Raw genomic sequence first — 138,630 nt, 5'->3', positions numbered from 1 at the left:
TAATGTAAATTTATCCTAGAAATTCATTGAACACTATTAAGATAAAGTCTTACATTTAAGCCAAAAGTTAATGGACCAGCTTCAGCCATCCTCAGGAACAGTGTGGAGCCGTCCTGGAGCCTGTCCCAGGGGGCACAGGGCAGGGGACACAATGGATAGGATACTAGTTTATAGCAGATCACAAACTCACACATCCAGACTCACACTAAGGGCAGCTTAGAGACCCCAATCAGCTGATCGCAGTTTCATGTTTTCCAAAGTAGGAGGAGAAAGTCCACATTGGAAGAACATGCAAACTTCACACATACAGCAGAAGGGACAGGAAACAAGCCCAGAGCCAGAGGTTACACCCTGAGACCCCCCCCCCCACAGGTTACACCCTGAGCCCCCCCACCCCCCACAATCACACATACTGTTAGGATCTATTTAAAAGTTACATTTTAATGCTAAATCATTACTGACTGAACTTTATATTCCAGAATTGTGTTGGAATTTATGCTGACTTTAAGAATGTTACCTTACAGGATTTACCTGTTTCTGTGCCCTTTACCTAAACAGGTGTGATCTCTGTTCCTTCAAAGCAGACATACTCACTTCCATATGATTACATTTCTAATATTTAGCAGATACTGTTGCTGAAAGTGGTGAACAAGTGAGACAAACATGACACTGCAAACATGCCGCTCTCAAGGTGCTGCCCAGGCAACAAACAGGGACTTACTGGGATCAGGATGGGAGGCCAGGGAACAGGCAACACATAGGGCACAACATCAATGATCGAACTGGGGAACCAGGAAGCACTTAAATACAGGACTAATGATGGAACAGACTGGAGGCAGCTGGGAGTGTTTAACATGAGGGCTGGAACGAGATGTGAGACCAACAAGCACCAAACATGGCTTGTTAGAGCCAAGCCAGGGAGGAGGCGGGACATTTCATTTTTTTTTATATAGCACCTAACAGATTCGTCCCAAGACACTTTACATAGATGTGTTGTGATACATTACAACATCATTAAAGAGAGTAATACACAAGGGGAAAAGGATAGAAAGATAATAAAGAAAGACAGATGACAGCGGAGGAAAGGAACCAAAAAATCCCAAGGAGAAAAAAAGACCTCTGGGGGTCCCCCCACCCCCCAGGCAGACTAACATCACTGAGAACAGAAAAGGGTGGACTTGCCTGCTAAAGGCCAGGTGTAAGGTGTGATTAAGCATCAAGACAAAGTCTGTCAATAAGTCTGTTCTCCACGCTGGCCTGTGTAAGGTGGCACTGAAGGCTGCACCAAGGATGACACAGTTAGTCCCATTGGCAGTGTCACCTCTCCATGGGACTGAACCAGGACTCCAGCTGAGATGGTGCCCATCCCAGGCAGCACCTGGGAATGTGGGAAGGCAGAGAGCATGGATGGTCAGGGATGGAACCAGACTGGACACTGGACTAGACAGGGGACGACAGAACAGATGGTGGACAGGACAGGACCAGACAAGACCAGACAGCAACACCAAACATAAGACCAGTTGCAGGACACCACTAAGGACATGGAGCGGATAAAGGAAAAGCCAGGAACCACAGGGACAGCGGTCCTGTCACACCCAAAAACAGGACAGACAGGTGGGGGGTCAACAGGAACAGGGGCACATCCATGTCACACCACTCCTTCACATAGGCCCTTGGAGGGCGGGGGGAGCTGTGCAGGTCCTGGGTCGGCTGCCCACAGCTGGACTGCGCAGCTCCCTTCCCCTCTATTTTAACTCCACTTGAAACACTGAGGGCTTGGGGGGGCCGGTGGGGGAGGACCACAGCTCTGGCTGGGGTGTCTTTTCTCCATATGCTCCCCCATATTTTAACGACACACATGCACATACAAGATAGCCCAGGGCTTTCTTGCCCTATTTTATCCCTCTCTCCCCTTCTTGTCTGTGTGAGTGTGGCCTCCATCCTTTCTTCTCAGATGCAGATACTGGTGCGGCGACATCCAGACCGTGTTGCTGTTGGTCTGCTTATGTATCTTTTTCTTTGGTATTAATGTATTTAATTCCAGAAGCAGATACTGGCAAAAGCTTATTCCCTGTCATAAAGGTACCATTGGTTTCTTTGAATCCAGCTTTAGCAATTTGATAATGCATCCACCTTAGTTATTAAAAAGTATAGATACAACACAGGGGTCCCAGCAAGTGCAGCCTGTGAAAGACTGTTTAGCGTAGGAAAGGATATTTTCACACCAAAGAGAAACTGCCTTTCTGATGCCACTTTTGAAAAGCTTCCCTTGTGCCGTGTAAACAAACATTTCTTAGAACAATAAGAGCCCACCCACGCACCATTACCGTGTTTCTAACTTCCAAGATATACTAGCATCGTTCGACGGCATGCTAACGACTTCGGTCTTTATTGGACATGTGAAATATGGCTTAAACTGTGCTCTCATCATGCCCTTCAAGGATGTTGGGTATGTCATTTTCCGAGGCAGCAGCAATTTCTGACATATGTGAAAGAATGTCACATTAATTTCGCCACAAAACTTTACCACAGAGATTTGAAATATGTCTGGGAAATTTTACAAGTTAAATAAAATGCATCAGCATTACCTTAGAATGAGGTACGACTTTGGGAAGAGGACTAGGCATCTGTGACAAACTAAAAACACGTCTTGACACATGTATATGCATTTGTGTGCACACAAAAATCATCATCATCATGCTTCAATTCTCAAACTAAATTAACGGAGAATCTTACTTCCTCCCCCTCCCCGTCAATTGTTATGTCAACCACAGATGCAGCAGGTGAGCTGGTGCCAGCAATGTTTTTTAATTAAAACATGGGGTTAAACAACGACACACATTGTTAATCAGTGAATTACAAAATACTGTTACAAATGGTAAGAGTACTTTACAAGAGTTATAGCAGGAGTTTGGTTGTGAAGCCTTCATGGGAGCTACTTCACGGTGCCTGCAGGGGTCAGCCACGAGACCCCCTCAGTTACCTTGCCCCCTTTCCCCTTCATGTGCATTAAAGACTTAAAGTCACAGGTCCACCAAACCTGTTCTGTAAGGTTTAGGCTCATGAGACATTGCACAGTTGTTCATATATACATGTAGTTTGAGCATGCCAAATTTCACACCCCTAGCCTGTACGGTTTGCATACTTACTATGACCCATGGACAGTAGCTCATACAGGAGATAATATGAAGAACTTTGACAGTGATTGTGCACAAAACATTTTATTTTTGCCACATTTTTTTTGTTTGCATCTTTTCTAGGCAATTTGTAAAAAAGTTTTTTTTAATTTAACTAAATAAAAGTCTTCAGAAATAAAAAAAAGTATACAAAAAAATTACAAGAGGACACCGTCCCCTTCTCACTGCTGCAGTAATGATCAGTGAGGAGAACCACAAGAGTGCAAGATTAGTACTGCTGCAAGCAAATTGTTTTCAGTGTTTACTGATGTGGGGACATCATCATCAGCTGAAATATCAAGACATACACCCATAATTTTGACAATCACCATCACCATTGAAGTATAGCTGATAAAAATAATCACTTACATGTCTGCTGTACACTATTAGGAATATTTTTTTCAAATAGACCAAAATTGACGGGCTAGGATGTGTGGATACCTTCTTCGTCGTCTGGAATATCAAGACATACACCCATAATTTTGACAATTGCCATCACCATCCAATTTCACCAGCTATACTTTGTCACTTACATTTTTTCCTTTGTAACTTAAAACCTCAAAGTGACTTTTACGGTACCACAAATAAAAACACAGCAGCTGTGAAATGAAAAAGAAAAATATCCATATATAAAATATATATATTATATAAATACTTAAAGGAGACAAAATAAATACAAAATGGGGGGGGGGGGGGGGGAATGATGGGCTTTCAAAAGGACTGATATCCTCCTGCTGTTTCTTGAGGAACGATTCATGGTCTGAAATGTAGACAAGCAGAAAACAAGCATATATCAGCAACAGCAAACACAATAGTAAAGAGGTAGTAGTAGTAGTAACCACTACCATCTTAAATGTATACTGTTGCATTTGCTTTAATAAGCCTTGGACATTGTCGATTGTCAATCGGAGGTCTTTGCAGTGCTGGGGGAGAATGGGAGACTGGGCCAAGACTCTGCTGATCTCAAAAAGACAGTATTCTGTTTTTTATATTTTATATTCATGTCTCTAATACATCGGTGGCAGTAACTGACTGCATACTAACAGCATACTAATCATATATGTTCTTATTGGTCATTCCTGCCAATGATCCCTGAACTCGAAGCAAACCATATCCTTTAAGGTGTCAGGATATGTCAGCTTGCGTCGGACGAGTGCCTTCTGTGATATTTAAAAAAAATGACATTTTTTTGATCACTGCCCATTACCACAGAGACATAAATTACATATTTAAAAAGATAAAATCGGATTCCTTGGCATTACCCAAGCATATGGCACTACTTTTGGCAGAAAACTGGGGAACTGTCAGAAAAAGAGAGATTTCAGTTTCAGACATGTATATAAATTTCTGTTCACACAAATTATCAATGCCTCAATTACCAAAATAATTAAGTGGTGAAACTTACTTCAGACTGACTCCAACGACTCTAGCTGCCGCTGCTCCAGCTCATCCTCCAGCTGCAGCTCATCCTCCAGCTGCAGCTCATCCTCCAGCTGCAGCTCATCCTCCAGCTGCAGCTCATCCTCCAGCTGCAGCAGCCTCAACTGCTCCAACTGCTGCAGCAGATGCTCCTCCTGCAGCTGGTCGAGGACCACCACCTAATACAGCGGCTGTGCGCCATGTGCCCCCAGGGCTCCCACCGTCTGAGCAGTGTCACCTGTTGGAAAATAAATATGTTATTTTAGCCTCACCATCACTGTACCCTTGCTGAAGTGATTGACTTGTCTTTTCCTCCACAGGATGTTTCCACCTTCTATGTCACATGTTAGGGGTAACACCTGCACCCCGCTGGACTCACCCTGACTACATGCGGCGCCATTTACATTTTACATTTACATCATTTGGCAGACGCCCTTAGCCAGAGCGACTTACATAAGTGCTTTAAGACTCCACAATGAATTTTTCCCGATACTAGCTCAATAAAAAACCAAGGCTATGAATACCATCGATCTAATACTCTGTTGGAAAAGTGCTTTTTTTTTTTTTTTAAAAGTAATGCAAGTATAATGCCAGAAGTGCTAATTCAGGCATTTCTGGAAAAGGTGTGTTTTAAGTCGTCTTTTGAAGACATTCAGTGACTCAGCTGTTCGGACATCTAGGGGGAGTTCATTCCACCAACTTGGTGCCAGAACAGAGAAGAGCCGGGAGGTGTGTCTTCCTTGTGCCTTGAGGGGTGGTGGGACCAGTCGAGCAGTGCTGGAGGATCGGAGAGATCGTGGTGCAGTGCGGGGTGTGATGAGGTCTTTTAGGTAGGATGGAGCCAGATCATTTTTGGCTTTGTATGCGAGCATCAGTGTTTTGAATCTGATGCGGGCAGCCACAGGAAGCCAGTGTAGGGAGCGCAGCAAAGGAGTGGTGTGGGAGAACTTGGGAAGGTTGAAAACAAGTCGAGCAGCTGCATTCTGAATCAGTTGGAGGGGACGAATGACGCTCAGTGGTAAACCCGCTAGGAGCGAGTTGCAGTAGTCAAGGCGGGAGATGACGAGGGACTGAACGAGTATCTGGGTAGCCTGTGTGGAAAGAAATGGACGTATCCTTCTGATATTAAACAGGAGAAACCGACAAGAGCGGGAAACGTTGGCGATATGAGAGGAAATGCACATGCACCTGCACATGCACACATGCACCTCCTCCTCTTCCTCTGAGGAGAGGAGTACAGGGGTTGATCATCGCTGTCTGGTGGTGGTGGTCACGCCGCCCTTTTCGCTCTGAGACTGCCTACCTCCAGAATGCTGTGGAACCTTGCTGAGGCCCAGGGCCTGACGGAGGCATTCTCAGCCGACGTGCAGCTCGGCGAGCTCAGGTTCCGCGACATAAAAGCGGTCGGCAGTCTCCACGCTGTGACACATCATGTGCGACACCAGCCGCCGCCGGTCCTCTGGCAGGCCCCTCTCCATCTGTAAGCAAGAATGAGAGATTGATCACGGTCGAGACAATTTCTAAAGCCGCCGACTTTAGGATTGTATCTGATTTTTACTTACACACGTCAACACGCCGCTCCTCAACTGTGACACGGTGAATGCCTTGGGCATGCCACAATTCAGGCATGTTTCCATCACCATGTCGTTCACTTTCCGAAACAGCTGTCCTGAAGACGTGAAAAAGAATGTCTTAGCCAAGGACCTGAAGCCAGGGAGCTCACAGCGGAGCCGAGCGAACTGGTGGAGCCACTAGTATTCTTTTTTGGATAGGGTCATGTTTACCCTCCCAAAAGAGCCTGCTGTTTTATGGTCCTTTACCTGTGAAGGCAAGACGATGAGTTATTAAATATGATTGGGTCTACACCTGTGTGCGCGCGTGAAACACGACATTTTGCGTGAACGTTGACATGATGTTTAAAATCTATAATGTTTAACTGTCTGAAACAAAATCCAAGACATCCACGTTTAAAATGCCGTAATGACTAGAAATCCAGGAACAGATGTTTAAGGTCCATAATGTTTGAGTCTTATAAATTTTATCATGACATTGCAATTGTAATTATTACCAGAGAACTGCTGCTTGTGCGATCCGGATCCCGATCCCTGTGGCGCAGAGGAACTTTGTCTGTGCTCTGCCACCTCCTGCTCCAGCCGTCTGAGCCGCTGTTAAAGCTGCACCATTTCATCGGTTTTCTCCCTGCGAGCGCAACGACTGCCGTGCCGCCTGCTTCTTGCCGACTGCGATCTGGGTTTTGGGCAGGAGATAATCATGTAAGACAATGAACTCTTTTGGAAATATCCTGTACAAATACAATTAAATGGAATACCAGCTGCTTCAGCACATCGCTGTGGAGCGAGTGCCGCAGCCTCAGGTGGCAGTCAATTTGACTGAGGTTTATCGCCGGGCAGAGGGGCACGGGGCAATCTATCAGCCCAGCAAATCTGCCCGACGACAGGGAGTTTAGCAGCCTCCTGTCTGTGTGGCTGTCCACCTTGTGCACGTCATGGAGGTGGACTGAAATGTTTATATAAGTCACCTTGCACAGGGGGCAGGCGTGGGGCTTGCGGGTCATAATAGTAAATTATTTACTATCTAGAAAGAGGCACATTTGATTACGTATGGTTCAGAGTTTATTTCATTGCTTTATCCATCGAGTGCTACAGTATTTAATTATTCAACTATTTAATTTCAATTACAGGTTAAATGAGATGATACACCCATTGGTGGAAGAACTGGCGCACCTAGTGGTAATACACGTGTAGCCAGTGCAATTTATATCACACAGACAAACACAAATGATTTGGGGTTCTTTATTTGCTGGCCGCCCAAAGAAAATGGAAGGGCAGCTGAGCGGAGTTTTCCTGTTCCTTCCTTCACAAATTTTACTGTGCGGTAAAGTGATACGCGATACACGGGTACAGATCAACTTTCCCCAGCAACAAATACTAGTAATAAAATAAATCGAACTCTGTATTTTTTTAACAGAATATAGAATACGGCAGTGAAATAGAACTGCACAAGGAAATACAAAAGTACATACAACCGTTCATCTTGAATACTAAGATATACACATTTAATACAGAAATGAACAATAGCGCCCTTTTAACTTACATCTCAGTATCTCGCGTCTCTCCCTATATGGTTTGCACCCCTCCAAACGGCTTACATGAAAGCCCCAGGCTATTCAGACACCCGTTCATGGATTCCAAACATGCAATGAAAAAAACCAATGCATTAATGTGAATTAATTAAAAAAAAAACACATTTACACTGCATTCCGCTTTACTGACACACAGATGCTAAACGGACGTACAATCCAATTGTTTTACACTTAAATCGAAAATCATCCAAACAGTATTACCTACCAGACTGTCACTAGTCCCCTTCAAGACACATACTTGATACTATATTATTTTTACCATTACATCTCAATATCAAGAGGGAAACTTACATTTACTCTGCGAGGATCACCCCGGCCTCGCTCTCCATATGCTTCGCGGCCATGTTTTCTCGAAAAGGCGGGAGGGCACAGGAATACCAAAAAAAACGAACATAGCCTCCGGGCGGTTCCCAACGTGGACAAGGCTAGCACCTTAAAGGGAGAGTGTACCTTTCCAAAGAGAAAACAAAGTCCTTTTCCCCCCCACTTCAAACCAGTGCTAACACCCAAAATAAAGACTGCTTTTCCGCCCGGTTACACACGTATAGACAGGGGTTGACGTGACTGGTAGGCAACTACTGTATGCATTCACTTCAAAGCGACACCTGCACAATCGACTGTTGTAACGGTGCAGATTGTTGATTTAAGTTTGTCTAAGGCCTCTTAAAATTAATAAATTGTTTTACATGGCCGCCCGCCTCAATTTTTTTTATATTTTATATTTTTCAAAAAATCCGTTTTTTCACCTCAAAAACTGTCAGAGATCGTCAATACGCACGCGCGCCAACTACCGTTAGTTTAACAACTAACGGTGGTCGTTTGAAATCCTTGTGTTTCTCTCAAAATGGCCGCCGTGGGTGAAAAATCTTGAATGTCAGCCTCGGATTTTTCAATTTGACGGTCCAATAATAGTGACCCTCATTGAGGTCAAACAGCAGCACTTCTATTGTTTGAAACAATGGAAGTGCTGTTGTTTTGCTATTGTCAGGAGGACGCTTTTATTGGGCCATTCTGTGGCAAGACCATTAAACACTTAGACTAGGCATTTGTTTTGAAGGTTTCTCTTTTCTTGTAATTGTTTGAACTGTTGAGAGTTTAAAATGTTGAGATACTGACAAATTAAAGTTTAATTTTCTAGTTTTAGTATATCTCTGTTTCCGTTCGTCTTTTCGCTAAAAATATAAAATCCCCTACTCACCAATATTTTAGAAGTTTGAGTCATGTAAAACAATTTATTAATTTTAAGTGGCCTAAACATGGAATTAAACAGCGATATATATTGTAAAAGCAGCATTCATTTCAAACCGGCACGTGCAACTACCGACTGTTTTAACAAGACAGATTAAGTTTGTCTAAACGTATAGTTAAACAGCAATATGCATTATAAAATACAGTTACTTTTAAACCTTACATAATGCATGGTTTAAAAAGTGTAAAGTACTTACCAAATGCTGGAAAAACTTCAAAATGAAGAGGTGGTAACTCTGCTGCTTCTCCCATCCTGAATTAACACAAATAAGTAAAGTTCGCGCGGTGCTCACTCCATCCCATGAAATAAAATGCTGGTGCAAAGCCTTATAATGCAATTTTGGGTGATTTTGCATTGATACCAAGGGACCCCTATATGGTAGTGGTGTGCGATACTACAAGATTTCGTACTGATCCGATACCACGTAAATAAAGGGCAAGTGTAACGGGTACCGCCCAGCGACACCTGAGTTAGCAGATGAGTTCCTGAAAAACAGGAGAATAATGAGGAGGCAGGACAACAGCGTGTCGATGCTTTGGCGTTCTCTGCAGTTATATTTATTTAAACATTTCCTCAGACAGGTGCATTTTTCCCTTCAGAACCATTTTCTATGTTCTAATAAGTGTTTACTTAAAGTTCAATGTCTTTTTACATTTAACATTTTAAATAAAATCCATAAAATAAGTGTCTGCATCAAATACATATTCACAGACAAAATACAAATACGCCTTCTTCTTGTTCCGAATACATTTAGTTCTTTTCCCAGTATACATTAACTGCTTATTCCATTGGTAAAACTCATTCACCGCAGATTTACCAGTACTAGTTAAACACGTAGCTGCACAAAATACTAAACTCATTACAACCGTTTTCACCCAGGTTTAACTTTAATATCTTTATGGAAGTAAGGTGGGCGTATTTAAGTGCAAAAACTCTTAACCTTAGCCTAGCATGGTGGATAACAGTAAGCTAAGCTAACCGGAAAACAAACGATTTTACTATTATATAATTATACTTATTATTATATATACTAATGATATATTATATATTACTATTATATAATATTCGCTGACATTCACGAAGGGGGAAACGCGTGTGCCACATTAACTAAATCATTGTTGCTCGTTAACATCGCTCATCAAACTTAGCTTTCTCGTATTGTTAACTAAAACTTGTGCAACAACAAAATTCCGTTTTACTCAACCTACTTGGCTGGCATAGTTAGCGGACATCTCTATGTGGTTTTATTTGTTTGTTTTTGGTATCTTACAAATTACCAACCTGAAAAACAGAAGAATAATGAGCAGGCAGGACAACAGCTCGTCGAAGCTTTGGCGTTCTCTGCCGTTATGAGAAAGTTCATAAGGACGACGTAGAGAATCGCTACGCGGCAGTGCCCCCCAGTGGAGCGAGAACCACACATTTAGGCTAAGATGAAACCTTCAGGATGCATGAATATCTCATGCTCTCTGGAGTAAACATATGTACACATATAATACAAAGAAAAGACAATAATAAAATCATACAGTATTTTCATAAATTACAAATGTGGCACTTTTTGTGGACGTCACACAAGCATTGCCGATACCAGAGGTGTCAAAAGTATTCACATTCATTACCAAGGTAGAAGTATAGATACTAGGGTTTAAAAAGACTTCTGTAGAAGTTGAAGTATCAACTCAAGCTTTTTACTTGAGTAAAAGTATTAAAGTACTGGATGTAAAACTACTTAAAGTATAAAAAGTAATGTAAGGGGAAAAATGCCATTAAGGACAAAAGCTTAGGCCCACCACAGGGGCTATAGTGCACTACCCCACCTCCCCAAAAAACATTTTTCTGAAGGCCATAATGACTATGATGTTATATTAAAATGTTAATGTTGAAAAATTTGGGATGCACTAGGCTACCTGTTTCAGAGGTGTGTAGGATCACACATGCACATAACACAGAGCTTAAATTCCAGGTGGCCTGAGACAAGGCCTAGCCTGGTATGAGAGGTACACATTGGCCTAGGCACCAAAGAGGGGTTAGTGACCCCACACACACAAACACACTTACACACACACAGATAACAAGGGAGGCCAGCACTCCAACCTTTATTGCCCAAAGATTTAGTGACCTACAGACAGCAGAGTGGACCTCACGGACAGGGGTCCCTCGACTTGGCACGCAACCCCCTCCCCAGACATCCTGCCTTACATACCACTCACCCAACAGACCAACACCCTAAAGAAAGTTTCATTTAAGTTTGGCTTTTGTATAGCCTGTATATTGATTTACTCATGACTATTAGTCTCAATATACAGAAAGGTTATGTTTGTATGTGTCCTTAGACAATCTTGGTGTTTACATTACCTGGTGATGCAGCTCGCTGGACGAGCCTTCTAACCCAGGTTACTAAGCGATACTGGTGATTAGTGAATACCATTTAAGTCTCACATTAACAGACTCACGGGGATACCGCAATTGAGACTGGAGGAACCAACCATTCGGCATAACGATTAGGCAATAATCGTCATTAAATACTAATTAATTAAAATGTAATTAATTTCAAAACATATTGGTGGATATATTAAAATTTACCTGAGCTAATAATTCCTACAGGTGATAACTCGGCTGCTTCTCTTCCCCGTCCTGAATTAACACTAATAAGTAAAGTTTGCGCGCTGCTCCATCCCGTGAAATAAAATGCTGGCACAAAGCCCTGAAATGCAATTAGGGTTATTTTGCATAAATCCAGCCACACTCCTTCCTATAGAGATGGAAGGAGATGACCATGACTGCATTGAAGTGACTCAAGCACTGGCAAAACCCAGAGAGGATTTAGAGGAGGATCCCCTGATGGAGGGGGAGACAGTGTTTGCTGATTGGTTCCCCCCTCCGGCTGAAGAATGGAGAGCCCTCCACCTCTTATGCGGTTGTGAGATCAAATGGTGACCTGATAGAAGGGGGAAAGTTGCCAAAAACATGGTCTGCACAAGCAGCTGAGTTGTTTGCACTGACCCAGGCCTGTAGCCAAATGAAAGATCGGAAAGTGACTATTTTTTACAGACTGAAGATATGCATTTGGAGTCTGTCATGACCATGGAAGATTATGGAAGCAGAGAGGGTTCCTCACAAGTTCAGGCAAACCTATCCAACAACATTCGCTCATGCTATCCAGTTGCCAGAACAACGTGCCACAGTGAAATGCAAGGCATACACTAAACAAACAGACGAAGTGAGCGTGCAGCGTGACCCGGTACGTGGCTGGCGGTGCTGAGCGGGCTGGTTACCTGACTGAGTGTGACTGTATGCTGGGTCTGCTGCTGGCCCGGTACTGTCGGAAGGTGAGCGATGTCCCCGGCAGTCCGGAACCTGGAAACATTGTGGATAAAGAATTCTACTACCCTCTGAGGCCGGCTGTGTCTGCAAAGGACTTGGACATTCTGAGAGCGGTGTTGGACGTTATTCTGGTGTTGTGTAGCTCTGAAAGAAACTCTGGGAAAATGAAAGTTGGATCATAGAATGAGAGGAGGTGTGTCTGACGCTATCCTCCAATAAACGCTTTGCACCCCTCTGCAGCAGTCTGTCTGTCTGTGTGTGTGTGTGTGTGTGTGTGAATCTGGCTGGGAGGGGAGGGGGGGGGGGGGGGCGGGTAGCGTGTCCTTGTATTTCTGTGAAACTGGTAGGCAGTGGGAGTGACCCCCCCTTTTCTCTAATGCGCTGCTATGTGCAGAGTGAATCGCTTACTCTCCACACTGATCACCAAGCCCTAACCACTCTACTTGCTGCAAAAGGCATGGGACATGCAGGGATGTGTATTGCTGCTACTAAAGGCATGGGGACGTGCAGGGATGCGTATTGCTGTTACTAAAGGCATGGGACATGCAGGGATGTGTATTGCTGCTACTAAAGGCATGGGACATGCAGGGATGCGTATTGCTGCTACTAAAGGCATGGGACGTGCAGGGATGCATATTGCTGCTACTAAAGGCATGGGACGTGCAGGGATGCGTATTGCTGCTACTAAAGGCATGGGACGTGCAGGGATGCGTATTGCTGCTACTAAAGGCATGGGATGTGCAGGGATGCTTATTGCTGCTACTAAAGGCATGGGACGTGCAGGGATGCGTATTGCTGCTACTAAAAGCATGGGACGTGCAGGGATGCGTATTGCTGCTACTAAAGGCATGGGATGTGCAGGGATGCGTATTGCTGTTACTAAAGGCATGGGATGTGCAGGGATGCGTATTGCTAGATGGTCAGCACATCTCCTTTGCTTTAACTACACAGTAGCATACAGTCCAGGAGCTGACAATGCAGCTGCTGATTGTCTGTCACGCTTACCACTGCCTTTGGGGGGCAGCACTGATTCCATAACAATTAGTTGGTGGCACTGCTGTCTACCGAGCTCCCTGCACTGTCGGTGGATGAATTTGACTCTGAATGCGCTGCTTGCCCCGAACTGTCGGCATTACATACCCAGATTGCTAAAGGGAGGCTGCAATCAGGTAAAACTGTCCCACAGGATTTAGGACCATATTTTCACATCTGAAATGAACTGTCAGTGCAGGACCAGATGATTCACAGAGGGGAACCACCTCCTTGTGCCCATCTCACTGCGCAGTGCTCTGGTAGCACTGGCACACAACAGCCACCAGGGTGTAGTCAGGAGTCAGGACCAAGTAACGTCTGAGGGAACTGTACTGCTGGCCAGGAATGGACAAATACGCCACTGAAATAATCACTTCTTGCAAATTTTGCCAGTGCCACTGCCTAGTGCTCCCTGGGAGAAGGTGGCAATTGACACTGTCGGCCCTTTTGAGAACGCGCCTTGGGATTGTAAATATGCTGTTACTCTGATGGACCATTATAGCAAGTGGCCAGAGGTAGCATTCATAAGGACCATCACCACTGCGTCAGTTTCTTACAGGCGTGTTCAACCGACATGGTAACCCTTGTGAGATTGTTAGTGATAATGGGCCACAGTTCACTTCTTCAGAGTTTGCTGAGTTCTTACGAATGCGAAACATTCAACACTCCAGAACCTCAGTGTTCTACGCGCAAGCAAACGGGGCAGTAGAGCGTATAAACTGTGTACTGAAGGATTGTCTCCAATCAGCAACCCTTGAGGGCCGGCTGTACTGGGGACATGTTTAAGGGTAGGACAGGAAGTACATAATAAACGACTCGCTGGATATGCCGGTCTCTGCCTGACTTCATTCGCAGCATTAACACATGGTGTCAGAAGTTAAGAAGGGTTTGTGTAATCTTATCATGATAAGATTTTAACTCCGGAAGCCTCGCGACGGAACAGAGGACGATAAGTGAGCGACAGGACTTACCTTCACTGACGTTAACGTCATTCAGGTTCGCGTGTTCATAACTGGCTACAGCCAGGCGGGCTAGCGATCTGCGGACATCGGCTGGAAAGGAGACACGGAGAGGATTTTTTTTTTACCCCCTTTTCTTTCCTCGGAGCTGCACGGAGCGTGAGTAAGAGAGTGACATCACATGCTCCATTTACGGAAGTACCGGTATAACGCACAAACGTTCTGTAAACGGTTGTAGAAGTATGGTGCGATTTAGCTCCAGTCCAGAGCATGCCTACCGGACGTGCAGTAGACACGGACGGTGAAAGTTTGGATTCGCTCTCGCCTGAGGATAACCCGCAAAGAGAAAGTGTAAGCCTACCGGCACAAATGGAAACACATACTATGGCTACTACAGCAGTACAAATATCTCCACCGGATAGTTTTGATTTTTCAGACTCGGTTAATTGGCCTAAATGGATAAGAAGATTTGAACGTTTTCGTATGGCATCAGGCCTCATCGACAGACCTGATGAGTACCAAGTGAACTCTCTGTTGTATACGTTAGGAGATACAGCGGATGATATTTTGAGTGTTTTGCCATTGTCTGATGATGATAAAAGGAAATATGACAAGGTGAAGGCGGCTTTTGAAGCCCATTGTGTAGGAAAGCACAACGTAATTTATGAAAGAGCAAAATTCAACATGAGACATCAGGAGGAGGGAGAAAGTGTAGAATCCTTCATAACCTCAGTACACACCCTGGCTGAGCACTGCCAGTTTGGTGCACTCCGCGACGAACTAATAAGAGACAGGATAGTTGTAGGGATCTTGGACGGAAAGTTATCTGAGCGCTTACAACTAGATCCAAATTTAGACCTGGCCAAAGCGATCACGTGTGCACGTCAAAGTGAGACTGTGAAGAAACAGCAGTCAGTGCTGCATGGCAAAAACACTGAACACAACATAGACAGTATCAGGTACAAAGGAAAGGGGTTGACACCTCAAGGAGCCAAGGAAAAATTTCCCAGGACAGAGAAGCCACCTCAGTACAAGCGGGACTGTGCAGAGAGAGAGTGCAGGTGGTGTGGCCGAACACAGCGCCACCAATGGAAGGACTGTCCAGCGAGGGACGTAATCTGCAGGAAATGTGGTAAAAAAGGCCACTACGCTGCAGTTTGCCGGTCCTCGACAGCAGTCCACACTGTCACTCAGCAGAGGTGGCAGGGAGACAGTGAGGAGGAGCATGAGTTCTTGGGGTCAGTGACAGTCAGTACATGCTCGTTGACAGAGTGGACAGAAACACTGTCTTTTAATGGAGAACCTGTCACATTCAAACTGGACACTGGCGCGGCTGTGACTGCCATTCCCACTGAGGTGTTCAAACCCGGGCGTGACGGACCTCTTACACGACCCAGAAAAGTCTTGTATGGCCCTGGAAACAACGTCCTGGAGGTCCAAGGCTGCTTTCAGGGCACACTGTCAGCAAAAGGTCACGGTGCAACACAGGAGGTGTTTGTGGTAACAGGACTTTCTAAACCCTTACTTGGCTTACCTGCAATTGAAGCTTTGCACCTGATACACAGACTTGAGGAAGTGAGGGATGCTCAAGAGGACTTTAAGGCTTCATACCCGACGGTGTTCCATGGATTGGGGTGTCTCAGGGAGAACTACACTATTGAGCTGGAGAGGAACGCCACTCCTTATGCCCTCTCTACGCCACGGCGAGTTCCAATCCCCCTACGAGACGCGGTCCGTGAGGAGCTTGACCGCATGGAAGCGATGGGAGTCGTCTCAAAAGTCACACAGCCTACGGACTGGTGTGCAGGAATGGTCGTCGTCCCGAAGACGAACGGGAAGATAAGGATCTGTGTTGACCTCACTCACCTCAATACAGGGGTGAAACGAGAGCGGCACATCCTACCATCTGTCGATCAGACTCTGGCGCAACTGTCTGGAGCAAAGGTATTCTCAAAGCTTGATGCACGATCGGGGTTCTGGCAAATACCTCTGGCTAGGGAGTCAGCCCTGCTCACAACCTTCATAACTCCCTATGGCAGGTACTGCTTTAACAGGCTCCCTTTCGGAATCTCGTCAGCTCCCGAACATTTCCAGCGCCGGATGTCCCAGATGTTGGAGTCACAGGATGGTGTGCTCTGCCACGCTGATGACATTCTAGTTTTTGGCAGAAACAAAGAAGAGCACAACGCACGCTTACGTCAAGTACTACAAAAATTGAAAGAGGAAGGACTGACACTCAACGAGAAGTGTGAGTTTGGCCGGGACAGTATGATTTTCGTCGGCCACAAAGTCACAGCTACGGGGATAGAGCCGGACCCCGGAAAAGTGAAGGCAATAATGGACATGCCCGAGCCCCAAAATGTAGCTGATGTGCGCAGGCTACTGGGGATGGCTAACTATTTGATGAAATTTATTCCCCAACTTGCAACAATCACCACACCACTAAAAGACCTTCTAGGGGACAGGAATGAGTGGTGTTGGGGAACAAGTCAGGTCAAGGCATTTCAGCAGTTGAAGCTAGCATTAAGCTCTCCACAAGTCTTGGCACAGTACTCACCTACAGCGGAGACAAGAGTTGCAGCCGACGCATCCTCTTATGGCATTGGAGCTGTCCTCACACAGAAACAAGCAGATGAGAAATGGAGACCCATAATATACATCTCCAGGAGCTTAACCAACACTGAAAAACGGTATGCTCAAATAGAAAAGGAGGCTTTGGCCGCCACATGGGCGTGCGAGCGACTCTACTCTTACCTCCTTGGGTTACGGTTCACACTCCTAACCGACCACAAACCATTACTGCCACTACTTGGCTCCCGAGGCCTTGATGAACTTCCACCACGGATACTGCGGTTCCGCCTGAGACTACTCCGATTCAGCTATGAGATCTTGCACGTCCCGGGGAAGTCTCTTATCACGGCTGACACACTTTCACGAGCACCAATCAATGACACCCCTACAGCCGCAGAACGTCAGCTGGAGAAGGATGTTCAGGTCTTCGTGGACGCAGTGCGCGCTGCGCTGCCAGCTTCCGAGCCACGCCTACAGCAGATCAGTGACGCCCAGCGTGCAGACAGAGCTTGTAGACGCGTGGTCCAGTACTGTCTCCAGGGTTGGCCAGAGAAAAGTGAGCTGGATCCAGAGGCTAAACCCTTCTGGTCAGAGAGAGGACACCTTCATCTGGTCGGCAACCTGCTGCTGAAAGACGAGAGGTTAGTAATACCTTCAGCTCTTCAGACAGAAACCCTACAGCAGCTCCACCAAGGTCACCAGGGCATCACCAAATGTCGTGCACGTGCCCAGCAGGCAGTGTGGTGGCCAGGTCTGTCAGGTCAGATCAGAGACCTGGTCGTGAACTGTAAGCCTTGCCAAATTCACCAGGTCCCCCACAAGGAGCCTATGCGGTCTACCCCCACTCCAGACCGTCCATGGCAGAGGGTGGGGACGGATCTGTTCGCTTGGAAAGGGCACACCTACCTGTTAATTGTGGACTACTTTTCTCGTTACATCGAGATAGCCCGTCTCACAGTCACATCCTCCGCTGTTGTCATAGCCGCACTGAAAGAAGTGTTCTCTAGACATGGCATCCCCGACATCTTGGTGTCTGATAATGGGCCCCAATACTCTTCAGAGGCCTTCAAAGAGTTTGCCAACGCCTACCAGTTTCAGCACGTCACCAGCAGCCCCCGCTATCCTCAAGCTAATGGGGAAGCTGAACGCGCGGTGGGCACGGTGAAAAGTCTCTGGAAGAAAGGGACTGATCAAACTGAAGCACTCCTTGCTTACCGGGCAACACCCTTGGAACATGGGTACTCTCCAGCACAGCTGTTAATGGGGAGGCACCTCCGCACAACTGTTCCACAACCTGCAACATCACTCGTCCCACGATGGCCTAACCTAGAAGCGTTCAAGAAAGCAGACAGGCAAGGACGTCTTCAGCAGGAGACATGCTTCAACCGCCGCCACCTGGCACGCCCGCTGCCAGAGCTGTCGCAAGGTCAGAAGGTCTGGATTACAACTGAGAATATTCCGGGTGCTGTGGTCGGACGGGCAGACGCTCCTAGATCTCTCCTGGTTCAGACAGACAGGGGCCTGTTTAGGCGAAACCGCATCCATCTACGTGCAGTGGGGCACCCACCAGGGACACCTGGGGCACTCCCGTGCCCCCAGCAGACGGACACCCGATGTGTCACCGCCACTCGCTCAGGGAGAGTGTCAAGACCCCCAGATAGACTGGATATATAGAGTAGTGGATAGGTGGTGAAGGATTATAGCACATTCATCTACTCTGCTGCATTAGGTTAGAGCAGCTTATGTTAAAGAAAGAAGAAAAAAAAAACTATTTGTTGTTAGCAAGATGTTTATTCCAGCAATGTGGTCAGACTATTTTAGTTTATTAATGACATTCAGTTGTGGGTAAAGATCTAAGACAGGAATGGGACATTAGAGAAGTCTCAGCAAAAGATTGTTTACTTTGATTTAAGATGTTCTTGCTTTCTAAAAGGAGGAGGTGTACTGGGGACATGTTTAAGGGTAGGACAGGAAGTACATAATAAACGACTCGCTGGATATGCCGGTCTCTGCCTGACTTCATTCGCAGCATTAACACACCGGCCATGGAAAGAGTACACAGAGGAGGTCTCACAGAGGAGGTCTCACTCCAGCATCGTGCAACCGCTCATGCGACCAGGGGCATGGCGTCCTGTGAGCTTCCATTCAAAAGGAAAATCAGAACCAAACTGGATGTGCTGCCAGCGGCCAGGATGTCTGTATCTGATGAAGTGGCGCGTGGACGAGTTCACGTCCAGCAAGCAAAAGTCTACACTGACTTTAAACGCTCAGCAAAGCAGTGCACACCAGAGCATGTGAGCAGAGCGGAGCGGTGAGAATTTCCGCTCCTCGCTCACGAGGCTGTTGGCTCCGCCCGCTCCTCCGCTCTAATTCGCACTAAGCCGCCCCGCTCAACACCGCTCCTCGCTCCACTAAAATGTCCTCCCGCTCCAGTCAAATCGCTCCACGCTCGCTCCAATTTAAAAGAGGGACAAATAATCTGCATGCCTAACAAATGTCACCTTAAACCGAAGCCTTATGTCATAAAGAAATATGAGCAACGGCAACATTGCCAGTCAGAGCAGAAAATATTTATTTTTAAGCAACCTATCGGCAACAACGCACAGGTTTGGAAATGGCATTCCACACAAAAATAGGCTTAAAAATAAAGGAATCAGTGGGCTTAATAGCCTAAAGAATATACAGACACGTTTTAAATTCCTCATTTTTTTCTGTTGATGCAGCACGTTTCTAAAATAAAATTTTACGTTACGTGAAATAAAAAAAAAAAATCTTATTAGACCTACTTTGAATGACAAAACGAATTTATTTGATTACCAATATTTACTTTATAGGCTTTTTTACTTTAATTTACTTTATAGGCTTTTATACTTTAATTTACTTTATAGACTTGATATGCTACAACCATATAAAACTTGCACGCGTTTTGCTCTGGCTTCCGCTTGTTCGCGTAGCACACTCATGTTTCTGAGAAAAGTGATTCCAAAGTGAATCTTTACTCACTGAAACAGTTTCACCACATTGTTGTTCTTGCTGTACATTCTTGTCATCTATACGTTTGATAAGAATAGTACACTTGTATGATTTATCAGTTTCCTTTGTGAAATACTTTGCGAATTCCATCTCGGCCAATTTGTGTAACAGTCTTGATAATTGTACAGATGAATTCTGGGTAGATTTGGGCACGCCTCAGAATTGTAGTGTGAGCGGTATCGGAGCGAAATTGGAGCGAGACAAAGCGACCGCTCCAGCCTTAATTAAAAAACCGCTCCGCGCTCTGACCAAAACCCGCCCGCTCCGCTCCTCGCTCACGCTCCGCTCCGCTCCGCTCACATGCTCTGGTGCACACTGAAGACAGGTGACCGGGTTAGCATCAGCCTTCCATTCTGGGTAAGGAAAGGTGAACACAAGTTTAGTGAACCAAGGAGAGTGATCCAGAGTAAAGGTGGAAACACATTTCTTCTAGAGGATGGTAGGATTTGGAATGCTTCTCATTTGTCTCTGTGTCCCAGGCAGTCCTCCGAAAAGGCGGCTGAGACTAAACACCAGAATGGCAGAAGAGACACAAACGCAGCCGTACATCACCTGCCTGAACCGAGTCGCATAGGAAAACCAGCAGCGTGGCTGAGAGACTATACAGGGAGAACTGGGGAATGTACTGAGGATCATGTAGACTGAGCTCAGTCTATAGTTTCATTTGCTTCTTTAATTGTACTGTGGGTTCACAGAAAATTACAGTACGGTTTTGATGTTTGTTTACTTTTTTTTACTGGGACATGTGTGATGTTAAATGCCCTGCCTTAGGCTGTTATAGCTATGTATAGCAGTCAGAGCAGAAAATATTTATTTTTAAGCAACCTATCGGCAACAACGCACAGGTTTGGAAATGGCATTCCACACAAAAATAGGCTTAAAAATAAAGGAATCAGTGGGCTTAATAGCCTAAAGAATATACAGACACGTTTTAAATTCCTCATTTTTTTCTGTTGATGCAGCACGTTTCTAAAATAAAATTTTACGTTACGTGAAATAAAAAAAAAATCTTATTAGACCTACTTTGAATGACAAAACGAATTTATTTGATTACCAATATTTACTTTATAGGCTTTTTTACTTTAATTTACTTTATAGGCTTTTATACTTTAATTTACTTTATAGACTTGATATGCTACAACCATATAAAACTTGCACGCGTTTTGCTCTGGCTTCCGCTTGTTCGCGTAGCACACTCATGTTTCTGAGAAAAGTGATTCCAAAGTGAATCTTTACTCACTGAAACAGTTTCACCACATTGTTGTTCTTGCTGTACATTCTTGTCATCTATACGTTTGATAAGAATAGTACACTTGTATGATTTATCAGTTTCCTTTGTGAAATACTTTGCGAATTCCATCTCGGCCAATTTGTGTAACAGTCTTGATAATTGTACAGATGAATTCTGGGTAGATTTGGGCACGCCTCAGAATTGTAGTGTGAGCGGTATCGGAGCGAAATTGGAGCGAGACAAAGCGACCGCTCCAGCCTTAATTAAAAAACCGCTCCGCGCTCTGACCAAAACCCGCCCGCTCCGCTCCTCGCTCACGCTCCGCTCCGCTCCGCTCACATGCTCTGGTGCACACTGAAGACAGGTGACCGGGTTAGCATCAGCCTTCCATTCTGGGTAAGGAAAGGTGAACACAAGTTTAGTGAACCAAGGAGAGTGATCCAGAGTAAAGGTGGAAACACATTTCTTCTAGAGGATGGTAGGATTTGGAATGCTTCTCATTTGTCTCTGTGTCCCAGGCAGTCCTCCGAAAAGGCGGCTGAGACTAAACACCAGAATGGCAGAAGAGACACAAACGCAGCCGTACATCACCTGCCTGAACCGAGTCGCATAGGAAAACCAGCAGCGTGGCTGAGAGACTATACAGGGAGAACTGGGGAATGTACTGAGGATCATGTAGACTGAGCTCAGTCTATAGTTTCATTTGCTTCTTTAATTGTACTGTGGGTTCACAGAAAATTACAGTACGGTTTTGATGTTTGTTTACTTTTTTTTACTGGGACATGTGTGATGTTAAATGCCCTGCCTTAGGCTGTTATAGCTATGTTCCTGAAGGTTTTGCCATTTGGGAAAGTGAGTATCTTGATTCAAAGGGGGAAATTGATGTTTTGAATTAAGTTGCAGTTTTACATCTTGCCCTGTAGATGGCATAAAAAAGACTAAGAGAACAACGACAAATTAGGAAGTAAAAGGAAGTGTGTGGTTGTGAGCTGACGAAGAAATAAAGCACAACGTCAGATAAAATACTTTCTGCCCTCTGTGCCTGATTGCTACACAACATAAAGAAAATTCACTCTACTAATTTCATAATTAATATGTGAAAAAAAAACCCTAAATCAGCAGCCCATAACTGTACTGATATGAGATGTTTGGTGCTAAGATTCATCAGTGAAACAGCTGTAAACTTCTTTAGGTAAAACATCCAGTCTCTCTCCAGTTTGTACAGATTATGTAATTGCAGTGAGTGAATAGTGTGAGACCCGTGATGGACTGACATCCCACCCAGGCTGAGCCCCGCCTGATCTGCCCTGTGCTGCCTGGGACAGACTGCAGGTGAATAGTGTGAGACCTGCAATGGCCTGACATCCCATCCAGGCTAAGCCTTCTGCCCTGTGCTGCCTGGGACAGACTGCATGCAGGTGCAGAATTACAGTAATAACATGCAGCACTGAAGGTAACTATTACAGCAATGTAACCTGACATGTAACACTGATTATTTACAGCAGTTATGTGCAGCTTTTTTCTACAATGTAAATAATTTTTAGATATTTGTTTTATAATCTGCTTGTATAGGGTAAAAAATGTTTTTGTTTAATAATGATATACTTTGACCGTGAGAAGAGTTTTTCCCACTTTTTATACTGCCATCTAGTGGCGGCATTTGAGTACTGCCATTTAATAACATTAAAATGATCTTTTCTGGTAATTGCAATACTTACATTCTGCCAGGAGATGGCAGCAAGAAAATTGAAAAATAATTTCCCCACGGTTATTAGGATAATTCACATGGTAAATTTATTGTGTATGTGTGTGCGTGTGTGTGGGAGGCGGGTTGCATAAATCACATTTGGGGACCAAAATGTCCCCAAGGTGCGGTAAAACCTGAAACTTCCTTACTTTTGGGGACACTTCTTCAGGTCCCAATTTGGATAACCTCAATTTTATAAAAATCTGTGAATGCAATCAAAAAAGTAAAAGTGCCAAAAGTCTTGTATTTGGGTTGGTTACTTATGGTTAAGGTTAGGGATGGGTTGGGGTTAAGGGTGTCGTGACTGAGATTAGGGTTTTTCCCATAGAAATGAATGGACGGTCCCCATTTACAGTGCCTGACAAAAGTCTTGTCACTTAACCAAGTTGTAGGAACAACACATAATAACTTGACCTGTAGTTAATCAGTTGGAATCAGAAATGGCTTATAAGAAAGGCAAAGCCCTCTAGATCAGGAGTGGCCAACCTGTGGCTCCCGAGCCGCATGCGGCTCTTTGCCTGGTTTCATGCGGCTCTTACGTTCATATCGAAGTTTGTGTTTTTTTAACCCTCTGGGGTCGAGTGCATCGTCGGCGACTCAGCGTAATTTTCGCGTCTTTTTCAGTTTATATCTCGCTGAAATCTTAATGTAGAATCGTGAAAAAAACGCTGGCTAAATCCTTAATTTGTCTTCTTTTCAAAACGTCTATTGTCGGAAGTATTAAAGTTTTTAAAATTAGGTTAAATCGGCAAAAAGTAAACCATGTCACCTTACTTTGTTTTACCTGCATCGGGGGCGTGTAGTACCGCTCTCACCCGAAGATCGCTATTCACATTCTAAATAGCTGCATTAGCGCGTATTTAGATGGCATTCACGTGGTAATTTGATGAACAGTGCAACGGTGAAACGCGATCCAGATATAGTGCCATCAGCGCCATAAAAGGGGGTGGGGGACATGGCCAGGTTACAATGGCTTGAGTTCAATACGGTATTTTTGTCACTGCGCATGTGCGTGAGATGAAAATACCGCAAAGTTTCCCAGTAGAAGCAAGATCATTTAAGTAAAAAATTTGTGTCAAGTTCGCTCTCAAAATGGCAGGGAAAATGCACAGCAAAACGAAAATATGAAGATGAACACAGGACGTTTTTAACAGAGTGGGAGAGTTTATATTTTTTTGTTGAACGTAATGGCAAGCCATTCTGCCTTATATGTCAGGCAGCATTAGCGCATTTCAAAGCTTCAAATCTTCAGCGCCACTTCAGCTCACTCCATGCTAACATCGACCAGGAATTTCCAAAAGGGACTGAACTTCGCAAGCACAAGTTGGTCACTTTGAAAAGTCAGGCAGAAAAGCAGGTACAGTTTTTCCAAAAATTTACGAAGTGCTCAGAGACCGTAACGCTCGCATCGTATCAACTGGTTTGGAACATTGCACGGGCTAAAAAGCCATACAATGAAGGGGAGTTCATTAAAAAATGCCTCGGTGACGTTGTTGAAATCTTGTCTCCTGAAAACGACAAACTAAAACGCATGGTATCAGACGTCCAACTGTCCCGCCACACTGTTGAACACAGAATATCGGACATTAACACGGCTATTGAATCATAGTTGCACTCTGACCTTCAAGCATGTGAGTATTTTAGTGTCGCATTGGATGAGAGTTGTGACATACAAGACAAGCCTCAGTTGGCAATATTTGCACGGTCTGTGTCAAACGATTGTGTGATCAAAGAAGAACTCCTTGATATTGTGCCATTAACACTAGAAAGACTGACTGGGTCAACTGACCCAAATCAAACAAAATCACTGCTATTTCTCATTGAAGTTCTTGCTACAAAAATCTGAAAAAATCTGACTTTTATTTTTTTATCATTCTTGAACAGAACATGGTAACACAAATGAAGTTGCTGGTGAAATTAGTTTTTTACAGCAGTATATACCTAGAAAGACTGACTGAGTCAATTGACGTAATGTCATGCAAATGAATTAGATAACCAAGTCATAATAACAATAACATAATAGTCATAACACCATCACCGACAGGGCAACTTGAGAGAAGAGTCAGCTGTCAAGTCACGGTCGCTTGTAAACGCAACAAAACTGTCACTACCTGTGACACGTGCAAGCGTCCTGTTTGCGGCAAATGCTTGGCCAAAATATGCATGAGCTGTCAAACGAAAGCTAACTGAAGCTAACTTTTTTCAGATTTTTGTAGCAAGAACTTCAATGAGAAATAGCAGTGATTTTGTTTGATTTGGGTCAATTGATCCAGTCAGTCTTTCTAGTGTTAAAAGACAGAACCCGTGGCATAGATGTGAAACTAATACCCATACCAAAACTAATAGCCACGGATGGAGCGCCAGCCATGATCGGATCTGTGAACGGGCTTGTGGGGCTGTGCAAAGCTGAACAAACATTTCCCGAGTTTTGGAATTTACGTTGCATCATCCACAGTGAGCAACTTGTGTCTAAATCATTGAATTTAGACAACGTCATGAAGCCTGTGATGGAAATCGTCAACTACATCCGCACACATGCGCTTAACCACAGGCGATTCAAGAATCTCATTGCTGAGCTGGGCCAAGGGCTTCCAGGTGACCTGCCGCTGCACTGCACTGTGAGGTGGCTGTCAAAAGGTCAGGTACTCTCTCGCTTCTTTGACCTTTTGGATGCCGTGAAACTGTTAATGGAAGAGAAGGACAAGGACTATCCCGAGCTCTCGGACCTCAAGTGGATTATGGATCTGGCCTTTTTGGTCGGCATGCTGTGTCACTTGGACAGGCTGAACCTGACCCTGCAGGGTAAGTTAAAAATGCTGCCTGACCTGGTGCAATGTGTGTTTGCATTTGTCAACAAACTGAAGTTGTTCAAGGCGCATATTCAAAAGGGAGATTTAACGCATTTTCCCACTCTGCTAAAAGCCAGCGGGCAAGTCACCAGCGCCGCCCTGAATAAGCAAAGAGCCAGATATGCAACACTGGTTGAAAACCTGCACGAAAGCTTTGTGACCCGGTTCCGTGATCTACAACTGAAAAGGCCACAGATTACGTTCCTCGTCGATCCATTTAATGCGGAGACGGACTGTTTGAAAGCCCCGCTAGTCACAGATGAGGCGGCAGCTGAGTTGGAGATGATCGATCTTTGTGAGGAGGACCAACTGAAACCTGCTTTAAGGGAAGGGATCATTGAGTTCTGGAAAAGTGTGCCAATGGAAAAATATATGTCAAACGGGCTGCGCTTAAGATACTGTCAATGTTTGGGTCAACATACGTCTGTGAGTCTGTTTTCTACCCTGAAACACGTGAAATCAAAGCATCGATCTGTTCTGACTGACACCCATGTGAAAGAATTGCTTCGAGTGGCAACAACGGAATACAAGTCAGATTCGAAGAGGATTGTTCAAGGCAAGGAATGCCAGAAGTTCCACTAAGTAACATGCATAGTAAAAGAAAAACGCTATTGTAAATTATTATATTTTTGTTTGTGGACTTGGTTGAACTGAGAGTTTGTGTGTGTGAGACAGTGCACACAATGTTCATTGTTGAAAATGACTGGCCTGTGGTGTTAGTACTGTAGGAGTCAATTTCTGTCATTATCATGTTGGTGTGTGACATTTACAATAAATCTGGCTGAGCAGAGGTGTGTGTGTGTGAGAGAGGAAGGGATGGGTGATGTTCATGTGTGCCCATGTTTATGATGTGGCTCTTTGCGGTAACACAGTAAAAAATGTGGCTCTTGGTCTCTGACTGGTTGGCCACCCCTGCTTTAGAGTATTATTATTTTTGATTTATCTGTGCATGTGTAACAGTGTACATTTTGCTGTTTCCACTTGCACTCCTGTGTGAGCCAGCTTTTCCCATATATACTAATCATATAGTGGTTAAATACTGGCCTCTAGTGGTAGCTCAGGTAGAACTGCTTGGCTCTCTCACAGTTTTGGAGATTAAGCCAGCGGTAAGTTCTATGTCAATAGCGCTCCGATGTAATTAATTATTTATGCTCCAGTGAACATTCCAAATCAATATTGATTGACAGAGATTGCATCTCCCTCCTTGTAGATGTTGTCGGTGTACTTTGTGTTGTGTTTATGTAGTTTTGAGTGGATTTTCATCGAAGTTTTGAAACCACATGTGAAAATAGCTAACATTCCGTCTCTCCCCATACTAGCATTGCTTATGTATTCCAAGCTGTGCCGCCCTGCGGACTCCCAACCTTGTGTTATTCGTGCCAGGTACATATCATGCACTTTCCTATGTTCATTTTGTATTTTATTTTATTCATAAATATGACACAGTTTTGGAGATTAAGCCAGCGCATTGCTTATGTATTCCAAGCTGTGCCGCCCTGCGGACTCCCAACCAGGGTTCGAATTACAAAGTGGCTTTCGGGGGAGCCGTATTTACCGATCCTCCCTGACTGACTTTAACGCTTTTGGTGCATGTTCGGGCATTTAAAACAATAGGTTTACAGTAAACCTATTGTTTACTTAGTAAACCGTTTACTTCAAAACGCAAGCGTCAGTCAGTGTTGTCAGTGTTAGGGCAAACAGCTCTGTCCACGGTTCTGAATCAACCGCGCTTAGGCCTACATCATGCAAATCATGATGAAAACAGAATAACTCACATAACAATCATAAAAAAATACATCAATATTAAATAGGATTAGGGCCAATCCTCACAAACGCACAGATCAAGTAAGTAATTCCATGATTCTTACCTTAAATCAGAAGTGACCACAGAGGCCTGGGGTCTTCTGCCTTTGCTTTCCGTCCTGTAACCCAGGATGTTGAGGGTCGGTGACTGTCCCGATGCTTGTAAATCTTTTTCCGCAGGTTATTCTGTGACTCGCTGCTGACCTCTCCATTCATCCATTCCTCTGACAGATGTACTCCCGTTGCTCTTTCGGCGAGCAACAGGCTTTTTGCCTCCATGCATACTGTACATCCTAACTTCTGATTTTTGGAGTAGAGCCATGTATTCCTGATTCTCCACTCACTCCATTGCTTTGTTGTCCAGTTGAAAGGTGTTGCATGATCGCCTGGTCCGCTGCATGTCGCAGCGGTGGTTTCTGGCGCCAAAGTCTCGCTATCCTCGGTGCTGGTGCTGTCACTAGCAGCAACTTTTAGCGGCGGCAGCGGCGGTAACACCGGCAAGCTAGTTGTAGCTGGTGCACTGTCATCACTCCTCTTCGTTTGTTTTGTAAATCCAAATTGACTGAGGTTTGGCTGCTTTCTTTTTGACATTCTTATTAGTATCCACAGAGTGTTCCAAAAAACGAATAAAGTATGTTTTGAACTTGAAGTTAAGCTAACATTCAAATACCAACTCAGTGAGAAGTTCAAGTGGTGACGTCAACGTAGTACCGTAATTTTTGGACCATAAGACGCACCGGACCATAAGACGCACCTAGTTTTAGAGGAGGGAAATGAAGAAAAAAAAATTCTGAACCAAATAGTGTCCTAAAATATTTTATGTCAACCATCCTTACCTGGCCACATCCCTCCCCCCTTTTATGGCGCTGATGGGGATGTATCTAGATCGCGTTTCACCGCTGCGTTGTTCAGCAAATTACCATGCGAATGCGATTTGAATACGCGCTAATGCGGCTATTTAGAATGTGAATAGCGATCTTCGGGTGACAGCGGTACTACACGCCCCCGATGCAGGTAAAACAAAGTAAGGTGACATGGTTTGATTTTTTTTATTTATTTTTTTATTTAACGTAATTTTGAAAAGACAGAAGCCAGCGTTTTTTCATTATTCTACATTAAGATTTCAGTGAGATATAAACTCAAATAGACGCGAAAAGTACGCTGTACAATGCACTCGAACCCAGAAGGTTAAAGCACGTGAGCAGAGCAATATTCGGACCATAAGACGCAGGAACTTTTTCCACCCACTTCTGGGGGGAAAAAAGTGCGTCTTATGGTCCGAAAAATACGGTAATTTCAGTGCAGCGCCGCCACGCATGGATGGTCACAGCAGGAGACAGCGGAAAATAGTGTTCGGAAATAGTCATGTAATGAGCGAATAAACACACAACATTGACACATTTTTAATATCATCATTTATTTCAGGAACCTTAATGTACAGAAAATCAAAATCTATATGCGACACAAAAAATGGAAAGTGTTTTAGAGCTCCCCCTAAATGTCTCAAAGTAGGCTTTCAGGGGAGCCCAGGTCCTTTTCAGGGGAGCCGAGCTCCCCTTAGCTCCCCCGTAATTCGAACCCTGCTCCCAACCTTGTGTTATTCGTGCCAGGTGAATAAAACCGCTGCATGGCCCCACGTCCCTTCGTTCTTTAAGTGAAAACCACAACGCAGACACATGAGGGGTTACAAATGCTTTTTTTTTTAACCGCAAAATCATTTTTAATGATAGAAATAAACGAGGTACAAGGAACTCAGTCGATATATTACATACCAAACTTAAAACCAGCTACCAGGGATGAAAACATAGATGTGTCAAAGAAATGAAAAAGAGTAAAACAAAAATGCATAATTTGAAAGTCTTTTATGATCTTATATGTCTTCTGTGCTGCCTTGTTCTTGGATATTCGTATAACATGTATATATTGTTTGAAAAAAAACATGAAAAGTTAGGTTCAGTATCGATCCATTTTGTTTTATGTATTTGAAACAGCCCTAGTAATAATAGTGATTGAATAACATGCAATTCGTTTGCTGCACCAAATTTCAACGTTGGCTCCATTCCATTGCTTCTTCGTCTGCGCATCCCTGTGCTTGATTGCGGCCAAGATTTCGTCACTGGAATGTGGGCATGCTTTAATGGAGCTAGGTTTGGAAATTGCGTACACGCGTTCTAGAACTTCGAAGCTTCCAACGTCATCAGTCACATGGTAATTGCTGTCCATACGAGCTTCGAAACAATACGTCAGAACTTAATGAGAGTGGTACAAGCTTCGATGTCTTTTTGATTCGTCCGCACACGCAGTTAAGTTCGTCACACGACTGTGGGCGTGGTTTACTGGAGCTGGGTTCAAAAGTGCGTGCACGTGTTCCAAGCTTCCAGTGTCGTCAGTCACATTGTAATTGCTGGTCAAGTACAATGTCTCGGAAACGTCCCATCGCTAGCGCTAAGCGCGCTCACACTGCGCGGAGCTTTGATGAGGTATTTTGGGGCACGAGTGCTTAAATATACAGAGTGCTTGCTGTACATGTGTTGATTACAACTGGAGATGATCGGTTCATGCGGGCTTGTATCACGTTTGGGCAAAAAGCGAACAAGACCTATTATCTTCCGCTTTGATTGATGTTCTGGTAGTAAAGCGTTAGAGCTTTTATTTTGTTTTATATGAGATATGCGATGAAACTACGTCTGTTCGATTCATGTTCACGATAACTGCTAATTAGGATAAGCAGTCACTTTGAAAATCACAAAAATGTCGCTCGTGCTGTAATTTGGATCGCAACTGAAATGCATAATTTAAGGTTGCTCAGTAGTGTGGTGCATTACATCCTTATCTATAAACAGATTTCTGTTGTGTTGAGGGAAATATTCAATGGAGTATTACAGATTATTGTTGGATTAAGTACTGAAATATTATTATAAAACTGAGAACTTAGAGTAAGAAGCTGAAGCATCTGGCTTGTTTTGGTGTATCACTCACTGGGTTAAGACCTTAGGCTGATAGTTGGAAGGTCACTAGCAGACTGGTGCTGTCACTGGACCCTGTCCTTCTGCCCATTCAGAAAACTGCATGTGACTACATGTAGTGTCATTTTGTAACGTTTCCCAATGCATTTTCTGCAGGTACCAAAGAAAACTAAAGTGGTGCTGCTGTCTTGTGGCTCATACAACCCAGTCACAAATACGAAACTGTGCATGTTTGAAGGAGCACGTGAGCACCTGCAGACCAAAGGTACTCCGCCTGCTAGCCGTCATACATGGTGCACTGGCCTGTCATAAGCTACTAACAAAATGCTTATGCCAACTTCATTTTTTATACAAAAAGTTGTCATTTTTAATGGGAACATTAAGTGTGACATACCCAGCCCCTTTACTGGTTCATAGCGTGCCATGCTAACTTTTAGCTCCACAAAGTTTAAATGTGAAACTTACTTTGTTAAAAAGCATGAACCATACTCAACATAGGACACCTGTGCTGTGCTTGGCTTCCCCAGGACAGTATGAAGTTGTGAAGGGGATCATATCACCAGTGGCTGATGGCTACAACAAGAAGGGCCTGATCGAGGCCAGCCATCGGGTGGAAATGGCCAAGCTGGCGGTAGAGAACCACAGCTGGATTGAGGTGGACAGCTGGGAGAGCAGGCAGGCCGAATGGCTGGAGACAGTCAAAGTGCTACGGTGAGCTCGCCCTAACGGTGAAAGAAGGGCCCCATCTTTCAGCTATGAGTCCTTTCCTTTGACCGTTACACCCCCTGTTGGCTGAACTGATCTTTAACATCTGTTCCCAGGCATCACCGGCAGGAACTGCTCTCCCAGGAACCGGACACTGATGTGGTGGGCACTACAAAGGCTGGCAGGAAGAGAAAACGCATGGATGCCAGCAGTGCCACCAAGAGGAGGAAGCTGGAGGAGGCGGAGACTGCACCCAAGGAGCCACCTCAGGAACCGGACACTGATGTGGTGGGCACTGCGACGGCTGGCAGGAAGAGAAAACGCATGGATGCCAGCAGTGCCGCCAAGAGGAGGAAGCTGGAGGAGGCGGAGACTGCACCCAAGGAGCCACCTCAGGAACCGGACACTGATGTGGTGGGCACTGCGACGGCTGGCAGGAAGAGAAAACGCATGGATGCCAGCAGTGCCACCAAGAGGAGGAAGCTGGAGGAGGCGGAGACTGCACCCAAGGGGACACCTCAAAAAACAGGTAACAATCAAAGCTTCCCCTTACTACACTATTTCACTAATCCATGCATTCATCACTACCCGTCTGGACTATTCTAATGCATTATTTTATGGCCTCCCTAATAAACATATCATTAGATTACCACAGTATGTTCAGAACTCTGCTGCCCCTCTACTTGCGCACACTAAAAATCTGCTCACATTACTCCTGTCCTCCATGATTGGTTGCCAGTCTCTTCAAGAATCAAATATAAAATTATCCTCATCACCTTCAAAGCCCTTCATGGTTTAGCCCCTCATTATCTCTCTGAGCTGCTCTTTCCGTGCACTCCTCCCCGTGCATTAAGATCATCCGACGCAGACTTACTCACTGTACCTAAGCACAAGTTATCAACTATGGGTGGCAGAGCATTTAGTGTAACAGCTCCTAACTTTTGGAATGCTCTTCCTCAGTCTCCGTAAGGAAAAATCTGTTATCCATTTTAAGCTCCTGTTAAAAACACATCTATTGAATGAATATTATTCTTCTTGTATTTAACTTGCCTGCCTTGTTAAATGTGTTTTTGTAAAGTGTCCTTGAGTGTATGAAAGGCGCTATATAAATAAAACTTATTATTAAACTGCATCATTTAATGCTGATGATTCCGCTGCCTCCTCAGACGAGCCGCGGTTGATGCTACTCTGCGATGCTGAACTGCTGGACTCCTTTGTGGTGCCGGGGCTGTGGAAGCCTGAGCACATCGAGGAGATCGTCAGCAACTTTGGACTGGTGTGCATGGCCCACTATAAATCTAATCCGGAGGCCATTATTCGGGGCTCCGACCTCCTCTGGCCACACTACCGCAACATCTACGTGGTGCGCGACTGGGTAGGCGTGGACGTGTCGAGCACATACACCCGCCAACGGATGCTGCCTGGCTACAGTGCCCGATACCTGATAAACGATCTGGTCCTCCGCTACATCCAGGAGCGGCGGCTCTACACGCCTGAGAGTGAGCAGAGGAACGCTGATGTTCTTCTGGCTCCGCTGCAGAAACTCGTAGGGAACCATGGCTGAGCACAACCCCCCCCCACTGTCACTCTGCCCTCCTGTAGCCTCGTCATCTTGCCATTCCTACCTTCCCATTTGGATCCCCATGTTGCTCTTAATAAAGACTGTTTTACAATCCTAAATGACTTGAACATTGACTTGAACAGCTGTCCCTAGTCAGTAGATGTTGATGGCATTCTAAGTGAATAAAGGCTTTAATCAGCAAGTTTAAAGAATAAACATTCTTTTCATTTTGTCAAGAAGTAAATACAAGTTTCATTTGTAGGCTTCATCTAATAAAATGTTCTAACCATATTCTCTAATTTTGACTGCATGACCATACCTGTCAAGTTTTGGATTTGAAAATAAGGGAAATTTTCCGGCACCCACCGTGAGCCACCCCACCACCCCAAACAAGCTCCAGTATCCCTTACATTTTAAGACAGGTGTACAAGAAATCTAAAATAACCACTTGTCATTTACATTTTATTTTCATTACACATTTTCTTTTAATTTCTCATGTTCACTCATGTGGCTCTCTGGCATTCACTAATGACTTATTATACAGATTTGTTGCAGACTTCGTATCCTTGTTGAAGTTGTCACAGAAGGTGAAAGTAACGTTGTTTGTCCGCACACAGCATTGCCATTTTAACCTCCGCATTTATGACCTGGTTAATGTTGTAAATGACCTGCAGACTGCAGGTGGCAGTTCTCACAAGGCTACTGACAGTTCAGTTTGGAGAGGCAGAGGAATTTTTTTTAAATGATATAATACAGGAAATTTACGGGAAAATACTAATACGGGAGGACGGCGGGAAAGAGGGGTAAAATACAGTAGTTTCCCGGCCAAAACGGGAGACTTGACAGCTGTGCATGACTCCTTCAAATTTCCTGTTCAAACCATTTATTTTGTGATGTGGCATAGCTTTCAATGATGAAATACAATTAAAATCTTTTCTATTCATGTTAGAATAACATTGAATTTGGATAAGCTGTGACTTCATGTCTTACAAAAATTTGCCTTGGTCCCTAATTTTGATTGCAACTGTATGTTGGTAAAACTTGGAAATGATCAGTTCATTCCATCTTGTACCCTGTTACGGCAAACGGCATACAAGACCTGATATCCTCCGCTTTGATCGTTGTGCCGCTGGAAAAGCTTTAAAGCTTTTATCTTTAAAGCTTCATGTAGGATAGTTGTCACTGATATATGATTCCAATATGTTTGATATATTCATGTTAGGATAACTGAATTTTGATAAGCAGTGACCTGTTAGACAAGTGTCACTTGTGCTGTAATTTTGATTGCAACTGAAATGCATAATTTAAGGTTGCTCAGTAGTGTGGTGCATTATATACTTATCTATAAACATGGTTTTCTGTTATGGAAATCACTTTCAGAATTACATTGAAAGGAATATTCAATGGAGTATTACAGATTATTGTTGGATTAAGTAGTCAAATATTATTATTAAACTAAGAAATGAAAGAGTTTTCTGATTTGTTAGAGTTTATTGGTTCTGTGTCTGTTAGTGTAAGTTACTTCACCTGTGTCTTGTTGCTCTGTGTCCTTGTTAACTCTGCCTCACTGTGTATTTTCTCTCTCAGCTTCCTCTGATATTCCCTGTTTCTTCTCATTCTCTCCTCCACTGATAGCTGCTGCCTAGCCATAACTTCCTAAAATACATAAAGTCAAAGTTGAGTGTAATGATTGGGGGGATGGGGGGGTTCTGGGAGGAATGTTGGATGACGTAAGCCAAATGAACATGGCATAATAGTGAATTGAGAGAGAGGGGGAAGGCACACCTCATCCCCCCAGGGTTGGATGATATGGAAGAAATATAGGGGGAATTACATTAATAAAAAATACAAAAGAGGTTAATGAAACATCATAGGTCATATGGACACCTTCTGGCCATGCTGTTCGAACGTCCAGACTGTGGTGTTTCTGTGTTGTGGGTTTAACATTCCTTTGGTGGCAGTGAGTTGAGAGCTCTGACTGCTAGAGGAAAGAAGTGCAAAATGCACTGTCATTTTGCAGTGTCTGGCAGTTACAGTTCTGATACAGACAGAAGGAGAGAGAACAGTGCATGTGAGGGGTGGGAAGTGTCGTTCACAATGCTGTTTGCACGATGGATGATGTGCTTTTCGTACAGGTGAGAGATGGCTGGGAGAGGAACCCCGATGATACTCTCTGCTGTCCTCTGTACGCAGACTCATCGTTATTGGTGATGAGACCTACTATTGTTGTGTCATCTGCAAACTCTATGATGTGATTTGAACTGTACTAAGCAGCACAGTCATGTGTCAGCAGAGTGAACAGCAGTGGGCTGAGCACACAGCCCTGAGGGAAGTCTGTGCTCAGTCTGAGAAGCCTGGAAGTGTTATATCCTATGGAGACAGACTGGGGCCTGTCAGTCAGGAAGTCCAGGATCCAATTACAGAGGCAGTGTTTATCCCTAGTAGGTCCAACTGTTTTACCAGCTATCTGCAGAATGACTGTGTTGAATGCTGAGCTGAAGTCAATGAACAGCATTCTGACATAAGTGTCCTTTTTGTCAAGGTGGGAGAGGGACAGGTGAAGAGCAGATGAAATGGCATCATCTGTGGAGCGGTCTGGGCGGTACGCAAACTGTCGCGGGTCCAGGTTCTGCAGGAGTTGTATTTTCATGTGCCTCAGTACCAGCCTCTCAAAGCACTTCATGATGATGGGCGTGAATCCAATGACGGGCCGGTAGTCGTTGAGGCAGGACACAGTAGACTTCTTTGGCACTGGGATGATTTTGGTGGTCTTGAGGCATGCTGGTACCACGGCTGAGCGCAGTGATGTATTGAAGCATAATGAATGCGGGTGAGGAGTGCAGAGCGAGGGGACCTCTGCTAAATATTGATCAGATCAATAAATGCAAACTTATGTTGACATAATGCAAGACATAATGCAAATAGATATTGTTATAATGCCTGCTAAACAATTTGGATGCACATACATGCACATCACATCCTTTTTTAAGAAACCAGGGCTGTATTTATATTTAAAAAATTGCATTATGAGCAATTAATGGCATGACAAATGACACTGACTACGTAACTCTTTAATGCAAAAAAACATTGAGAGGGAGGTGAATACACTGTTCTATGCCATTTCAGAGGTCATTTCTTTGCAGATTCCACATTATGAAGCAGGAGCGACAGCGTTCTTATGAAATACGACACACTCGATCGACAACATGAAGATCACTTGGTCAAACTAATGATCTGCAAGGTCAGGTCAGGTCAGGTTGGGGAGCATGTGCTGATGGAGCGCGTTGCTGCACCCACCACACGGCGAAACTCCTCGGGATCCCGGCCGGCGACCCCCCCAGGCAGAGACAGGGTCCAGTCCCACACTCCGAAAATCGCTATCCATTTGCCGCAGCTAGTTGTAATGTGGGCGTCCCCTCGGCCTGGTCCAGCTGCTTGGGTCCTCAGCAATGAGGATTCTGGGAGCCAGATTACCCTTAGTGTCATAACTGACGCTACCTCACAATGCAGATAATGTGCCTCATATGGGACTCCTCTAGCAAACGCTCATTCAACCTGCAGTACCCAAGGATTCTCCAAAGAGACACAGTACCGAAGGAGTCCAGTCTTCATCTCAGATCACTGGATAGCGTCCATGTCTCACAGCCATACAGCAAGACAGGGAGCACCAGGACTCTAAAGACTTGGACCTTCGTCCTCTTGCAAAGATATCGGGAGCAACACACCCCTTTCCGGTGACCTCATGACCCCTCATGCTCTGCCAATCCGTCTGCTGACTTCATAGGAAGAGTCACCGGAGACATGAATGTCACTGCCGAGGTAAATAAGTCTCTCGACAAGGTCGACATTCTCCCCGCAGACAGACTCACTACTGATGGCTGTGCCCAAGAAGTCATTAAATGCCTGGATCTTGGTCTTTATCCAGGACACCCGCAATCCCAGACACTCAGACTCCTCACTCAGTCTCTCGAGAGCCTCGATCAGAGCCTCCATTGACTCCGCTAAGATCACAGCATCTTCGGCAAACTCAAGATCAGTAAATCTTTCTTCACCAAGCTGCCCCACGCATGAGCCCCACAGCTGCTGGACCCCACGTCCCTGCCCAACACCCAGTCCATACAAGCATTGTACAGAGTAGGAGGAAGAACACACCCCTGGCAAAAAAAAGAAGCAGAATGTCATAAAGGAGACTGGACTGAAGAAACTCCTTTTTCTTCCCTCGTTGATAAGACTGAAAACAATGATTCCTCGCTGTGGCATTATAACGACTCCCAGATGGCTGCAAACTGAAATAAAATACATTTATAACTGCAACGTCATAGACTTGTCTTTGTCCTTACGTCAGTGTTATTATAATTTTGATTTTGTAATTTAGTTGTTATATTATTTACAATTTGAAATGCAATTTAGTTTTAGCTTTAGTGTGGTGTTAGTTTTTATTTTAAAGAGACATCTATTTAATGTTTTATGTATTTTAGTTTCAGTTTATGTTTTAGTCATTTTATTTCAAGGGGTAGATGGAGAGTTATAGGGTTTTGCCAGCTACTACTAAGTGTTGTGCCATTGGCTAATTTTATGGTGATTATAGGCTAATAATACAAATGCTACTACTGCTAATGCCAACTCCTACTGCTGCTAACACTATTACTGCTGCTGCTGCTTCCTTTGTTTCTTTTTCTCTGCATTCTGTAGCTCTCGCCCCTCAGTACAGTATTTATCCTCTGTCTCCTGTGGCCGCTTTCAGTTACAGTGGACAGTGACCCAGGGGATGCCCCACTGGAGGATCTGCAGTTGGATGCTATGGCCGTCGCTCTGGCCCCTGTTCCAGTTCCTTGCTCATGGTTGCCCAGCTGCAGGTTCCAGCTTCAGCCTCACATCTCCCGGACCTGGGGTGGCCACTGACATCATAAACGGTGGCGAAGAAGGTCAGGTATGCTCCCCATATCCTGGAAGGGATGTCGAGGCACAGACTGTGTTTGTACCCCCCAGATCCCTTCCGGTCGACTCAGTGACCCCTGCCGGTTCACCACAGGACTACAAGGCACCAGTGTTGCCAGCTCCTGCTGCCCCAAATCCATCCACATTGATAGTCTCACAACTCCACCCAGGTCCAACCAGACCTTCCTCGTGGGCCGGACCCGCAGCAGCTAGCGCTCTCCAGTTCTTGTCCTAATGCCTGAGGTCCCATGGAGCTTCATATGTTCCTGAGTTTCTGTTCCACTTTCCCTCCAGATCTCAGGCCTTCCCCTTCCTCAGTCCTGGTCCCCGTGTCTTTCCCTCAGTGGCATTCCCTTGGCCCGTCCTCCCTGGAGACCTGTCAGTGATCCATACTGCCCTAGTCCCCAAGTCCTGTTCCCAATGGTGTTCCCCATTCTGTTGACCTGTGTTTGGTGTCTTATGCTCCCTCTATCTGACCTGATTCCCCTTTGGTTCAATGCTCTGTTGCCATCTTCCCTGCTCCCTGGGTCTCATTGATGTCTGATCTTGTATGGTTCCTGGTTCCGGTCCCAGCACCAGCTCCACCCATTCCACCTGCTTGTCCTAGTCCTCTTGTTGTTTCACAGCCTAGTCCAGTCATCCCTTTCATCTCTTTTTGCTGGCTAATGATATAATCCCCACGGCAACAATAAAGACCTTTGCTAACCAAAAACCGTGGGTGGATAGAGCTATTCGTGAGGCAGTGAACGCGTATAACGCAGGACTCACTACCGGCGATATGAGCGCTTACAAAGCTGCTTCATATAGGGTTCGGACGTGAAACACTGGTACCGGGAGTGCGCAGAGTCACACTTCCACCAGGGTGACACGGACCAAATGTGGCACAGACTGCACACAATTACGGACTTTAAAAATAAATGCACTGCGGCTGCAAGCGTCAGCTCTGCGTTTTCCCACAAACCAAACACATTCTATTCCTGTTTTGAGGCTAATGATGCTACTGCTAGCCACACAGCTAGCAACAGCTACTGCCTGCTAATGGAGTGCGGTGACATCATCACCATCGCAGAGTGTGACGTGCACAGGACGCTGCAGCGGGTCTGTGGTAACTTCTTCATAAATAAGCAAACTACCACATGGAACGGTGTAACCAACTTTAATCAGCACGCATACTTTCTTTGGGGTAAAGCCGACAGAAGCTGCCACCAATGTATGTCTTAGCACAACATGCAGTCAGAAGAATGGAGCGCTTCTTGTCCCCCTCCGTAATTCCATTTGCCGAGAAAAAGTGTCCCAACCTTTCCTCGTACTCCGTCCAGTCCTCGGTTCCTTCCACGAATTCACCGGCAGCCCCGAAAGTAACCATCTTGCAGGTACACCCCTTGTGCGGGAGAAAAAAAATCCTTTCCCCTCGTCGCCAAAATATGTGGTAACTTCTTCATAAATAAGCAAACTACCACATGGAACGGTGTAACCAACTTTAATCAGCACGCATACTTTCCTTGGGGTAAAGCCGACGGAAGCTGCTGCCAACATATGCATTCAGCTTTTTTTAGTTAGACAGACAGGCGGGGCTAACCCAACAGAACCGGAAACCACGTCACAACCACTCTCCATAAACAATACAGTTTCACACCCATATGGAGACATCTACCCACGCTCCATAAATTAGATTTAAAACAATACGCAATACAACAGGGTCAACATCAGAAGAGCACCTGGACCGGACAGCATCTCTGGGTGCCTGCTGTGCTGTGCTGTGCTGTGCTGTGCTGACCAGCTGACCGGAGTCTGCACCTCCATCTTCAACGAGCCTCTGGCTCAGTCTGTCCTCACATGCTTTTAAAGATCCACCAGCAGTGGTCCTACATTCCTATGAACATCAATGGAACTGCAGTGAGAGGGTGAGCAGCTTCGCATATCTGGGCAAGGACTTTACATACAAAAGTCCTGTCTAAAAAGCCAAGGCAGTGTCTTTACCACCTGAGACACCTGAGGAGTTTTCGTGTCTCTCCCAGAACCCTCAGGACTTTTTACTCTGGTGCTGTGGAAAGTGTCTTGACTGAGAACATCACCTCCCGGTTTGGGATCAGATGTGTCCAGGACATTAAATTAAAGGTACATCCAGATCAGATCTACAGTCTCTGCAGGTCATTTACTGTAGATGGAAGATCAGAGCCACCAGGATCTGTCTGTCCTCTGAACTGTTCCACCCTCCTTTCACACTTTCACATGCTCTGTCCCGCCCCATAACTACAAAAAAGGAAGTTTCAACATCTTCAGAACTAAAGACATCTCTCTCCAAGACCAGTTTCACCGGGTTTTGTCTACCTTCCTGTTCAGTTCTCAAGGTAAGACTGACAATATTTTAGCAAAATGATTTTAGTTCCTTTTGTAGCAGTTTATGATTTTTAACTCCAGTATGACATGCTAAAGACCCAAGTAAAAATAATGTTAAAAAACTCTTACAAATTAATAATTTTAAATCAGTATAATTACCTACATAAGAATGTCGCTATGTCTTTGCGTGGGTGTCTCAGTGTTCCTCTGTGAGCTGTTTTGTGCAGGAATTCTTACTTACACAGTACTTTGTTACATTAGTTACTGAATAGACCAATGTGATAATATTAATAAACACGGGGCTTGTTTTATTCGTGATCTACGTGTTACACATACTTCCTGCTTCTGTAGAACTTGCAGGACCTGTCTGACCAGCCTCAGCATAGAGTACAAAACAGAAACTGACTTCTAATAAGAGTAATTGACTTCTAATATAAAATTTAAAATTTAATTTTGTGTCATATATTTTGAATTTCCTTAACACAATATACAAACAGCCTCAAGTTTCACTTATTCACGTAAAAAATTCCACAGGTTAAACTTTAAAAAATTAGCTACCTAAATGCCTTCAAAATATGAGTTGTTCCAAACTGATATTCTGAATATAAAGAAATTGAGATAAAAATATAAAGCAAATTTTCTCGATGCAGGTGACAACACAGCAATCCCAGGTGCTCAATTCGGATTCTCTGCTCAGATCTGATTTTTTTGTTAACCTGATTTTAAAATGTGGCCAGTATCAGATTCCAGTATGAACTGGTGACAGTCCTGAAGTGACCCACATGTGCAGAAGAACAATAACAGGCCGCGATCCCGTCGTGACAATACCACGACGCTGCTGTATCTTTTTCATAAACAGTTTGATATTTTATGTAAAGAAAGTCTTAATTAGCGCCGGACGGATTAGGACAATGCGTCATTTTAGATAAAGGCGTCTGCAAAATAAATTATTAAAAATGGTATGAAATTATATAGAGAAATGTATTTACAGAGTGTCTACGCAATACGGAAAAGTATGGAGGTTGATTTTGGTGTTTTCCAGGTGTGGAGTACAGTCATGTGAAAAAATTAGGACACCCCATGAAATATTTTATTCTTCATTAAGAAATATTAAAATATCAATATTAAATCTTCTTTCAAATTATATCTGTAGATAAAGGTGATGTAATTGCATCATCTATGCAAAAACAAGAAACAAATTAACTTTTTTAACAAAGGAAATTAACTAAGATGCCAATTCCTGCCGAGGAAAATGTTAGGACACCCTGTGCCCTAATAGCTAGTATTTCCCCCTTTGGCTGAAATAACATCAATGAGACGTTTCCTATAACCATCTATCAATCTCTGACATCGACTGGCAGAAAGGCTTCCCCACTCTCCAGTGCAGAATTCCTTAAGCTGTGTGATGTTTGAAGGGTGTCATGCATGCACTTCTGCTTCAAATCACCCCACAGCATCTCAATAGGATTCAGATCCTTGACCATTCCAGAGCTCTCCATTTCTTTCTTGTAAGCCATTCCTTGGGCCAAGTACCCTCTGATATGATGAAGAATTCATAGTGGATTCTGTGATGGTGAGCTGGCCAGGTTCTGCTGCAGCAAAGCAGCCCCAAACCATGATGTTGTGTATCTACCGAAATAAAAGCAAATACTCCAACGGTTCTTCCGAATTCCACGTTCTTTTATTTGCTGACCAAGGACAACCAACAATGATAATATGGCTCCCCAAAAAGAGCAACCGTTATTTCAATTACGTCCTCTCGCGCACCCCCACGCTTACATCATGCAGCGAAGAACCAATCCAATGTAAGGGACAGAGTAAGACAAAACATAAAATACCATATTTTTTCTGTTGTGTATATACATACACTACACATGACATTTCCACCCCCATGCTTCACAGCTGGTATGAGGTGGTTCTGCGCAAAATCTGTCTTTGGTTTATGCCAAACATGTCCTTTGTTACTGCGCCCAAATAATTAAATTTCAGATTCATCTGAACATTATTGTCAGAATGTACTTATCAATGTTTTTGATGAAATTACCGACGTGATGCCCTGGGCGTCTCCCCCAAGTATGGAATTATAAAATGTAAAGGGAGTATGTATAATATATAAGGGAGTATATACTGTATAATATATAAGGGAGTATGTATAATATATAAGGGAGTATATACTGTATAATATATAAGGGAGTATGTATAATATATAAGGGAGTATATACTGTATAATATATAAGGGAGTATGTATAATATATAAGGGAGTATATACTGTATAATATATAAGGGAGTATGTATAATATATAAGGGAGTATATACTGTGTAATATATAAGGGAGTATATATAATATATAAGGGAGTATGTATAATATATAAGGGAGTATATACTGTATAATATATAAGGGAATATATATAATATATAAGGGAGTATATACTGTATAATATATAAGGGAGTATATATGATATATAAGGGAGTATGTATAATATATAAGGGAGTATATACTGTATAATATATAAGGGAGTATATATAATATATAAGGGAGTATATATAATATATAAGGGAGTATATACTGTATAATATATAAGGGAGTATATATAATATATAAGGGAGTATATATAATATATAAGGGAGTATATACACTCACCTAAAGGATTATTAGGAACACCTGTTCAATTTCTCATTAATGCGATTATCTAATCAACCAATCACATGGCAGTTGCTTCAATGCATTTAGGGGTGTGGTCCTGGTCAAGACAATCTCCTGAACTCCAAACTGAATGTCAGAATGGGAAAGAAAAGTGATTTAAGCAATTTTGAGCGTGGCATGGTTCTTGGTGCCAGACGGGCCGGTCTGAGTATTTCACAATCTGCTCATTTACTGGGATTTTCACGCACAACCATTTCTAGGGTTTACAAAGAATGGTGTGCAAAGGGAAAAACATCCAGTATGCGGCAGTCCTGTGGGCGAAAATGCCTTGTTGATGCTAGAGGTCAGAGGAGAATGGGCCGACTGATTCAAGCTGATAGAAGAGCAACTTTGACTGAAATAACCACTCGTTACAACCGAGGTATGCAGCAAAGCATTTGTGAAGCCACAACATGCACAACCTTGAGGCGGATGGGCTACAACAGCAGAAGACCCCACCGGGTACCACTCATCTCCACTACAAATAGGAAAAAGAGGCTACAATTTGCACGAGCTCACCAAAACTGGACAGTTGAAGACTGGAAAAATGTTGCCTGGTCTGATGAGTCTCGATTTCTGTTGAGACATTCAAATGGTAGTCAGAATTTGGCGTAAACAGAATGAGAACATGGATCCATCATGCCTTGTTACCATTGTGCAGGCTGGTGGTGGTGGTGTAATGGTGTGGGGGATGTTTTCTTGGCACACTTTAGGCCCCTTAGTGCCAATTGGTCATCGTTTAAATGCCACGGCCTACCTGAGCATTGTTTCTGACCATGTCCATCCCTTTATGACCACCATGTACCCATCCTCTGATGGCTACTTCCAGCAGGATAATGCACCATGTCACAAAGCTCGAATCATTTCAAATTGGTTTCTTGAACATGACAATGAGTTCACTGTACTACAATGGCCCCCACAGTCACCAGATCTCAACCCAATAGAGCATCTTTGGGATGTGGTGGAACGGGAGCTTCGTGCCCTGGATGTGCATCCCACAAATCTCCATCAACTGCAAGATGCTATCCTATTAATATAGGCCAACATTTCTAAAGAATGCTTTCAGCACCTTGTTGAATCAATGCCATGTAGAATTAAGGCAGTTCTGAAGGCGAAAGGGGGTCAAACACCGTATTAGTATGGTGTTCCTAATAATCCTTTAGGTGAGTGTATAATATATAAGGGACTATATCCTCCTGAGACCCCACCCATTCATTTATGTCCATTGTAATGAACATTTTGTTTTTTCATCTATCTTTTCACTGATATAAGGAAACATATTTATTCCTGTTGTACGCTAAAGAGGACATGCTACCGTAACGCAAACCAATGGTTGCGTGGTTTGACCAAACACCGGTAAAAATTAAATTTGGCAGTACAATATCAATGTGTAAAGTTGTACTTTATTGTGCAGTACAGTTTGAATTATTGAAGTAGTCACATTTGCATTATGTGGAATAATGCTTTATAATAATGACTAATGATAATTAATTACAACACTATTACGAAATACAATTTAAATATTATATGTAGGATGTATCTATTAACACTTCATATCAACAGAGACCCCAGCAGGAATCAACTGGTCTGGATCGGCACAAAAATGGAAAAGGAGAGAGGAAAAAGAAAAGCTGCTCCTGAAATGCGCCCCCCTGTGGAGTGTAAGAGAAAGAGCACTGAGAGGTAACAGTGTTACAGCCCACTAGCATGCATGTGTCTCTGGGTCTATAGTCAGGCCTTTTTCTTCCACAATCAGACAATTGTTTTATATTGTTTTATACTCTTGTCCAATATGGCCATAAAAATAAACAAACAAATATGTAAACAGCAAACTATAGGCCAATCAGTTTAACTAGCATCACTGGAAAAATAATGGAAGCTATAATCCAAGTGAAAATGGTAGATTACCTGGATGCAAATAACATTCTGAGGGATAGCCAACATGGATTTAGGAGAGGTAGATCCTGTTTAACGAATCTACTTGAGTTCTTTGAGGAAGCTACAAGTGAAATTGATCACAAAAAGGCCTACGATGTGATCAACTTAGATTTCCAGAAGGCCTTTGATGTTGTCCCCCACAAACGGCTCTTGCTAAAACTCAAAGCTGCAGGGATTTTAGGAACTGTGGCAGCTTGGATCGAAAACTGGTTAACTGACAGGAAGCAGCGAGTAGTTATTAGAGGCACAATGTCACAGTGGGCCTGCGTTCATAGTGGGGTACTGCAGGGTTCAATTTTAGGACCACTATTGTTCCTAATTTACATTAATGATATTGACACCAATACATACAGTAAACTGATTAAATTTGCAGACGACACCAAGGTGGGTGGTGTAGCAGATACTTATCTAGCAGCAGGGAGGCTACAACGGGATCTGGATTTAATTAGCGACTGGGCTGATACTTGGCAGATGAAATTTAACACAGATAAATGTAAGGTAATCCATGCAGGGAGCAGAAATATAAAGTACAGATATTTTATGGGTTCCACTGAAATAAAGGTAGCTGATTCTCGGTGTGTATGTTGATGCTTCCATGTCCCACTCTCACCAGTGTAGGGAAGCAATAAAAAAAGCCAATAGAATGTTGGGTTATATCTCTAGGTGTGTGGAGTTTAAGTCAAGGGAGGTGATGTTACATTTATATAATTCCTTGGGAAGAACCCACCTTGAATATTGTGTGCAGGTTTGGTCACCATACCTTAAGAAGGACATTGCTGTCTTAGAAAATGTGCAACGGAGGGCTACAAGAATGATTCCTGGTCTTAGAGGAATGTCTTATGAGGAGAGGTTAGCTGAGCTGAATCTGTTTAGCCTTGAGCAAAGGAGACTAAGGGGGGACATGATCCAGGGCTTTAAGATTCTAACGGGTCTGGATGCTATTCAGCCAAACGGCTATTTCAATATTAGTCTAAATACTAGAACTCATGGCCATAAGTGGAAATTAGCGGGAGAACATTTTAAAACAAATTTGAGGAAGCACTTCTTTACACAGCATGTACTTAGAGTATGGAATAGTCTTCCTGCTAGTGTAGCAGAAGCTAAAACCATGGGTTCCTTTAAATCAGAGCTAGACAAGATTTTAACAAGTCTGAGCTATTAGTTAAGTTCTCCCCAAACGAGCTTGATGGGCCGAATGGCCCCCTCTCATTTGTAAATTTCTCATGTTCTTATGTTAAGATGTTAAGAAAAAACTACCAAAGACCTGTGTGTCACGTTCAGCTCCGAACGCTCCTCGTGTGTGCCACGCCCCCTCATTACCTCATGTCGAATCCTGATTGTCGTCACCTGTTCCCTATTCCGTTTGCCTTGTCTTATGTATTTAGTCCTAGTCTCAGTCAGTCTTGCGAGATTCGTCATTGATGTAGTGTCATGTTTGATGTCTTGCCAGTGTGTTCCTGCCTGCCTGTTGTGGAATAAACCCCATCTGTCCTGAGTCACGGCTCTGCGTGCCTACTTGACCGCCAGCTCGTTTACCGAACGTGACACCGTGTAATGATGTAGCTTTTAACAATGATACTAAACCTTCCCTACAATAATCTAAATTATAGGTGAAACAATTAATTTTACGTTAACGTTAACTGTAAACTATCCTGTTTACATCAAGAGTTTCCCAGCATATCAAAGTACATGAAGGCAGAGCAGAAGGCTAAACAGCAGTGTGATGCCGTCCCCATTGTATGAATTATATTTATACCATGAGGGTTTGTTTCCTCTCGCTGCCCACAGTGTCCTGATGGAGAGAGCAGACTCCCCTGTACCCAGCTGTGTTTCCATGAAGAGTGACAGGTCAATAGGAAATCCGCCCGACTTCAGAGAGGGACCTTTTCCTACAGATCAAAGGTAAATGTGCATTTAAACAAACACTGTTTATAACACTCCGACTCTCAGTCAAATGACCCAGAAACACATACAAGTTATAAGGAAAAAACACTTATAATAAATGCATCAATTTTTACCTTTAACAGATTCCATCACCTCTGAGAATTTAAACACAAGTCTGTTCTGTATTCGATATAAATAACCTCTGATGTAAATGGATGAGGATTACTGTCAAACATGACTTCCTGCGAGCTGGAATTGGAAGTTATTCAATTTAAAGTACATTTTACATTTCCATCCTCAGCACAGAGCCAGAAAAAAACTGTCTTGCCTATTCCCTCCTGCCTGTCCATTAAAGAATGACTCGACAATAGATTGCCCTCTTGTGAGACGGATGTTACTATTTTGAAAATAAATGCATTCTTATGGACTCATTACATCCTGCTCACACTAAGGCTTCAGGTTTAACATGCTTAATGGAACCGTGCCACTTAAAAATTAACTAGAATCATCAGACAAAGAAAAAAAACTATTGGTTTCTTTGCCAAAGGTGACATTTAAATGTTTGCTGATTCAGATTATAGTAAATGTGACACTGCAGTGGTTCTCATCCCCGGAGTATAAAATAAAATGATTTGTTGATCCCAGGGGCAAATTCTTTTGTGTACAGCAGCAAAGTGCACAGACTCAAACATACAATGTAAAACAAAGACAATGTGCAAAGACAGCACATATATTGCAAATAAGTAATCATTTTTAGAAGTATACAAAATTTCTGTAGGATATCAAGTTGAAGAAGTGCAGAGTATACACGGGAAAAATACTTTAAATACAATATTGTTCAAGAAATACACAGAAATAGAAATGGACGTTATTTATGTGATTAAAAACAGAGAGCAGGTTTTACCACATTAAAAATGGGACGTTAAGGCTGGCTGTGGGGGCTGCACATCGACAGCAGGCATTGTGGTGTCTAAGGGCAGCAGGCAGGAAAGATCCCCAGTAGCACTTCTTAGCTCATGGTGGGGGAATGAGCCGGTGACTGAAGGTGCTCCAAGATAGCGCCCCCTGGAGCCTTGGCTGGGTTATGGACCGGGCCAGTGGGGCCAGTGCCCCTGGACCTCGGAGCACCAGTAGCTGTGAGTCGCAACATTTATAGTGCAGGATATGAAATGCGCCCCCTTGTGGGGTGTAACAGAAAGAGCACTGAGAGGTAACAGTGTTACAGCCACTAGCATGCATGTCTCTCTGGGTCTATAGTCAGGCCATAACATAAAGTAAACTGGGCTCCTAGCTAGGGCTGGCTGAGTGGGCAGCACTGTCATATGTGTAGCTTAATAAAAAGACCTCACCATCTTCTTTCTTCTCCTTTTTCTTACTCAATCAGCCAATTATTTTATATTATTTTATACTCTTGTCCAGTATCGCCACAAAAACAAACAAACAAACAAACAAATATATAAACAAGAAAAAAACTACCCTCTCCTTGGATTGCCACCTTATCGTGGTGGAGGGGCTTGCGTGCCTCAGTGAACCTGGGGGCTATGTTGTCGGGGGCAATAGCCCCTGGTAGGGTCTCCCAAGGCAAAAAGGTCCAGACAAAGAGCAATCCAAAAAGAACCCTATGATAAGGCATTCAAACATTCAAAGTCCCGTTTCCCTCGCCTGGACTAGGGTCACCGGGGCCCCACCCTGGAGCCAGGCCTGGGGGAGGGGCCCGTTGGCGAGCGCCTGGAGGCCGGGCCTTGGCCCATGGGGCCCGGCCAGGCATAGCCTGAAAGTTTACATTTGTTTACAAAGTTTACCACCACCCGCAAGGGGAATGTCAGGGGTTCGGTGCATTGTGTATCGGGTGGCGGCCCAGGGAGGGCCTGGCGGTCCGATCCCCGGCTGACAAAACTGGCTCTCGGGACATGGAATGTCACCTCTCTGGTGGGGAAGGAGCCTGAGCTTGTGCGTGAGGTTGAGAAATACTGGCTAGATATAGTCGGGCTCACCTCAACACATAGCGTGGGTTCTGGAACCAATCTCCTGGAGAGGGGCTGGACGCTCTTTTCTTCTGGAGTTGTGGCAGGTGAGCGACGCCGGGCAAGGGTGGGGCTACTGGTGGCCCCACAGCTCGGTGCATTAACAACGGAGTTTACCCCGGTGAACGAGAGGGTTATCTGCCTGCGTCTTCGGGTCTGGGATAGGTCTCTGACTGTCATCTGCGCTTATGATCTTGCTGGGAGACTTCAACGCTCACGTGGGCAATGACAGTGTGACCTGGAAGGGGGTTGATTGGGAGGAACGGCCTCCCAGATCTGAACCCGAGTGGTGTTCTGTTATTGGACTTCTGTGCAATGCATGGTTTGTCCATGACGAACACCATGTTCGAGCATAAGGGTGTCCATAAGTGGACATGGCACGAACATGCCCGGGGCTACAGGTCGATGATCGATTTCATAATCGTATCATCTGATCTGCGGCCTTCAGTCTTGGACACTCGGGTAAAGAGAGGGGCAGAGCTGTCAACTGATCACCACCTGGTGATGAGTTGGCTCAGATGGCGGGGGAGGAAGCCGGTCAGACCTGGTAGGCCCAAGCGCATAGTGAGGGTCTGCTGGGAACGTCTGGCAGAGGCTCCTGTTCGCCGGAGCTTTAACTCCTGCCTCTGGCAGAATTCCAACTGCATGCCGGGGGAGGTTGGGGACATTGAGTCTGAATGGACACTGTTCCGGACCTCCATTGTGGAAGCGGCCGTACGGAGCTGTGGCTGCAGGGTGGTCGGTGCCTGTCGTGGCGGTAACCCCCGTACCCGATGGTGGACACCAGAGGTGAGGGGGGCTGTCAAGCTGAAGAAGGAGGCTTACCAGGAATTATTAGTCCGGGGCTCTCCGGAGGCAGCTGACGGGTACCGGCGGGCCAGGTGGAACGCAGCTCGGGCGGTCGCAGAAGCAAAAACCCGAGCGTGGGAGGAGTTCAGTGAGGCCATGGAAAGTGACTTTCGGTCGGCCTCAAAAAGGTTCTGGCAAACCATCCGGAATATCAGGAGGGGGAAGCAGCTCCTGGTTCCTACTATTTATAGTGGGGAGGGGGTGCTGTTGACCTCACCTGGGGACATCACCCGGAGGTGGAAGGAATACTTTGAGGACCTCCTCAACCTTGCCTCAGATACATCTACGCACACTGCCTTTGAGACATCTGAGGGCGCAGAGCCCGAGGGTGCTGGGGGGGGCTTGCCCGAAGCAGCAGGGATGAAGATTAGCACCTCCAAGTCCGAGACCATGGTTCTCACCCAGAAACGGGTGGATTGCCCTCTTCAGGTCAGGGAAGCATGGGCGTAAATCCCGGGGGGACGGAGGGGACATGTCCCCCACTATCCGAGGGTTGTCCCCCCCAAAAAAATTATATAAAAAAAAAAAAATCACGCTATCTATTGTGAAAAATATATGTATGCATACCTAAAATTATTCTGTAAGTACTGTAGAAAAAAAAAAACGCAAAAAATGCATGCAAGTTCCCCCTCCCCTTCCTCACAGTGGTTTGGCCCACTGCCTGCTTTCCCAGTTCATCTCACCTACTCTACACACACGAGTAAGGTGTGTGGCTGTGGCTCAATTAATGTTGAACTGCAGTAAGTAGGGTATTTTATTCACTTTAAATAAAGCGATTCTCTTTAACGTAGTTGATGCAGACTCATTCATAAATTAGTTGCGGCAAAAATGCTGATTACTGATGTAATTTTCCATGAATCTGTTATATTAGCGATTAAAATATTACTTATCTAGTTAACGTTAGCTTGTTTACAATAGCTTGTTGCATAGTGCACTGCAACTAACACGCCAAAGCCGTTTCCCATGCATTGTTTTATTTGTGACGACTTGGTATAATGTTAACTTTACATTAACGGCCACAATTAGTATATTGTTTGGCTGTGCATTTACTAAATGAGCACTGTGCTATGTCCGAATTGACCCCACTGTATTTTTTTGTATAATCAATTTCTATTATGCATTTAAACAGTCGTTTAAATTTTATTGTATGTTGATGGCTTGACTGTAAACAACATAACAAACAATGCAATAAATAGTTTTGAAAAAAAAACTGCTTTGTCATTGAACCTGAGAAAAACTTTGAAAATAACCATAATGACGCAGTCTCCATGCTACAATAATAATGATAGAAGCAAAGTTTTTCATTGTGGGGACATATCTTTATAAGTACAATTTGACTGTATTATTTGTGTCCCCTTCAAAAATTGCTCATGAGAAATTTTATATTTATTGTCCCCCCCTACTGTTAAATGAAATTTACGCCCATGCAGGGAAGACGTACTGCCTGAAGTGGAGGAGTTTAAGTATCTCGGGGTCTTGTTCACGAGTGAGGGTAGGCAAGATCGGGAGCTGGATAGACGAATCGGAGCGGCGTCTACAGTTTTGCAGGCGCTTAACAGGTCCGTCGTGGCTAAGAAAGAACTGAGCCGAAAAGCAAAGCTCTCGATCTATTGGTCCATCTTCGTTCCTACCCTCACCTATGGTCATGAGCTATGGGTAATGACCGAAAGAATGAGATTGCGAATACAGGCGGCCGAAATGAGGTTTCTCCGCAGGGTGTCTGGGCTTTCCCTTAGGGATAGGGTGAGAAGTTCGGATATCCGGGAGGGCCTCAGAATAGAACCGCTGCTTCTTCACGTCGAAAGGAACCAGTTGAGGTGGTTTGGACATCTGGTGCGGATGCCTCCTGGGCGGCTACCCGGAGAGGTTTTCCGTGCATGTCCTACAGGGAGGAGGCCCCGGGGCAGGCCCAGGACTCGCTGGAGGGATTATATCTCTCGGCTGGCCTGGGAACGCCTCAGTGTCCCCCCTGAGGAGCTGGTAGAGGTAGCTGGGGAGAGGGAGGTCTGGGTATCTCTCCTGAAGCTGCTACTCCCGTGACCCGAACCCCGGACAAGCGGTAGATGATGGATGGATGGATGGATGGATGGAAAAAACTACCAAAGACCCATGTAATGATGTAGCTTTTAACAATGATACTAAACCTTCCCTGCAATAATCTAAATTATAGGTCAGACAATAAATTTCACTTTAACGTTAACTGTAAACTAGTCTGTTTACATCAAGAGCTTCCCAGCATATCAAAGTACATGAAGGCAGAGCAGAAGGCTAAACAGCAGTGTGATGCCGTCCCCATTGTATGAATTATATTAATACCATGAGGGTTTGTTTCCTCTCACTGTCCACAGTGTCCTGATGGAGAGAGCAGACTCCCCTGTACCCAGCTGTGTTTCCCTGAAGAGTGACTGGTCAATGGAGCCCCCAATGCACGCAAGCTTACCTTCCTATCCAGCTGGTAAAGAGTGAACACACCCCCCCTCCCCCCTGCATGATAAGTCACTGCTTTGCATATCAATGGAGATATATTATTACCCAGATAAATGACTTTAAACATTTCCTTTGGCTGCCTCAGGCTTATGCACAGTCCTGTATGTGGTAACTCAGTACAATATGTATGATAAAACTTAGAGTTTCACATTTGTCACAGTGAAATATCTGGACTTGTATGTGTGAAAAAAAGTGTGTTTTTGGAAAATATTCTTCCTCTCATACAGGTCGGGATCACGGTGAGAATTTGTGCATTTTTCTCTCATTTCTTTTCAGGACAGCTCATGCTGCATTATCAGCGAGAAATCAAAAGTAAACTTAAGAAGCAATGTGAGTGTGTATTTGAAGGGAATCCTAAGGGAGGACAGCCAACACTTCTCAGTGAGATTTACACAGAACTCTACATAACTGAAGGTGGAACTGGAGGAGTCAATGATGAACATGAAGTGCGACAGATTGAAACAGCATCCAAGAAAATGCGAACAGAAGATACTACAGTCAAGTGTAATGATATATTTAAACCCTTATATGGGCGTAAAACACCTATCAGAACTGTACTCACTAAAGGGGTGGCAGGTATCGGGAAAACAGTCTCGGTGCAGAAATTTATTCTCGACTGGGCAGAAGGGAAAGAAAACCAGGACATTCACTTCATATTTGCTCTTCCTTTCCGGGTCCTGAATTTGATTAAGGATGAATACAGTCTGATTGAACTGCTTCACCGCTTTGTCCCAGATCTGAAATCACTTCAATACACTGAGCTGTTTAGGTACAAAGTCTTGTTCATCTTTGATGGTCTGGATGAGTTTCGCCTTCCTCTAGATTTTGAGAAGAATGAGAGCTGGTCTGATGTAACAAAAAAAACATCACTGGATGTGCTGTTGACTAACCTCATTAAGGGGAATCTGCTTCCATCCGCTCTCCTCTGGATAACCTCCCGGCCAGCAGCAGCCAATCAGATACCTCCTGAGTGTGTCCACCGGGTGACAGAGATACGAGGGTTCAATGATGCCCAGAAGGAGGAATATTTCAGGAAGAGATTTAGTGATCAGAGCCTGGCCAGCAGGATTATCACACATGTGAAATCATCAAGGAGCCTCTTCATCATGTGCCACATACCTGTGTTCTGCTGGATTTCAGCCACTGTTCTTGAGAATCTTTTTAGTGATTCTGATAGTGGAGAAATTCCAAGGACTCTGACAGAAATGTACACACACTTCCTGATCTTTCAGACAAATTTAAAAAAAGTCAAGTATATAAAAAACTATGAAATCAAGCTTAATGAATACAGCAAGGAATTCCTTTTAAAACTTGGTAAACTGGCTTTTCACAACCTTGAGAAAGGCAATCTCATATTTTATGAGCAAGATCTGACAGAGAATGACATTGATGTCGCTGAAGCTTCAGTTTACTCTGGAGTGTGCACAGAAGTCTTTAAAGAGGAGTATGGGTTGTACCAGGAGATGGTGTACTGCTTTGTGCATCTGAGCATCCAGGAGTATCTCGCTGCTTTATACGTGTCTCAATCAAACTCATCAGCTGACCTGCTGAAGACTGCAGTGGATGAAGCATTAAAGAGCAAGAATGGACACTTGGACCTCTACCTCCGCTTCCTCCTGGGCCTCTCAACAGACTCCAGTAAGACTCTGTTACAAAGGCTACTGGGACAGACAAGAACCATCTCACATAACATTGGGGAAACAGCCCAGTACATCAAGGGGAAAATACAGGAGAATTTATCTCCAGAAAGGACCATCAACCTGTTCCACTGTCTGAATGAACTGGGTGACAATTCTCTAGTAGAGGAGGTACAAAGACACCTGAATTCAGGAAGACTTTCAGTAGAAGATCTCTCACCTGCACAGTATTCAGCTCTGGCCTTTGTGTTACTGATGTCAGATGAGGAGCTGGATGTGTTTGATCTGAAGAAATTCTTCAGATCAGATAATGAGCACTGGAGGCTGCTACCTGTGGTCAAGACATGCAAGACAGCTCTGTAAGTGATGTGAGGATGTAAAATCATGTCTTCTCTGGCAGTTAAACATTAACATTGTTTGAAATATATCAAATATACAGTTTCTTCCTCTTCATGGATTAATAACTTGGGTGTTTTTTTTTCATAATCCGGATCACAGACTTCATAATGACTGAAGGCAGTGATGTAGTAACAAACAAAAAAGTGACGTTTCCGTTCCCATTCAGTCTTGCCTTCTGATCACAGGCACAGCATCCTAACCTGCTATAGAAACAGTGAGGGCTCTTTATCCACAGGGTGTATAAGTGGTATGTGAGTGTTATTGTCAGCAGGCGTGCTCATGTGATGGAGCCCAGAGCTGGGAGCTTCCGTATGACTGCTGTCTCTGGCTGCTCACTGGCGGCCTCTGCTGGCCGCAGCTGCTCCTGGCTGAGGATGTGATGACACATCTAGTCTGGCAGTAATAGATTAACATTGTTTAAAATATAAAATGAATGTGTACAGTTAGCCCTCGTGCATTCCCGCTTCGTGATTTGTGAATTCACAGATCCACGAAAATTACATGTACATGTTTTCTTTACGTATTTTATTGAATTGTACGAGAGGAGGACAGGGCAGGAGGGAGTTTGAGACGGGTTGCAGGGAGAGTCGGACAGGGCAAGCAGGGCGGAACAGAAGCTATATGGGAGACAGGGAAATGAACGCTCAGTATGTATCTCTGCATCACCAATACCTCACCCCGGGCTGCGGTGTTGTTGGGGTTTTATCTAATGTGGAGTCCGGGTATTAGTCGGGGGCAGCTGCCTCCCATTGCCAATCCACCGGCAGGGCGTGACAATATTATCATTTTTAGTGACTCTACCAAACATCCGCGAATCCTCCTCATTCGCGACGGGCTCTGGAACCTAACCTCGCAAATGTCCGAGGTCTGACTGTATACAGTATATGTAATTTATTTCCCCTCTTTTATCAACAAGGTTTCTTTTAACCTAGATTTTATTTTAACTGAAGGTGGTAATGTAGTAATAACAAAAAAAGATTTTAATGACCATACTTTGTGTAACAAATAACCAAAGACACAGCATCATACAGAATGGTCCAGTTTTCATTAACAGTGGGAAAACCACTCATATTCTTTTCAGTTCTGGATGCTGTAGGAAGCATTTCTGTAAATACTGGGTGTGGTGTGTGACTCTTTGGGTTCAGACTCTGTGTCCATGAGTAGAAGGCCGCTGGTTCAGATCTCCTGGCTGGCAGAGTGATGTCATCATTGGGTCCTTGAGCTGCGGGGGGCTGGATGCTAGCCGACCCTGTGCTGTGACCCCAAACTTCCTCTCACCTGTATACAGTATGTGTCGGTGTGTCTCTTGGAGAGCAAGATGGGCGAAAAGACAATTTCCCCGTGGGGATGAATGAAGCATCATTATTCATAAATCGTTCAAACAAACATTTCTGTTAAAAGCCTATTTCACAGGATTGATAGCTTTCTGATTAGTGAATTGTTTATAAGGGCTGGGTGATAAGTAAAAAAAATGTATATGTGTTATTTTAGTTTAAAAATATCGCAATAAATAATTTTGAGTCCCCCCAACACAGAATTCAATTTCAGTTCAATTCCGTTTTATTTGCATAGCGTCTTTTCACAACATTATATCGTCTCAAAGTGCTTTACAGCATCCATGCCCAAAGCCCCCAGTGAGCAGCCAGAGGCCACAGTGGCAAGGAAAAGCTCCCTAGAAGGAAGAAACCTTAGGAGGAACCACACTCAGAGGGGGAGCCCATCCTCCAGGGGGCAGCAGAGGAAGCCCTAACCCTAACCAGACTCAGAGGGGGAGTCCATCCTCCAGGGGGCAGCAAAGGAAGCCCTAACCCTAACCAGACTCAGAGGGGGAGTCCATCCTCCAGGGGGCAGCAGAGGAAGCCCTAACCCTAACCAGACTCAGAGGGGGAGCCCATCCTCCAGGGGGCAGCAGAGGAAGCCCTAACCCTAACCAGACTCAGAGGGGGAACCCATCCTCCAGGGGGCAGCAAAGGAAGCCCTAACCAGACTCAGAGGGGGAGCCCATCCTCCAGGGGGCAGCAGAGGATGCCCTAACCCTAACCAGACTCAGAGGGGGAGCCCATCCTCCAGGGGGCAGCAGAGGAAGTCAAATGAGCAAGACGGCAAAGTCATAATCCACATTATCCCAATCTTAACATTTCAGTCACAAAGCGAGGGGCAGGGAGGTGATGACGGGCAAGTGCTGGAGCTGCTTCAGATGGCAGGGTGAACAGTAGTACGACAGCAGGGCAAACAGGGAAGATGTCACAGGCAGACAGGCGAGCAGGCCGGAAGGGCATCGCAGGCAGAAGGGCGAGCAGGCCGGAAGGGGCGTCACAGGCAGAAGGGCGAGCAGGCCGGAAGGGCATCACAGGCAGAAGGGGGAGCAGGCCGGAAGGGCATCACAGGCAGAAGGGGGAGCAGGCCGGAAGGGCATCACAGGCAGAAGGGCGAGCAGGCCGGAAGGGCATCACAGGCAGAAGGGGGAGCAGGCCGGAAGGGCATCACAGGCAGAAGGGGGAGCAGGCCGGAAGGACGTCGCAGGCAGAAGGGGGAGCAGGCAGACAGGTGAGCAGGCCGGAAGGGCATCACAGGTAGTGGAGACGTCGCAGGCAGGAGGGTAGGCAGAATATCTTGAAAATTTGGGGTCTCCGGGCAGCACCCCCCAGGAGGAGTAGGGGAAATAAAATGTGCAATTAGCCAAAGTAGGGGAGACTAGAGGCAGTGCTAACAGTTAGGTGAGTGCAGTTTGTAAAGTCTGGCAGATATGGCTATGGCAGCAGTAGGAGGGAGAGGCAGGTGGGAATGCAGGCATGGGGAGTCCCTGAACGTCAGCACTCCAATCCCACAAGGGGGTGTGAAGCTAGAGTGGCAGACTGACAGGTCAGTTCATCCAAAGCCAATGGCACTGATCCCCACCCAGCTCTACACCTCACACTATAGGTCTAACTGGGAGTGAGGAGTTAGCTAGAGCTAGAACTAGTGTCCCTATAGGCTAAACTAAACAGGTGTGTTTTTAGCCTGAATCCCGCACATCCAGCTCTATAGGAGAAAGCTCTGCAGTCTGCCGTAGCTCTTTCTATCTTGGGTACTAACAGATATCCTGCTCCTTGAGATCGAAGAAAGCTAGGAAGATTGTATAAGTGTGGCAGAGTGTAGTATAACCATCTTTAAATGGAAGAAAGGGTAGGTAGGTTGGTTCTTATCGTACTCCGGCCCTGTAGAGGGAGCTGGTTCACCTGGAGGTGAGCTGAATTACTTCCGTTGGGGTATAGGTGGGATGGATGGCAGGGGCGGGGACTGAAACGGAAATAAAAGCGGGAAGGAGAAATTGTTTGGCGAGTCCAGTTGGTAAGGGAGAAAGCTAGTCTGAACGCTGAGTCAATTGTGTGACGAGTTGGATAAAAAATCTAATACGACTGGCGAAACTTTTACTCTCTACAGCTAGCCCAGGACGTGACAGGCGGGACGACTTCAGAGTGGTTGTGCCGCTTTTTCCCTGTTCTTTTTACTTTGTTAATCTATCCCCTACTGTATGTTATTGGGAATTGTTGGTTTGTATTTTGTTTATTGTTTCGTTTCCTTTTTTTTTGGGGAGGGGGATAGTCTTTGCAAGGGCATAGATAATCAGATGTTGTCCATTAACATTGTCTAATCTAACCGAATGCTGTGGATTTGTGTGTGGTATTTTTTTGTGATTATATTGTGCTGTGTTGTGGATGTTTCTATATGTGTATTGACTAATAGAAGTTGTTTTGATGTAAACTAACTGTGTGTGATACTGAGGCCTGGCCGTGGGATAATGGTGGGTCATCAGGCAGTGTATCTTTTGTCAATGCTCTTTTAGTGGGGGTTTATGTTTGAATAAATTATTTTTATTTGTTTGTACCAGCCTTCTTTGGGTGTCCTTTAAGAATCCTGTTGCTGGGCATTAGTGGAGTGGGAGTACTCCATAATGTTACATAAGGCCTGCAGATTACTAAGGTATTCTGGTGCAAGGCCTTTCTGTCAGGGATCCGGGCGGCTCGGGTGTGAGAACGTGGCATAGTGCAGGCACAAAAAGGGCGGACGACCCACTTGCGGCTTAGAGACAGTTGGGGATTTATTTAAACAACAACAGAAAAACACTAGAAACGACTAACAGGATGCAGATTTAACCAAAACTAACCAAGACAAGCAACAATACACTCATAGACACCAGAACACATCATAGACAATGAACCACTGGGGAACTGAACAGAAGCAGGAACTAAAATACTAAAGGGGTAACGAGACTAACACAGGACAGGTGAGACTAATTAACAAAGACCAGGGAAACAGGGCACAGGTGAAACTAATAACTCAAAGGAACTAAAAACAGGGAAACTAAGAACTAACCAAGGAAACATAAACCAACACTAGGGAATTAAACAGGTAAAGACACAAGCAGGGGCACAAGGAACAAAACCAAAACCAACTACAAAATCAGACACAAGGACTAACAAAACTCAAATGAAACACTAGGGAGCAAAATACAAAAACAGAGGAGGTGGGATTCGAACACAAGGGTACACAGACAACCACATGCTCAACACATTGAGCCACATGACCAGACAGGCAACAGGCGAGAACAAAGACTAACAAAGAACGGGATGACCAGCAACACCTGCTGGTTAAACGGGGAAGGGACACGGAAGGACCACAGCAGGGGCTGACCTTGACACTTTCAGTGTTTTATAAGTTAATAGCAGTATTTTGTAGTCAATCCGAGACTTTACTGGAAGTCAATGTAGGGAGCATAGAACAGGGCTAATATAATCAAAATATTTAGTGTTTGTGAGAACTCTGGCTGCTGCATTCTGTACCAGCTGAAGTTTATGTAAGGATCCAGAAGGGCATCCAGAAAGGAGGGCATTACAGTAGTCCAGTTTGGAAGATATAAAGGCATGTATTAGTGTCTCCACATCATGAAAGGAGAGCATCTTCCAAAGCTTGGCTGGGTTCTGTAGATGATACGTGGTCAGGTAGAAACGTTAGCGATAGCTCTTTTTTTTTTTGTCCGGCAGTGGGATTGGTTCTCCGATAATTGGCAGGGCTATTTAGGTAGAGAAAAGCTGGGCTGAATGATTGGGATCGACGGTGGTTGTTGTTTCTTCCCTTTCGGTTGGCGTGGCTTTCATTTTAGTATGTTTTCGAACCGCAGCCTTCAGCTTGGTGGCGCTCCTCGCTTCTTTGGTGCTTTCCCCTTGTGCAGCATGGAGTAGGACTTTGCCTTCCATTATCCTGGAGCGGGGCTGGACTGGGACAAAAAAAGGGCCCTGGCATTTTTGCTCAGACCGGCCCACCACAATCGGTCGGACACAACCAACAAGTACACCATCCTTGCAATCATTTTTTTGGCCCGCAACTTCTCCGCACCCCCCTTGCCCTTGCGCTTTTGCTTCTCCATCCTAAATCCACTGATTTCTGGCTCTGAGCCACTGACTGCATCTGACACAAGAAACAGAGGGGGAGGGGTGGAGCCTGTTAAGAGATGATTAGGCCAGTCCAGTGTCAGTATGGAAAATGAACCAATGGGCCGCTGTCCCTGCTTTATGGGCCGGTCGTTGGCCAATTAAAAAAAAATAAAAAATAAATCATATTATATCGACCAGCCCCCAAGTGCGTCGGCCCACCGGGCATTTGCCCAGTATGCCAGATTACCAGTCCAGCCCTGTCCTGGAGGGGTGTATCAGTTCCCCCAGTTACTTCAGCAAGGCTCCGTGGGATGGTCGTCACTGGAATCCGGAGCGGGCGCTTTAATCAGCCACGGGGGCTAAGAGGCTGAGTTTCATTGGCGTTGCTGATTTGCTCCGATTGGCTTTTGTTTATGTATTGGTAGTGTTCTCCTTAAATTCCCGCGGTTGATTGAGGAGGTGCCGGTGGTTCTAATGGGGGCTAGAGCTCCCTGATGGTGGGACCAGCTTATTGCATGCCCGTGTGTTTAAGGGTGTCGTGTGGCTAACGTGTGCCCTTTTGGAGTGTGGGTGGGTGTGTGTGGCTTGTAGTGGATTTACAAACTATTTCTGTATTCTGTATAGTATTCACATATTCCATGTTACACAGCACTACAAACATGGTCATTAATGATAACCACTCAGTGCTGCCCCATGGTGGCTCCTCACTGAGGCCTGTGAGTTGGAATATTAAAGGCATGGGAAGCCCAACTAAAAGATCCAAGATATTTACTTATTTGAAACGGCTTGAAGCTGATTTGGTATTTTTGCAAGAAACTCATGCGCACCAGGGACCAGGTGAGATGGAAAAAGACTATTATTTGAATTTTAGTGGTATTGATTCTGCATTCCACAATTTCATATTTATAGACATTTTTAGAAGCTTCATCTGATAGCCCAGATACTGTTTTGTTAAATATGGATTAGATTTTATTCACAGACACATTATGAGGAAAAGGAAAGATGGAGACATCAGACACTTTTTTGGTGGTAAAAGAAGAGTAAGTAGGAAATATTAGTGTTAAGAGCTACAGAATATTACACCAAAAGTATAGGGGCAGTTTTGCAAACTTTTAATGTTTATGAAGGAAAGTGGTGGTCAGCGTGCAGTGTGCAGGACAGTGTGCAGGACAGTGTGCAGGCAGCAGGAAGATGGCAGGATGAGGACAGTGTGCAGGCAGCAGGAAGATGGCAGGATGATGACAGTGTGCAGGCAGCAGGAAGATGGCAGGATGAGGACAGTGTGCAGGCAGCAGGAAGATGGCAGGATGATGACAGTGTGCAGGCAGCAGGAAGATGGCAGGATGAGGACAGTGTGCAGGCAGCAGGGAGATGGCAGGATGAGGACAGTGTGCAGGCAGCAGGAAGATGGCAGGATGATGACAGTGAGCAGGCAGCAGGAAGATGGCAGGATGAGGACAGTGTGCAGGCAGCAGGCAGATGGCAGGATGAGGACAGTGTGCAGGCAGCAGGGAGATGGCAGGATGAGGACAGTGTGCAGGACAGTGAGCAGGCAGCAGGGAGATGGCAGGATGAGGACAGTGAGCAGGCAGCAGGGAGATGGCAGGATGAGGACAGTGAGCAGGCAGCAGGGAGATGGCAGGATGAGGACAGTGTGCAGGCAGCAGGGAGATGGCAGGATGAGGACAGTGAGCAGGCAGCAGGGAGATGGCAGGATGAGGACAGTGTGCAGGCAGCAGGGAGATGGCAGGATGAGGACAGTGTGCAGGACAGTGAGCAGGCAGCAGGGAGATGGCAGGATGAGGACAGTGTGCAGGCAGCAGGGAGATGGCAGGATGAGGACAGTGTGCAGGACAGTGAGCAGGCAGCAGGAAGATGGCAGGATGAGGACAGTGAGCAGGCAGCAGGGAGATGGCAGGATGAGGACAGTGTGCAGGACAGTGAGCAGGCAGCAGGGAGATGGCAGGATGAGGACAGTGTGCAGGCAGCAGGGAGATGGCAGGATGAGGACAGTGTGCAGGACAGTGAGCAGGCAGCAGGGAGATGGCAGGATGAGGACAGTGTGCAGGCAGCAGGGAGATGGCAGGATGAGGACAGTGTGCAGGACAGTGAGCAGGCAGCAGGGAGATGGCAGGATGAGGACAGTGTGCAGGCAGCAGGGAGATGGCAGGATGAGGACAGTGAGCAGGCAGCAGGGAGCAGGGAGATGGCAGGATGAGGACAGTGTGCAGGCAGCAGGAAGATGGCAGGATGAGGACAGTGTGCAGGACAGTGAGCAGGCAGCAGGAAGATGGCAGGATGAGGACAGTGAGCAGGCAGCAGGGAGATGGCAGGATGAGGACAGTGTGCAGGACAGTGAGCAGGCAGCAGGGATATGGCAGGATGAGGACAGTGAGCAGGCAGCAGGAAGATGGCAGGATGAGGACAGTGTGCAGGCAGCAGGGAGATGGCAGGATGAGGACAGTGAGCAGGCAGCAGGGAGATGGCAGGATGAGGACAGTGAGCAGGCAGCAGGGAGATGGCAGGATGAGGACAGTGAGCAGGCAGCAGGGAGATGGCAGGATGAGGACAGTGTGCAGGCAGCAGGGAGATGGCAGGATGAGGACAGTGTGCAGGACAGTGAGCAGGCAGCAGGAAGATGGCAGGATGAGGACAGTGAGCAGGCAGCAGGGAGATGGCAGGATGAGGACAGTGTGCAGGACAGTGAGCAGGCAGCAGGGAGATGGCAGGATGAGGACAGTGTGCAGGCAGCAGGGAGATGGCAGGATGAGGACAGTGTGCAGGACAGTGTGCAGGCAGCAGGAAGATGGCAGGATGAGGACAGTGTGCAGGACAGTGAGCAGGCAGCAGGAAGATGGCAGGATGAGGACAGTGAGCAGGCAGCAGGGAGATGGCAGGATGAGGACAGTGTGCAGGACAGTGAGCAGGCAGCAGGGAGATGGCAGGATGAGGACAGTGAGCAGGCAGCAGGGAGATGGCAGGATGAGGACAGTGTGCAGGACAGTGTGCAGGCAGCAGGGAGATGGCAGGATGAGGACAGTGAGCAGGCAGCAGGGAGATGGCAGGATGAGGACAGTGAGCAGGCAGCAGGGAGATGGCAGGATGAGGACAGTGTGCAGGACAGTGAGCAGGCAGCAGGGAGATGGCAGGATGAGGACAGTGAGCAGGCAGCAGGGAGATGGCAGGATGAGGACAGTGTGCAGGCAGCAGGAAGATGGCAGGATGAGGACAGTGTGCAGGACAGTGAGCAGGCAGCAGGGAGATGGCAGGATGAGGACAGTGTGCAGGACAGTGAGCAGGCAGCAGGGAGATGGCAGGATGAGGACAGTGAGCAGGCAGCAGGGAGATGGCAGGATGAGGACAGTGTGCAGGACAGTGAGCAGGCAGCAGGGAGATGGCAGGATGAGGACAGTGAGCAGGCAGCAGGGAGATGGCAGGATGAGGACAGTGTGCAGGCAGCAGGAAGATGGCAGGATGAGGACAGTGTGCAGGACAGTGAGCAGGCAGCAGGGAGATGGCAGGATGAGGACAGTGTGCAGGACAGTGAGCAGGCAGCAGGGAGATGGCAGGATGAGGACAGTGAGCAGGCAGCAGGGAGATGGCAGGATGAGGACAGTGTGCAGGCAGCAGGAAGATGGCAGGATGAGGACAGTGTGCAGGACAGTGAGCAGGCAGCAGGGAGATGGCAGGATGAGGACAGTGTGCAGGCAGCAGGAAGATGGCAGGATGAGGACAGTGAGCAGGACAGTGAGCAGGCAGCAGGGAGATGGCAGGATGAGGACAGTGTGCAGGCAGCAGGGAGATGGCAGGATGAGGACAGTGTGCAGGACAGTGAGCAGGCAGCAGGGAGATGGCAGGATGAGGACAGTGAGCAGGCAGCAGGGAGATGGCAGGATGAGGACAGTGTGCAGGCAGCAGGGAGATGGCAGGATGAGGACAGTGAGCAGGCAGCAGGGAGATGGCAGGATGAGGACAGTGAGCAGGCAGCAGGGAGATGGCAGGATGAGGACAGTGAGCAGGCAGCAGGGAGATGGCAGGATGAGGACAGTGTGCAGGCAGCAGGGAGATGGCAGGATGAGGACAGTGAGCAGGCAGCAGGAAGATGGCAGGATGATGACAGTGTGCAGGCAGCAGAGAGATGGCAGGATGAGGACAGTGAGCAGGCAGCAGAGAGATGGCAGGATGAGGACAGTGAGCAGGCAGCAGAGAGATGGCAGGATGAGGACAGTGTGCAGGACAGTGAGCAGGCAGCAGGGAGATGGCAGGATGAGGACAGTGTGCAGGACAGTGAGCAGGCAGCAGGGAGATGGCAGGATGAGGACAGTGAGCAGGCAGCAGGGAGATGGCAGGATGAGGACAATGTGCAGGCAGCAGGGAGATGGCAGGATGAGGACAGTGTGCAGGACAGTGAGCAGGCAGCAGGGAGATGGCAGGATGAGGACAGTGAGCAGGCAGCAGGGAGATGGCAGGATGAGGACAGTGTGCAGGACAGTGAGCAGGCAGCAGGGAGATGGCAGGATGAGGACAGTGAGCAGGCAGCAGGGAGATGGCAGGATGAGGACAGTGTGCAGGACAGTGAGCAGGCAGCAGGGAGATGGCAGGATGAGGACAGTGTGCAGGACAGTGAGCAGGCAGCAGGGAGATGGCAGGATGAGGACAGTGTGCAGGACAGTGAGCAGGCAGCAGGGAGATGGCAGGATGAGGACAGTGTGCAGGACAGTGAGCAGGCAGCAGGGAGATGGCAGGATGAGGACAGTGTGCAGGACAGTGAGCAGGCAGCAGGGAGATGGCAGGATGAGGACAGTGTGCAGGACAGTGAGCAGGCAGCAGGAAGATGGCAGGATGAGGACAGTGAGCAGGCAGCAGGGAGATGGCAGGATGAGGACAGTGTGCAGGACAGTGAGCAGGCAGCAGGGAGATGGCAGGATGAGGACAGTGTGCAGGACAGTGAGCAGGCAGCAGGGAGATGGCAGGATGAGGACAGTGAGCAGGCAGCAGGGAGATGGCAGGATGAGGACAGTGTGCAGGATAGTGAGCAGGCAGCAGGGAGATGGCAGGATGAGGACAGTGAGCAGGCAGCAGGGAGATGGCAGGATGAGGACAGTGTGCAGGACAGTGAGCAGGCAGCAGGGAGATGGCAGGATGAGGACAGTGTGCAGGCAGCAGGGAGATGGCAGGATGAGGACAGTGTGCAGGCAGCAGGGAGATGGCAGGATGAGGACAGTGAGCAGGCAGCAGGGAGATGGCAGGATGAGGACAGTGAGCAGGCAGCAGGGAGATGGCAGGATGAGGACAGTGAGCAGGCAGCAGGAAGATGGCAGGATGAGGACAGTGTGCAGGCAGCAGGGAGATGGCAGGATGAGGACAGTGTGCAGGCAGCAGGGAGATGGCAGGATGAGGACAGTGTGCAGGACAGTGTGCAGGCAGCAGGGAGATGGCAGGATAAGGACAGTGAGCAGGCAGCAGGGAGATGGCAGGATGAGGACAGTGAGCAGGCAGCAGGGAGATGGCAGGATGAGGACAGTGAGCAGGCAGCAGGGAGATGGCAGGATGAGGACAGTGTGCAGGCAGCAGGGAGATGGCAGGATGAGGACAGTGTGCAGGCAGCAGGGAGATGGCAGGATGAGGACAGTGTGCAGGCAGCAGGGAGATGGCAGGATGAGGACAGTGAGCAGGACAGTGAGCAGGCAGCAGGGAGATGGCAGGATGAGGACAGTGTGCAGGCAGCAGGGAGATGGCAGGATGAGGACAGTGTGCAGGCAGCAGGGAGATGGCAGGATGAGGACAGTGTGCAGGCAGCAGGGAGATGGCAGGATGAGGACAGTGTGCAGGCAGCAGGGAGATGGCAGGATGAGGACAGTGAGCAGGCAGCAGGGAGATGGCAGGATGAGGACAGTGTGCAGGCAGCAGGGAGATGGCAGGATGAGGACAGTGTGCAGGCAGCAGGGAGATGGCAGGATGAGGACAGTGAGCAGGCAGCAGGGAGATGGCAGGATGAGGACAGTGTGCAGGCAGCAGGGAGATGGCAGGATGAGGACAGTGTGCAGGCAGCAGGGAGATGGCAGGATGAGGACAGTGAGCAGGCAGCAGGGAGATGGCAGGATGAGGACAGTGTGCAGGCAGCAGGGAGATGGCAGGATGAGGACAGTGAGCAGGACAGTGAGCAGGCAGCAGGGAGATGGCAGGATGAGGACAGTGAGCAGGCAGCAGGGAGATGGCAGGATGAGGACAGTGTGCAGGCAGCAGGGAGATGGCAGGATGAGGACAGTGAGCAGGCAGCAGGGAGATGGCAGGATGAGGACAGTGTGCAGGCAGCAGGGAGATGGCAGGATGAGGACAGTGTGCAGGCAGCAGGGAGATGGCAGGATGAGGACAGTGTGCAGGACAGTGAGCAGGCAGCAGGGAGATGGCAGGATGAGGACAGTGAGCAGGCAGCAGGGAGATGGCAGGATGAGGACAGTGAGCAGGCAGCAGGGAGATGGCAGGATGAGGACAGTGAGCAGGCAGCAGGGAGATGGCAGGATGAGGACAGTGTGCAGGCAGCAGGGAGATGGCAGGATGAGGACAGTGAGCAGGCAGCAGGGAGATGGCAGGATGAGGACAGTGAGCAGGCAGCAGGGAGATGGCAGGATGAGGACAGTGAGCAGGCAGCAGGAAGATGGCAGGATGAGGACAGTGTGCAGGCAGCAGGGAGATGGCAGGATGAGGACAGTGTGCAGGCAGCAGGGAGATGGCAGGATGAGGACAGTGTGCAGGACAGTGAGCAGGCAGCAGGGAGATGGCAGGATGAGGACAGTGTGCAGGACAGTGAGCAGGCAGCAGGGAGATGGCAGGATGAGGACAGTGAGCAGGCAGCAGGGAGATGGCAGGATGAGGACAGTGTGCAGGACAGTGTGCAGGCAGCAGGGAGATGGCAGGATGAGGACAGTGTGCAGGCAGCAGGAAGATGGCAGGATGAGGACAGTGTGCAGGACAGTGTGCAGGCAGCAGGGAGATGGCAGGATGAGGACAGTGTGCAGGCAGCAGGGAGATGGCAGGATGAGGACAGTGTGCAGGCAGCAGGGAGATGGCAGGATGAGGACAGTGTGCAGGCAGCAGGGAGATGGCAGGATGAGGACAGTGAGCAGGCAGCAGGGAGATGGCAGGATGAGGACAGTGAGCAGGCAGCAGGGAGATGGCAGGATGAGGACAGTGTGCAGGCAGCAGGGAGATGGCAGGATGAGGACAGTGTGCAGGACAGTGAGCAGGCAGCAGGGAGATGGCAGGATGAGGACAGTGTGCAGGACAGTGAGCAGGCAGCAGGGAGATGGCAGGATGAGGACAGTGTGCAGGACAGTGAGCAGGCAGCAGGGAGATGGCAGGATGAGGACAGTGAGCAGGCAGCAGGGAGATGGCAGGATGAGGACAGTGAGCAGGCAGCAGGGAGATGGCAGGATGAGGACAGTGTGCAGGCAGCAGGGAGATGGCAGGATGAGGACAGTGTGCAGGACAGTGAGCAGGCAGCAGGGAGATGGCAGGATGAGGACAGTGTGCAGGACAGTGAGCAGGCAGCAGGGAGATGGCAGGATCAGGACAGTGTGCAGGCAGCAGGGAGATGGCAGGATCAGGGCAGTGAGCAGGCAGCAGGGAGATGGCAGGATGAGGACAGTGTGCAGGACAGTGAGCAGGCAGCAGGGAGATGGCAGGATGAGGACAGTGTGCAGGACAGTGTGCAGGCAGCAGGGAGATGGCAGGATGAGGACAGTGTGCAGGCAGCAGGGAGATGGCAGGATGAGGACAGTGTGCAGGACAGTGAGCAGGCAGCAGGGAGATGGCAGGATGAGGACAGTGTGCAGGACAGTGAGCAGGCAGCAGGGAGATGGCAGGATGAGGACAGTGTGCAGGACAGTGAGCAGGCAGCAGGGAGATGGCAGGATGAGGACAGTGAGCAGGCAGCAGGGAGATGGCAGGATGAGGACAGTGTGCAGGACAGTGAGCAGGCAGCAGGGAGATGGCAGGATGAGGACAGTGTGCAGGCAGCAGGGAGATGGCAGGATGAGGACAGTGTGCAGGCAGCAGGGAGATGGCAGGATGAGGACAGTGCGCAGGACAGTGAGCAGGCAGCAGGGAGATGGCAGGATGAGGACAGTGAGCAGGCAGCAGGGAGATGGCAGGATCAGGACAGTGTGCAGGCAGCAGGGAGATGGCAGGATCAGGGCAGTGAGCAGGCAGCAGGGAGATGGCAGGATCAGGACAGTGTGCAGGACAGTGAGCAGGCAGCAGGAAGATGGCAGGATGAGGACAGTGAGCAGGCAGCAGGAAGATGGCAGGATGAGGACAGTGAGCAGGCAGCAGGAAGATGGCAGGATGAGGACAGTGTGCAGGCAGCAGGGAGATGGCAGGATGAGGACAGTGTGCAGGCAGCAGGAAGATGACAGGATGAGGACAGTGTGCAGGACAGTGTGCAGGCAGCAGGGAGATGGCAGGATGAGGACAGTGTGCAGGCAGCAGGAAGATGACAGGATGAGGACAGTGTGCAGGACAGTGTGCAGGCAGCAGGGAGATGGCAGGATGAGGACAGTGTGCAGGACAGTGAGCAGACAGCAGGAAGATGGCAGGATGAGGACAGTGTGCAGGACAGTGTGCAGGCAGCAGGAAGATGGCAGGATCAGGACAGTGAGCAGGACTAAGAGGTGAGTTAGAAATGAGGCTGTACTTTAAGATCTACTGTATCATCAAGACAGATATTAGCCTAATAGGTAAATATGTATTTCTGAAGGCTGTTGGAGCTGGGGGGACTGAGAGGGCAGGAATAACACCAGACTGCTGGACCAGACCAGGCTGTTTGTAAATGTACAGTATAGGCTTATTACTTTTACTAGTATACTTATTCTAGGATAATTCCTGGGAGTTATCAAAACCAAGTTCTTTTGTATAGGGATAAGGATAATGAGATCTTCTGTATTGATTCTCATTTTGCCGCATGTCCAGACCATGACCGTGTGTTGCATACGTGTTAGTAAACACCCCTAGCGCATCTTGCACTCTTAACATTGATCCTGGTGGCGACTATTCGTATTGACGCGATAGTGGACCATAATGGTCATAGAAGTGTTATGAAGGCAGTACCCCCCAATTATGGAGGGGTAATTCGCACTCTGGATACTGTCCCTTATCTCCTTTATTGTTTGCACTCACAATAATACTAATAATAATCCCTGTGGAGAAACTGTCTTTTTTTACACCTCCCTCAACTTGCTCTTTGTAGAGTAAGCTGTCTGCAAAGGGCAGCCACCTTTTGGGGCGCCCAGGGAGCTGGGGGTTAAGGGCCTTGCCCAAGGACCCACAGACATGCTGACCTTTACTGGAATCTCACGCTTGGGCCTGGAGCTTAAGCTCTCCCTATATGCTGATGACTTATTATTGTATGTTTCAAACCCAAAATACTCCATACCTGCAATTCTGTCTGTCTTTCAAAGATTTGGGTCTTTTTCAGGTTACAAAGTGAATATTTCCAAAAGTTAATGCTTCCCTATCAATGAACCAGCTACACAAATCTCCCCTTTCAAACTGAATCCCTCTGGTTTGGGAATCTGGGAATTAATGTAACCAAAAAACAGACCTCTCTTTACTCTGCTAATTTCTCCCCTTTGTTGTCTAAAATTCATTCAGATCTTCAGAGATGGGCTAGTCTACCTCTTTCTTTAATCGGTAGAATCAATGCAGTCAAAATGAATATTCTCCCGAAATTTCTCTTTCTGTTCCAATGTCTCCCTTTATTTTTGCCAAAATGTTTTTTCAAGACAATAGATCAAACCATTTCCAGTTTCCTGTGGGCTGGCAGGGCACCCAGAATCAGCAGATCTGTTTTACAGAGATGCAAATTCAATGGTGGACTTTCTCTGGCAAACTTTCAATTATATTATTGGGCAGCATATATTCATAAAACTTCATTCTGGATCAAGTCTGCCGATTTGCTGTGGTGTAAATTAGAGGAACATTCCTGCACTACCTCATCTTTGATGGCACTCCTTGCTTCTTCTCTTCCAACCAACCCCTCTGGCTTTATAAATAACCCAGTCATACGCTCCACTCTCAAAATCTGGTATCAGTTCAGGAACCATTTTAAATTTACTTCAGCATCTACTTTAGCTCTTTTACTGAGGAATCATTTATTTCAGCCCTCATTCACAGATGCCACTTTTGCCATGTGGCACGATAAAGGTCTGAGATCTTTTAAAGATTTTTATAAAGATTCCCCTTTCCAAAACTTTACAGATTTATCTATTGAATTTGATCTCGCATCCTCTCCCTTTTTCGCTACCTTCAGATTAGACCCTGTGTTAGATCTTTGTTTTCCACCTTCCCCTCCTCTCTCCCAGCTCAACCTTGGGAGGAATTTTTCAACATAGATCCCAACCAAAAGTCAATTATTTCAAAGGTTTACAATAAACTTATATCACTTAACACCCCTCCAATTATCAGAATCAAATCTGCGTGGGAGGCTGAACTGGGCTTGGACCTGGATGATGACTGGTGGGACGCTGCGCTTAGTAAAATTCACACAAGTCCTACCTGTGCTCGTCTTACACTCATACAGTTTAAGGTACTATTTAGAGTCCACTTCTCTAAAGAACGACTTGCATGAATTTATCCTAATGTAGCGTCCGAGGTTAAGGCGACTCTTGTGCCACTTTTTATATTAAAGGATCCCGCTGGAACTCTGGTAGCTCGGTCCGAGTGGCTCACTGCACACGAATTTAATAATCAAGAACACGTCCACAACACGTGGCTGCTGCCTTTTTGTTACAAAACTGCTTCCCCCCCTGGGGCAACTACCATCCACATTGGTTCCTACCTGTCACATTAACATCACTGACACCTGTGACAAATGTCATGCCTCTCCCTGCAACCTAACACATATGTTCTACTCCTGCCCATCGCTGTGTAACCTATGGCAGAACTACTTCAACACTCTGTCTAACATATTTGCTAAGACTACAAATGTCTCCCCCCATATTGCCATATTCGGCTTCCCAGTTAATCACTCCCAATATACCTCAAAGCAGTTAGATATATTAGCTTTCTCTACCCTGTTGGTGAGACGCCTCATTCTTCTTCATTGGAAGTCTGATAAACCTCCCTCTGCAACTCAGTGGCTCAAGGACACCATGTCCTTTCTAAAGCTAGAGAAGATTAAATATTCGGTCAGAGGTCACTCCGATGACTTCCACGAAAGGTGGCCGCCCCTCCTAATGTATGTCAATTCTGTGTCATTATCTCTTGCTTGAGCCCGCACCCCCCCCCCCCCATTTATTTATTTATTTACCTATTTATTTATTTATGTTTATCTACTTTTTTCCACGTATCTGTTTTTTATGCTTATTTACTTAAGTATTGCAACAACAAAAAAACAAAAACAAAATTATTGTTACTGATATTGATGCTCTGTTTAAATCACTGCTTAATAAACATATGAATCAAAAATTAAAAAAAGCCAAGTTTTAGCCTTGCATTACACCTATTGTCTAATAACGGATTCGGTTTAATTACTGTATTATTAAGTTATTATGACATACGCTATGGTAGAATAAACCTCCATGATTAAAAGTGTGGGGAACAGACACAGTCCCAATAACATGAACCCTAGGAGCTACATTGGCTGCTGGGGACGTTCACATCTCCTCCTTTCAGTGATACATGTCCAGTGTAGGGACACCTGGCAGAATGATGGCTAAGGACTGCACTGGAAGCTCTGGTCTGACCGTTATGGGATGGTTCATGTCCGTCTTGCTGTTGATGTGTTCCTGTATATTCTGTGATTTTTGGCTGTAGTTTGTACTTAATATTTTTACCTCTAGTTTTGAGCTAAGATGCACTGACTCACAATTAGAGATCATATGACTGCAGCAAATTGCCAGGATGCACAGTATACTGTGCAGACTATAATTCATTTTGAAATGTAAGCTGTGCTGCTAATTATATTGAAAACAAATGATTATTTGTGTTTAGCTAATGTGTAGGATGTGTATATGTCTGTCTTAAAATGTTTTCTTTTCCAGGCTGAACAGCTGTGATCTCACAGATGAAAACTGTGAAGTGTTGGCTTCAGCTCTAAGAACAAACTCTTCACCCCTGAGAGAGCTGGACCTAAGTGACAATAACCTGAAGGATTCAGGAGTGAAGCTGCTCTCTGCTGGACTGGGGGATTCGCACTGTAAACTGGGGATACTAAGGTCAGTATTACTGGGTATTCCACACTGTGAACTGGAGATACTATGGTCAGTATTACTGGGTATTCCAAACTGTGAACTGGAGATACCGAGGTCAGTATTACTGGGTATTCTACACTGTGAATTGGAGATACTTAGGTCAGTATTACTGGGTATTCCACACTGTGAACTGGAGATACTAAGGTCAGTATTACTGGGTATTCCACACTGTACGCTGGAGATGCTGAGGTCAGTATTACTGGGTATTCTACACTGTGAATTAGAGATACTGAGATCAGTATTACTGGCTATTCCACACTGTAAACTGGGGATACTGAGGTCAGTATTACTGGGGATTCGCACTGTAAACTGGGGATATTGAGGTCAGTATTACTGGGTATTCCACACTGTAAACTGGAGATACTGAGGTCAGTATTACTGGGTATTCCACACCGTAAATTGGGGATACTGAGATCAATACTAATGGGTATTCCACACTGTAAACTGGAGATACTGAGGTCAGTATTACTGGGTATTCCACAATGTAAACTGGGGATACTGAGGTCAGTATTACTGGGTATTCCACACTGTAAACTGGAGATACTGAGGTCAGTATTACTGGGTATTCCACACTGTAAATTGGGGATACTGAGATCAATACTACTGGGTATTCCACACTGTAAACTGGAGATACTGAGGTCAGTATTACTGGGTATTCCACACTATAAAGAGAAGATAGTGAGCAGTTAGCTAAGGGAAAGGGAGGAGGGGGCCTGCCTTCTCTTAGACACTAAACTGTAATTCTTGAAATATTTATTGGAGCAGTCACATTTATTTAATACTGGTAATGGTGAGGTGATATTATTTATTGGAGAGTTTCTGTCTCTCTCTCTGCAGGCTGGCAGGCTGTAGCGTCACAGAAGAAGGCTGTTCTTCCCTGGCTTCAGCTCTGAGGTCAAACCCCTCACACCTGAGAGAGCTGGATCTGAGCTACAATCACCCAGGAGACTCGGGAGTGAAGCTGCTTTCTGCTGTACTGGAGGATCCCAGCTGCAAACTAGAGAAACTGCAGTGAGTACAGAATATACATTTTACAAAAAAAGAAACTGGACACCAAGAAAACCCACAATGCATTTCAGCAGTTACATAATAAACAAACACAAACAGCTTCTGTTTTCTTCTCCTACTTCCTTATATTCCACAATCTTATCAGCCCTTGCTCCATGCTAGAAATAATTAAGCAGTGAAGCAGGAAACATCCATTAAACCATATAATCCATGCAAAACATTTGTCTTGGTTAGCAAAGTTAACGGTTCTGTTACAGTTAAACCTGCTGACTTTAATGTGTTATGGACAAAAATATAATGGACACCAATCAGAATCGAGATGATTGTTAAAATCATTTTTAGTAATTTAATTGTTTTCTGAAAATCCATTATGTCATGGCTCCTATTCTCCTCATTTGAATACAGTGCTGCAGTGTAAAAAGTGAATTTAAAAATGTTTAATTTTTTTAAGGGTGGACTTGTGTGAACTCACAGAGAAATGCTGTGAGACACTGGCTTCAGCTTTAAGATTGAACTCCTCACCCCTGAGAGAGCTGGACCTGAGTGACAATGATCTACTGGATTCAGGAGTGAAGCTACTCTCTGCTGGACTGGGGGATTCACACTGTAAACTGGAGATACTGAGGTCAGTACTACTGGGTATTCCACACTGTAAACTGGGGATACTGAGGTCAGTATTACTGGGTATTCGACACTGTAAACTGGAGATACTGAGGTCAGTATTAGACTGCTGCCTGACCTCAGATCTGGGCTGAAACCATCAATTTATTTGTACTTTCCCTGTAATTTAAGTTTCAAAACTGAATTCTAGTTGTTTCAGGCAGTGGGCAGTTTTATTGCAGTGTGGTATGAGTTTAAGGCAGGGGTCTCCAACTCCTGTCCTGGAGAGTTACTATTCAGTAGGTTTTCTATCCTACCTGGCTTCTGATGAGCCACACATGTTTTTGGGTAAATACCAGGAGCAGGTATGGTTCATCAGAAGCCAGGTAGGATTGAAAACCTGCTGGATAGTAGCTCTCCAGTACCGGAGTTGGAGACCCCTGGTTTAAGGACATATAGGCAGCGATGGGTGACTGGACTGAAGCCTCATTGATGCAGATGTTATTAAAAATAAAAATAACAGCAGGAAGAGGGAAGTTTGGGGCAGCTGGTGTAACTCAGCAGTGTACTCATTCCGAGTCAGCGTCTCTGGGTGTGAGAGACGGGAGGCGTGAGGGAGACACCGCTGTCTGATCCCATGGGAGATGCAGCCATGTGGCGGGTGATACCTCAGCACCAGACCAGTCTGAATGGACCAGTGTGAGTTTTTTCGGTGGCTGGAGTACCAATCCTGCCACCAACCCCCAAATTTTTCCCTCCAAGTTGGAGGACCTCCTTATAGGGCTGGATGTAGATTAACATCATTGCAATTGCAGATTAAGGGTCTTGCTCAAGGTCCCAGCAGAGTAGAATCACTCCAGCCATTTACGGGATTTGAACTCGCAACCTTCCAATTGCTGGCACAGATCCCTATCCTCAGAGTCATGACTCCACCCACAGTCTGACCCCATAAGTGACCAAAATACCACGTCACTGGATTGCAGCAGTGTAAGCTGATAGAAATACAGTATAAGCTAATATTTAAGATACAGGATATTTAGGTAATAGTGTTGATACAAAAACTGGAAATAGATGACCGGAGTTAAAATACCAAGCAAAGAAAATGTATTTTTAAAAATCATTAATACCAGTTGTCACTAAACTATAAAGAAACCTTTGTATTTTGCTATAAATGTAACCAATATGGGTTACCATAAAATGGCAGGACATTTTTATATGATGTTTTCCTTATGTAACATTTGATTTGAAAAGGGGATGAGCAGGTATACAGGCCCACATAACATGCAGATAATTATCTGTGACACCCATGGTGCACTGTGAGCAGGTATACAGGCCCACGTAGCATGCAGATAATTATCTGTGACACCCATGGTGCACTGTGAGCAGGTATACAGGCCCACGTAGCATGCAGATAATTATCTGTGACACCCATGGTGCACTGTGAGCAGGTATACAGGCCCACGTAGCATGCAGATAATTATCTGTGACACCCATGGTGCACTGTGAGCAGGTATACAGGCCCACGTAGCATGCAGATAATTATCTGTGACACCCATGGTGCACTGTGAGCAGGTATACAGGCCCACGTAGCATGCAGATAATTATCTGTGACACCCATGGTGCACTGTGAGCAGGTATACAGGCCCACGTAGCATGCAGATAATTATCTGTGACCCCCATGGTGCACTGTGAGCAGGTATACAGGCCAACATAGCATGCAGATAATTATCTGTGACACCCATGGTGCGCTGTGAGCGGGTATACAGGCCCACATAGCATACAGATAATTACCTGTGACACCCATGGTGCGCTGTGAGCGGGTATACAGGCCCACATAGCATACAGATAATTACCTGTGACACCCATGGTGCGCTGTGAGCGGGTATACAGGCCCACATAGCATACAGATAATCACCTGTGACACCCATGGTGCACTGTGAGCGGGTATACAGGCCCACATAGCATGCAGATAATCATCAGTGACACCCATCGTGCACTGTGAGCAGGAATACAGGCCCACAGAGCATGCAGATAATCATCTGTGACACTCATGGTGCACTGTGTGGCCCACATAGCATGCAGATAATTATCTGTGACACCCATGGTACACCGTGAGCAGGTATACAGGCCAACATAGCATGCAGATAATCATCTGTGACATCCATGGTGCACCGTGAGCAGGTATATAGGCCCACAGAGCATGCAGATAATCATCTGTGACACCCATGGTGCACCGTGAGCGGGTATATAGGCCCACAGAGCATGCAGATAATCATCTGTGACACCCATGGTGCGCTGTGAGCGGGTATATAGGCCCACAGAGCATGCAGATAATCATCTGTGACACCCATGGTGCGCTGTGAGCGGGTATACAGGCAGACATAGCATGCAGATAATGCACAAGGCACTTGATAAGCGAATGTGGAAGCAGGTCGTGTGGAATGTGGAAGCAGGAATCGCAGTCGTGAAGTCCAATAAACGGGGATTTATTGGTCTCAGACGGGCAGAACAGGACAGGATCAGACACGACGCAAAACAACATCAATGACAAGTCTGGGGAAGACTGACTCAGACGAGGTCTAAATACACAAGACAAGCTATGGGTAACGAGCAACAGGTGAGAACAATCAGGCAGAAACAGGAGGTAACGAGGTGGGCGTGGCACACATTAGGATCGGACGGAGCTGGGCATGACAGGAGGGTTGTGTTGGGTCTTTATCAGGTTTCAATAACACTGTAATGGTAGCTGTGCTCATATGTGATAGAATTTGTGATGTCTGTTTAATTTCTCTATCTGTCTATTGAAGACTGGAGATAATACATCCCAAAATTGTTAATAGATTTCTGCAGGGAAACCATCTGGTCTGGGCACTTTATTGTTAGACATTTAGTTGAGGAACTTAGGGAGTCCTTCTGATGTTAATGGTGCATCAAGGGTGTCTGCAATTTCATTGGTTAATATGGGTAAGTCTACATTACTTAAAATGATTCTATATCAACTGCATCTGGTTCTTGTTCTGAGGAGTATAGGTTATTGTAAAATGTTTGGAAGTTGTTGTTAATTTCACGTGATTATTGAAATATTTATTAGAGCAGTCACTTTTACTTAAAAGTAATGCTTGTAATGGTGAGGTGATCTTATTTATTGGGGAGCCTTTGTCTGTCTCTCTGCAGGTTGTCAGGCTGTAGAGTCACAGAAGAAGGCTATTCTTCCCTAGCTTCATCTCTGAGGTCAAACCCCTCACATCTGCGAGAGCTGGATCTGAGTTACAATTACCCAGGAGACTCAGGAGTGAAGCTGCTCTCTGCTGTACTGGAGGATCCCAGCTGTAAACTGGAGAAGCTGAAGTGAGTACAGAGTGTGAGTCTGACACGCTACAGATACTTATGCATGTATGTGAAGAAGAGGCACCAATAAATAAATGGATACAGCAGCACTATGTCATTCTACTTCTCCTATAGTGTGGACCACAGTGGAGAGTGCATGACCAGACCAGGCTTACAGAAATGTAAGTGTGTTTGCATGTTTTTTTTTAATAATACCATTAATACTATGTTATGGTTGTATTCACACAGTTGTTGTGATGAGTGTGGCTTTTTGCATTGTATGTAGATGGATTTCCATGTTTGTGTTTAGGTGACTTTCTGTTTGTGTCATTTTAGACAACATCCAAATGAGAAAAATAAAACATCAAAATCACCAAAAACACTATCATTTTTTTTTACAAATACTTTTATAGCTGCTCATATTGTCTTTGTGTGGGAGTGTAAGATGGTTAAAATATATTCTGATGTTGTTGTACATCTTTAATTTCACAAAAAAAAAGAATCCTTTGCATTCGTTCTTTTTGCGCATGCCGTGAGTGTATGTGTTTTCTGTGTGAGATTCATTAGTATTGTCCTAAGACGGCACCCGTAGGCAGTGACACCGGACTCTCTCCTCAAGTGCGAAATGTGAATTTGCATTTTTACATTGTAGTTCTGGAACACTCCTTAATATTCATGAGAGAATATTCCTGATTGGCCAGTGAATGCCTTAGACCAGGGGTGCCCAAATCCAATCCTGCAGGCCAGAGCCCTGCACATTTTTGGGTTTCCCCTCATTTAACACACCTGATTCAACTGCTTGTGCTAATTACCACAAGGCACTTGAGCTGAATCACTTATGGTGGAACAGGGAAAGAACTAAGCTACACTGGGCTTCAGCCCCCAGGACTGGATTTGGACACCTCTGCCTTAGGCAGAAAAAACAGGCAGCGCATGTGGATGTTTACTGGCCAATCAGGTAGTGCCACTCTCATAAATATTAATGAGCCAGCCAATCATGTACGGCTTCGCTTATGAATATTAATAAGATTTCCTGAACCACGGGGCTAAAAGAAATTTGCACCCGGGACACACTGGATGTGCGGCGGAAATGATCGAATTTCATTTCAGCGCTCATGTTAATAGATTAGAGCGGCCATGCGCCTGCGCGAGATGCGGGGCTCACGCCTCGCGGCAGCGGCGTCACATCTAGAGTCACGCGCGCGGTAAGCGGTTCTCTGTGGCATTCATTTGAAAAACAATCCATTCTGTTTTTCTGAATTAACGTAATAATTATCATGTTTATCTGAGTAATAATTTTCTGTTTTTCTGAATTAATGACATAACCTTTCTATTTTTCATGATTCACGATCTGTGTAGTTTAATCCACCTTTATTGATGGTTTGTAAACGGTATTATAATTAGGTTCCGCGCAAAGTAGGTAAACTATTTCGCCCCGCTTGACACCGCAGTGTTTCTCCCGGATCAGTAGATACAGTATGACACACTTCACGGAAATAAGCCGATGCATGTGAAATGCATTCAGAGCGGATTTGCTGTGACTAAAGACCATGTCAGACAAGCGCTGCAAATACTGGATCCTCATGGAGCGCTACTCGATCCGGCGCCAGAATCGTGTTCGGAGCAGTGGCGTAGGCAGAAATTGTATTTTGGGCGGGCCATTGAAAAAGTGAGCGGGCCTATATTTTTTCCTAGAAAGAATATTACTTAAATAATAATTAAACCTTAGAGAGTAGAAAAAATAATAGACAAACAAACTGCAAAAACACACCTTTATTTTGCAATATTCGGCAAAGGCAATAACAAAACACCGTCTAACCATCATGTTCAACAGTGCTCAATAAAGGCTGGACAAACCACCAGCATAGACATAGCCTATATATTTTTTAATACATTTGAATAATAAAAATAAACTAAAAATGTATTTTGATCAAACTTGCCTGGGTGGGCCAGGGAGTAATGTGGGCGGGCCAGTGCCGCCCTGGCCCATTACTGGCTACGCGCCTGGTTCGGAGGCGTTTGTATCAGAATCCAGGTCCAAACTTCTATTAAATATCACTTATTACTTAAATATCCTGTTATTGATGGCCATTTTCAAGCCCCACGCGCCGGGTTTAGCGGTTAGAAGGAAAGACACTGACTTTTAGTATTAATATCTGGTGCCGTTCTGTGGTAATATACTTGTGATGAATGTCGCTGCTTTGTAATTTTATTTACCCGTAATTCAGCTGTTAGTTTAGCTCGCACCGCATTTTGGGGGCTCTTTCCGCCGGCGTCGCGCGCCGTCCGATATTTCCTGGGCTATTTAATAAATTTCAGTTCCCGCTTCGTTCGGGGAAGCTGTGCTATTTTTATATTGTACAGAAACATAAAGTACAGGCTGCCTGATGGTATTTATAATTCTTCCCCCTGCCTACAGACTCCTGCCAGCTGACGCTGGACCCCAACACAGCACACATAGAACTGTCTCTGTCAGAGGGGAACAGGGAGGTGACATGGGGGGCAGAGCAGCCATATCCTGATCATCCAGAAAGATTTGACCGTAAGCTCCAAGTTCTGTGTAGAGAGAGTCTGACTGGCCGCTGTTACTGGGAGGCTGAGTGGAGTGGAGATGGAGCTGATATAGGAGTGACTTACAAAGGAATCAGGAGGAAAGGATGGAGTGATGACTGTACGCTTGGAGCCAATGACAAGTCATGGAGTCTGAGCTGTCGTCCTGTCAGTTACTCTGTCCAGCACAATAATAAACAGACTGTCATATCCATAAAGCCCTCAGGCTCCCACAGAGTAGGAGTGTATCTGGACTGGGGGGCTGGTGCTCTGTCCTTCTACAGAGTCTCCTCTGATGGACTGACCCTCCTGTACAGATTCACCTCCTCATTCACTGAACCCCTCTATCCAGGGTTTTATGTTTATTCTCCAAAATCTTCACTGTCGCTGTGACATGTTGCTGGTTCTCCTGGCAAAAAGGTAAAATCTCTGCTTTTTAACCTTTATAATCCTTTTTACTCTGAAATGTATGTTTTGACAAAAATAAATGCCTGTGTTCAGCAAGCTGAATAAACAAGAAAAATATAATTTTATAGTTTTTCTCTCTGACTAAAATGTAACTAAATGTAATCCTGATTGGGGGGGCTTTCCCCCTACCCTGTATATGTACATTTTATATATTTATGCCTATTTACTGTATTTCCTCCCTGTACAATGACAATAAAGGCTTTCTGTTCTGTCCTATTAATGTCCTGCTTCAGCGTCACTCCAAAGCATAACTGAGTAACATAATGAAACCACAGTCTGGTGGATTAAGTTAAATTCACTTTACTGCTGCAGCTGAACATAACGAACACAATGACACTCAATCATTATATATAATAATCATTTAACTGAAGACATAACAGGAACAAATTACATTGGAAAATATAATTGTATCCTGTTTAGGGGTGGAGCCGAACCCGAATACGCTATTCGGAAAGGCACAAATAACATGTTTTTTAGGAATACTTATTTCGAACAAATACTTTAAAAAATATTTGTATTCGGGAACAAGAAAATCTTTATATTAAAAAGCCGCGTTTCCTCATGAGACCGCAGTGCATGCCCGGAAGAGTGAGTGAGTGACGTTCAGGAGTCGGGGGGGGGGGGGGGGGACTGAGGTGACTGAGACTAGTGATGGGAACTCCGGCTCTTTTCAAAGCTTCGGCTCTTTTGGATCGGCTCCCTTTAAAGAGCCGGCTCTTACGGCTCCCGAATGGCTCTTCGTTTAGTATCACTTGGATGCTTATATTTTAGCCTAATTAAGCAATTATGAATGGTTTGTGTATAAGCAATTTCTTATTCATTGTTTTCAGACATTACGTATTTTTATGCATTTTTTCATTATAAAAAATACACAGTTACTCCTCCCAGGGGCGCCGTAAGGGGGAGGAAAGCTAGGACGATTCCAAGGGCCCCTGAGTGACAGGGGCCCTAAAAAATTAGGAAAATAACTGGATTGGTTTGGACTGGGGGGCCTAATATGATATGCTTTCATGGGGCCCAAAATCTCTAGCAACGCCCCTGACTCCTCCAGTTGCACGGATGGGTGGGTGGTTCTTATATGTCTGTGCAGGTTTGTTGTTGACCCTGCTCTAAAGGATATTTTCATATTACAAATTCTGCACTTTGCTTTGCAGTCTCCAATATCACTGAAATGCAGCCAGATGCTGCTTCTTTTTCGGCTTTCACTCATTTCTTCACTCTTCTTTTTTTCTTCACGATGCGCTTGCATTTAAATCTGGCTCCTTGTCTGTCGCAGCAACAGGTGCACAGAGCGACAGTGTTCTGAACCAACGCTCGCTGTCTTCGGAGCGTCTGCCCCCCTTCCTTCTTTCACATAATGGTACGATCCTAGTCCGATGTGTCGTTCGGTTAAAAAGGTTAAAACAATGCTTGTGTAGTTCTGTCGAATTGTATGCACTTGTGGGAGTTATATGGTACGTTTAAGTTACAAGTTGTGTTGATTACATTGTGTTGATTACATTGTAATGATTACATCATGGGTATTTGCCATGCTTTTTAATAATACCATAATGATTATATTCTTCGTTGTATAGTGCTAAATAATATTCCATAAGTTAGATACTGAATCCCACCCCGACTGGCAAAAGCCACTAAATTAATCTACCTGCATTATTATTAATAATAGACGTGTAAGAATATGCACAGACATCCATTAAGCCATTGAATTCATTATCTTTTGCAGATTAACATTCTATACAGTGACTGTACTCAGTTATAATGTCTTTCTATCTAGTGTTGTAGTCAAGACCGCCTAAACCGAGACCAAGACATTGCCGAGACCGGAGGGTATCAAGACCAAGACACTGCCGAGACTTGAGGGTACCAAGACCAAGTCCAAGACCAAGACCAAGACACACTAAGGCGAGACCAAAACCAAGACTGGTCAAGACCAAGACCGAAAACAGACTAGGGATAGAATCGACATCACATTACTCAGATCAACAGTAGAGAAAAAAGGCATTGCTGTAATGTCATTACTCGTTAAATCAAATTTATGTTTTCAATTATATTGTCCATATGTCCATGTCTCTCATTTAAAATCTCCCAGATTTGTCATAGTTACGAGGCCTGATGGAAAATAATATTCTCAGCAATCCTCTCCTATAACCATTTTATCAGACCTCGTCAAGGGAAAGAGATGGGATGTACCAGAAAGATGTTCATATTAAGTCTCTTACACCAGGGACAGAGGCCTCGGGTAAGCTATGAATACAGCTATGTAATGATCCTTTGCTTTTAATTGAAGAGAATGAGCCTCCAGATTGACTTGCACCTCCAAGACCGTGCTTTCTAATCAATGTAAAATACCTAATTTATTTGAATTATAACTATGCTATAGACTTCGCGGACATTTTCGGACATTTCTTTGCCGACTTCGCTATGATGCGATGTGTATGATGTGTGTGGACTGTGAAGCACTGGCTGTGTTCGTTGAGAAAATGTATAAAATGTAACGTTTTTAAAATAGATGCATCTGACTGGTTGCATTTGAATTGAGGTGCGTAATAATGATACTGTTCTGTGAGGATGTGCTGTTTTCTCTTTTTTTCCCCATCCCATCGAGACCGCTATGTCCGAGACCAAGACAAGACCGAGACCACAAAAAAATGGTCTCAAGACCGGTCTCAAGACCAAGACCGGTCTCGAGAACTACAGCACTATTTCTATCAAGCTGCTGCCGTATTTCTTACATTCACTGGACACAATTCACAGAAAAAGCGATGCAGAAACAATGTGTACTTTTCAGGGATACCACTAGGTGGAGACAAAACATAGATTACTAAATATAAAAGGTTCAGAATTAAAGTATAAAAAGTGGATCTATTTGCGATATTTGTAAAATACCATGATTACTCCATTTTAACATAACAGTTCTTTTTATGCCTGTTTGTAATCAGCAGTCATTTGCGTTCTTTCATAATAAAAATAAATCAATAATATTATGAGCCATAAATCATCTGTATATTTTGCAGGAACAGAAATCACACCGCTGAAGTTCAGCACTTTCCCGTTTGAGATGAACGTGATGTTGCTGTTTCCTGCCCGGCGACCTTTAAAAATCCATGACAGCAGCGGTTAGATGCAGCGTGTGCAGCGGCCATATTCACGGACAAAATCAAGCTGATCACTAAGACTTAGTTTGTGGTTAATTAATACAGAAGTAACAGCATAACACAACATTATTTGTGCCCCCTCAGGTAAAGTGTTACCGATGAGAGAACACTTTTACAATCAGTAAATAACATTTTCTCTTGCCTTGGCTCCATGTCTAAATCAGACTTAGACATGTTTCAGTAGATTATCATGTTTCCTCAGGTTATTGCACTTACCATACACAATATGAAGAAAATGTAAGTGAACCGAAATCTCCATGCAATGAATTAGCATCCTGTGAGTGTGTATCAAGTGCTGCAGACCATACATTAGCAATGGGCATCAGATCACTGTATTCAACAGAGTGAGGGGTTATGCAGAAAGGACGAGTGTATTATTATAAAACAAATCGATAAATCAACTTGTTTAATTACTGTATGTTGGACAAAATCAAGCTGCTCACCAATCACTCAGGGATTTCTGAGTCACATCTTTATTTAGCCTGATCTTTATTTTTTGTCTAGCAAATTTAACACAAACCAGTGTGTGGCCTGAATGAAAAGCTAATTCAGTGGCCGGAAAAGGTTTTCCTGGTTATTTACATATATTTCAGAGGTTCACAGGGCTGCCAACTTTGGTCAGCTGGCTGGTGTGACATTTCCAATTTGAAACAAGTCTGCACACGTATTTACATGTATGTAACAGTTTTATTACCTTGTAAATAGTCTGTAGGGTTTGCAAGCTACCCCAACGCTTTTGATGTAGCTGATTATAAGTTTATAATAGAATAATATACACTCACCTAAAGGATTATTAGGAACACCTGTTCAATTTCTCATTAATGCAATTATCTAATCAACCAATCACATGGCAGTTGCTTCAATGCATTTAGGGGTGTGATCCTGGTCAAGACAATCTCCTGAACTCCAAACTGAATGTCAGAATGGGAAAGAAAGGTGATTTAAGCAATTTTGAGCGTGGCATGGTTGTTGGTGCCAGATGGGCCGGTCTGAGTATTTCACAATCTGCTCAGTTACTGGGATTTTCACGCACAACCATTTCTAGGGTTAACAAAGAATGGTGTGCAAAGGGAAAAACATCCAGTATGCGGCAGTCCTGTGGGTGAAAATGCCTTGTTGTTGCTAGAGGTCAGAGGAGAATGGGCCGACTGATTGAAGCTGATAGAAGAGCAACTTTGACTGAAATAACCACTCGTTACAACCCAGGTATGCAGCAAAGCATTTGTGAAGCCACAACACGCACAACCTTGAGGCGGATGGGCTACAACAGCAGAAGACCCCACCGGGTACCACTCATCTCCACTACAAATAGGAAAAAGAGGCTATAATTTGCACGAGCTCACCAAAATTGGACAGTTGAAGACTGGAAAAATGTTGCCTGGTCTGATGAGTCTCGATTTCTCTTGAGACATTCAAATGAGTCAGAATTTGGCGTAAACAGAATGAGAACATGGATCCATCATGCCTTGTTACCACTGTGCAGGCTGGTGGTGGTGGTGTAATGGTGTGGGGGATGTTTTCTTGGCACACTTTAGGCCCCTTAGTGCCAATTGGGCATCGTTTAAATGCCACGGCCTACCTGAGCATTGTTTCTGACCATGTCCATCCCTTTATGACCACCATGTACCCATCCTCTGATGGCTACTTCCAGCAGGATAATGCACCATGTCACAAAGCTCGAATCATTTCAAATTGGTTTCTTGAACATGACAATGAGTTCACTGTACTAAAATGGCCCCCACAGTCACCAGATCTCAACCCAATAGAGCATCTTTGGGATGTGGTGGAACGGGAGCTTCGTGCCCTGGATGTGCATCCCACAAATCTTCATCAACTGCAAGATGCTATCCTATCAATATGGGCCAACATTTCTAAAGAATGCTTTCAGCACCTTGTTGAATCAATGCCACGTAAAATTAAGGCAGTTCTGAAGGCGAAAGGGGGTCATAAACCGCCGTTCAATCTATACTGTGATAGATGTTAAAGTATAAAGTACAATATTATAGTCAGATCAGTTTAAGACATTTGTGACCATTTTTTTGTAACATCATGTAAGATGATTATTAAATTAGAACTCAATTCAGCGGGAGAACAAATGTTATTTGCCAATTTAATCTAGTTCCTTTTTGATAATTATTTCAGAACGTCCTTTTTAAATGCACATGATGGACATATTGCATGTTTCAAGCATTTTCCCGGCGCCTTGCTTTAGCGTCTCTCTTCCTTCACCTTAACGGGCCTGGGGGAGAGGTGTTTTAAAAGCCGAATCCTGTTTGCAAAGAAACACCATAAAGATGAGTAGAAGCTTGGTCGTAAATTACGGGGGGGGGGGACTGAGGAAGAGGAAGGAGGGCTCAAATTTACGTACATCGCGGTAAATTAATTGGCAGACTGGCAAAGTTTTGAATAAATTGAGAAGTGGTAATATATTTAACATTAGTTTTTTTCAGTTTTAATTTTTTTATGCTCTGCTGTTCCCAGTACAACAGAGATGCAGATATTATTGTATTTTTAGGTTGGTAATTGTTAGGTTGGTAATTTTAAACTTGTACTCTGGGATTTACTGACATAATAATTAAATTGTTTTTAGATAAACAGATAAAATATCAACTACTGCCAAATGGAATGCACAAATTTAATTAGATTAATCCTCATCACCTTTTTTTTCAGGTGCTGTGTGGCAAAATTCAAAAACGAAAGAGGCTACAAAAGATGAGGTGAAAGGAAGCATTACCTCATTCCTCTACAATGCACGTGATTTAAAAGGCGGAAGAAGAGACGTAGACAAGAGGCAGAGCATGAGAGTGGCCCTTCAAAACAGGGGATAGTGGAATTGGTGGACTAAGAGGATTTTTTAATTTGTAAAATAAATTTAAACTGATTTTTTATTTAATTGTGATGTCAATGTGTGATTTTTTCCTTAAATAAATATTGCATAAAACTGATTTTAGGCCTATCTGCTTCTTTACTTTTGGTCCAGCCACAGTTTAACTTATCAGTTTGTTATTTTACAGTTTACCTGTAAAACTCATCACTGTTTGCTCAATTTCATTTAGTTACCATGTGTAAATAATCTTAATATAATATCCAGTACCGATCATTCCAAATACCAGCTACTGTACTATGGATGCCACAGTTTAAATTAGCAGGATTGTGAAAACACTAACCACATTTCTCTGTGAAACGTAATATATGTTCTTTGAGTATGCAAAATGCAAAAGTTGTCATTTTAACTGTGTAATCAAAAACATGCAATCAGACTTGCATACTGTTGATTTTGCATATCCCAGACAAATCCCACATCCTTGCCCTTATGGGATGGCCCACATTGTGCCCAGGTAATGTGGCCCATGTGGGGCCCAGATAAATCCCACATCCTTGCCCATATGGGATGGCCCACATTGTGCCCAGGTAATGTGGCCCATGTGGGGCCCAGATAAATCCCACATCCTTGCCCATATGGGATGGCCCACATTGTGCCCAGGTAATGTGGCCCATGTGGGGCCCAGATAAATCCCACATCCTTGCCCATATGGGATGGCCCACATTGTGCCCAGGTAATGTGGCCCATGTGGGGCCCAGATAAATCCCACATCTTTGCCCATATGGGCTGGCCCACATTGTGCCCAGGTAGTGGGGCCCAGCAATAACCCATACTGAACCCATTTGGGTTTTCTGGGCTGGCCCACATGGGGCCCATATGATTCTTGGCTGCAGATTTCGATGGGATCCATATGGGCCCCATATTTTGGCCCATATGAGGCCCATGTGGGAATGCTACCTCATTCAACCACACAAGTAACCATGTGGAGGTTTTACCAATACCTCTACAGCTGCTTGCATTAAAGTTTTGGCCAAAGTTTTTAAAGGTTTTAGCATAAATATTAATATATCCATTTGCATAGGGTTGGAAAAGTAACAGCTTTATTACTATGTAAACATATAAAAATATAAACAATTGCATAAATAACTAGAGATGCATTTCCGCAGAAAATGTAGGAGGAGTGTCTAGAAAAAGTGAGTGGAATAAAAAAAATAGGAATATAAGGAATAACAATATGTGATTGTCTCTTATCACAACTACATAATAAACTTAGGAAACCAACAAAAAAAATCAGTCTACTTTGACCAGGTTTTGACCACTGTAGCAGGGGAAACGGTGGTAGAGAGGCCAGCAGTGACCAGTGGCTGGAAGGACTGGTGGGCCTACCCTTGGGTTATGGGGTATGGAGGTACTCCAGGGGCCCTGTGTCCTTCAGAGCAAGAACATAATTCTCCTCCAACCCAGGGATCAGCAGAGGGACAGGGGCAATTGCCTGCGCGGCGGTCTTCGCGAGTAACACGAGGGTTGGTGCCCCAGAGGTATCGGGAATAAATGAGTACTGGCGGGGGGTACCGGGTTAGGAAGTTAACGGCGCAAGTCGGCGTTCGGTGGCAGCGGCGTGGACTCCAGGCGCCACAGGAAAGGTTTGTGGTTCCTGCTAGAAGTGGGGTTATTAGTTTATGTGTTTTAGGGGGATTGCGATGTCTTCCCCCGACTAGTTAATTTTAAATAAGATTGTTTAATGTGAATTGATTTCTTTCTTTTGTTTGTGTATTTGTTTGTTAGGAGGAACCACATGTTAATTTGTATTCCTGACCCTGGTTACGGATGTGAGCTGTCCAGGCCCTTTTATTATACACATGTGGAGTCTAACAGTGTGTTTTAGTTGATTGTGAAATATTCTAATAAGTGTTTTAGAGATTGCTGTGTTAGAGCATTGTGTGGGGGTTGCGGTGTTGCCTGGCGCTCTGCTTACTACTTAGGGCAGGGACACTGAACTGTGGAATTTTAATAATAAATGCTTATTTCCATATTTTTGTTGTGAGCTGTTTCTTATACTGTATCTGGTGCCCAGTTTAGCCAGGTGACAAACCTGTATAATTGGGGAAAGTTTTATCCCTTACATTAGAGTCTGTGTTAAGCAGTAAATCTTTTTCCCATTTGAGGGTTGGGAGGGCGAAAGTAAGCTCAGACTCTGACAACCATACATAAATTCTGGAGAGTAGTTTTTGGGATGGAAGTTTTTGAAAGTTTGTTATTGTTAGTATATTGTTTTCTACTGGCAAGATAATAGTTGTAGATATTTTGAAGCTTGAGGCCACCTCGATTTTTGGGTTTTTGTAATGTTCTTTCACTTATTCATGGTGGTTTAGATTTCCATAAAAATGTAGAAATTATAGAGTCCAGGCATGGGGAGGATAAGTCGGAATCCTTGAAAATATATAGTTAATTTTTGGTAAGATCATCATTGTAATTGTTGCTACTTTACCCATAAGTGAAATGGGTAGAGTACTCCACCTAGTGAGATCATCTTCTATTGTTTTAAGTATTGGAGTGTGATTTAACTGTATTAAATCAGACAGCTTGGCGGATATGTTAATGCCCAGGTATTTAATGTTCCCAGATTTTTGTGAAACCATTGGGTTGAACTGGAAGTCTTTAAATACAGAAAGTACAGTTGATTTATTCCAGTTAATAGAGTGATCTGAGATGGATGAGAATTCATAGTCAAAAGTCCATGTTTACAGGTTCTTCCATCTTACAGCAGGAGGGTCATACTGTTCTGGAACTCTGTGCTTGACTGTGTGCCCGCCCCCCTTTTGCCTCAGTTAGTACCGTGCATTCGGCTCCTTCAGCTTTCTGAGGTTTGCCCCCTCTAGGGACCAGTCCATAGAATTACAGCAGGCTTACTCCTGTCCGAATTGGGTGCTGTACTTTGTGGAGCACAGGAGGCATCCTTCATGGAGGAAGCGTGCAGATAAATCTGCTGATGGAGGCTCCTGAGGCTTTGGGAGAAGCTTATTTCCTGTGCTGGGGCTGTATTGTGTCTCATAACCACACTGTGAAGACTAAAACTTACCAGTATGTTGTTCTATCTGCACTTCAATGGGAGTTTTTGACGAAGCCAGATACCAAGGCCAACAGTGCATTTCGTATCTGGCTAGGCAGTGGTTCAATCAGAATGGAAGTGAGGTGCATCTGAAGAAGTATGTGAGATGCTGCCACCACTGTGTCTTCAGCAAGTTGTCTGAGCCAGACGCCAGAGTGCCGCATGAGAGCATCACAACCTCTAGACCAGTGGTTCCCAAAGTAGGGGTCACGACCCTCTGGGGGGTCGTGAGATGTTGAGGGGGGGGGGGGGGGTCACGAGATGATTTCCAAGAAATCAAATAATTTTTTTTTAACTATTAGAAATAACATTTTATCAACATTTTAACATTTTAAATTAACATTTTATCCATAACTAACAAAAGATAAAAAGTAGTAGTTAATAGTTACATTTAAAAAAAACATGCAAATTAAAAAGCATCAGCTTTTCAAATTTCTTTCCGTTTGATCGCGACACCTGAGGTGATTACGACAGATTAACGACACATCAATAGCGTCAGTTGCAGCAGAATTTACAGCACCATGTTAAACATTCCGACATTTTCATCGCTTTATGCTTAGGATATTATTTTTGTTGAAATGAAACGTTGGTTAATATCGACCAATGACAACGCAGATAGGCCAGCGGAGGAAAGCGGAGATCTGAAGCACTACTTGTGCGAAAAGACTTTTTCTGCACTCACGTACATTAAAAATAAATACAGGTCGCGACTGAACGTGGAGGATGATCTCCGAGTCGCGGTCTCCAAAATAAACCCAAGAATGGACTTGCTGTGCTCCACGCATAGTGCCCACCCATCTCATTAGGTGAGGTGTTTTGTTGAAATTAAACGAATGAGTACATAACAATTAAAAAAAAAGTTATATGGTTGTTAGAGCGTTCTGTTCTTTTGTGTTGTCATGCTCTTGTTTGGATAGGCCTATTGGCGCATGTGCACTGTTGCGCGCAACATTTGTATATTTTAACCACTTCCGAGGATAGTGGGGGTCACGAGTCACTGGCACGGTTATTTTGGGGGTCGTGAGCTGAAAAGTTTGGGAACCCCTGCTCTAGACCATGGATGTCAAACTCCAGCTCTGGAGGGCCGGAGTCCTGTGTAATTTAGTTCTTTCCCTGTTTCACCATAAATGATTCAGCTCTAGAGCTGTGTGGTAATTAGCACAAGGAATTGAACCAGGTGTGTTAAATGAGGGGAAACCAAAAACTGTGCAGGACTGGAGTTTGACACCCCTGCTCTAGATTTTTAGTCAATGTAGGATTCCTCTAACAAGTCGCTGGATGTGCTTGTGGTGACTAACCATTTCACCATTTGTCACAGGCCAATTTTTGTCCCATCCAGTCAGCTAAGACTGAGGTACATTAATTTACTAACAGCTTTTTCTGTGTCTGGCTTCCCTGAATGTCTTCACTCAAAAAAGGGCAAAAACTTTGAGAGTAGCTTGATCACTGAGGTGTGTTAACTTACTGGTGTTAAAAAATCACCATTTCACCCCATGGGAAATGGGAATGTGGATCGATTTAATTGTATGCTTGGAAATATGACCAGGGCTCTCCCACCAAAACCCAAATTCCATGTACTTGTTTTAAGGGAACTGTGTAAGTAGCCAGCAGACTAAGTGAAACATTTAATCAGAATATGTGCAAAAATATGTGAACCAAGTACAGGTAGGTAATAGACTCAAGTGAAACACATGTGGGTGCTGAAGTAATCAATTAAGCAGACCAATCAAATGAGACATCACTGGGAAAGGTTTTGAGCAGCACTGATTAAAGGAGAGAGGGAACCAACCCAAACTATTGTCGTGCCAAGGCATAAAGCACACAGATCAACAACGCCAAGAGGAAAGGAGACATCCGAGGACATCAGGAAGAAGGTGGTGACAGCCCATCAGTCTGGGGAAAGCTACAAGACCATCTCCAAAAGGTTCCAGCTCCATCCATCCACTGTAAGACAAATCATTTACTAAGGGAGGGCACTCAGCATCACACTCAGCATCACACTCAGTATCACACTGAGCATCACACTCAGCATTACACTCAGTATCATACTGAGCATCACACTCAGCATCATACTCAGCATCACACTCAGCATCATACTCAGCATCACACTCAGCATCATACTCAGCATCACACTCAGCATTACACTCAGTATCATCCTGAGCATTATACTCAGCATTATACTCAGCATTATACTCAGCATCATACTCAGCATTACACTCAGCATCACACTCAGCATCACACTCAGCGTCACACTCAGCGTCACCGCAACTCTGCCCAGAAGTGGACGGCCATCAAAGCTTTCACCAAGAAGTACCAGAAAAATAATAATTCAGGTGAAGGCCAACCCACACATCACCCCCAGAGAGTTGCAGACCTCTCTGACAGCATCTGGGATAAATGTACATGTGTCTACAATCAGGCAAAAAATAAATGGATATGGCATTCCATTAAATTAAATTGGGATTTAAACCATGTTTGGAGGGTTCACAAACTTTCAAGCAGCACTGTGTGTGTATAAATGTTTATAATCTGAAAGAAATTGAAATAGAAATGCATTGCTTTGTTTATGATCCACTGACTAACACAGACATAACAGACAGTATTAGAGTCTAATGCTGAATGTTTATCGCTGTTGTTTTTCTGCCTATATACGCTATGATGAGAATGATACTTTTAGTTGGCATTTTAGCCTCAAACAATAAACCAACGCTGCAGCATGTCATTGTGTTTACATGTGGGAGCTGCTCCAATTACACGATGGGTGCCTTCTATTCCAACTGTTTTGACGGAACTTAACATCAAACATACAAACTTTTGTGAATAAATATTATGAAAATATCAAGTGATTGTATTCTTAATAAATAGAATGCTGCGTTTTGTCATTATTTCTAGTAGAACTTCAACCAATTTTTGAGAGTTTTCTATTCAGTTATTCAAAGGCTTAAATTAATTATAAAATAAATATTGTTTTCCCGAGAAGGGTAGTACGTGGATCATTACGGAAGCAAATATGTTTTCTGTTTTCTGTATAGTGTGAATAATATTGATGTTTCATGGATTATTAGGGGTATGTTTTGGTGGAAAATGTTCAAAATAAATGCCTCATTGCGCACAGGATTACTCTGGAATACTTTAGCACACAATGTTGCAGACCAGATCAAGTAAGTTCTCTCAATTCCAACGATATGTGATTCATCCAAAGTAATGAGCCTGAGATTACTGGGTGCGAAAATCAATGTATTTTGCATTTGTTGGGTTCTAAGGATTAAACATGATGCTTCTGCACTCACCTCAGTCCTGAGGTTTGTTTAGGTTGGAGGATGGGTGACATAGTTTTGCAGTCATGCAAGACGTTTGACGATTTCAGGGCAAAACAGCTTCGGCCAAATTCTCACTTCTTCTCTTGGCCATTTTCCGCTTTGCACCCACGTATCTCAAATCTGCTTCCATTTCGTCCTGTTTGTCTCCAAATTCACTTTCAAAGACCTGGCAATTTGGTGCCAGCTGTTCTGACATTCATGTTTATTACTATGGAGAGGGGTCTTCACATCACGAGCAGGGTAAACATAAAATGGGGACACAAAGAAACAATAAGAGATACTAAGGAAACAGAAAACTAATAAAGTTTAAATAACAAATTCACCACTATAGGGGTTTAGCCTCTGAGCCGTATGTTCAACCCACTGAGCTACGTGGTGGCCCATGGAACAGGGAAGTACACTAAGGCTGAAGGGCTACAAGATGGAAAGGAGGAAGCAGGACGACCAGTGACACCTGGTGGCCAAATGGGGACAAGACACATAGGACAGGGCGACATGGGTCATTCTAGATGGTCATTTTAGCTGGTTTAGCTGGTTATACCAGCATTACCAGATAGACAGGCTGGCCACACCAGCATTACCAACTGGTAACCCATCCAGCAAAACCACCAAAGAGAAGCAAGAGCTGGAACATGATCATCTAAGACAGGGGTGGGCAATCTTGTCCAGAATGGGCCATAGGGTTTGTGGGATTTTGCTGCAACTCCCTAATTAGATTAATAATTAGAAGACTGATTGGCTGAAGAGTCCTCACATCTGGCTTTGAACAGCTGACCTAAAGGTTATCTCAAAAACCTGCATACACGCTGGCCCTTTGTGGATAAGATTGCCCACTCCTGATCTAAGATCATGTGAAGATGCAAAGTGAAAAACACTTCTATTTTTACATACTATTCTTGTCCTAAAACTATAGGTGCAAGATGAATTGTATAATAAAGTTTATATTGATTTTTGGTTGCTAGCCCCCCTATTCCCTATGCCTCCACTGATTTGGCTTCTTCCCATAGTGCATCCTGGTGCCCTCTCTTCCTCAGGTAAGCGGCGTGCATCTGGCCTCCGTATAATGTAACAGAAAACATGACTCATCAGACCTGTCCACCTTCTTCCCATAATGCATCCTGGTGCCCTCTCTTCCTCAGGTAAGCGGCGTGCATCTGGCCTCTGTATAATGTAACAGAAAACATGACTCATCAGACCTGTCCACCTTCTTCCATTTCTCCATGGTCCAGGTTTAACGTGCCCATTAAAAGTAAAAAACATATAAAACATATGGCTTGGCAAACTAGAATGTTTATATTGTTCATTTGTGTCTGAACATTTAGCCTGCAGAGATGGGCTCTCTGTCCAGGGTGTCTTGATAAACTGAAATTAAGGTGCATCTTGTTGACATAGCATATGGAAAAACTGAAAGTATGTGTGTTTATATATGACTACAGAACAACAGTATGTGTATGATGTGTGCAAAGCTTGTTACAGACAATTATTTCTGGCTGAATTACAAAGGTTCTCCACTGACCACAATTGTGCAACCCTGACTTCCTCTGCTGTGCATGATAAGTTTCAACAGGCTGCCTCTCTCAGCTTGTGCTTTCATGTTTTATCAGTCTGCTATTGATTATTCAGGCATTTTCAGTGTAAGGAACCACACACTGGACAAAGATGAAATCCAGTTAGACAGCCACAGGCACTGTATGTGTGTCGTTCCTTGTATTTAAAAAAAAATACTTAAATGTCATATTTAACCAAATTAATTAGGAACTGGTTTAGAGAACTTTAGTTATGATCTTAAATTAATTTCATACAAACCATTACATACAAACCATTTCCACACTACCAAAGTAGAACCGTTTTTGCAATCAGTCCTTCTTCATCAGCCAAGCTGCACAATCTGTTTATTCAACAGTGTAGCAGTAGCTAACCCATCTAGGAACCATGTGCTGTTTGCCCTGTGACACAAGTACAGTATTTTTGGCAGCCCAGTGGTACCTCGTATATGAAGTTTCTTTTTTTAACCAAGTTAAAATGCCTGGATGGTAAAAAAAAACATACATGACGTATGGGTTATATGCATGAACTTACAGTTTTGCACATGACAACTGAAAGACTCAAACACAAGTTTGTGTTTGCTGTAATGACTGGAAAAAATATTGGCTCTAACAGATGATTCTGTGAAATAGACTGATTCTGGTTTGAAAAACAAATTCTGATAGAATTGTTTGGATCATGTGGTACTAAATAAGATCGGGGAAACTGAAATGCAGTTCTATGTTAGTGCATGAAGTCATTCCAGTCTGCATTTTTTGTTGTTTGTAAAAATGCCACCACCCCCTCCCCCCCGCACCACAAATTGTGAAGAAGGCCACTTAAGATCTCCCTCCTACCCTCCCCAGGTCCACCTTGCAGCACCACCCCCAACAGAAAAATGGTGACGGTTTCCAGCTTTTTTCACTTTTGGACACTTTCATCCCATGTCAGTCTGTTGCAGCTTCCCGAATATGCAGACATCACATGATAGGTGCGTGGCGGTTTGTTCTGTCATTATAATAGTGTTAAGTAGTGCACTTGTACCTGGACATTCATTGGAAGCTCACTTTAGCAGCACATATACCTAGTCAGCTCCTCAACATCACATCTGTTTGTAATGTGCTATATACCTTTCTTGTATATGGCTTTGGACAAAAGGTTCTGCTAAATAAAAGTAAATGTAGCGCTGTATTGTCGTACCTTTGAAATGTGTATCATGGGTACAACTGTAACCAGTTACAATAAAATATCGCCATACCACCCACCTCTAAGGCCACGTTTATCATTACACTGGTCACTGGTGCCTGGGCCATTTCCTGCCTTTGTGCATCCAATGGACTGAGCATGTACCAGTTTACAGTTATGCCATTTGGACTGCATGAGGCTCCAGCAGTGTTTCAGCGTCTAATGGACATCCTGCTGCATTGGTGTGAGATGTTTGCTGCTGCCTCTCTCAATGATGTTATTTACAGCACCAGCTGAGAAGACCACCAGACCACTGTATAAGGTCTTGGGCATCATTGAGATGGCGGGATGCATCCTGAAGGCTTCCAGGTGTGAGTGGGCTAAGGAGGAAGACCCAGTCTTGGGGCATAAACTGGGTAAAGGTAGAATCTCACCACAGCTGGACATGGTAAAAACCATCACAAACAGGCTGAGACCAACGATAAAAAAGCAAATTTCATCATTTCTTGGACTGTTGGGTTGGTATTGAAGGTTTATACCAGATTTTCCCAACGTGGCCACTCCACTCGCCAACCTCACTATAAAACTGCCTGAAATCCTGTACAAGGGACAGACAAATGTGAAATGCCCTTCACAGCCCCTAGGACCTGCCTGTGCACATACTCAGTCCCGATCAGAACAGATTTTGAGAAAACATTCCTGGTCCAAGTAGATGCATCCAGTGTTGGGATTGGAGCTGTGTTAGCATAAAGTGAAAGAGGGGGGGGGAGAGACCTGTGCTGTATCTCAGCCGCAAGCTCCTACTGAGAGAGACCAGATATTCCACCATAGTGAAGAAATGCCTGCCAATGACGTGGGCTTTAGACAGCTTACAGTACTACAATCTTGGATGTAGTACTGTACAGGAAATACTCTACGTACTACATCCAAGAATGTAGTACTTAGAGTATTTCCTGGAAATGTATCACCGAGCTTTAACCTGGCTCAGCTCAATGAACAAGAATTTTATTGCTGTAGTGCTGTTGCAGCCGCTGAACACACAGGCATCACTACTGTAAAATGATCTTGTATGACACCCGAAGACAAGGATGTGCTCTTTGTACTAGTTATACGCTCTGTCAGAACTCCCGGGGAATCTTTAAGAAGATGAGTGGGAACTGAATCTAACAGATATGTGGTAGGTTTTGTTTTGATTATTAGTTTTGTTTTATTTTTTACTAATCTTGTGAGAAACAGAGAACAGAAGTACAGAGAAAAAGCAGAGCATATATATGTCAAAGTTTTACAGTATCTTACCTAAAAATTTTAGCATTTATGAAGATAATCACTCTCAGGGATTCATAGTTTGAAATTAATGTATAACAACATCCACTGTCATTCTTAAGATAGTAAAAACTGTCTGTATGAGTATGTAGGGTATGTGGGAGATGTGGTCGTGCAACAGGAAGTCAGAGTTATTCTCCAGAAAGCACATGCTATTGAGCTATCAGCTCACAAGCTATGACCTGTTTAAGATAAGAAACAGTGTTTGGTGCAAAGATGATTCTAGGATTCTTCTTCATTTCTGTCATTGCTGTTTTATCAGGTAAGATTCAGTCACTATAAGTATTCTGCCTTGATACCAGAATAACTGTTATCTTTCAGTAACAATAATACATAATACAGACAAATCCAATAACAGCTAAAATGTTTAAATAAAATAATTTTAATGATTTATCTTGTTGTTTCCAATTGCTATCTATGCTATCTACTGCACAATTGCTACAGAGTCAAGTGACTAATTTTATGATTTTCATTATTTTCATTAAGAAAGGTTTTAATGCAGGCATCAATTCATATTTGCATAGTTAGTATTTTGCAGCAGAGAGTAAAGCTATATAGTACAATGGAATACATGCAAAAACATACATTGTAATTTGTACGACTTTAATTTTTGCATTTTTATAATTTTCCATAAATATCGTAGTGACTTTTTAAAATGTCTGTTTAAATCTTTTCAATAGTATTTCCATTCTCATTTGCACAGATATATGTACAGTGGTACCTCAGAACTCGAATTTAATCCGTTCAGAACTCCGGATCGAATCCTAAAAAGTTCGAGTTGTGATCGAATTTTCCCTATAAGAAATAATGGAAAACTATTTAATTGGTTCCCGGCCCCAAAAGATTACATCTAAATATGTTTTTTTTTTAGCATTTAAACACAAAATGAATTGGATAAAACAAGAAGAGCATATTCTGTACTAAACACATCTAAGCACATTTATCAAAACAGTAATTTGTAAAGTAAGAAAATAAATGTATCCAAACAATGTGTAAAGTTAAAAAAACTATGCATCCTGCCCCGATCGTCCGCTCGTTAACCCCGTGTGGAATCCCCGTGTGATCAGCTGTTTCTGGTTGTTGTCATTAGTCCTCTGTATTTAGTCCGCGTTTCAGTTTGTTTCCCCAGTCCGGTCATTGTATTGTCCGTCTGCGTTTTGCCTGCCTTACCTGTAATTAAACCCGTATTCCCCGATACCCTGATGTCTGCGCCTTTGTCTCCGTTCTGTCCCCACTCGGCACAACAATATTATTATAATTACACGTATTAATGGTTTATTATTAATATTAAAATAATGAATAAGAAATCTTTATTTTTAAATGTATTTTATTATAATTACTGTTATAGTGTCTATCATTGTCTGCTATACCCCTTTGTCCACTGTTTTATTCACTATAATTCAAGAAAACAGGGTTAAATATTTATATATGCATCTTCAACATAAAGCAACGGAAAGTTTTTAATGAATATATAGAGTGTGAAAACCACACATTCTCAGAGGCTCAAAATGACGGCAGGAGATCTCTCTGTTAAATTCTCTCTTTAAAAAAAGACATCTAATCATTTCTCTTTTGTTATGCAGGCACTAATAGTGAGAAGGGACATATAAAGATAGCAGTTCAGGAAGAAGAGAATGTGACCATTCCATGTTCCTATGATAACAAGCATGCTGATCATCAGAAACTATGGTGCAAAGAATCAATGGCAACTTGTTTTTCTCAAGGAGTCCATATATCAGTCACTGATTACCCTGATCAGGGTGTCTTCACAGCGACCATGAGGAGCCTGCAGAGACATGATTCTGGCATATACTGGTGTGCTGTAGAAGCTGGTGGGGAAACCAGAGCATTTGGCGATTCATATATCATAACAGTCATCAAAGGTAATATGTTCTTAATATGACATTTAAATTGTTTTAGATATGGAATAGGCATAAGGGGGTTGATTCTGCAATGAAGCACTTAAGTCAAAAAATCATCTAAAAAGTTACGCACTTTCGAGTTAAGCGTATTCTCCCCTTCTCAGCGCGGACATGCCCACCGCACTTAACCTGAAAGAGAAGGCGCGGCAGGGCAAGAAGCATAAATCTATGCTTAATGGGGTAGAGGGGTGGGATTTAAGTGTCAGTTACTAGGAATTTGTTTGGAATAATACATTGCAGATTAAGCATATAAGCTTAAGTTTAAGCTTATTTTAACTATGCAGTTCATTGCATTATTGTTTTATCAGCAATGCATTCTAAACATTTAGTCCATGCTACTAATAACAGCATGTTTAGGCATATTTGCTTGTTTATTACAGAATTGTTTTGAATGAAGAGGGGAAAAGCTGAAGTACCTGTATATGCATTTAAAAAATATGCATCATTCTAGCAAACTCATGTCATCATTTTCTCAAATTTTTAAAATTAGTTTGATGTCAAACATTTTTTTGTCTAAAAGGTTGATTTTGATTGAATGAACAAAATTGAATGATTTAAAAACATTTTGTCTAGTTTTGTGTTATTTGATCTTAAAACTGCAGCTGTAGTGCCTATTTGGGGAAAATCGTTGATTTTTAAACCAGAGCTTTAAATTACATCATTTTAATACAAAAAGTATTCATAAATCCATATGGAGATACAAACAAAGATATACAGACACACTCTAACCACTGCAGATAACATGTATCCATTCTGTCCCTGTTAAGGTCCTCCAGACCTGTCAGTGAGGGACATCATGGTGAATGGTGAGGAGGGCGGTACTGTCACTGTCCAGTGTCTCTACAGTGACAAAGACAAGTACATCAAGAAGACATGGTGCAGGAGAAACATGGAGAAGTCCTGTTTATCAGTATGGGGCAGAACTGTCACGAGAGACAGAATTACATTACATGTCAATAATGTAGAAAGAATCATGACTGTGACACTGACCAGACTGCAGAAGGAGGACACAGACTGGTACTGGTGCAGTGTGGGAGACTTAAACTTCCCCGTTCATATTGCTGTTTCTCATCAAACACAGAGTAAGCTAAACTCTGAACAAAGCATAACTCTCAAATAGATATGATAATAATAATATATTGATTGACTGTATCGATTTAATACTCATAAATTATATTCATACATATATAAAATCTATGCTAGGGTTCATTTGGAGTTCTCTGGTTACCTCCCACAGTCCAGAAACCTGTTACAGTGAATTGGAGTTACCATATTGCCCGTAGGTGTGAATCTGTGACTGAATGGTGTGCATGTGCCCTGTGATGGGTTGGCATCCCATCCAGGGTTATTCTCTGCCTTGTGCCATAGCTTCTGGGATAGGCTCCAGCCCCTGTAACCCTGCATAGTAAAATGTGTATGGAAAAATGGATGAATAGACATTCCACACTATATCACCGGAAAGCTGTTTTTTTGCATTTATCTGAACATTGACTTGCTTTGGGAATGGCAGGGTAATGTTCTTATATTTGCATGGCACTGACACATTGAGCATCCATCTTCCCACTGCTTATGCTGATCAGGGTTGTGAGGGAGCCTGAAGCCTTTGCCAGACAGGGCACATATTGGGCACAAAGCTGGGGTGTTTCACTGATACTATGTAATCATGTCATATTGAAAAAACTCAGAAATACTAAACTGTGTTACAGCTAATAGATGTCCAACAACTCTGATGGCCTTGACTACAAACATGCCAACAACATCACCAACAGAATCTTCTGCAGTTCCATCTTCAACTGACTTAATGCCTACTGGAACCAGAAATGGGACACATACATGGCGTTTCACCAGGTGCAGTGAAAAAGTACTAAAATTAATAAAAATCTTATGCCAATATTTAAGAAAAATATATTTTATGAAATATAAACAATGTAATCTAAGTAAAAAGCCAAGATTTTAAGTTATGCAATATTCATACCATCCATCCACCTTCCTCCATTCATCCTGGTACGGGTCTCACTGGCATCGGTCTCAGCAGAGATGCCCACACCACCCTCTCCCCAACCACCTCCTCCAGCTCCACCATAGGGATGCCAAGATACACTCAGGCCAGCTGAGAAATGTAGTCTCTCTAGCATGTGCTGATTCTGCCCTGGGGTCTCCCCCACGTTGCCCACCTCCCCAGGAAGGCATCTAGGAGGCACCCTAGTCAGATGCCCCACCCACCTCATTCGGTTACTTTGATCCCCTCCCGAGTGTCAGAGCTAGTCACCCAGTATCCAAGGCCCAGACACCCCATGAATGCTCAGAGCATGTGAGGGTAAAAACACAGATTGACCAGTAAACTTCTCCACTTGAGGCAGTAACTCATCCGCTTCCTGGAGGGGGGAAATCCACCAGGATGAGAACCATGGCCTTCAATTTGGGGGTGCTAATCCCCATTCTAGCTGCTTCATACTTGACTGCACACTGCCCTAGTGCACGCTGCAGCTCACAGCTGAATAAAGCCAACAGGACCATATTATCTGCGAAAAGAAATTATATAATTCTGAGGTCACTGAACTGGACACCCTCTACCTCTTGACTGTGCCTGGAAATTCTGTAACTCCCTTCCAGCATTCATTGTCATTAATTCCATGAGTGTTAAAGCCCACCAGTGAGCAATGGAGTCCCCGGGGGGGGGGAGGGGGGGGGGGGGGGGAGTGCCTTCCAGCATCCCATACAACAGGGCTATTCAACTCAGGCCCTCGATTCCAAATCCAGGCCTTGTTTTCAGTTCTCCCAGGTAGTTAGTTTAATAATTACTGATTCTGATTGGTCAGAGGCTTCACACCTGGCTCACGGGTGAAGGAAGGCTGGAAAATCAGCAGGGCTTGGCCCTTGAGGACCGTGAATTGAATAGCCCTGCCATACAAAGTCCCCAAAAAGGCTGGATACTCTGACCAGGTTTGTTATAGCGCATAGGCACAAACAAAGCCCATCCCCTGACCAAAAGTGTAAGGGAGCAGAACCACACCAGCCCAGCACCTCTCGCACAAGGCAACTCCACATGAATAACAGTAATATCAAAGACGCAAACACAATGTTTTACAAGTTTTCACATATTGACAGAAGAATCTGTTAACCTGTGAAGCTAATTACCCACCACTGACATTTATTTAACCATATTGTACAGTGTGTCTCTGCTGAAAATACTCCTACCATCATGTGGATTTCTACTGCTTCTTCTGCTTCATGTGATGGGAACCTGGAAGCTGTGGCAAATGCGGAGTAAGTATTTCCATCCATATTCTATACTTCTTACCCAGTACAGTGTCACTGAAAGCCTGGAGCAGTAAACTATGCTCCACACACACATTAACACAACAGCCAGGAATGGAAATCAGTTCTTCAATAAATGGATTTTTTAGGCTTCACTGATAAAATATCTCCAGCCAAGGAACAGTCTGTTCATTGATTTTTCATCAGCCATGTTATAGGTATTAATTTTTTTATTTAATCTGATACAGATGATGCAGATCCACATTATGGACTTTAATCCAAGCCATTATGCACCAGAAATATCAGCCACAATAGACAGAAGTTGGTATGAATTTGTGTAGAATGATTCTATTAACTTTATTACAGAGAGAAGAACAAGAAAAAGCAACAGAGTAAGTTAAAATCTCACTGTGATACATGGATGTCATTTAAATTACAATAGTTATGTTTTTAAATTTTTAAATGTTTATTAATTTTTACTGCCATTACATCTGATATTATTACACTCAACATCTTTTTGCTTGCTGTTCAGTGTTACTCATTAGCATTACTGAAGAAGGCTGTCAATGACAATGGCTGTAACAGTATTATTTTCTGAACTGTGACTGTATAATTTTCCTTAGATGGACACACACCATGATGATGAATTTATATTCAGCACTGTTGACATTAAAGGTGCCATACAGTGCATTTTTAGTGTTTTCTATTGTTCTCTGGTGTCTACAGCCATGGCCAAAAGTTTTGAGAATTTGAGTATTGCTTTTCACAAAGTTTGCTGCTTCAGTGTTTGTAGATCTTTTTGTCAGATAGTTATAGAAAGAAAGAAAGAAAGAAAGAAAGAAAGAAAGAAAGAAAGAAAACTTTATTAATCCCTCGGGAAGTTTCCTCTAGGAAATTCAGTTTCTAGTAGTAACATAGCACTATACAAACAACATACAGTTACACATACTCATACATTACAGTTACACCCCCTAATGGGGGCTTTTGGGAAACATACCCCTGAATAGGACTTATATTCCTAGCCTACTAGTAATAAATAACCTTACATCAATAGCTGTCAGTATATATTTTTCTGCTCTCCAGGTACAATTGTGGAAACTCTGCGTGCTTGCCCCTTGAGAGCGATAAATAATAAATATACTGTATGTTGCAGGTTGTGCAGAATCAATTGGACTTGAAAGTTGGGTGTGTATTTTAAGTTTGGGGGTGTAGGTAAGACTGTAATGTAACTGTCGTGATCAGGCTGGATGCACGGAGCAGCGAAGCAGGAGAGGAACACGTTGGACTGGGTAGTATGGGATTTAATGGGGAATTGGAGCAGGAACATGGAAACAAGCCGAGAACATGCAACACCTCACCAGACTAGACAATCAGACTTCAATGACAGACCAAGGGAAACGTACTCGAACGTGGATTGAAATACATAGGACTAATCGGAAATAACACGAAACAGCTGGTAAACGTGGGGATTTCACACGAGGTTAATGAGGGGGCGTGGCACACAGAAGGATCGGATGAGCAGGGCACGACAGTCTAGGATTTTTGAATCAGCCTGTTTTACTACCTTCTTTTGCATACGTGGGATTCATTTTTGAAAAGGACAACAACAGTGTTTGAGATTCACAATATGTCATTTCTATGCACTGAACCCTCCTTATTCAACTATGCCGAGGTAAAGTCATATTGTCATTGTCTGGCACCTTTGTGGCAAATTGCCTATCAAAAATTGCAAGCACACTTTGATTTGTCCTTCATATGAGTTACAACATGTTGGGAAATTACATAACAAACCAGCATCCTTCTTTTCTGCTTTTCCAGCCAAAAACACAGCAGCGTAATGACTCTGGAGATGAAGTGACCTACAACTCTTTAGCAATCTAACACAATTAGGTGAGTTAACTGCACTGCTCTCTAGCTGTCAAGCACATAATCGCACTGATAAATTAGTGAGTGTAAATGTTACTACCTCAATTAATACTGTATTTAAAACTTGTGAATGCTAGTATCCATAAATGCTGCTGAAAATCAACTTTACAGTGAATGAGTCAGAAAATCCTCAGATACACACAGAGTCAGCTTCCGATATTATATGCGATCATACTGTATCCTATGTAGCATCAAATAGTAATGTAAATGTATAACTTTATTTGTATTTCTGTGTCCTTCAGGTGACCTTTAACTCCCCATCTGTTCATATGAGTCGTGACTGAAAAGAAGAAAATACAGAGAGATCATGATTCATGCACCAAGACGGAGCATCACCTTATGAATTTTTGATGTTATCATATTCCAAAGTTGATTATAGATGTTCACTATATCCATCACCATTCAGTTAAATCTCAAAAACTTGTATATTCATTCATACTTTTTAATTTTAGCTTATCTCTTACATTTCATTGTAAGGAAGAACTATGGTTTTGTGCTGCTTTCTTGTAATAAAATGTAGTCGCAACACAACCAATATTCTTTTATCAGATGAAATGTGGGGCAGCTCTGTGGGTTGGGAATCAGAATGTTGTTGGTTCAGTCTTACATTTACATGTCTGTTAGTGAACTGGATTTTGAAGTGCAAACGTCTTTAAGCATCTGAGCACATCCAGTTCATGATGCTTCAGAGAATCGCAACATGGCAGAAAGGTCTGGAGCCAGTGTTCAGCCATTACCGCCATTATGGAATTGCATCTATGCAGTTCTATAATAGTTCAAACACTGTTTAGCTGCCATAACATAACTAACATAATCAATTCCAACAGCTAATAGCTAGCAGATTACACAGAAAAATACGGAATAACTTGGACTATCGGACTGTGACGGTCCATGTATTTGTCGTGTACGGTACATAATTATTGGTTCAGTACACACAACGAAGCAGCGGAATACATTTGTTGTCAGTGGTGGAATCTAATTTCACAAGTGCATGTTCAGCATGAAAAACATGCTCATTGGAGCTGTGACTGGGTTATGGCTAATGCTGGTTGCAGTCAGTCATAATCGGTAGTTTGAGAACATTTTGGCTTCTCAGTGAAGGACACCAGCACTAGAGAGAAAGACCAAGACATCCTGTTTGTTCTGTTATATCTAACTGGGATACGTTGCTGGAAACACATCCGATACCCTATCATACGGGTGTGTACCACCAGAGCAAGGCAGAAACTGCAAGTTAGTCTCCCTGCGACATTTAAGAAGCTTTTGTCAGGCTAAAAAAGTAATAATGGCTATAAAGGTGTTTATGGCTACAGATATGCGAATATACTCGGTAGTACAGAACATGAGTTCTCATTTGTTATGACGGTTGCATTTTTGATGTTTTTATTTATTTTATATATTTTTACAATGTGCAAATAAGTGTCGCTTAGGTTTTATTATTCAGACTGACGCAGTGCCTTTGTTTTACAGCTCTTCCGTTTGTAGTTTTAATCATAATTTTAAAATATTTTTTTTCCCTGCCGTACTGAAATTGCACTGAACCGTGACCTCAAGATTGTAGTTCGTACCAAACCATGAAATTTCTGTACCATTAGATTTCTGTAGGCGTATTGTTATCTTTCAACCAGTTTAGATGGTTGCCTGATAATCTGGCTTGGCCCAACGGGACTGTCATGACGCGATGGGAGAAGGACGAGCCGAATGCAGGCTGCGAGCAGGAGGAACCCCTCGCAGGGGAGTTTTTTGAGGGAAACAGGTAGGGCAGCTCACATGGACAGAGAACAATGGCTGAAGAGGGAGCACAGGACTTATATACATGACTAAGAGAGGAGTAAACACAAGGCAGCTGTGGCTGGTTATCAAGAGGACAAGAACAAGAGGTAAGACTAACAAGCTTCAGGTGCGGCTGATTTGCTGATTTGCAGCCACATCCAATGGAAACACAGAGAGCAGACAAGCAGGGTGGGGCTGGACGTGACAGGGATGGTGGAATAATGAGTTACTCAACTGGATGGGTTGCCGACATTTTATAAACATGAAACGTGTTGCATCACCGATTTCTAATAAAAGTTCACTATTGGGACCTTTCCGCCATGTTGTCATTCTCTGTAGTGTCATGAAGTGAAGTGAAGTGAAGTGAAACTTTATTGTCATTCACACCATACAACAGTACAAAGACGGATGCAGGCAGAACGAAATTGCGTTTCTCCAAGGCTCAATGTGCGGACATAAGGGACAAGTGCACTCAAGACAACATACATACAACATGCAGACATTTCACTTTACAGAGGTAGTTAAGACAGCATGGCAAGAAAAAGCAGCAAAGTACAAACAATAAATATATATACACGAATATATTCTGTAGGTGATATATAGTATTAAAAATTATTGCACTACGTTTCACAGTGAATTAGTTATTGCACTATATAAGTAGAATGAAAACTTGAGACCTATCAGTGATTATAAAGTGCACAATAGGTAGGAGAGTAAAAGGTCAAAAGGTTATTTAACAGTTTAGTATTCTGATGGCCTGGGGGTAGAAACTCCTGTTAAATCTGGCTGTTCTGCAGTGTATACTGCGGTGGTGTTTTCCAGACGGCAGAAGTTCAAACAGTCCATGTGCTGGGTGTGTAGGATCTTTTATGATCTTAATGGATCTGCTATGGCAACGTGAGTGGTATAGATCTTGAACAGATGGGAGCGATGACCCGATGATGTTCTCCGCCGTCCGCACCACTCTACGAAGTATCTTCTGTTCTGTTCATGGAGTTGGAGTGCTCAGATGGTTAAAGGAGTTTTTGCTCTAAATCCCAGTTGACCAATAGACCTTTAAGGTGTACACCCCCCTCAAAGGCGCCAACCTGTTAACAAAGTGCCAGAATTCAGAAGCAAAATAAAATTCCAGAAGCATAAAACATTCCAATAACAAGACAAAAAAACATTTAATTAAATCTTTAAAATACATTTGCAATGTATATTTTCATTCTGATACTTAATAATTTACTTGCATTTTTCAAAATTTTGCTTAATATTTTTGGCAGAAAATTAACTGCGTATAATATGGTTTAATTTCAAACAGAAAATTTCAGTTTCAAAAAATAACCAAAGACCAAATAAAAACCACAGATCACCTGCAAGTGTTAATTTTACTCCATCCATACTTTACTCCAGTAACAAAAAAAAAATTAAAAATTGTTCCATAGGCAACAATACAATTTCTTTACACAAACCTGCTGCTTTGGCACGCATGAGTCAGCTGTATATTTTTGTTTTCAGCACATTCTGGGCTATTCAGATATGTCATAATTTGATGTATAAATGCTGATTCAGTCTTGATATCATCATTTTTATGAGAATAAACTATTTGCGCATATTGAAATTTCCCAATTTTTAGTCTTACTTAATATAAAAATTGGCAGGCACTTTAAATACAAAGGCAAACGATATGTGATTCATGCCTGTGTATTATATCTATCCAAAGTTACAAGCCTAAGATTAATTTGTGCGATTTGACGGGTTCTAAGGGTTAAACATGATGCTTCTGCACTCACCTCAGTCCTGAGGTTTGTGTAGGTTGGAGGATGGGTGACACAGTTTTGCAGTCATGCAAGACGTTTGACGATTTCAGGGCAAAGCAGCTTCGGCCAAATTCTCACTTCTTCTCTTGGCCATTTTCTGCTTTCCACCCACGTATCTCAAATCTGCTTCCATTTCTTCCTGCTTGTCTCCACATCCACTTTCAACGAGCTGGCGATTTGATGCCAGCTGTTCTGACATTGATGTTTATTACTACGGAGAGGGGTCTTCACACCATAAAGACGATGGTAATTTCTGACCTGCTCAATCAGCTCTTCCTGGAAGCATTCAGCCATGTTGATAACATGATCATCTAAGACAGGGGTGGGCAATCTTATCCAGAATGGGCCATCGGGTTTGTGGGATTTTGCTGCCACTCCCTAATTAGATTAATAATTATATGACTGATTGGCTGAAGATTCCTCACACCTGGGTTTGAACAGCAGACCTAAAGATGATTGTATAATAAAGTTTATATTGACTTTTGGTTGCTAGCCCCCCTATTCCATATGCCTCCACTGATTTGGCTTCTTCCCATAGTGCATCCTGGTGCCCTCTCTTCCTCAGGTAAGCGGCGTGCATCCAGCCTCCGTATGATGTAACAGAAAACATGACTCATCAGACCTGTCCACCTTCTTCCCATAATGCATCCTGGTGCCCTCTCTTCCTCAGGTAAGCGGCGTGCATCCGGCCTCCGTATGATGTAACAGAAAACATGACTCATCAGACCTGTCCACCTTCTTCCATTTCTCCATGGTCCAGGTTTAACGTGCCCATTATAAGTCAAGAACATATAAAACATATGGCTTGGCAAACTGGAACGTTTGTATTGCTCATAATGTATGACTTTGTGTCTGAACATTTGGCCTGCAGAGATGGGCTCTCTGTCCAGGGTGTCGTGATAAACAGAACTGAAGGTGCATCCTGCTGACATAGTAAAGTATATGGAAAAACTGAAAGTATGTGTGTTTATATATTACTACAGAACAACAGTATGTGTATGATGTGTGTAAAGCTTGTTACAGACAATTCTTTCAGGCTGAATTACAAAGGTTCTCCACTGACCACAATTGTGCAACCCTGACTTCCTCTGCTGTGCATGATAAGTTTCAACAGGCTGCCTCTCTCAGCTTGTGCTTTCATGTTTTATCAGTGTGCTATTGATTATTCAGGCATTTTCAAGGAACCGCACACTGGTCAAAGATAAAATCCAATTAGGTACTGTATGTGTCTTTCCTTGTGTTTAAAAAAAAAAAAAATTAAATATCATATTAAACCAAATTATTTAGGAACTGGTTTAGAGAACTATAGTTATTATTTCAAATTAATTTGATACAAAGCAGTAGATACTAAGCATTTCCACACCATCAAAGTAGAACCTTTTTTGCAATTAGTTCTAGTTCCTCCTCATCAGCCTGTGCACACACTCAGTCCCGATCAGTCCAGATTATGAGAAAACATTCCTGGTCCAAGTAGATGCATCCAGTGCTGGGATTGGAGCTGTGTTAGCATAAGGTGAAAGAGGGGAGGAGAGACCTGTGCTGTATCTCAGCCGCAAGCTCCTTCTGAGAGAGACCAGATATTCCACCATAGTGAAGAAATGCCTGCCAATGACGTGGGCTTTAGACAGCTTACAGTACTACATTCTTGGATGTAATACTGTAAAGGAAATACTCTAAGTACTACATCCAAGAATGTAGTACTTAGAGTATTTCCTGGAAATGTATCACTGAGCTTTAACCTGGCTCAGCTCAATGGGGGAAAAGAATTTTATTGCTGTAGTGCTGTTGCAGCCCCTGAACACACAGGAATCACTACTGTAAAATGATCTTGTATGACACCCGAAGACAAGGATGTGCTCTTTGTACTAGTTATACGCTCTGTCAGAAATCCCGGGGAATCTTTAAGAAGGTGAGTGGGGACTGAATCTAACAGACATGTGGTAGGTTTTTGTTTCAAAAGTTAGATTTTTTACTAATCTTGTGAGAAACAGAGAACAGAAGTACAGAGAAAAAGCAGAGCATATATGTCAAAGTTTTACAATATCTTACCTAAAAATTTTTGCATTTATGAAGATAATCACTCTCAGGGATTCATAATTTGAAATTAATGTATAACAACATCCACTGTCATTCTTTAGATAGTAGAAACTGTCTGTATGAGTATGTAGGGTATGTGGGAGATGTGGTCGTGCAACAGGAAGTCAGAGTTATTCTCCAGAAAGCACATGCTATTGAGCTATCAGGTCACAAGCTATGACCTGTTTAAGATAAGAAACAGTGTTTGGTGCAAAGATGATTCTAGGATTCTTCTTCATTTCTGTCATTGCTGTTTTATCAGGTAAGATTCAGTCACTAAGTATTCTGCCTTGATACCAGAATAACTGTTATCTTTCAGTATCAATAATACGTAATACAGACAAATCCAACAACTGCTAAAATGTTTAAATAAAATAAATTTTAATGATTTATCTTGTTGTTTCCAATTGCTATCTATGCTATCTACTGCACAACTGCTACAGAGTCAAGTGGATAATTTTATGATTTCCATTATTTTCATTAAGAAAGGTTTTAATGCAGGCATCAATTCATATTTGCATAGTTAGTATTTTGCAGCAGAGAGTAAATCTATATAGTGCAATGGAATACATGCAAAAATATACATTGTAATTTGTACGACTTTAATTTTTGCATTTTTATAATTTTCCAGTTATAATTTCCATAAATATCATAGTGGCTTTTTAAAATAACTGTTTAAATCTTTTCAATAGTATTTCCATTCTCATCCAAATCAGTTGAATTTCAGTGCTTGAAATATGTCTATATGATGGAATTTAAATGTATAAGTAACTGAAGCCTAAATATCACAAAAAAGCAGGACTCTACTGCCTTTAGAAAAACAATAAAAAACAAATAAATAAATAAGTATGTATGTATGCATGTATGTATATATATATATATATATATATATATATATATATATATATATATATATATATGCTGTGGATAAAATTAAGAGACCACTGTGTATTTTTAAACAAATCTGCATTTTTAAATCCTGGTTCAACCCTGGCTCTGCTAGCTGAAGGCTACACTGAGCAGCTGGTTACTTCCAGATTCCAAATTTCTAAGACAGTAGAACAAGAATAAGGTGAAGACACTGGAAATGAGCAGAAACCAGCCAGGTACAGGGTGGAGCGACTTTCTGATGGCAGAGATGGCAGGAAATTATCTGACAGTTTCTCATGAATCAGAGGATGACATCAAGTGACCTTCAAAAGGAATGGAAAACATTAAGTGCAGGTGTGAAGTGCACGGCTAGGACAGTTCATATCAGGCTCCTAGAAGCAGGACTGTAGTCCCATAAAGAAAGGAAGAAGCCCTTCATTAATGAGAAACAATGAAAAATACGTTATTCACAGATTCACACCCATAAATTAGTAAAACAAAAAATTGCTGAGGTCTCTTAATTTTCCCAGAGCTATATATACACACACACACACACAAACACACACGATTTATATAAGCATTTCGAAAACGAACAAGAAGCTGAGATCCTCCTGCTGTAGGTTTAAAAAGCCTTTGTTTTTTAACACTTGCTACCTGCCGACACTTTTCCACTAGAGCTACAACCAAGTAGCCCTTTCGGCTGGTGCTACAGCTTACAGCAGGAGCGGCTCCACTTCTTTTGTGTTTTTCAGATGATACTCAAAGCCTCAACCTGCTGAGCGCCTGCATCTTTATAAGGATTGGTAGTATTTTTCTGACCCAGGGCAGCAATCCATTTCTCTTTGTTTTAGTGTCATGCAGTCATTTGTTTCATTTATGTCTTTAGTAATACATAGGATGCAGCAACGGAAAAATTCTTCTACTGGTGCTAAACCACATATACTAGATTTAAACCACATATACTAGGTTCAAACCAGTTGGGCCTCCTAAATTTATTGTTACATTTAAATGGGTAAATTTTAATAAAATTAATATAAAAAAAAAAACAGTACAGCATTACTGTCAAATGAATTATATATATATATATGTTTATGTATGCTTAATATTCTCTTGATATATTGCTTGTGGTAAACTTAATCTGAATTGTATTTATATTTAGTATAAAATTGTGTTTTCTAATAAATCTAACATTAATAGTAATGAACTAACAGATAGATGTTGAATTATTAAAACAAACTCTCTTGAATGAAGGCAGTATGCAGCCGAGTCTTTGGTTAAATTTGGATTTTCATATCAGCTCCTCTTTCACTGGACAAAGGATCTCAAGAAAACTGTGACAAATTACAAAGGTTTCCTGTTTAATTCAGTATAATTCAAGGGGTTATAACTATTTATATATGCATGTCCAACATAAGGCAACGGAAAGTTTTTTTTCAGTACATGCATAGAGTGTGAAAACCACACATTGTCAGAGGCTCATAATAGGTGCAGGAGACCTTCCTGTTAATCTTTTCTCTTTTAAAAAATATGTAATCATTTCTCTTTTGTTTTTGCAGGCAAAAATGGTGAGAAGAGACGTATAAACATAACATTTCAGGAAGAGGAGAATGTGACCATTCCATGTTCCTATGATAACAAGTATGCTGATCATCAGAAACTATGGTGCAGGGAATCAATGGCATCTTGTTTTTCTCAAAGAGACCGTATGTCAGTCACTGATTACCCTGATCAGGGTGTCTTCACAGTGACCATGAGCAGCCTGCAGAGACATGATTCTGGCAGATACTGGTGTGCTGTACAAGCTGTTGGGGAAATCAGAGCAGTTGGCGATTCAAATAACATAACAGTTATCAAAGGTAATATGTGCTTAATATGACATTTAAATTGTTTTAAATATGGAATAGGCATAAGGGGGTTGATTCTGCAATGAAGCACTTAAGTCAAAAAATCACCTAAAAAGTTACGCACTTTCGAGTTAAGTGTATTCTCCCCTCCTCAGCGCGGACATGCCCACCGAACTTAACCTGAAAGAGAAGGCGTGGCAGGGCAAGAAGCATAAATCTATGCTTAATGGGGCAGAGGGGTGGGATTTAAGTTTGAAATCGGTTTGGAATAATACATCATAGATTAAGATGTATTCTTCGTGGAATATATGTCTCATATAATTTTATGACTTATTCACATCTGTTCAAAGTGAAAAGTTGCATAGCAACAGCAATATGTGCTTGCTTGTTGGGTTGGAGTTGTACAGCAACAGAAGACTGCTGGTGTGTCGGGTTAGAGTACGTGCATGGCGAGTGTGGATTCAGCTGCAGGGAGTGTTGCTGCATGGTTGGAGTTGTGTGTGTGGTCTTATTGTAACTTAGTGGAAATCCATAGCCTAGCTGATTAGGTAGGGTTGCAATCTTAAAATCTCCCTGCCCTCCCCCGAGATTTGGTGAGATGGAAATTTTCTTGTGGGGGTGAGACAGGACAGGAGTGAAAATCCACTCTTATGCCTCTAATACAGCCCTCCAGAGCACATAGTGAAAAATGCACTTAAGTGTACTTAAGTCAGTGGCAGAATGCACGTAAGAGTCATTTACATGCAATATGCCCATATTTTTGTGTTTATCCGCCCAAAGTGTGTAAATCACCTAAGTGCACTTAAGTCAATGGGAGAATACGCTTAAGTAAAAAAAATAAAGCTTTGCACTTTTTTGACTTAAGTGCATGGGAGAATCGACCCCAAGATAAATAATTCCATGTTAAACAGTCTTGAATTACCAAAACTATTCATAAATCCACATGGAGATACAAACAAAGATATACAGACACACTCTAACCACTGCAGATAACATGTATCCATTCTGTCTCTGTTAAGGTCCTCCAGACCTGTCAGTGAGGGACATCGTGGTGAATGGTGAGGAGGGCGGTACTGTCACTGTCCAGTGTCTCTACAGTGACAAAGACAAGTACACCAAGAAGACATGGTGCAGGAGAAACATGGAGAAGTCCTGTTTACAAACATGGAGCAGAACCTTAGACAAAGACAGAACTAAACTGCATGTCAATAATGTGGAAAGAATCATGACAGTGACACTGACCAGACTGGAGAAGGAGGACACAGACTGGTACTGGTGCAGTGTGGGAGACTTAAACTTCCCTGTTCATATTAATGTTTCTCATCAAACACAGAGTAAGCTAAACACTGAAAAAAGTATGACTCTCAAATACAAATGATAACAATGTTATACTGATTGACTGTCAATTAAATACTCATAAATTATATTCATATATTAAATCTATGCAGGGTAATGTTCTTATATTTCCATGGCACTGACACATTGAGCATCCATCTTCCCACTGCTTATGCTGATCATGGTTGTGAGGGAGCCTGAAGCCTTTGCCAGACAGGGCACATATTGGGCACAAAGCTGGGGCGTTTCACTGATACTATGTAATCATGTCATATTGAATAAACTCAGAAATACTAAACTGTGTTACAGCTAATAGAGGTCCAACAACTCTGATGGCCTTGACTACAAACCTGCCAGCAACATCACCAACAGAATCTTCAGCAGTTCTATCTTCAACTGACTTGATGTCTACTGGAACCAGAAATGGGACACATACACAGCGTTTCACCAGGTGCAGTGATAAATACTTAATCAAATCTTATGTCAATAATTAAACAACATTTAATCAAATTAGTGAACTAATCAAATCTTGTGCCAATATTTAAGGAAGTATGTATGAAATAAATAATGTAATCCAAGTAACAAGACTATGCCCATATAAAGTTATCCATCCATCCATCCAATGATCCATCCATGCATCTTGCTCTGCTTATCCGGGTCTGGGTAACGGTAGCCGCAGTCTAAGCAGAGATACCTGGATCACACTCTCCCCAGCCACCTCCTCCAGCTTCTCCAGTGATACCAAGCCACTTACAAGCCAGCTGAGAGATGTAATCTCTCCAGCGTGTCCTGGGTCTGCCCTAGGGAGTCCTCACAGTTGGACACCTCCCCAGGAAGGCATCTGGGCATCCTAGCTGGATGCCTGACCCACCTCAGCTGGTTCCTTTTGATATGGAGGAACAGTAGCTCTACTTTGATCCCCTCCTGAATGTCAGAGCTACTCACCCCGTCTCTAAGGCTGTGCCCAGACACCCTGTGAAGGAATCTCATTTCTACCACTTCTTTTCATGATTTCATTCTTTTAGTCATAGCTTTTTTGACCATAGATGAGGGTAAAAACACAGATTGACCCGTAAACTCCTCCACAGGCAGTAACTCATCCGCAACCTGGAAGGAGGAAATCCACCAGGATGAGAACCATGATCTGATCCCCATCCCAGCTGCTTCACATTTGGCTGTAAACTGCCCTAGTGCACGCTGGAGGTCACAGCTCAATGAAGCCAAGAGGACCTTATCATTGCAAAACACAAAGATGAAATCCTGGGGTCACAGAATTCGACATCCTCCACCCCTTGATTTCACCTAGAACAGGCATCTCAAACTCCAGTCCTGGGGGGCCGGAGCCCTGTGTAGCTTAGTTCTTTCCCCTTTCCACCACAAATGATTCAGCTCAAGAGCTGTATGGTAATTAGCACAAGGAGTTGAATCAGGTGTGTTAAATGAGGGTGAACCAAAAACTGTGTAGTGCTCCGGCCTCCCAGGATTGGAGTTTGAGACCCTTGACCTAGAAAGATGCATTGTTCCTCCTGGATCTGAGGTTCAACCAATGGTTGAATATTTCCTTCTAGTACCCAAGCATAATCCTTCCCAGGGAGACTGAGGAGTGTAGAAATTGGAACATACAGCTCAGTCCCCCTTCTTAAAGATTGGGACCAGCACCCCAGTCGGCCAATCCAGAGGCACTGTTCCCAACCTCCACACAATGTTGAAAAGACATGTCAGTCAAGACAGTGCAAAAACATCCAGAGCCTTCAGGAACTCAGGGCAAATTTCACTCACTGCAGAGCCTTGCTACTGAAGACTTTTTTGACTACCTCAGTGACCTCAGGCCTAGTGATGGGTGAGTCCTCCTCTGAGTCCTCCAACTTTACTTCTTCCAAGGAAGGCATGTCATGGGGTTCATAAGGTCCTCAAAACATTCCTTCCATCACATGACTCTTTCCCCAGTTGAGGTCAACAGAACTCTCTCCCTGCTGTAATCAGCATCGTCAAAGCCCTGCATCCCCCTTCTACATCACCTTACACTTTGCCAGAGTCACTTCGAGGCCAAACAAAAATCATTTTCCATGGCCTCACCGAACTCCTCCCAGACTCAAATTTTTGCTTCCATAACTGCCAATGCTGCACCCCACTTAGACTGTCAGTTGCTGATGCCTCCCTTTACTGCTGGTGTCCACCACCAGGTTCAGCAGTTGCCACAATGACATTCAGCCTTATGGCCACAGCTCTGCACAACCACCTCAACAGTGGAGGAACAGAACATGGTTTACATGGACTCGATATCTCCTGCATCGCTCAGAACACAAGTGAAGTTATTCCGGTGGTGAAGCTTGAAAATCTCCCGTACTGGGGCTGCTGCCAGAGACTCCCAGCACACCCTCACTATGCATTTGGGTCAACCAGGTCTGTCTGGTGTTTTCGCTCACCATCTGATCCAACTCATCACCAGATGGTGATCAGTTGACAGCTTAGCTCTTCTCTTCTGCCAAGTGTCAAACACATACAGCCGCAGATCTGATGATACGATTCCAAAATTGATCATCAATCTGCTGTCTAGACTATTATTGTATCAGCTGCATTTATAAACACCCTTAAGGTGAAACACGGTATTTGTTATGGATAAATTGTGGCACAAAGCTGCAATAACAAAGCACCGTTGTGATGAACATCAGGCAGGCTGTTCCTCTGAGTTACACCCTTCCAGCTTTCACTGTCATTACCTATGTCAGTGTTAAAGTCCCCCAGTCAAACAATAGAGTCCCCAGAGGGGGCGCCTTCCAGCTCCCCATCCAAAGTCTCCAAGATGGTCGGACATTCTGAACTATTGTGCAAAGCATAGGCACAGACCACAGTCAGAGCCTGTCCCCTGACGCAGAGTTGAAGGGAGGTGACCCTCTTGAACACTGGGATAAACTCCAATGTAATGGCACCAAACTGGGGGGCTATGAGCTGACTCACACCAACCCAACACCTCTCACCCAGGGCAACTCCAAATAAATAACAGTAACTTTAAAGACATTTCATTTTAAATGTTCTCCAAATATTGACATATTGATAGAAGACCCCGTTAGCCTGTGAAGTGAATAACCCACCACTGACCTTTTGTACAGTGTGTTTCTGCTGAAAATACTCCTACCATCTTGTGGATTTCTACTGGTTCTTCTGCTTGTTGTGATGGGAACCTGGAAGCTGTGGCAAATGCGGAGTAAGTATTTCCATCCATATTCTATACTTCTTACCCAGTACAGTGTCATTGAAAGCCTGGAGCAATAAGCCATGCAAACTCCACACACACATTAGCACAACAGTCAGGAATGGGAATCAATTCTTCAACATATGATTATGTTTTTTAGGCTACAGTGATGAAATTTTCTCTAACCAAGAAAAAGTCTATTCATTGATTTTACATGAGCCATATCTTGGGCATTACTTTTTCTATTTAATCAGATACAGATGATGCAGATCCACATTATGTATTAATCCAGGCCATTAGCCACCAGAAATATCAGCCACAATAGACACAGAAGTTGGTGTGAATTTGTGTAGAATGATTCTATTAACTTTATTACAGAGAGAAGAACAAGAAAAAGCAACAGAGTAAGTTAACATCTCACTGTGATACATGGATGTCAGAAAATCCATTTTTATTACAATATATTGCAATAACATAATTACAATGAATTACAAAAAAAGTAATTCCATTTTATTTACAATAGTTATCTTTCATAACTTTTTTCAAAATAGTTTAATTTTTATTTTTACTGCCATCCCTTCTGATCTGATATTATACTCAGCATCTTTTTGCTTGGTGTTCAGTGTTACTCATTAGCATTACTGAAGAAGGCTCTCAATGACAATGGCTGTAACAGTATTGTTTTCTGAACTGTGACTGTATATTTTTGCTAAGATGGATACACACCATGATAATGAAGTTACATACAGCACTGCTGTAATCAAGGCAAATCATCCATCAAAGACTGTAAGTACAATTTCATTTGTCCTTCATATGATTTACAGTATTTGGGGAAATTATGTATCACAGCAGCGTCCTTCTTTTCTGCTCATTACAGTCAAAAAAACGGCAGCTTAATGACTCTGGAGATGAAGTGACCTACAGCTCTTTAGTGATCCAACACAAATAGGTGAGTTAACTAGACCTGCACTGTTCTCTAGGTGTCATGCACTCATGATCACACTGATGAAACAGTAAGTGTAAAGCAATTTGTCTCTGAAGTTGATGCTGAGATTGACTTCATGACACTGCCAGTTTTAGATTTGAAAGAAACAAAAATATTTCAATAAAATCCTTCCTGTATTCAGTTTCTGTATAAAAATAATAGCTGTTTTAAGAGGGGAAAATGGATTTTGGTGATACCATGGTTTTAACAGTAATGTTTAATGTTTATTTATCACTTGTGTTACTTCATCTGTGTCCTTCAGGTGACCTTTAACTTCCTATCTGTTCATAGCAGATATGACTGAAAAGAGAGATCATGATTCATCAAGAAGGAGCCTTATCTTGTCACCAAATCACCAAGAAGCAACTTCCCCTTATGTATTTCTTGATGTCGACATATTACAAAATTGATTATACATGTTCACAATACACATCTCTATTTAGTTAAATCTGTAAAGCCTTTATATTCCCTCATACGTCTTAATTTTAGCTTAATCTCTTACATTTCATTATGAGTACAGAAAGTAGAACTGTGGTTTTGTAGTGCTTTTTTGTACGCAAAAGTAGCGGCAATATACAACCAGAACTAGTTGAACAGAAGAACGTCTGTATGGATGAAGATCTTCAGAAGAAAAGTAAAGTACTGTTTTGTACTGTTAATACAGTGGTACCTGATCAGTTCTCGAACTCATTAGAACTTGAATTTCTTAAAAGTCGAACCAACCAGTTTGAAAAAAAAATTACCTAGAACTTGATCTGAATCTCAGAAGTCAAACCGTGAACCTCGACCTAAGATAACTTGTATGCGCACGGAAATGGGTCAAGCTTCAGTCTCAGCCTCGCATTAGCTGTGATATGTTTACACTAACTGAATACATATATTTAGACAGTAAAAATACATTTAGACAATGATAGTCAGTAACAGTAATTATTATTATATAATAAAATACATTTAAAAATAAAGATTTTTTTTTCATTATTTTAATATTAATAATAAACCATTGTTTTAAACATTAAATATGTTTAATTATAATAATATTGTTGTGGCTTCAGTCTCAGCCTCGCATTGGCTGTGATAGCATCTTGCATGTTTACACTAGCTGAATACATTGACAGTAAAAATACATTTAGACAATGATAGACAGTAACAGTAATTATTATTATACAATAAAATACATTTAAAAATAAAGATGTCTTATTAATTATTTTAATATTAATAATAAACCATTGTTGTGCCGAGCTGGGACGGAACGGAGACAAAGGCGCAGACGTCAGGGTATCGGTGAATACGGAGTAAGGTAGGTAAGGCAGGCAAAACGCAGTCGGTCAAAACAATGATCATACTGGGGAAACTAACTGAAACGCGGACTACTGTAAATACAGAGGACTCATGACAACAACCAGAAACAGCTGATCACACAGGGATTCCACACGGGGTTAACGAGGGGGCGTGGCACACGGAAGGAGCGGACGATCGGGGCAGGACACATTGCTTTTTTTAACTTTACACATTGTTTGGATACATTTATTTTCTTACTTTACAAATTACTGTTTTGATAAATGTGCTTAGATGTGTTTAGTACAGTATATGTTCTTCTTTTTTTATCCGGTTAATTTTGTGTTTAAATGCTAAAAAAAACATATTTAGGTGTATTTTTTTGGGGGGGGCTGGGAACCAATTAATTGCTTTTCCATTATTTCTTATGGGCAAAATTCGATCAGAACTCGAACTTTTTAGGATTCGACCGGAGTTCAGAATGGATTAAGTCTGAGTTCTGAGGTACCACTGTATATAAAATATACATATAGAGGAGAGGGGAAAAGCTCCCCCTACTCATCAGGCTTAAATTTCATTACATTTTATTTTATTCAGAATCAGAATTCACTCTATTGGTACAACTGCATGTACTATGATTTTGTTTTGGTGCATTCACAGACAACACAGAACATAAGTCAGAGAAAAACAGTCATTTTGCTTGGGTTTGGCAAGCTGAACAAACATTAATTTATTTCACTTCAGACAGAGTAAAAAGGGTTATACTGGTTAAAAAGCAGATATTTTACCTTTTTTCCATGGAGAAGCAGCGACATGCAACACTCTGATAATGTAAAAATGATTCCTCCAGCACACAGTGAGCTATCCCAGCATGCACAGGGACACAGGGGAGTTATAATAAACATAAAACCCTGGACAGAGAGTTTCAGTGAATGAGGAGGTGAAGCTGTACAGGAGGGTCAGTCCATTAGAGGAGACTCTGTAGAAGGACAGAGTACCAGCCGCCCAGTCCAGATACACTCCTACTCTGCGGGAGTCTGAGGGCTTTATGGGTATGACAGTCTCTTTATCATTGTGACAGACAGAGTAACTGTCAGGAGAGCAGGACAGCATCCATGACTTGTCATTATATCCAAGCTGACAGTCAGCACTGTCTCCTTTCCTCCTGATTCCTTTATAAGTCACTCCTATCCAGGCTCCACCTCCACTCCACTCAGCCTCCCAGTAACAGCGACCAGTCAGACTCTCTCTGCACAGAACTTGGCTGCAGCCATCAAATCTCTCTGGATGATCAGGATATGGCTGCTTTGCCCCCCATGTCATCTTCCTGTTCCCCCCTGACAGAGAGAGGACTCTGTATGCTGTGTTGGGGTCCAGCGTCAGCTGGCAGGAGTCTGTAGGCAAGAGGAAGAGCAATTAATCCCATCACGAAGCCCAGCATCTTCATCATTATCACTGTCACACCTCACACACTCACTAACACAGAACTCGCTCCAATACACACATTTTCTTCCCAATATACTCATGTAGCCGTCTGAGTCTGTGAGACGCCGCGCTGAGAGACTCGCTGGGGACCGAACTGCACTTTAGCCTGCGCTCTATTATTCTGTACGATACATAACATATAAAACAGCACAGCGTTCCCTAACTAAGCAGGAATTCAAGTGTGTGAAATAGCTCAGGAAATGTCGGATGCCCGCGCGACACCGGCGGGAAGACGCGCTGAAATGATGCACTAACTAAACTAAACTAACAGGATTAATTACAGGTAAATAACATTATAAACAGCATTCATCAAACATGTTAGACATGAGATTGTACCCCAAAGAGTACCACTAAAAGTTAATTTGCATTTACTTCAAAATAAGAACTTCCTTCAAACCACTTCAGACACATACTGTTGTGGCTTTTCCTTCTTCGCCAAATCAGAAGTCAGAAGCCGCTGGTGTAGATCCAAATTCAGTCTTTATTGCAGCAGTGAAGTTACAATCAAGGCCGGACAGAAAGTGTGTCCATTACTGTTTTACACCAACTTTTATACATTTTCTCATTGTGTAACAATACCTCGTCACTTAAGCATCATCATTCCCCCGACCATTCACCATTGTTGTTTTCTCCCTTAATCCACACCCCTATATGATAAGTTTTGTCAATCATCTCTTTTACTGTTTGGTGTCTCGGCTGAACATAAGGGTGACGTGACCATCTCTACTCAGTTTTTTAAATGCCCAGCCATGAACTTTTGGTGAACTCAGGCGAATCCCTTCCTTCAGTAGCAAACCTTGGCCGCTTCTGCTTGTTGCAGAATGTCTGGCTAGAGGGTTAATAAGATATTTGTCTTTCTACATAGTGATAAGCAGCAGCACTAATAAAGTACATATTCATACACTAAAGGCTAACGAAATGGCTAACATACAGAAACTTCTAAGTCAACTCAAGGTGCTCATTTATACTTGTTTTTTATCACAATGTGCACAGCAGTAATTGGTCTGCATTCTCTGAAGGTTACAAAGTCAGTTTCTACGCAGTGTACATCAGCTTTTTAAAAGAGCCCTAATGATTACATTCTCTATGCGTTATGAAATGCTAAATAATATTCCATATATTTCCCCCCTTTGGGACTCCGAAGAGTCCCACACACAATCCTGTCCATCCAGCCTAGGAAGGAGGGCAGAAGCCCTGACCTTCAGGGAAATTCCACTACCAACCCGCCAAATGGCGTGGCCCCCCTTCAGGGTCCAGGGCTGGCATGGCTCACAAACTACGAACACTGAGAATCAGCCAACAGCAGCACAGGGGGTACAGCAGGAAAGGGAGGGGAGGATCGCCATACAATGGCCTCCCCTGGATATATTGCATATATAGCAGGACTACAAAATCTACTACAAGCCCAATACAAAAACAGATATATGTAATACAAAGATAACTAAAAGATTAACTGATAACATTGCAGACTACTATAATAGACACTCTGTCGTGAGCAGAAGAATCCCAGATGTTGTGCGAGGCTTCTCTCCTGCTGCTGCCTGCACTCCATCGCACTGAAATCTCTCCATCGCAACAAACAAGTATGTTTGTCCTGTGTCCAATTCAGCCTATTGCTATATTGTTCCTGTATAAATGGGCCCCACTATTCTAGAATTTCCCAAACCTTTTCAGTAACACCTTCTACCCCGTATAAGCTATACTATCCCTGTTGTGGCAAGATCTGAAGCGGGCAGTACATGCCAGATGTCCCTCCAACCTCTCTCAACTGGCTGAGTTCTGCAAGGAGTAGTGGGCAAAGGTCCCCAAAAGCAGATGTGAGACACTGGTTCATGGTTACAGAAGACGTTTGGTTGAAGTAATGGCTGCAAAAGGAGGAGCCACAAGCTACTGCACTGTAAAAAAAAATCCCTGTAAAATTACAGTAAACTACTGGCAGCTGTAGTTTACAGTATCCTTACTGTATTTTTTTAACAGTTAATTACCATAAAATTTATTACAGTACTCTGCTGTAGAATGTGAAGTTTACAGTAAAGTACTGGCAGCTGTAGTCGCCAGTAATTTACTGTATCTTTACAGTATTATTGCTGTATTTTTCTAACAGTTAATTACTGTGATTTTTTTTTTAAAGTACTTAACAGTAGAAGGAATGGTACTATTTAATCCTGTAGTAGACTTTCCAGAATAGTGTACACACTGATAAACTGATCTACGCCGCAGAGCTGGTGAAAGCTGAACAGCACAAGGTCCACATTAAGGAGGCTACTAGGAGGCTGGCAGGCGAAGCGGGTCTTTCCCCTTGGGCTCGTGGGAAGCTGAGCTGCGCGCTGGACCGGTGGCGGCAGCGGGGCATTATGTGGGCGAACATGGCAGTGCCTGTGCAGGGGATCACCCCGTCCACATGAAGACACCGAAGTATTCGGGTAAGGTGGACTGGGAGGTGTTTCACGCTCAGTTTGGACTGCTGGCTCTCAGTGGGGGCTGGTTGGAAGAACACAAGGTGTTGGAGCTGGCGATGTGTCTGGTGGATGATGCTCTGCCTTGCCTGTTATTGCTTGAGGTAGAGGAGCGGAGGGACTATGGTGTGTTAGTCAGGGCGCTGCGAAGACATTTTGGACAATGCGTGCAGCCAGGTCTCCTGCGTTCAGAGCTGTGTAACAGGTGCAGGCAGCCTGGCGAACCGCTTCGTTCCCTAGCAAAACGACATAGAGAGCCTGACTGCACGTGTCTATGCTCATATGCCCCCGTCTGTTTGGAATGAGCCGGTGAGGGATCAGTTCATCCAGGCCCTTGTTCCGGGGGATCTCCGCATACAGACGCAGCTCACCCTCCCCAAGACACTACAAGATGCCTTGGAGATTGTGCTGGAGAGGGAGATCGTTTGGGGGACAGCGACCCCCGGAGAGCAGCCAGGGGGGTCACCTGTGGTGAGGGTGGCAGATGTGGGAGGGGACCTTAGCAGACCTGCCTGGGTTTCGGGGCTGGAGGAGCTGATTTATACAGTGTCCTTACAGCCTAACCGTCAGGCTAGTGAACGCCCTAGAGTGTGTTGGGGGTGTGGCCAATTGGGCCACCTGGTTTGCCAGTGCCCTCGTCTGCACGGTGGGCAGGGAAATGGGTCAGGGTCCGCATCGAGGGGACTGTGGCGGGCCCTGCCTCTATTCCCCAGCACAAAACATGGGCACCTGCTAGCACCTAGTTGTTAGGGGGGGACTGTGCATCTTTGGAGCCGGTGGTTGTTGTGGGGCGGACTGGTGTTGGGAACTTCTGCCACATTCCAGTCTTGGTAGAGGGGGTTGCATGTTCCGCCCTGGTGGACACAGGTTCCACTGTGACGTTAGTGAGGCCAGACATTGTCCCAGGTGACGTGCCGCTGGAGCCTACGTCTGTCCAGTTGCGCACTGTCACTGGGGAGCTGTCGCCTATGAAGGGGCGGGGTCTGTTGACACTCACTGTGGGAGGGCGGACTGTGTGCCATCCAGTGTGGGTGGCAGATGTGCAGGACCAGTGCATTTTGGGCTTGGACGTCCTCAGGGGCATGGCCTGCCAGTTGAACTTGCAGGGTAAACTCGCTTTGTTTTCCAGAGGGGCCTGTTATCTCCATGGTCCCTGATGCCCTACCTGTTCATTTTGTGGTGCCAACAACACATGTTCCTGGGGCTACAGGAACCTTGATTCCTAAGGGCTCCTGTGGTGGTTCCACACCCCCAGCCCAGCACCCACCGCAATGGGGAAAGTCACACCCTGACTCAGCTGCTGCCCACACCCTGCCTTCACCTAACAGAGACTGTTCTGCAGACTCTGCCCTGCCTCCCCGGGCCCCTGCCCAGTCTGATGGCATTGATGAGCCGCTGTCAGTGGTCAGGGACGTCTGGCAGCATAACTGTGATGGCCTGACTCAAGGGGGAGCAGGAGCAGTTATGGGAGCTGCTGGTGGAATTTAAGGACAGTTTTGCCGCATGTGTTGCGCCCCTGAAGAATGGGGAGAAATAATCACGAGAGTGATAAAATGGCGTTTCCTCACTGAGAGCTTTTAATGAAGTCAGATATGTAAACATATACACAAGATCTTTTGCAGACGTTAACACACATTTTACTCTGCTCATCAAAGCATGTGTTTCAGTCAATTTCGTGCACAACAGATGCTTGAGAAACTATGAAATTTCAAACATTTCAGGATAACAGCAAAATACTGAGCTACAAAGAATTTATAATAAAACTAATTTACATGTATAATATTTTCCAAAAAAATGAAAGATCAATCAATCATTCATTAAGACTTTGAAAAATGTTACAAGTAAGACATGTTCATTTACAGCTTCAACATTTCCTGCTTCAGTATTTTAACTATACATATATATTATAAACTAATAATTGTATATTATTTTCACATATTGTGCATATTAATTTAACAAAGACACTTTATCATGAGAAACAAAATGTTATGAATTCTGGAGACTAGACAACAAAGCTATTTAGAAGCCTTGGTCCATACCTGTCAAGTTTTGGATTTGAAAATATGGGAAATTTTCCGGCACCCAATAACTTCCCTTTAGACTGTTTAAAATGTCTTGTATGCGGGGTATTGGATGTCGATCAGGGACAGACTTTGCATTCAGCTCCCTATAATCACAACACAGGCGGAGATTTCCATCCTTTTTCCGCACACAAACAATTGGGCTGGAGTAGGGGGATTTAGGATTTTCTTATCCACCCTCAATTCAAGAGGTCTTCCAGGTACTCTTTTACCTCTTTAGGTAGGAGCTCTTCACAGGTGTGGGGTGACTAAGACGGATCTTGAGCTGCAGTGAGGGTATGGTCCCAACATCAACATCTCGAGAGAAGGCTGTACATTCCTCCCTCAGAAGTTGTTTAACTTGTTGCTGTTTTGCTGAGGAGAGATGACTAAGAGGAACTGGGGGATCCCAACTATCTCCACCACCCTTCATTGTTGTGTTTGGTTGTTTCTTTTCCATACTTTCAGTGGCTGATACTGCTGTTTCTTATGGAGTCATTATTTGTGCTGAGTTCACTGGTTCTGTTGGTGCAGGATAGATGGTTTTGACCATCTGCATTTGTCCAAGTATGGTTCTTGGGGCCAGTGAAATATCATGAACGGTGCTATTCATTACAGGGATAGTGATTTGGGACCAAGAACCTCCCTGTAAGCACACAACACCCTGTTCTACATCCAGTCCCTCAAAAAGTACCTCCTGATGAGCCGGGAGTGGGCTTGTTCTTACACTGCATTTTACTGTTTTTGTCTGACCCGCAGGAATAGTCATAAACTCCTTACCCACTTTTACCATGCTCTCTCCTACCCTGTCATCTTTATTTTTCATCAGCTTCAGAAATACTTCAGTATTTTTTGCAGTCAAAGGAGAACGCTGCGCCGACAGCTATAGTAACAACACGTGGAGATGTTTGTACATCTGGTTCTTTCATTGGAATCTCAGATCACAAGCTGGTGGAATTTAGTTTCGGTTATCCATTGCCAAGTCAATTATCCATGTCTATGTCTGTCCATGCTTACTGTCTTCGTGACGAGCCGCGCGGTTGATGCTACTCTGTGGTGCTGACATGCTGAACTCCTTTGTGGTGCCGGGGCTGTGGAAGCCCGAGCACATCGAGGAGATCATCAACAACTTTGGACTGGTGTGCATCACCCACGATGGATCCGATCTGGGGGCCATTATTCAGGGCTCCGACCTCCTCCGGCCACATTACCGCAATATCCACGTGGTGTGCAAGTCGGTGGTCAAGGAGTCGAGCGCAGACATCCGCGGCATGCTGCAGCGTGGTCAGACTGTCCAGAACCTGCTGCCTCGACTGGTCCTCAGTTACATCCGGCAGCAGCGCCTCTACACCGCTGAGAGTGAGCAGAGGAACGCAGATGTTTTGTTGGCTCCTCTGCAGAAACATGCAGGGAAGCATGACTGAGGCCAGCCCCCCCCACTACCACTCTGCCCATCTGTAACTTCGTCATCTTGCCATTTGTCTTAGCAATCAAAACATCATCAGTCACTTTTGGATCATTCAGGTAGGTTTTGAGCTGGTATTTGACACTATCGCTAATTAGACCTGTCTGTACTGCTCTCAAAAATTTCTTCTGCACCAAATCAGGGCTGTACTGTTCATCTGTGCCTGGCTCACTGGAAGAAGCTAAAAGTCTCTCTTTTAACTCTATTGCCCTGAACAGGAAGTTCTGTGGAGACTCATGACTTTCTTTGGTGATATTTATCAGCCGATGGTACAGATCGGTGGAACTATCCTCTTTGTAATGCCCCTTTAAAATAGTCCGTAGTTGTAAAAGGGTGAGATCTGTCTTAATCTCCAGCATATCGCGGAGGTTTAGGCCTGGACTAATTGCTCTGACGACACCTTCAATTATTTCAGCCTCACTATGATTTGTCTTTAACCCAAAGTCAATCTGATGGACCTGACTGTTTCTAAAAATCTGGACATGTTGCTGCTTGTGGAAACATTGCAGAAACCTGAAGATAACTGGCACCTAAATCTACTTACACCTCCGGGTTCTAGTTTTCTATATAAACCCCGTCTGAAGGGCAGGGATGGTGGTCTAGCGGTCATACACCGTGACTGTGTTGAAACAGCAATTGTTGAGTTTCATGGGATTACATCATTTGAATATCTGGCTTTTAAAATTGCTGGAAAGGCTTCGTTGCACGTCATATTAATCTACAGACCTCCGAAACCTCACCCTAATTTTTTCTCTGATCTTAATGAGACACTTAGTCTTGTTTGTGGCATGTCTACCGCTGTGATTTTGCTTGGCGATTTTAATATTCATGTGGATACTGACTGTCCATAGGCCAGCGAGCTGCATTCAGTACTGAATTCTTTCAGTTGTGTGCGGCATATTGATTTTCCAACGCATGATAAGGGTTATACCTTGGATCTTGTTTGTTCCACCGGTGTACAGAATGTTTGTACATCTGGTTCTTTCATTGGAATCTCAGATCACAAACTGGTGGAATTTAGTTTCAGTTATCCACTGCCAAGTGAATTATCCATGTCTATGTCTGTCCATGCTTACTGTCTTCGTGACGAGCCGCGCGGTTGATGCTACTCTGTGGTGCTGACATGCTGAACTCCTTTGTGGTGCCGGGGCTGTGGAAGCCTGAGCACATCGAGGAGATCATCAACAACTTTGGACTGGTGTGCATCACCCACGATGGATCCGATCTGGAGGCCATTATTCAGGGCTCCGACCTCCTCCGGCCACATTACTGCAACATCCACGTGGTGTGCAAGTCGGTGGTCGAGTCGTCGAGCGCAGACATCCGCCGCATGCTGCAGCGTGGTCAGACTGTCCAGAACCTGCTGCCTCGACCGGTCCTCAGTTACATCCGGCTGCAGTGCCTCTACACCGCTGAGAGTAAGCAGAGGAACGCAGATGTTATGTTGGCTCCTCTGCAGAAACATGCAGGGAAGCATGACTGAGGCCAGCCCCCCCCACTACCACTCTGCCCATCTGTAACTTCGTCATCTTGCCATTTGTCTTAGCAATCAAAACATCATCAGTCACTTTTGGATCATTCAGGTAGGTTTTGAGCTGGTATTTGACACTATCGCTAATTAGACCTGTCCGTACTGCTCTCAAAAATTTCTTCTGCACCAAATCAGGGCTGTACTGTTCATCTGTGCCTGGCTCACTGGAAGAAGCTAAAAGTCTCTCTTTTAACTCTATTGCCCTGAACAGGAAGTTCTGTGGAGACTCATGACTTTCTTGGGTGATATTTATCAGCCGATGGTACAGATTGGTGGAACTATCCTCTTTGTAATGCCCCTTTAAAATAGCCCGTAGTTGTAAAAGGGTGAGATCTGTCTTAATCTCCAGCATATCGCGGAGGTTTAGGCCTGGACTAATTGCTCTGACGACACCTTCAATTATTTCTCGACCGGTCCTCAGCTACATCATGGCCAAGCTGGCGGTAGAAGACCACAGCTGGATTGAGCTGGACAGCTGGGAGAGCAGGCAGGCTGAATGGCTGGAGACAGTCAAAGTGCTACAGTGAGCTTGCCCTAAGGGTGAAAGAAGGGCCCCATCTTTCAGCTATGAGTCCTTTCCTTTGACCGCTACACCCCCTGATTGCTGAACTGATCTTTAACATCTTCTCCCAGGCATCACCGGCAGGAACTGCTCTCCCAGGAACCAGACTGCCGTAACGAAGGACTACATACTGACTTAACTCTCCGCTGTGTGCTCCTGAACTGTAGGTCGCTGACGGATAAGACTACTTTCCTCAACGACCTGACTGCTTCTAAAAATCTGGACATGCTGCTGCTTGTGGAAACATGGCAGAAACCTGAAGATAACTTGCACCTAAATCTACTTACACCTCCGGGTTATAGTTTTCTATGTAAACCCCGTCTGACGGGCAGGGGTGGTGGTCTAGCGGTGATACACCGTGACTGTGTTGAAACAGCAATTGTCGAGTTTCATGGGATTACATTATTTGAATATCTGGCTTTTAAAATTGCTGGAAAGGCTTCGTTGCACGTCATATTAATCTACAGACCTCCGAAGCCTCACCCTAATTTTTTCTCTGATCTTAATGAGATACTTAGTCTTGTTTGTAGCATGTCTACCACTGTGATTTTGCTTGCCGATTTTAATATTCATGTGGATGCTCACTGTCCATCGGCTAGTGAGCTGCGTTCAGTACTGAATTCTTTTAATTTTGTGCAGCATATTGATTTTCCAACGCATGATAAGGGTCATACCTTGGATCTTATTTGTTCCACTGGTGTACAGAATGCTTGTACATCTGGTTCTTTCATTGGAATCTCAGATCACAAGCTGGTGGAATTTAGTTTCAGTTATCCGCTGCCTACACTAAGTCAAAAATCGAAACATTAAGAATGTTGATCAATTATCCTTCTCTATGTCTGTCGATGCTTCCTGTCTTCATCATGTTTTTCAGTTGTCTTGCCCAATGAATCTGTATAATTCCACAATGTCACAAGTTTTAGACCATCATGCACCTATTAGATCCTTGTCTGTCCCTGCTACCCGGACTTCCCCATGGTTCACAACTGAGCTGCGTACCTTGAAACAAGCTGGGGTGAGTTTCCCGAAGCGTTCTTAACGCTACGTCGTTCTTAAGTTCTGTGTTAAAACATAGAACTAACGAACGATGTAGCGTTAAGAAGGCTTCGGGAAACTCACCCCTGGTCATTATCTGTCTGAGCTACTCTTTCCGTGCACTCTTGCCCATGCATTAAGATCACCCGACGCAGACTTACTCACTGTACCTAAGCACAGGTTATCAACTATGGGTGGCAGAGCATTTAGTGTAACAGCTCCTAACTTTTGGAATGCTCTTCCTCAGTCTCCGTAAGGAAAAATCTGTTATCCATTTTAAGCTCCTGTTAAAAACACATCTATTGAATGAATATTATTCATGTAATATTCTTGTATTTAACTTGCCTGCCTCGTTAAATGTGTTTTTGTAAAGTGTCCGTGAGTGTATGAAAGGCGCAATATAAATAAAACTTATTAACAATAATAATAAACTGCATCATTTAATGCTGATGATTCCGCTGCCTCCTCAGATGAGCTGCGGTTGATGCTACTCTGCGATGCTGACGTATTGGACTCCTTCGGGGTGCCGTGGCTGTGGAAGCCTGAGCACATCCAGGAGATCGTCAACAATTTTGGATTGGTGTGCAGCACCCGCGGTGGATCCAATCCAGAGGCCATTATTCAGGGCTCCGACCTCCTCTGGCCACACTACCGCAACATCCACGTATTGCGCGAGTGGCCAGAGACATCCGCCGCAGTGTCCGGTACCTGCTGCCTGACCCGGTCCTCAGCTACATCCAGGAGTGGCGGCTCTACACCGCTGAGAGTGAGCAGACGAACGCTGACGTTCTTCTGGCTCCCCCCTCACACCTCTCTCTGGGGTGGAGGTCGCTGAGGTGGTTAAACTCCTCGGTGGCTGGGCCCCGAGGGTGGATGAGATCCGCCCGGAGCTCCTCAAGGCTCTGGATGTTGCAGGGCTGTCCTGGTTGACACACATCTGCAACATAGCGTGGACATTGGGGGCCTTCATCCAGGGCTTTTAGCATATATGTATGTATGTATGTAAGTATGTGTGTGTGTGTGTGTATATACGTTTATATAAATTTAGCCTTATGTATACTGTTGTTAACATAGGGAGTACTTCCATTCCATTCATATGTGTTTGAAGGGCCAGGTCAGATATGATCAGATATGCAGCCATTTAGTCACTGCAGCTACTGGGCAGGCTGCACCATGCTGCCAAATGTAAAACAGAGTCAGAGCTGTAACTCTGGAGATATACACTCGGTGACAAAAAAAAGTTAGGCACCTAGATGGAGTGGTGGAAATGAAATGAATCTGCATGTGGTGAAAGGTCATGTGACTATATCATAATGATTATAATATCAGATCAAACGGACAACAGAGTTGGCAGTATGAGCACACTGCTGATGCCATGTCAGTTGGGTGTGGCAAAATGTAAAAGTTTAGCTGAAATTGAACAGATGATCCTATTGTAAAACCACTGTAATACCATGAATCAGCTCTTTAAAAAACTCCTATTATGGAACAAAGATCTCTTGGCTTAAACGATCAAACAGAGCTTGAATAAGCATGTTTTTTACTCTGTTTTTTGTTTGTGACTTCAGAACTGCATCTTTATTGGTCAATGCAGTGAAGACTGCTGGAGGAAACCAGACTTTGCAGTTCATCATAGGTTGGGCTGCTGGGGTTATTTGACTCACAGGGGCTTGGCTTTCACTGCAAAATTGGTAGAAATTCAGATTTTAAATAAAGCCAACGTGTTAAAAAGATACAAAAAACAAGATAAGTCACTGTAAAGTTCTCTACAATGTCATATGTGAACTAAGAACTGGTCACTTCAGGGGATTCAGGAGATTCAACTGTTCCAGAAAGAGGGATCAGAGTCTGAGATTAACTCAAATTTCAGTACTTGATGCTTATATTTCTTCCTTACATGGTTTTGCAAGGACTTCATGGAAGAGTACTCTCTTGGACAGTTCTCCAGTCCACATACAATAAAGAATCTACTCCCATTTTCATGATATATTTGTTGATGTTTCAAGAGTTTGTCATATGTTGGTTTTCTAGTGGTGCATAGTGGACACTGGTAGGATGCCTACATTCAAATGATTACCTAGGAAGGCCTGCTGAAATTCCTGAAGGTCATTCTGCTCCAGCCAAAGGGAGACTTCGCCAACTGTCCATAGATGTGCCATTTACTGTTAAAGAGAAAGACTGTAAGTGTGTGCAAAATTACATACAATGAAGCAATGTTACATAATGCAAAAATAAATAAATATCACACAAGCTCACGTTGTGACAAGTAATCAGTTTTCTTGTTTCAGGCCTACAAATTCTTAGCTAAAACAGAATAAAAATAATAATTATTATTATTCATAAATTATTATTTTTATGTCGTTTAAATTATAACATATATATTAGTAAAATTATTACTGAAATTGTTATTAAAATGATACCAACAACCATTAAAATGATCAGTTAGTCACCCATCAAACTCTAAAAAAAACCTCAATTGGTTACATTGCAAACTATATAAGTCACAACAGATCGTTCTCGCCTAGTCAATTTAATTCTTATTTATAGCCAAGGTTTGTCTGTTCCGTCCTTGAGATGTATTACACTAACTTACTAATTTGCAGATCTTAACCGTTTGCTAACCATGGTATTTAGGGTGACCAGATAATCCATGTCATAAGCGGTTTCAGATGGATGGATGGATAGATAACTCATAGTAGCTCAAAGTGTCCGGGATGATATGGATTATCTGGTCACCCTAATGGTGTGTATTTAAATGTAAAATCCTTCAGTAAACAACCGTCACAGCAATTAATTAAGCGTGTAAAGCAGAAAACCCTGAATCATGGAATAAATTTTCTCCATACGATTGGCCATAGACTCTCACATAAAATAAAAAAAAAACCCTTCAACTACTTTAAAATTCTTATTGGTAGTCATAAAAAAAGAACTCCTTATCGTCAATCAGTAAAATCGCTCGGATTGTCAAAAAATTACTTGTGGGACTTTTTTTTAATCCGATCTCCATAATTTTAAATTGCCTTCTGATGGTTAAATTATTTCAAAACATTTTCCACCGTTTTAAAAATTTATTTTATGAATACCTTTCTGCCTTTCAAAACGCTCTCGATGGTCTTCTGAGAGTGCTCTCCAAAAACCTCGTAACCCCCCCGCACGAGCCACACTCTACCCGGAGTCGTCAGCCGCATGCGCATGCGCAGGTTGTGGAAGCGACAAAACCATTGGGATTTTACTCTGATAGAATTACAACGACACAATGACAAGTACCATACTGAATTATACATGGGATTCTCTATGGAATATTATTTTGCACTATATAATGTAGAATATAAGTATTATGATATTATTAAAAAGCATGCCAAATATCCATGATGTAATCATTACGATGTAAACATTATAATGTAATCAACACAATGTATGAGTATGCATTTGCACCTTGTATTAGCCTAAGAGTTTTTGTTAGGTACTTTATGTTAGTCCTGAATCTATGAATATCCACTTTTATTAGTGTATACTTTATCACTATGTTAAAGGACAAATATATTATCAACCCTCTTAGTCAATGTGCAACAGGCTGACGCTGCCAAGGTTTACTACTGAAGGAAGGGAGTCGCCTGAGTTCACCAGAAGTTAACGGCTGAGCATTTTTTAAAAACCAAGTGGAGACGGTCGCGTCACCATTATGTTCGGCCGAGGGACGAAATAGTAAAAAAAATGATGGACAAACGTGTCACCTAGCGGTGTGGATTAAGGGAAAAAACAATGATTGTGAATGGTAGAAGGAATGATGATGCTCAGGTGACGAGATATTGTTGAATGATAAGAACTTGTATAAAAAATGGTGTAAAACAGTATTGGACACACACCTGCAGGGTGTCCAGCCTTGGTTGTATAACCTCGCTGTTGCAATAAAGGCTGAATCTGAAGTAGTGATGGGATTTATGGCTCTTTGAGGGGATCCGGATCTTGGCGATCCGTTCCTTTCAAAGAGCCGTTCAAAAGAACGGCTCTTTTTAAATATTTAGTCAGTTTTAAGAAGCCAGCTTGGGGGCATCTCAGTTTATCCTGGAAATAATCACTGGGAGGAATGATGAGGTGAGATTTGTAGTCAAATAATTAAAACTCAGATATCACACACCAATATCTGAGTTTGAATTATTCTGAAATATTGATTATTACCTCATTTGTCATGTGTGGACTATATTCCATAGGGTTGCACAACATCCCTCTGCTTAGACAGTGACATCACTATTTTGGATTTACCTTTAGTACAAAGTGTGTGTATGTGTAAAGCTACGTTGACTTATGTTATTCATACAATACCTACTCACAAATAAACATCAAAAACAAAGCTGGCTGCAATGAATTTCTGTGCAAAACAGCTTTTACTACAAACACTTCCACACAATGTGGAAGTGAAGGATGCGTGCACAACTATCATCATGCTGTTAGGCAGTAGCACCCCTGCGCTGGGTGCGCCCCTCCCCCTATAACTGTTCTGTCTCGCGGAGGAGCTAATTTGTGTGCATCTGTGTGAAACACGCATAGGAAAAAAAGAACGACAGAAAGAACGGCTCCCCTCCAGCCGCGACTCGGCTCCCATCGTTCATGTTTATGAGCCGTTCAAAAGAATTGGTTCGTTCGCGAACGTCACAACTCTAATCTGAAGATCTACAGACTACACAAGCGGCTCCTGACTGCTGATAGGGGTGGGGGGGGAAACCACAAAATAATTTGGCAAATAAATTTTGCAAATTTTTACCTCCCCACCCCACCGTCCAATAAGTAAAATAAGAATTAAGAACCCCTTAATATCCCAAAGAACCATATGAATAACATGTAGAACCATCCACTACATAAAATGGTTCTTTGTAATTTTAAAAACTTTAAATACCTCCGACAATGGACGTTTTGGAAAGAAGACAGATTACAGATTAGCAAGCGTTTTTTCCATGATTCTACACGAACATTTCAGCGAGATATAAACTGAAAAAGGCGAGAAAGAACCCAGGGGGTTAAGCAAACAAAAAAAATATTTAGACTTATCTAGACTACATCATGTTAAGCTATGTGTAATTTCGCGGTGGTGTTTAATAATCACAGTTCATTTAATGTATGCTATTTGCTTTCACATTTAGCTTTCTTCGACATCATCTTCCAGCACGGATTCAGCTGATTCAGCAGAATGACCGCTAAATTAAATGCGCCTACTTAAAAAGCCCGGTAAAGACTAAACCATTGCAGGGGGTGAGGGTGCTTGTCCTCAGGCACTGTAAGCTAGGACACAATTCAATCGGTCAACCGATTTATTTTCCCACAAAAATGACATTTACATTATTTAGCAACATTTGTGTGATATTAATATAATATTAATATATTTAAAGAAAAATAAAATTCCAGATTCCTTAGGGGCCTTCCCCCCACATGGGGCCCTGGTAACTCAGTCCCCTTTTTCCCCCCACTACGACGCCCCAGGTCACTGCACCCCACACCCATCACTTTGGAAAGGCAGTTTGAAACGCAAGAAAAGTAGCGACAATAAAATCCTTTTCACAGTTAATTGGTAGATGGAATGAAAAACGAAAAACTGTGAGCAGTCACTATAGAAAGCGATAAATATGATGCAGTGCCTATGCAGAGTTAACGGAAATTAAATAATTCACTATTATTAAACCCCTTACAGATCAATCAGGAGGGGTGACTTTGGTCCTCTCTGCCCTTCAGAGATGACAGCATTTCTGGCTACACCTTAAACACTGTATATAGCAGCCATTACACTGGATGCCATACAGGAACAGGAAATGTGATTTTACAGCATGTGGCATGATAGGGACTTAGGGCCTGTAAAGTACATTTATTTGCTAAGACAGAGACCACCCGCCAAACTGGGTCATCCCTCCACAATGCCAGTTTCCCTGACTGGTGGCCACTGAGACCTTAAGACAGCTCACTGCAGGAAACAGGTAACCAACAGGCTGCTGACTGGATGGAGGGCTTCAGGCTGAGGTGCATAGAAGAGCAGTCACCAGTGCAGAGGACAGGGATACCAGGAACAGGAACCAGGAGCCAGAAAACAGGACATGGGGCTGAAACACAAAAACAGAACAACCACGACTGACTTAAAAACAAGAGAGCAGTAGCCCAGTACCCCAGCTACAGAACTATGGCTGAATGGGACCATTAACCCAGGAACAAGACCAGGATTAGATCCTCAAGACAAGATGCCGGTCAACAAGAACCATAGACATGAAAACAAGACAGTGACACCCAGGACCATGAAGCCGGTGGCAACCCAGACCAAAAGCCATGAGTAAAACACAAACAAGCTAAATCCAGCCCCAGGAACCAGACACTTACAGTAATTAAACAAAACCTTGAACTCTACACTTAAAAAGCAATGATGATAACTGAGCCACCAGCAACGTTTAAATAAGATTAAGAGCTAATTTCCACTGGCTTACAGCAAGATACTGCATATTTGATACACTCATTATTGTAGGTGGTACATTTTGATGTGCTTGTATATTCATTACAGGGTCCTCTTTATGTTTTGCACAAATTGACACAGGACATACATGCACTATTAAAATACCCCATTCAAAATGCAAGGACTATAAGCATATGTTCAGCATGTAAATATGTTCAGAGTAATTAGAGTCACAAATGTATGGTGTATGAAATGGAGAAAGGTGAATTGTGGGTAATGAGTGTGAATTATACATAATTTTGCATTTTACTCCTGTATTGCCAGGGACTGTGAACAGGGGATTTTGTAGTCTAATGAGCTAATTATGTTTTATTGAAGAACCTACTTGGTTCTATGCAGAATATGGATTTGAGCTTGCAGGTCTTTTACCACTATGCCACCTACTGGGCAGAGGATCCTCTGGTCACCATAGAGCCTGAATAAATGCTCCTCATCTCATATATCTGCTCAAGTAGCCCGTAAGTTTTCTTTGGCTCCTTTATTGTTACCTGTAATGGTTGGATGATGGGGGGGGGTAGATGCAGACATGGATTTATTTGTATGCATCTATTTAGCCCAGAGACCCACCTGCTCTGCCCCCCCACCCTCCATTCTCTCACTCGCTGTCTTACATTGGGACCGTTCTCTATATATATATTATGTCCCACTGAAGAGGCTTCTATCATAAATTATACAGAAATCATAAGCTCTCCATGTGCTGGACAGATGCTGTTCCTCCTTAAAGGGGGGAACAGGTGCTGTTGTATAATTCATTTATTCAGGTCATTTGAGTGTCTTGGACTGTCTCACCTCAGATGGATCACTGACTCCCTCCTGGACTCAGTGCAGTTTATCTACAGAGCCAATAGATCTGCAGACGGTGCCTCAGCATGGGCCTCCCTGCCTGCATCTTTGTACATCATCTGTTATCTGCTGGACATCATATATTTTCATACCTTTATATTCCAGTATGCAATATACCTCTGTTCCCCTTAAATGTCCTTACAATTATATTGCACAGCTTGCACTATTTTATTCCTTTATTATTTTATTGCTACTTATTTTCCTTAATTTCTATTCTTGTTCTACTATGTTATTTGTGAACGTAAGCACCAATACTGCCTAAACAAATTCCTAGTACATGTAGTTATTCCAGGCCAATAAAGCGAATTCTGATTCTGACTGGTCACACAATACAGACGCCCCTGTACAAGAAGGGCCGTCTCCGCCTGCTGAGAAGACTGAGGTCCTTCGCAGTGTGCAGGACACTGTTAAGGACATTTTATGACAGTAGCAGCATCTGCAGTATTCTTTGCAGTGGCCTGCTGGGGATGCGGGAGCTCAGAGAGGGACAGGAAGAGACTGAAGAAGCTGGTCAGGAGTGCTGGCTCTGTCCTGGGCTACTCTTTGGCCTCCACTGAGGAGGCGGCTGAGAGGAGGCTGTTGGCCAAACTTACATCCATGGTGGACAATCCCTCTCACCCCCTGCACGTGACAGAGGGAGCGTCATGCAGCTCCTTCAGCACCAGACGGCTACACCCAGCATGTAAGAAGGAACGCTTCTGCATATCTTTCATTCTGTCTACCATTAGACTTTATAACACAGCAGTGAACAGTGTGAGAAGGTCACAGTTTTGTCCACGATTTTTGTATATATGTCACTTGTATATTTATATTCACCCGGTGCATCTGTATATGTGTCATTCATCTGTGCAATTACCCTCGTGCAATTCCCCTACTGACTGTCCACTATGTTCTTACACTGCACAATATCCACTGTATCTATGCAACTTGTATATTTATAACCACTCGGTGCATTATCTGTATATGTATCATCTATGCAACTACCCACGTCATGTGTACAATATGAGTAACTGTGTGCGTGAGTTTTTCATTGTTTTTCTTTCTTATTTATTTCTATTTTGTTATAGTAGATTTCGGTTTGTTTTTTTCTATTGCTGGTTTATTTCTTAGGCTGTAGTATCAAGTAAATTTCCCCGGTCTGGGATCAATAAAGTCTTATCTTATCTTATCATTCCATCTATCTGTCCATCCACTGAACTGTTCTACCCTCCTTTCATACTTTCATGTGTTCTGTCTCCCCCCCATAACGACAAAAAAGGAAGTTGCAACACCTTTAGCACTAGTGATTTCTCTCTCCAAGCCAGTATTTCCAGGCTTCCTGTTCAGTTCTCAAGGTAAGACGGAAAATATTTTAGCAAAATGATATCAGTTACTTTAGTAGGAGTTCGTGATTTTTAATTCCAGGACTAGAAGTATGACATGTTGAAGACCCAAGTAAAAATAATGTATTTTTAAATATATATTTTAAATCACTATAATCAGTCACATAAGAATGTTGCTATGTCTTTGTGTGGGTGTCTCAGTGATCCTCTGTGAGCTGTTTTGTGCAGGAATTCTTACTTGCACAGTACTTTGTTACATTAGGTACTGAATAGACCAATGTGATAATAGTAATAAACACAGGGTTTGTTTTCTGTGTGATGTATGTGTTACACAAACTTCCTGCTTCTGTAGAACTTGCAGTAACTGTCTGATCAGCCTCAGCACAGAGTACAAGATAGAAACTTGCCATATATTTTAAGAGTAACTGAGCTCTATAATAGAAAAAAAAAATTAATTTGATTTTGCACCATATGTTAATAATTTCCCTAAAACAACATAGGGCCTCAAAAGTTTCACTTCTACGTTTAAAAAAAATAAATAAATGCAGAAGTGCCAGTATCAGATTCCAGTGTGAACTGGTGACAGTCCTGCAGTGACCCACATGTGCAGCAGAACAATAACAGGCAGCATGATTTTAGTGGAGCTGCCAGTTCTGTGTGGAGGTTTGTGTGAATCCAATCCAATCCAATCCAATCCAGCTTTATTTATAAAGCACTTTAAATAACCTGTACAGGACCAAAGTGCTGTACAGCAAATAAATTAAGAAAAATAGATAAAACAAAACAGCAACATAAAAAATAAGAACAAAATAAAACACATAATAAATAACAGATCTATAATAAAACAATATTAAAAAAACATATAACTAAATAAAACAATCAAAAATAAAAGAGCTAAAGCAAACATCTCATAAGGTGTCAAAGGCCAGCGTATAGAGAAGGGTTTTCAGAAGTGATTTAAAAACAGACAGAGAAGAGGCCTGTCTGATCTCTAAAGGCAGATCGGTCCACAGTTTGGGAGCCGCTACAGCAAAAGCAGGGTCTCCTGTAAGTTTATGCTTAGTCCTGGGTACATTCAGGAGCAGCTGATTGGCTGA

At 43.8% G+C, this 138,630-nt stretch overlaps 4 protein-coding genes and 1 long non-coding RNA gene across 8 annotated transcripts; all 5 read left to right on the top strand.

Moving 5' to 3' along the window:
- Positions 1-29,775: 29,775 nt before the first annotated feature.
- Positions 29,776-32,907, top strand: LOC111840237 (nicotinamide/nicotinic acid mononucleotide adenylyltransferase 1-like). Its single transcript, XM_023804875.2, has 5 exons — positions 29,776-30,036; positions 30,679-30,787; positions 31,050-31,233; positions 31,344-31,756; positions 32,394-32,907. Exons 1-5 carry the CDS (start codon positions 29,974-29,976, stop codon positions 32,789-32,791), a joined length of 1,167 nt encoding a protein of 388 aa, XP_023660643.2. The 5' UTR covers positions 29,776-29,973; the 3' UTR covers positions 32,792-32,907.
- A 7,119-nt stretch (positions 32,908-40,026) lies between these two features.
- Positions 40,027-82,531, top strand: LOC111840179 (protein NLRC3-like). 4 transcript variants are annotated; one of them, XM_072710828.1, is made up of 12 exons: positions 44,101-44,432; positions 46,476-46,589; positions 51,793-51,899; positions 52,208-53,927; positions 71,423-71,596; positions 72,470-72,643; positions 73,092-73,265; positions 76,415-76,588; positions 76,703-76,749; positions 78,987-79,109; positions 80,868-80,945; positions 81,360-82,531. In XM_072710828.1, exons 1-12 carry the CDS (start codon positions 44,230-44,232, stop codon positions 81,365-81,367), a joined length of 3,096 nt encoding a protein of 1,031 aa, XP_072566929.1. In that variant the 5' UTR covers positions 44,101-44,229; the 3' UTR covers positions 81,368-82,531. The 4 variants fall into 4 exon arrangements, with proteins under 4 accessions (XP_072566927.1, XP_072566929.1, XP_072566928.1 ...); XM_072710827.1 differs by having other exon boundaries at positions 80,862-80,945; XM_072710826.1 differs by lacking the exons at positions 80,868-80,945; positions 81,360-82,531 and adding an exon at positions 40,027-40,077 and having other exon boundaries at positions 44,313-44,432; positions 78,987-80,172.
- A 13,690-nt stretch (positions 82,532-96,221) lies between these two features.
- On the top strand, positions 96,222-99,343 carry LOC111842338 (polymeric immunoglobulin receptor-like). Its single transcript, XM_023808834.2, has 4 exons — positions 96,222-96,287; positions 97,609-97,908; positions 98,715-98,964; positions 99,316-99,343. The coding sequence occupies exons 1-4, from the start codon at positions 96,242-96,244 to the stop codon at positions 99,341-99,343; spliced, it is 624 nt and encodes a 207-aa protein (XP_023664602.2). The 5' UTR covers positions 96,222-96,241.
- A 386-nt stretch (positions 99,344-99,729) lies between these two features.
- On the top strand, positions 99,730-101,755 carry LOC140588776 (uncharacterized). The gene is made up of 3 exons (XR_011989960.1): positions 99,730-99,795; positions 101,120-101,214; positions 101,572-101,755. It is a non-coding gene; the product is annotated as an uncharacterized lncRNA (long non-coding RNA).
- A 7,180-nt stretch (positions 101,756-108,935) lies between these two features.
- LOC111842336 (uncharacterized) lies at positions 108,936-116,976 on the top strand. Its single transcript, XM_023808833.2, has 8 exons — positions 108,936-109,047; positions 111,212-111,511; positions 112,519-112,833; positions 113,144-113,285; positions 115,945-116,039; positions 116,406-116,431; positions 116,742-116,813; positions 116,905-116,976. The coding sequence occupies exons 1-8, from the start codon at positions 109,002-109,004 to the stop codon at positions 116,974-116,976; spliced, it is 1,068 nt and encodes a 355-aa protein (XP_023664601.2). The 5' UTR covers positions 108,936-109,001.
- The last annotated feature ends 21,654 nt before the right edge of the window (positions 116,977-138,630 follow it).

Source organism: Paramormyrops kingsleyae, chromosome 4 (assembly GCF_048594095.1).
Source record: "Paramormyrops kingsleyae isolate MSU_618 chromosome 4, PKINGS_0.4, whole genome shotgun sequence".
NCBI classification, from domain to species: domain Eukaryota; kingdom Metazoa; phylum Chordata; class Actinopteri; order Osteoglossiformes; family Mormyridae; genus Paramormyrops; species Paramormyrops kingsleyae.
Note: the sequence above shows the minus strand (reverse complement) of the source record. Positions and strands in the feature narration are given on the sequence as shown.

What these genes read in the sequence shown, in the direction of transcription:
- LOC111842338 (XM_023808834.2), top strand. Translation starts at nt 96,242, where the DNA reads ATGATTCTAGGATTCTTCTTCATTTCTGTCATTGCTGTTTTATCAG. An exon ending in TGTCATTGCTGTTTTATCAG is followed by an intron (nt 96,288 to 97,608) that starts GTAAGATTCAGT and finishes TTTGTTATGCAG; the next exon opens with GCACTAATAGTGAGAAGGGA. An exon ending in CAGAAGGAGGACACAGACTG is followed by an intron (nt 98,965 to 99,315) that starts GTACTGGTGCAG and finishes CTTGTGCCATAG; the next exon opens with CTTCTGGGATAGGCTCCAGC.
- LOC111842336 (XM_023808833.2), top strand. Translation starts at nt 109,002, where the DNA reads ATGATTCTAGGATTCTTCTTCATTTCTGTCATTGCTGTTTTATCAG. An exon ending in TGTTTCTCATCAAACACAGA is followed by an intron (nt 112,834 to 113,143) that starts GTAAGCTAAACA and finishes ACTGTGTTACAG; the next exon opens with CTAATAGAGGTCCAACAACT. An exon ending in CATACACAGCGTTTCACCAG is followed by an intron (nt 113,286 to 115,944) that starts GTGCAGTGATAA and finishes CCTTTTGTACAG; the next exon opens with TGTGTTTCTGCTGAAAATAC.
- LOC111840237 (XM_023804875.2), top strand. Translation starts at nt 29,974, where the DNA reads ATGTCTCGGAAACGTCCCATCGCTAGCGCTAAGCGCGCTCACACTGCG. An exon ending in CTGCGCGGAGCTTTGATGAG is followed by an intron (nt 30,037 to 30,678) that starts GTATTTTGGGGC and finishes CATTTTCTGCAG; the next exon opens with GTACCAAAGAAAACTAAAGT. An exon ending in TGAGCACCTGCAGACCAAAG is followed by an intron (nt 30,788 to 31,049) that starts GTACTCCGCCTG and finishes TGGCTTCCCCAG; the next exon opens with GACAGTATGAAGTTGTGAAG.
- LOC111840179 (XM_072710825.1), top strand. Translation starts at nt 44,230, where the DNA reads ATGATAATTAATTACAACACTATTACGAAATACAATTTAAATATTATA. An exon ending in CCTTTTCCTACAGATCAAAG is followed by an intron (nt 46,590 to 51,792) that starts GTAAATGTGCAT and finishes CACTGTCCACAG; the next exon opens with TGTCCTGATGGAGAGAGCAG. An exon ending in TGCAAACTAGAGAAACTGCA is followed by an intron (nt 72,644 to 73,091) that starts GTGAGTACAGAA and finishes AATTTTTTTAAG; the next exon opens with GGTGGACTTGTGTGAACTCA.